At 35.7% G+C, this 144,179-nt stretch overlaps 1 protein-coding gene and 1 long non-coding RNA gene across 9 annotated transcripts; one reads left to right on the top strand and one right to left on the bottom strand.

Moving 5' to 3' along the window:
• The first annotated feature begins 57,680 nt into the window (after nt 1–57,680).
• LOC120325876 (uncharacterized) lies at nt 57,681–143,573 on the top strand. 8 transcript variants are annotated; one of them, XM_078112133.1, is made up of 17 exons: nt 57,681–57,831; nt 60,965–61,080; nt 88,073–88,161; nt 90,351–90,481; nt 96,774–96,947; nt 134,051–134,178; nt 134,250–134,356; nt 136,070–136,215; nt 136,879–137,055; nt 137,916–137,981; nt 138,982–139,050; nt 139,653–139,829; nt 140,475–140,567; nt 140,823–140,930; nt 141,048–141,155; nt 141,398–141,422; nt 141,750–143,573. In XM_078112133.1, the coding sequence occupies exons 1-17, from the start codon at nt 57,744–57,746 to the stop codon at nt 141,826–141,828; spliced, it is 1,881 nt and encodes a 626-aa protein (XP_077968259.1). In that variant the 5' UTR covers nt 57,681–57,743; the 3' UTR covers nt 141,829–143,573. The 8 variants fall into 8 exon arrangements, with proteins under 8 accessions (XP_077968259.1, XP_077968257.1, XP_077968256.1 ...); XM_078112131.1 differs by having other exon boundaries at nt 138,922–139,050; XM_078112130.1 differs by having other exon boundaries at nt 138,802–139,050.
• LOC120341586 (uncharacterized) lies at nt 70,219–71,348 on the bottom strand. The gene is made up of 3 exons (XR_013475246.1): nt 71,275–71,348; nt 71,082–71,166; nt 70,219–70,503 (listed from the first exon to the last, which is right to left on the bottom strand). It is a non-coding gene; the product is annotated as an uncharacterized LOC120341586 (long non-coding RNA).
• Nucleotides 143,574–144,179: the final 606 nt, after the last annotated feature.

The raw sequence follows: 144,179 nt of genomic DNA, 5'->3' as shown, positions 1-144,179 counted from the left end.
ATGACTGACCACGCTTACACGCTCCAGTGAACAAAACGCGTCTTCAGTTTTTTTTACGCGGGAAGCCTGTTAAAGCTGCACGCGGCTCTAGTTATTATTATTATTTTTTTTTCAAATTGGTCCTACAAACTTTAAATTCACCTCAAATGTGCAGAAGTTCTCAGCTAGCAATAAAATGCAAATTTTATGCATGACTGACCACGCTTTCACGCTCCAGTGAGCAAAACGCGTTTTCAGTTTTTTTGCAATTTCTCAAAATTGATACATGGTATTGGGTTGAAATTCATAACAATGATTAATGGACATGTTCCGGATACAATATGTCAAGGATACGCATGAGTGACCTCTGCGATACGCTCCAGTGAGCAATATAGGATTTTACATTTTCATCTTCTTCTCGAGAACGACACTACTTAGAGACTTGAAATTTACATCACATGCAGATAATCAGTCCCCTATCATAAATTGCAAATTTTATGCATGACTGACCACGCTTTCACGCTCCAGTGAGCAAAACGCGTCTTCAGTTTTTTTGCGATTTCTCAAAATTGATACATGGTATTGGGTTGAAATTCATAACAATGATTAATGGACATGTTCCAGATACAATATGTCAAGGATACGCATGAGTGACCTCGGCGATACGCTCCAGTGAGCAATATAGGATTTTACATTTTCATCTTCCTCTCGAGAACGACACTATTTAGAGACTTGAAATTTCAAGTCCCCCATCATAAATTGCAAATTTTATGCATGACTGACCACGCTTTCACGCTCCAGTGAGCAAGACGCGTCTTCAGTTTTTTTGCGATTTCTCAAAATTGATACATGGTATTGGGTTGAAATTCATAACAATGATTAATGGACATGTTCCGGAAACAATATGTCAAGGATACGCATGAGTGACCTCGGCGATACGCTCCAGTGAGCAATATAGGATTTTACATTTTCATCTTCTTCTCGAGAACGACACTACTTAGAGACTTGAAATTTACATCACATGCAGATGTCCCCCATCAAAAATTGCAAATTTTATGCATGACTGACCACGCTTTCACGCTCCAGTGAGAAAAACGCGTCTTCACTTTTTTTTTACGCGGGAAGCCTGTTAAAGCTGCACGCAGCTCTAGTTTATTATTATTATTATTTATTTTTATTACTTAGGGACACTACTTAGGGACTTGAAATTTACATCACATGCAGATAATAAGTCCCCCATCATAAATTGCAAATTTTATGCATGACTGACCAAGCTTTCACGCTCCAGTGAACAAAACGCGTTTTCAATTTTTTTGCGATTTCTCAGAATTGATACATGCTATTGGGTTGAAATTCATAACAATCATTATTGGACATGTTCCGGATACGACATATCAAGGATACGCATGAGTGACCTCGGCGATACGCTCCAGTGAGCAATATAGGATTTTAAATTCTCATCTCCTTCTCGAGAACGACACTATTTAGAGATTTGAAATTTACATCACATGCAGATAATGAATCCCCCATCATAAACTGCAAATTTTATGCATGACTGACCACGCTTTCACGCTCCAGTGAGCAAAACGCGTTTTCAGCTTTTTTTACGCGGGAAGCCGATTAAAGCTGCACGCAGCTCTAGTTATTATTTATTTTTATTATTTTTTTTTCAAATTGGTCCTACAAACTTGAAATTCACCTCGAATGTGCAGAAGTTCTCAGCTAGCAATAAAATGCAAATTTTATGCATGACTGACCACGCTTTCACGCTCCAGTGAGCAAAACGCGTCTTCAGTTTTTTTGCGATTTCACAAAATTGATACATGCTATTGGGTTGAAATTCATAACAATGATTAATGGACATGTTCCGGATACGATATGTCAAGGATACGCATGAGTGACCTCGGCGATACGCTCCAGTGAGCAATATAGGATTTTACATTTTCATCTTCTTCTAGAGAACGACACTACTTAGAGACTTGAAATTTACATCACATGCAGATAATAAGTCCCCCATCATAAATTGCAAATTTTATGCATGACTGACCACGCTTTCACGCTCCAGTGAGCAAAACGCGTCTTCAGTTTTTTTACGATTTCACAAAATTGATACATGCTATTGGGTTGAAATTCATAACAATGATTAATGGACATGTTCCGGATACGATATGTCAAGGATACGCATGAGTGACCTCGGCGATACGCTCCAGTGAGCAATATAGGATTTTACATTTTCATCTTCTTCTCGAGAACGACACTACTTAGAGACTTGAAATTTACATCACATGCAGACAATAAGTCCCCCATCATAATTTGCAAATTTTATGCATGAATGACCACGCTTTCACGCTCCAGTGAGCAAAACGCGCCTTCAGTTTTTTTGCGATTTCTCAAAATTGATATATGGTATTGGGTTGAAATTCATAACGATGATTAATGGACATGTTCCGGATACAATATTTCAAGGATACGCATGAGAGACCTCGGCGATACGCTCCAGTGAGCGGTATGGGATTTTACATTTTCATCTTCTTCTCGAGAACGACACTACTTCGAGACTTGAAATTTACATCACATGCAGATAATGAATTCCCCATCATAAACTGCAAATTTTATGCATGACTGACCACGCTTTCACGCTCCAGTGAGCAAAACGCGTTTTCAGTTTTTTTGCGATTTCTCAAAATTGATACATGGTATTGGGTTGAAATTCATAACAATGATTAATGGACATGTTCCGGATACAATATGTCAAGGATACGCATGAGTGACCTCGGCGATACGCTCCAGTGAGCAATATAGGATTTTACATTTTCATCTTCTTCTCGAGAACGACACTACTTAGAGACTTGAAATTTACATCACATGCAGACAATAAGTCCCCCATCATAATTTGCAAATTTTATGCATGAATGACCACGCTTTCACGCTCCAGTGAGCAAAACGCGCCTTCAGTTTTTTTGCGATTTCTCAAAATTGATATATGGTATTGGGTTGAAATTCATAACGATGATTAATGGACATGTTCCGGATACAATATGTCAAGGATACGCATGAGAGACCTCGGCGATACGCTCCAGTGAGCGGTATGGGATTTTACATTTTCATCTTCTTCTCGAGAACGACACTACTTCGAGACTTGAAATTTACATCACATGCAGATAATGAATTCCCCATCATAAACTGCAAATTTTATGCATGACTCACCACGCTTTCACGCTCCAGTGAGCAAAACGCGTCTTCAGTTTTTTTTACGCGGGAAGCCTGTTAAAGCTGCACGCAGCTATAGTTATTATTTATTAGGCTTCCCGCTGCTTGTCAGCAGGGAACCTATTGTATTCCTGTGTTTTATTATTATTATTAGGCTTACCGCTGCTTGTCAGCAGGGAACCTATTGTATTCCTGTGTTTTATTATTATTGGGCTTCCCGCTGCTTGTCAGCAGGGAACCTATTGTATTCCTGTGTTTTATTATTATTATTATTTATTATTATTATTTATTTTTATTATTTTTTTTTCAAATTGGTCCTACAAACTTGAAATTCACCTCAAATGTGCAGAAGTTCTCAGCTAGCAATAAAATGCAAATTTTATGCATGACTGACCACGCTTTCACGCGCCAGTGAGCAAAACGCGTTTTCAGTTTTTTTGCGATTTCTCAAAATTGATACATGCTATTGGGTTGAAATTCATAACAAAGATTGATGGACATGTTCCGGATACGATATGTCAAGGATACGCATGAGTGACCTTGGCGATACGCTCCAGTGAGCAATATAGGATTTTACATTTTCATCTTCTTCTAGAGAACGACACTACTTAGGGACTTGAAATTTACATCACATGCAGATAATAAGTCCCCCATCATAAATTGCAAATTTTATGCATGACAGACCACGCTTCCACGCTCCAGTGAGCAAAACGCGTATTCAGTTTTTTTGCGATTTCTCAAAATTGATACATTCTATTTGGTTGAAATTCATAACAATTATTAATGGACATGTTCCGGATACGACATGTCAAGTATACGCATGAGTGACCTCGGCGATACGCTCCAGTGAGCAATATAGGATTTTACATTTTCATCTTCTTCTCGAGAACGACACTACTTAGAGACTTGAAATTTACATCACATGCAGATAATAAGTCCCCCATCATAAATTGCAAATTTTATGCATGACTGACCACGCTTTCACCGTCCAGTGAGCAAAACGCGTCTTCATTTTTGTTTACGCGGGAAGCCTGTTAAAGCTGCACGCAGCTCTAGTTATTTATTATTAGGCTTCCCGCTGCTTGTCAGCAGGGAACCTATTGTATTCCTGTGTTTTATTATTATTATTATTATTTATTTATTATTATTATTATTAGGCTTCCCGCTGCTTGTCAGCAGGGAACCTATTGTATTCCTGTGTTTTATTATTATTATTATTTATTTATTATTATTATTATTTATTTATTATTATTATTATTATTATTATTTATTTTTATTATTTTTTTTTCAAATTGGTCCTACAAACTTGAAATTCACCTCAAATGTGAAGAACTTCTCAGCTAGCAATAAAATGCAAATTTTATGCAAGACTGACCACGCTTTCACGCTCCAGTGTGCAAAACGCGTATTCAGTTTTTTTGCGTTTTTTCAAAATTGATACATGGTATTGGGTTGAAATTCATAACAATGATTAATGGACATGTTCCGGATACGATATGTCAAGGATACGCATGAGTGACCTCGGCGATATGCTCCAGTGAGCAATATTGGATTTTACATTTTCATCTTCTTTTCGAGAACGACACTACTTAGAGACTTGAAATTTACATCACATGCAGATAATAAGTCCCCCATCATAATTTGCAAATTTTATGCATGACTGACCACGCTTTCACGCTCCAGTGAGCAAAACGCGTCTTCAGTTTTTTCGCGATTTCTCAAAATTGATACATGGTATTGGGTTGAAATTCATAACAATGATTAATGGACATGTTCCGGATACAATATGTCAAGGATACGCATGAGTGACCTAGGCGATACGCTCCAGTGAGCAATATAGGATTTTACATTTACATCTTCTTCTCGAGAACGACACTACTTAGAGACTTGAAATTTACAACACATGCAGATAATAAGTCCCCCATCATAAATTGCAAATTTTATGCATGACTGACCACGCTTTCACGCTCCAGTGAGCAAAACGCGTCTTCAGTTTTTTTTTACGCGGGAAGCCTGTTAAAGCTGCACGCAGCTCTAGTTAATATTTATTTTTATTATTTTTTTTTCAAATTGGTCCTACAGACTTGAAATTCACCTCAAATGTGCAGAAGTTCTCAGCTAGCAATAAAATGCAAATTTTATGCATGACTGACCATGCTTTCACGCTACAGTGAGCAAAACGCGTTTTCAGTTTTTTTGCGATTTCTCAAAATTGATACATGGTATTGGGTTGAAATTCATAACAATGATTAATGGACATGTTCCGGATACGATATGTCAAGGATACGCATGAGTGACCTCGGCGATACGCTCCAGTGATCAATATAGGATTTTACATTTTCATCTTCTTCTCGAGAACGACACTACTTAGAGACTTGAAATTTACATCACATGCAGATAATAAGTCCCCCATCATAAATTGCAAATTTTATGCATGAGTGACCAAGTTTTCACACTCCAGTGAACAAAACGCGTTTTCAGTTTTTTCGCGATTTCTCAAAATTAATACATGCTATTGGGTTGAAATTCATAACAATGATTAATGGACATGTTCCGGATACGATATGTCAAGGACACGCATGAGTGACCTCGGCGATACGCTCCAGTAAGCAATATCGGATTTTACATTTTCATCTTCTTCTTGAGAACGACACTACTTAGAGACTTGAAATTTACATCACATGCAGATAATAAGTCCCCCATCATAAATTGCGAATTTTATGCATGACTGACCACGCTTTCATGCTCCAGTGAGCAAAACGCGTCTTCAGTTTTTTTTACGCGGGAAGCCTGTTAAAGCTGCACGCAGCTCTAGTTATTTATTATTATTTATTATTATTATTATTTTTTTTTCAAATTGGTCCTACAAACTTGAAATTTACCTCAAATGTGCAGAAGTTCTCAGCTAGCAATAAAATGCAAATTTTATGCATGATTGACCACGCTCTCACGCTCCAGTGAGCAAAACGCGTATTCAGTTTTTTTGCGATTTCTCAAAATTGATACATGGTATTGGGTTGAAATTCATAACAAAGATTGATGGACATGTTCCGGATACGATATGTCAAGGATACGCATGAGTGACCTCGGCGATACGCTCCAGTGAGCAATATAGGATTTTACATTTTCATCTTCTTCTAGAGAACGACACTACTTAGGGACTTGAAATTTACATCACATGCAGATAATAAGTCCCCCATCATAAATTGCAAATTTTACGCATGACTGACCAAGCTTTCACGCTCCAGTGAACAAAACACGTTTTCAATTTTTTTGCGATTTCTCAGAATTGATACATGGTATTGGGTTGAAATTCGTAACAATCATTATTGGACATGTTCCGGATACGACATATCAAGGATACGCATGAGTGACCTCGGCGATACGCTCCAGTGAGCAATATAGGATTTTAAATTTTCATCTTCTTCTCGAGAACGACACTACTTAGAGATTTGAAATTTACATCACATGCAGATAATGAATCCCCCATCATAAACTGCAAATGTTATGCATGACTGACCACGCTTTCACGCTCCAGTGAGCAAAACGCGTTTTCAGCTTTATTTACGCGGGAAGCCTGTTAAAGCTGCACGCAGCTCTAGTTATTATTTATTTTTATTATTTTTTTTTCAAATTGGTCCTACAAACTTGAAATTCACCTCAAATGTGCAGAAGTTCTCAGCTAGCAATAAAATGCAAATTTTATGCATGACTGACCACGCTTTCACGCTCCAGTGAGCAAAACGCGTCTTCAGTTTTTTTTGCGATTTCACAAAATTGATACATGCTATTGGGTTGAAATTCATAACAATGATTAATGGACATGTTCCGGATACGATATGTCAAGGATACGCATGAGTGACCTCGGCGATACGCTCCAGTGAGCAATATAGGATTTTACATTTTCATCTTCTTCTAGAGAACGACACTACTTAGAGACTTGAAATTTACATCACATGCAGATAATAAGTCCCCCATCATAAATTGCAAATTTTATGCATGACTGACCACGCTTTCACGCTCCAGTGAGCAAAACGCGTCTTCAGTTTTTTTTACACGGGAAGCCTGTTAAAGCTGCACGCAGCTCTAGTTATTATTATTATTATTATTAATATTTTTTTTTTTCAAATTGGTCCTACAAACTTCAAATTCCATTCAAATGTGCAGAAGTTCTCAGCTAGCAATAAAATGCAAATTTTATGCATGACTGACCACGCTTTCACGCTCCAGTGAGCAAAACGCGTTTTCAGTTTTTTTGCAATTTCTCAAAATTGATACATGGTATTGGGTTGAAATTCATAACAATGATAAATGGACATGTTCCGGATACAATATGTCAAGGATACGCATGAGTGACCTCGGCGATACGCTCCAGTGAGCAATATAGGATTTTACATTTTCATCTTCTTCTCGAGAACGACACTACTTAGAGACTTGAAATTTACATCACATGCAGATAATGAGTCCCCCATCATAAATTGCAAATTTTATGCATGACTGACCACGCTTTCACGCTCCAGTGAGCAAAACGCGTCTTCAGTTTTTTTGCGATTTCTCAAAATTGATTTATGGTATTGGGTTGAAATTCATAACGATGATTAATGGACATGTTCCAGATACAATATGTCAAGGATACGCATGAGAGACCTCGGCGATACGCTCCAGTGAGCGGTATAGGATTTTACATTTTCATCTTCTTCTCGAAAACGACACTACTTCGAGACTTGAAATTTACATCACATGCAGATAATGAATTCCCCATCATAAACTGCAAATTTTATGCATGACTGACCACGCTTTCACGCTCCAATGAGCAAAACGCGTCTTCAGTTTTTTTTACGCGGGAAGCCTGTTAAAGCTGCACGCAGCTATAGGTATTATTTATTAGGCTTCCCGCTGCTTGTCAGCAGGGAACCTATTGTATTCCTGTGTTTTATTATTATTATTAGGCTTACCGCTGCTTGTCAGCAGGGAACCTATTGTATTCCTGTGTTTTATTATTATTGGGCTTCCCGCTGCTTGTCAGCAGGGAACCTATTGTATTCCTGTGTTTTATTATTATTATTATTTATTATTATTATTTATTTTTATTATTTTTTTTTCAAATTGGTCCTACAAACTTGAAATTCACCTCAAATGTGCAGAAGTTCTCAGCTAGCAATAAAATGCAAATTTTATGCATGACTGACCACGCTTTCACGCGCCAGTGAGCAAAACGCGTTTTCAGTTTTTTTGCGATTTCTCAAAATTGATACATGCTATTGGGTTGAAATTCATAACAAAGATTGATGGACATGTTCCGGATACGATATGTCAAGGATACGCATGAGTGACCTTGGCGATACGCTCCAGTGAGCAATATAGGATTTTACATTTTCATCTTCTTCTAGAGAACGACACTACTTAGGGACTTGAAATTTACATCACATGCAGATAATAAGTCCCCCATCATAAATTGCAAATTTTATGCATGACAGACCACGCTTCCACGCTCCAGTGAGCAAAACGCGTATTCAGTTTTTTTGCGATTTCTCAAAATTGATACATTCTATTTGGTTGAAATTCATAACAATTATTAATGGACATGTTCCGGATACGACATGTCAAGTATACGCATGAGTGACCTCGGCGATACGCTCCAGTGAGCAATATAGGATTTTACATTTTCATCTTCTTCTCGAGAACGACACTACTTAGAGACTTGAAATTTACATCACATGCAGATAATAAGTCCCCCATCATAAATTGCAAATTTTATGCATGACTGACCACGCTTTCACCGTCCAGTGAGCAAAACGCGTCTTCATTTTTGTTTACGCGGGAAGCCTGTTAAAGCTGCACGCAGCTCTAGTTATTTATTATTAGGCTTCCCGCTGCTTGTCAGCAGGGAACCTATTGTATTCCTGTGTTTTATTATTATTATTATTATTATTATTTATTTATTATTATTATTATTAGGCTTCCCGCTGCTTGTCAGCAGGGAACCTATTGTATTCCTGTGTTTTATTATTATTATTATTTATTTATTATTATTATTATTTATTTATTATTATTATTATTATTATTATTTATTTTTATTATTTTTTTTTCAAATTGGTCCTACAAACTTGAAATTCACCTCAAATGTGAAGAACTTCTCAGCTAGCAATAAAATGCAAATTTTATGCAAGACTGACCACGCTTTCACGCTCCAGTGAGCAAAACGCGTATTCAGTTTTTTTGCGTTTTTTCAAAATTGATACATGGTATTGGGTTGAAATTCATAACAATGATTAATGGACATGTTCCGGATACGATATGTCAAGGATACGCATGAGTGACCTCGGCGATACGCTCCAGTGAGCAATATTGGATTTTACATTTTCATCTTCTTTTCGAGAACGACACTACTTAGAGACTTGAAATTTACATCACATGCAGATAATAAGTCCCCCATCATAAATTGCGAATTTTATGCATGACTGACCACGCTTTCACGCTCCAGTGAGCAAAACGCGTCTTCAGTTTTTTTTACGCGGGAAGCCTGTTAAAGCTGCACGCAGCTCTAGTTATTTATTATTATTTATTATTATTATTATTTTTTTTTCAAATTGGTCCTACAAACTTGAAATTTACCTCAAATGTGCAGAAGTTCTCAGCTAGCAATAAAATGCAAATTTTATGCATGATTGACCACGCTTTCACGCTCCAGTGAGCAAAACGCGTATTCAGTTTTTTTGCGATTTCTCAAAATTGATACATGGTATTGGGTTGAAATTCATAACAAAGATTGATGGACATGTTCCGGATACGATATGTCAAGGATACGCATGAGTGACCTCGGCGATACGCTCCAGTGAGCAATATAGGATTTTACATTTTCATCTTCTTCTAGAGAACGACACTACTTAGGGACTTGAAATTTACATCACATGCAGATAATAAGTCCCCCATCATAAATTGCAAATTTTATGCATGACTGACCAAGCTTTCACGCCCCAGTGAACAAAACACGTTTTCAATTTTTTTGCGATTTCTCAGAATTGATACATGGTATTGGGTTGAAATTCATAACAATCATTATTGGACATGTTCCGGATACGACATATCAAGGATACGCATGAGTGACCTCGGCGATACGCTCCAGTGAGCAATATAGGATTTTAAATTTTCATCTTCTTCTCGAGAACGACACTACTTAGAGATTTGAAATTTACATCACATGCAGATAATGAATCCCCCATCATAAACTGCAAATGTTATGCATGACTGACCACGCTTTCACGCTCCAGTGAGCAAAACGCGTTTTCAGCTTTTTTTACGCGGGAAGCCTGTTAAAGCTGCACGCAGCTCTAGTTATTATTTATTTTTATTATTTTTTTTTCAAATTGGTCCTACAAACTTGAAATTCACCTCAAATGTGCAGAAGTTCTCAGCTAGCAATAAAATGCAAATTTTATGCATGACTGACCACGCTTTCACGCTCCAGTGAGCAAAACGCGTCTTCAGTTTTTTTTGCGATTTCACAAAATTGATACATGCTATTGGGTTGAAATTCATAACAATGATTAATGGACATGTTCCGGATACGATATGTCAAGGATACGCATGAGTGACCTCGGCGATACGCTCCAGTGAGCAATATAGGATTTTACATTTTCATCTTCTTCTAGAGAACGACACTACTTAGAGACTTGAAATTTACATCACATGCAGATAATAAGTCCCCCATCATAAATTGCAAATTTTATGCATGACTGACCACGCTTTCACGCTCCAGTGAGCAAAACGCGTCTTCAGTTTTTTTTACACGGGAAGCCTGTTAAAGCTGCACGCAGCTCTAGTTATTATTATTATTATTATTAATATTTTTTTTTTTCAAATTGGTCCTACAAACTTCAAATTCACCTCAAATGTGCAGAAGTTCTCAGCTAGCAATAAAATGCAAATTTTATGCATGACTGACCACGCTTTCACGCTCCAGTGAGCAAAACGCGTTTTCAGTTTTTTTGCAATTTCTCAAAATTGATACATGGTATTGGGTTGAAATTCATAACAATGATAAATGGACATGTTCCGGATACAATATGTCAAGGATACGCATGAGTGACCTCGGCGATACGCTCCAGTGAGCAATATAGGATTTTACATTTTCATCTTCTTCTCGAGAACGACACTACTTAGAGACTTGAAATTTACATCACATGCAGATAATGAGTCCCCCATCATAAATTGCAAATTTTATGCATGACTGACCACGCTTTCACGCTCCAGTGAGCAAAACGCGTCTTCAGTTTTTTTGCGATTTCTCAAAATTGATTTATGGTATTGGGTTGAAATTCATAACGATGATTAATGGACATGTTCCAGATACAATATGTCAAGGATACGCATGAGAGACCTCGGCGATACGCTCCAGTGAGCGGTATAGGATTTTACATTTTCATCTTCTTCTCGAAAACGACACTACTTCGAGACTTGAAATTTACATCACATGCAGATAATGAATTCCCCATCATAAACTGCAAATTTTATGCATGACTGACCACGCTTTCACGCTCCAGTGAGCAAAACACGTCTTCAGTTTTTTTTACGCGGGAAGCCTGTTAAAGCTGCACGCAGCTCTAGTTATTATTTATTAGGCTTCCCGCTGCTTGTCAGCAGGGAACCTATTGTATTCCTGTGTTTTATTATTATTATTAGGCTTCCCGCTGCTTGTCAGCAGGGAACCTATTGTATTCCTGTGTTTTATTATTATTGGGCTTCCCGCTGCTTGTCAGCAGGGAACCTATTGTATTCCTGTGTTTTATTATTATTATTATTAGGCTTCCCGCTGCTTGTCAGCAGGGAACCTATTGTATTCATGTGTTTTATTATTATTATTATTATTATTATTATTATTATTATTATTATTATTATTATTATTATTATTTTTTTTTTTTCAAATTGGTCCTACAAACTTTAAATTCACCTCAAATGTGCAGAAGTTCTCAGCTAGCAATAAAATGCAAATTTTATGCATGACTGACCACGCTTTCACGCTCCAGTGAGCAAAACGCGTTTTCAGTTTTTTGCGATTTCTCAAAATTGATACATGCTATTGGGTTGAAATTCATAACAATGATTAATGGACATGTTCCGGATACGATATGTCAAGGATACGCATGAGTGACCTTGGTGATACGCTCCAGTGAGCAATATGGGATTTTACATTTTCATCTTCTTCTCGAGAACGACACTACTTAGAGACTTGAAATTTACATCACATGCATATAATAGGTCCCCAATCATAAATTGCAAATTTCATGCATGACTGACCACGCTTTCACGCTCCAGTGAGCAAAACGCGTTTTCAGTTTTTTTGCAATTTCTCAAAATTGATACATGCTATTGGGTTGAAATTCATACCAATAATTAATGGACATGTTCCGGATACGATATGTCAAAGATACGCATGAGTGACCTCGGCGAATACGCTCCAGTGAGCAATATAGGATTTTACATTTTCATCTTCTCCTCGAGAACGACACTACTTAGAGACTTGAAATTTACATCACATGCAGATAATAAGTCCCTCATCATAAATTGCAAATTTTATGCATGACTGACCACGCTTTCACGCTCCAGTGAGCAAAACGCGTCTTCAGTTTTTTTTACGCGGGAAGCCTGTTAAAGCTGCACGCAGCTCTAGTTATTATTTATTTTTATTATTTTTTTTTCAAATTGGTCCTACAAACTTGAAATTCACCTCAAATGTGCAGAAGTTCTCAGCTAGCAATAAAATGCAAATTTTATGAATGACTGACCACGCTTTCACGCGCCAGTGAGCAAAACGCGTTTTCAGTTTTTTTGCGATTTCTCAAAATTGATACATGCTATTGGGTTGAAATTCTTAACAAAGATTGATGGACATGTTCCGGATACGATATGTCAAGGATACGCATGAGTGACCTCGGCAATACGCTCCAGTGAGCAATATAGGATTTTACATTTTCATCTTCTTCTAGAGAACGACACTACTTAGGGACTTGAAATTTACATCACATGCAGATAATAAGTCCCCCATCATAAATTGCAAATTTTATGCATGACAGACCACGCTTCCACGCTCCAGTGAGCAAAACGCGTATTCAGTTTTTTTGCGATTTCTCAAAATTGATACATTCTATTTGGTTGAAATTCATAACAATTATTAATGGACATGTTCCGGATACGACATGTCAAGTATACGCATGAGTGACCTCGGCGATACGCTCCAGTGAGCAATATAGGATTTTACATTTTCATCTTCTTCTCGAGAACGACACTACTTAGAGACTTGAAATTTACATCACATGCAGATAATAAGTCCCCCATCATAAATTGCAAATTTTATGCATGACTGACCACGCTTTCACCGTCCAGTGAGCAAAACGCGTCTTCATTTTTGTTTACGCGGGAAGCCTGTTAAAGCTGCACGCAGCTCTAGTTATTTATTATTATTCATTATTATTTATTATTATTATTATTTTTTTTTCAAATTGGTCCTACAAACTTAAAATTCACCTCAAATGTGCAGAAGTTCTCAGCTAGCAATAAAATGCAATTCAGCGTATTCAGTTTTTTTTGCGATTTCTCAAAATTGATACATGGTATTGGGTTGAATTTCATAACAATGATTAATGGACATGTTCCGGATACAATATGTCAAGGATACGCATGAGTGACCTCGGCGATACGCTCCAGTGAGCAATATAGGATTTTACATTTTCATCTTCTTCTCGAGAACGACACTACTTAGAGACTTGAAATTTACATCACATGCAGACAATAAGTCCCCCATCATAACTTGCAAATTTTATGCATGAATGACCACGCTTTCACGCTCCAGTGAGCAAAACGCGCCTTCAGTTTTTTTGCGATTTCTCAAAATTGATACATGCTATTGGGTTGAAATTCATAACAATGATTAATGGACATGTTCCGGATACGATATGTCAAGGATACGCATGAGTTACCTCGGCGATACGCTCCAGTGAGCAATATAGGATTTTACATTTTCATCTTCTTCTCGAGAACGACACTACTTAGAGACTTGAAATTCACATCACATGCAGACAATAAGTCCCCCATCATAATTTGCAAATTTTATGCCTGACTGACCAAGCTTTCACGCTCCAGTGAGCAAAACGCGTCTTCAGTTTTTTTGCGATTTCTCAATATTGATACATGGTATTGGGTTGAAATTCATAACAATGATTAATGGACATGTTCCGGATACAATATGTCAAGAATACGCATGAGTGACTTCGGCGATACGCTCCAGTGAGCAATATAGGATTTTACATTTTCATCTTCTTCTCGAGAACGACACTACTTAGAGACTTGAAATTTACATCACATGCAGATAATAAGTCCCCCATCATAAATTGCAAATTTTATGCATGACTGACCACGCTTCCACGCTCCAGTGAGCAAAACGCGTCTTCAGTTTTTTTTACGCGGGAAGCCTGTTAAAGCTGCACGCAGCTCTAGTTTTTATTATTTTTTTTTTTCAAATTGCTCCTACAAACTTGAAATTCACCTCAAATGTGCAGAAGTTCTCAGCTAGCAATAAAATGCATATTTTATGCATGACTGACCACGCTTTCACGCTCCAGTGAGCAAAACGCGTTTTCAGTTTTTTTGCGATTTCTCAAAATTGGTACATGCTATTGGGTTGAAATTCATAACAATGATTAATGGACATGTTCCGGATACGACATATCAAGGACACGCTTGAGTGACCTCGGCGATACGCTCCAGTGAGCAATATAGGATTTTACATTTTCATCTTCTTCTCGAGAACGACACTACTTAGAGACTTGAAATTTACATCACATGCAGATAATGAGTCCATCATCATAAATTGCAAATTTTATGCATGACTGACCACGCTTTCACGCTCCAGTGAGCAAAACGCGTCTTCGGTTTTTTTTACGCGGGAAGCCTGTTAAAGCTGCACGCAGCTCTAGTTGTTGTTATTGAAATTACCAAAAATTGATTTTGAACTCCTATTCAAATACACATTACATACACAACTTTCTGTAATTGATTTTAAACTCCTATTCAAATCCACATTGAATACACAAATTTCTGTTTGCTTCTTAGACAAACAATTTGAATAAAATCTATTGCTATTCCACGATGCGTAAACTAACTAACACAAGGATAAGATTTACATACTTATCCTGGGGGAGAGGAAAACCGATAAATCGGTTTAACCATATGGCCCACCACGGCCTCTCGTCCGGATACCATTCCATGTCGGGTATGGGATTAGTTAGTTACTTCAATGAGCATATATACAATGAGTGGAAACTTGCAAAGATTTGCTCATTATGGCATTGTTACCTGCATTTTTTACGTCGTCCAGCTAAATGGTTCGTTGCATATTGAGAAAACGCATTGCGCGCTGCCAAAATCCCTTGCTTCAGCCGAGTCGGGTGCGAAATTGGCCGTATTGAGGTCTTTAATTCTTCAATACATATTTGGTTTTGGGTTTCGATGTATGGTACGCCGAAAGCATACAACTATGAGCATATGCTTATTGGGAATGCATATCTATTAGACAGAAAACGTATCTACAGAACAGAATATGAACCAGTCGCCGAGAGGAGTGCGGTTATTTATGTATTTATTAATTGATATAAATGAGATTTACATATTGATCCAATGGGAGAGGAAAGCCGAAAAGAAGGCCTAAATATATGGAGAACCACGGCCTCTCTCAATTATAGCTCTGTTCTATGATTGAGAATAATTGGACACGTTAGTGGACATAACGATCGTTTTGGTATTTTTGTTGTTCTTGTTAGGCTTCCCGCTGCTTGTCAGCAGGGAACCTATTGTATTCCTGTGTTTTATTATTATTATTTATTATTATTATTTATTTTTATTTTTTTTTTTTCAAATTGGTCCTACAAACTTTAAATTCACCTCAAATGTGCAGAAGTTCTCAGCTAGCAATAAAATGCAAATTTTATGCATGACTGACCCCGCTTTCACGCTCCAGTGAGTAAAACGCGTTTTCAGTTTTTTTGCGATTTCTCAAAAATTATACCTGCTATTGGGTTGAAATTCATACCAATGATTGATGGACATGTTCCGGATACGATATGTCAAGGATACGCATGAGTGACCTCGGCGATACGTTCCAGTGAGCAATATAGGATTTTACATTTTCATCTTCTTCTCGAGAACGACCCTACTTAGAAACTTGAAATTCACATCACATGCAGACAATAAGTCCCCCATCATAATTTGCAAATTTTATGCATGACTGATCACGCTTTCACGCTCCAGTGAGCAAAACGCGTTCTCAGTTTTTTTGCGATTTCTCAAAATTGATACATGCTATTGGGTTGAAATTCATAACAATGATTAATGGACATGTTCCGGATACGAGATGTCAAGGATACGCATGAGTGACCTCGGCGATACGCTCCAGTGAGCAATATAGGATTTTACACTTTCATCTTCTTCTCGAGAACGACACAACTTAGAGACTTGAAATTTACATCACATGCAGATAATAAGTCCACCATCATAATTTGCAAATTTTATGCTTGACTGAACACGCTTTCACGCTCCAGTGAGTAAAACGCGTCTTCAGTTTTTTTTTGCGCGGGAAGCCTGTTAAAGCTGCACGCAGCTCTAGTTCTTATTTGTCTTCTTCTTGGTATCGTTATGAAAAAATCGCTTTTCTCGTTGATTACTGGACCAATTGCTTTGAAATTTTCAGTGAGTAAAGATTATATTTTTCCCCAGAAGGCTATTACTTTTATTCATTCTTAAATTTTATATGAATCCTATGAGATATGATATTTCATACAAAATTTCGCGGTATTTATTTTCACTCATGAGAACACTGTTTTACACTTATTTCAAGCGGTTTCGCGATCGATTGTCTTGCTCAGTACTACAGCTACTGTAGGTCGGTACTGGTAAGTTGCCATACCGGTACCGTAACGCAGTGAAATTGACTTATTCCTTCCGCGGTATTACTAATGCTGCAATGCAAGTTTTATAGCCTATCGTATGCGGAACGGAATATCAGACCTACAGGTTCGGTACCGGTACTGGTAGCTCAGTACGTAAGTACGATACTGGTACTGGTGCCGGTACCGGTGTCTTACCACAATGAAATTACCGTAACTTATTCTTTCACGGTCCTACCAGTGCAGTAATGCAAGCGTTGTAGCACTTGTAGCCTACTATATTTGTTTATTTTGATGAGAGTCTACTGGAAACAACATAAAATTTGAAAGGGAAGAATTGTTCTGTGATCAATTATCTGTCCTAAAGTGTAAACAACATAAAATTTGCAAGGGAACAACTGTTCTGTGATCAATTACCGTATATGGCCTACAGTGTACAGGTAAGATGCTGGCTGACTGCTAACTCAGTACCGCACCTACGTTAGGTACCGGTACCGCCGTGAATTCAGCTCTCATCTCTTTGCTTTTTGTTACAGTTCTACTGAAAACAACGTAAAATTTGCAAGGGAAAAACTGTTCTGTGATCAATTTTATGGCCTACAGTGTACAGGTGAGATGCTGGCTGACTGCTAACTCAGTAGCGTGCCTACATTAGGTACCGCAGTGAATTTCGCTCTCACCTTTTTGTTTTTTATTACAGTTCTACTGAAAACAACATAAAATTTGCAAGGGAAGAACTGTTCTGCGATAAATTATCTGGCCTACAGTGTACAGGTAAGATGCTTGCAGACTGTGAAGTCAGTAAGTTAAGTAGGTACGGTACCATACCGCAGTGAATTTCGCTCTCATCATTTTGCTTTTTGTTACAGTTCTACCGAAACAACATAAATATGCCAAGGAGGAAGCATCACAACCTTTCCAACTACATTCAATATGTTCAGATTGGAATTCCTCAAACGATAAAAGAAAATTTTAATTAAAAAAGTTTAAAAAAAGCTATATTAAAAAAAATAAAAAAAGCTATGACAGATCACGGTACTCCGATACAGGTACTATTAAGTTACCTCATATGATTTTCGGAAAATTGCTTTTCGTGTCCATATATTTGAGCATTGCTCTCTTGTTACTCTAATAAAATTATGTAAGTTGTGCAATAAAATGTTGTATAAATGTCAAAAACATGTATACGTGAATAACAAATGAAGTCCATCAAATGAAGAAATTCGAAAAAACTCGATCAGATGTCTAAAAAAATACTTTTTAATACAACGCAAAAACGTAGATTTCATAGAAATCCGAAAAATCCATGAATTGACTCAAAATTTGAACAAGATCCAAGCTGAATTCAAAATCTTTCAAATTAAATGAAGAAATTGGAAAAAAACTCGATCATTTTTCCAACGAAATGCTTTTTATACAACGCAATAACGGAAATTTCCTAAAAATCCGAAAATTCGTTAAATTGACCCAAAATTTGAACAAGATTGCCTTTGGGGCTCAAAAAATATTTCAGGTGTAGATAGCTGGATTCAACATCTTTCCAATCAAATTAAGAAATAGGAAAAAAACTCGATCAGTTTTCCAACGCAATGCTTTTTATACAACGCAATAACGTAAATTTCCGAAAAATCGTTAAATTGACCCAAAATTTAAACAAGATCTGCCTTTGGGGATCAAAAATTATTTTAGGTGTGGATAGCTAGATTCAGCATCTTTCCAATCAAATGAGGAAATTGGAAAAAAAAACTTGATCAGTTTTCCAACGAAATGCTTTTTATACAACGCAATAACGTAAATTTCTTCAAAATCCGAAAAATCGTTAAATTGACCCAAAATTTGAACAAGATCTGCCTTTAGGGCTCAAAAAATATTTCTGGTGTGGATAGCTGAATTCGACATCTTTCCAATCAATTGAAGAATATGGAAAAAAACTCGATCAGTTTTCCAACGAAATGCTTTTTATACAACGCAATAACGTAAATTTCCTGAAAATCCGAAAAATTGGTAAATTGACCCAAAATTTAAACAAGATCTGCTATTGGGGCTCAAAAAATATTTCAGGTGTGGATAGCTGAATTCAACATCTTTGCAATCAAATGAAGAAATTGGAAAAAAACTCGATTAGTTTTCCAACGAAATGCTTTTTATACAACGCAATTACGTGAATTTCCTAAAAATCCGAAAAATCGTTAAATTGACCTAAAATTTGAACAAGATTTGCCTTTGGGGCTCAAAAAATATTTTAGGTGTGGATAGCTAAATTCAACATTTTCCCAATCAAATGAAGAAATTGGAAAAAAAATTGATCAGTTTTCCAACGAAATGCTTTTTATACAACGCAATAACATAAATTTCTTAAAAATCCGAAAAATCGTTAAATTGACCCAAAATTTGAACGAGATCTGCCTTTGGGGCTCAAAAAATATTTCATGTGTGGATAGCTGGATTCAACATCTTCCCAATCAAATGAAGAAATTGGAAAAAAACTTAATCAGTTTTTCAGCGAAATGCTTTTTATACAACGCAATAACGTAAATTTCCTAAAAATCCGAAAAATCGTTAATTCGTCTTAAAATTTAAAAAAGATCTGCCTTTGGGGCTCAAAAAATATTTTAGATGTGGATAGCTGAATTCAACACCTTTCCAATCAAATGAAGAAATTGGAAAAAAACTCGATCAGTTTTCCAACGAAATGCTTTTTATACAACGCAATAACGTAAATTTCCGAAAAATCCGAAAAATCGTTAAATTGACTCAAAATTTAAACAAGATCTGCCTTTGGGCTCAAAAATATTTTAGGTGTGGATAGCTAGATTCAACATCTTTCCAATCAAATAAAGAAATTGGAAAAAAACTCGATCAGTTTTCTAACGAAATGCTTTTTATACAACGCAATAACGTAAATTTCCTAAAAATCCGAAAAATCGTTAAATTGTCCCAAAATTTGAACAAGATCTGCCTTTGGGGATCAAAAAATATTTTAGGTGTGGATAGCTGGATTCAACATCTTTCTAATCAAATGAAGAAATTGGGAAAAAACTTGATCAGTTTTCCAACGAAATGCTTTTTATACAACGCAATAACGTAAATTTCACAGAAATACAAATGAACGGTAAAATTAACCAAAATTTAAGCACAATCTGCATTTAGGTCTACGAAAATACTCTAGTTATGAATGAATGAATGAATGAATGAATGAATGAATGAATGAATGAATGAATAGTTTGACCACATGTTCTATTAAGCAATGAATTTTGAAAAGATACGCGAACGATATCGTAACAAAATACTTAACTTAATGATTAATATAACATTTCCTCAATAGAATAGAGCAGTGGTTCCCAAACTTTTTAGAGTTGGGACACACTATTTATTACCACAGCTTAAGGCGACCCACTTAACTTTAACAAACAAAATTCAATTTTGTTTTTTTATGACATAACACAGAACACAGCAATGGCTAATCATCACAAAACTACCGTGTTTCCTCGAAATGAAGACCTGGCCTGAAAATAAGATATTAATTTGAATTTTCAAAATGATTTTAATCAAACCCTGCCCGTAAAATAAATTTAGTGTGGCAGAAGAAAGGTTCATTGGCCTGAGGTAAGATGAGGATTACACCACTATTCAAGCTTGTGTGATATCACAATTATGATGTTTGTCACTTGATTTTTGTTTAGGAAATACAATAAAAACAATGGATGTCAGTTTTTATATAATGTTTAGTGAAAAATCTTGTGATTTTCTACAATGTAATTCTATTTTTGATAAATGAATACAAAAGAACTCTTCCAAAAAAAAAAAACATAGTGTCATTCTCCAAAAGAAAATAAATCTAAATCCTGTCTGAATTTCGGGAAACACGGTAAGAAGTGATGTACAGTGTACAAAACTGCTATGCGTAAAGAAGTCACATGGTCATTCTTTGTGTAGCAAATTTTTGTTCCTTTGAGAAGATCGTAGAAAGGAAACTTTCACAGATTATAATTTAAATTTAATTTGTTTTGTTTTTTTTGAAGATTTACGTATTCGAGTCGCCACCGATTCTAATAACCATTATAATTAATCAAAGCTTTCTACATCTTTTCACGACCCACTAGGATTCCTTTTGCGACCCACCAGTGGGTCGCGACCCATAGTTTGGGAACCGCTGGAATAGAGTGTTGTTAGTGAGATACATACATGCTAAGTTATGAATCGACCCATCCCCGATACTCGCCTATATACAATATTAGCTGACAGTAGTCTCTAACTGAAATACTATGCAAATATATGAGCTTTTATGTTTTTCAGGGAGAAACTCTAACGTATGTTCTTTTTATTAGCTTGGTTACCTGCAACTCCACACGTTGAGTAACAACTCACCATTATGTTTGATTGCGTTGAAATAATATTTTTATATGCTGGATAATAACTTCGCTTCTGTATGGTTAAATTATATTAAAAAATTATTATAACTCCTGGATGATCCTATTTACTTTCAGGTGAGACAAAACAAGCATTCTGCTGCATTGCACCTTTATAAGCTGAACTGGTGATTTTTTTTCTCGCAAAATGCCTTCTCTCAAAAATTGTTACGCTGTTCCCTTATAAGCAACATGAACAAAAAAGAAGTACAAATAATCGATCAGTAAAGCGAAGAAATAACCCATGTCTTTTCGTAGCAGTGAAAAAGTTGCCGAGTTCCACTTGTGGCAATTTACATTCAACTCCAAATTGAAAAAAAAAATTGACTCTGACTCTAGATTCGGGGTTGCAAACAATCCTGACTCCGACTATAATAGTATTTTTAGCGCATGTTAGCCTTCATTTATTAATTGTTAAAAACGCTCAGTCAGCTTGGTGCTTTTTGAGTTTCTGTTCTGACTTTCATCATCACCATTGAATATCTAAAATTTGGACTTCAACGATCGAATTCAAAATCTTGCAGTTTATTTTTAAGCTTCAATATCCAGTGAGAACATGACGAATTCCTACTATACATTGCGGAAGTATTGAAACACGCGAAACAATTGTATGCTGCAAATTGGCACATATATTTAACGAAATACCCATGAATATTGACAAAAAAAGTAACTATAATAAAAAAAATTACGTCAATATTTTAGTTTTGGGAAATATGTAAATTTAATCAAAAAATTTATTTGTTTTCACTACTGAGCCAATTATCTCTCTATCTCTTCCAAATGCAGTATTGAATATGGCATGTACTTTCGAATGTAGTTTTTTTAGATCCAAGACAAATTGCATACATCATCCAACTCGAAATATGTCTGGAGAGACTAGGCCAAGGTCATTTTTGAAGTCCGAACAAATCATGTCCACTGCCATACAAACACATACACCACAGCTTGCACGTCCGTTTGCCTGATAAAGCATTTTTGAAGAACGGAAAAATTCCCCTCATACTTCCCGAGACTCAATATAGACGGGAGAAAATATGAGGCAACAATATCCTTCGTGGTGTTTATCTTATTTTCAGCCGAGTCTATAAGGAATGCGGTAAGCATAGGAATAGAAATCAAAATAAAATGGTGGTTGTGGAGCAGGGGAAAGAAAAGATTCTCTCGTAAAATCCCAGGTTGGCTGGGATTTTCAAGGGCCGCCCTGATGAGTTCTTTATTTTTAATTGGTTTACCTGCTAAAATATGCTGTATTAGAAGACAATCAACATATCTAAAACGAATGACTGCGCCTGTAATATTATTACATGCTTCAATTGTTGAACACATATATGCCTCTACCATACTTTCGCTCAGCCATCCTGCTTGATGCGATCTATCCAACAGAGATTTCCCAGCCAAATCCAACACTTTAGACGGCGCAGGACACAGAGTATAAATATCTAACCAGGGGACCGCGCAAGCTGCACGGTTCTGGAAGTTTCTGGCTGATGGCTGTTTTGACGTCGGTCTGAGAGTGTTATTTTAGGGTTTATATTTGATTAATTAGTGAATGACTTAGGCTTGTAGTGTTTGTAAAATGTAGGGTATTTATTTGTACTGCTAATAATAGTGTATTATTGATATTCCTCACAGTTTTTATTACTTATCGATCTTAAGATCGGTAAGTATATTGATAGGTATTTGTCTGTATGTCTGTCTGTGTGTCTGTCTGTTAGATGCACGCGATATCTCACGAAAGCGAGATGGAATCTGCTCCAGATTTTGCATGTGCATTCATCTTATCTCGGACCAGAAACCTATTGATTTTGGGCGAATTATGTCGTATAATTAGCGAGTTATCAATCAATTATTGATATAGTGATCTAGATTTTTGTAAAGCGAGAGAATTTTGAAACCCGCCGAGTGTGTGTGTGCGATGCGCAGTGCGCAAGTTACAAGAGCGGATGAATCGAAACTGCAGTTTCTGTTTTGGGGGATCCCCTAACTATCGATCGATAAGTCTTCGGTTTCCAACCGATATTCTCGTTGTAATATTGCTAAGTAATTCAGTCAAGTTATTGTGATTTAATGTTCAAGTTACTGCTTGACGACCTTTGAGGACACAACGTCAAGTAAGTTTATACATATAGTTTTGTATTCTAAGTTGTACATGGTTTGTATTTGTTTTCCTGTCAGGCCTTGAAAGTGCCGACAGAGGTAATTTGTGTGTTTATTTATTATAACCGTTAGTGATGCCATATTTGGTCATTAGGTGATTGTGTGACGTAATAAAGATATTTAAGGTTTGTTTACAATAATGTAGGCCTACTGATACGATACTGCCCCGATCTTGTTATTATTTGTGTATTTATTATTTTTATGTTATTTCAGAAAACCGTACTGAAGTATTGCTGTATTGTTGTTCGTGCTGTGTATCTGTTCATATTGCAGTACTGCATCTGTTCGTATTGTTTTACACTGTTTGCAACACATCACAAGAAAATAAAACATCTTATGCTGATACAGTGATAGTACGCGTCTTTTTGGGAGTGCAACCTGGTCGTCAAGAGTATTGGTATTGGTCATCCGTACACCCTATGTGGGCAGAGTCTGCGCACCACAACTAAGATTTAATCAAGGCTCTGCGCCAACAAATACTACCCCACACATCTTTAGAAAACTTTATATGAAGTTCAATATTCAACTGATGTTCAGAAAAAAATATCGGATCTCGCACATTCTGAGTCAATCCGAGCGTTTTTAAGGATTCATTCGAATTGGTTTCAATATATGTGACGCAATGTTTTCGCGCATTTTTTCCATAAACGAAATTAATTGTTTGCGAGGCAGTACCTGTGGTATAAAATCCCTTACCTCGTGTTTTTCTTTTTTTAAACTTTTCTTTGACAAGTAGAGATTCTGTTTGAATTTTATTTCCTCCAACATTTGTATTTTTTATTTATATCCTCGATGTAGGACACAATCCGCGTACATTTTTTGTGTTACTCTGACTTCTTTTTTATATGTCCAAACGAATTCGTCGAGATGACTCAGGCGTTTCCCGTGTAAATGGTTCCGTTTTAATTGCCCAAAATGCTCTTCAATTATGCCTTGCGTTTTATCATTCTGGTTAGCCGATTGCACCTCAAAGTTTTTTATTGTTTGGTACTTTTTGGCAAATGCTTCGTAAAATTTTTTGTCTACGTCGTTTTTTTTTATTTGACGTGATAAATCCCCCGACATCAAGCTAGATATTGCGGCTAATTTGCTTATAATTGTTTTCAAAAAAATGTCGCAAAATTTGTCTGAATAATATGGATTTGGACAAGGGAATGAAATTTCATTTGTGTGACTTTTATAGATCTCCGAATGTCGAAAATTGTCCAAAATAATACGATACCTGTTGTAAAAGGGTGAGTGAGGGTCTATCTATACTGTCACTGACTGTGTCAAAAGTCCCTTGTTCACGGTATTCGTGTTCATCAGTGTCGAATCTCCTGACATAACTTCTTATCCTCAATTTTTCAAAATGTATCTCGACAAGAGGGGACAATTGTTTTAATGCTGTGACCATAAAAAAAACTGTTTGCTATTCTGTCGAGTTCTTCGATGCTTTCTGATGCAAAAAAACCTTTCGACCCAATTCATGACGACGACTCTATGACTTTTCTATAATATTTAACACACAGCAATTTAGCCGCATGCATTGCATGCTGAGGCAATTGTGCAATATTGGCCTGTCGTCGTGTGGCAATGCCGCGCCTGTAACAATACGGTAACATTTTTTGTAATACGCTATCCGTGTTTCATGGCAAAAAGCTCGTAATACGGCAATCCACATTGCCGCTGAGCCGTCAATTATAATCAAAATGGGCTGATGGTGAGAGACACTGTCGTGCTTAGAACAATCTCCAATAAAACGCTGCGAAAAATAACAAATATTTGCAGCTGTGTGATCATTTGTAACATTTGTCGCCACTGGCAATGGCAAGTGTCCTTGATAAGGTTTTTTTACTAGCAGGAAGTAGATGTAGAAATCTTCTTGTCCATCTCTTGCTTTTATAATGCTGCCAGTAGCATCAAAATATAAAATATCGCGCTTCGTAATGAGCTTGTAAATTTCTAATTGTTCGTCAGTGTAGAGCAGTGGTTCTCAAACTTTTTTAGTCCCAGAGCCGCATTTCAAACCTCAAAGGTATGAAGAGCCGCACACAAACAACGCAAGGTAAAATAGCAACAAACCTTAAGCGGGTAATTAAAATACCAAGTCATCGAAACAACAACACACGTAACAACTAGGGCTGGGCCAAATATTCGAATAATAAAATATTCGAATGGCATTTTGCTATTTGAATATCCGGTACCACGTGACCTGCACCGCTCTGCTTGGACACCAAACTCGAGCGTCTCCAACTCAATCGTGAATTGTGCGAGATTTCCCAATGGCGCTCGCTATGAGAAAAATAAGAAAAATTTGTCTTTGCGTTATGGTGTTATATGCTTATTTTTTCACTTATGGTATCTTTTCAATTCATCGTTTTGCAAAAAAAACGTACCGACCGTTCCGTAAATTTAGAAACGTCAAAACCAGATTAGGTATTTAAAATAAATTTCCCAGATTTAAACTCGGCATGCTTGGTGACATGTCATTAGCCATTTCTTGCATACCGAACATAAAGTTGCTTAAAATTAAATGTTAAAATGACATTTCGTCGTTTCATTGTGAAAAATGCGATTTTAGGTCGTTAAAACACTCTAGTTATGTAAATAGCATCGATTTAAAAAATGACCAAAAGTTTTTCCAAAAGCTGGTATGAGTTACTTGTATGGAAAACATTCATTAAGTTGTAACCAGATAAGAAATGTCATGTCCTACTCCCTTTAAAGCACTTTGTATTAGCTCTTTAGTGATCCCTTCCATCCTTTGCCAAGTAATTTTTCGAATATGTAAACATTTTACTCGACCATGCATGGCCGTTGAGCCAAGAGTAGAACGTAAAATCAATCGTGAATTTCGTTGTAACAATGCACACTGACTCGTTCACAAATTGTTGCGTCTATTATCATCGAATATGATTACAATTGTTAAATTTTGAAGCATTTGGGCAGTAATAATTAAGCCATAAGGCATGATATAATCAAAATCATCAAGTGAAGTGCTGAATTTGCAAATTCCGTAAAGAAAATTGAGCATTACTGAGTAAGTACTGAGTCTGACACTCTATTAGGCACAAAAGCCTAGAAATGCCTTTATTGACAATTTATTTAATCGCTATTTTCTTTCAGGATTCACGCATTTGTAAATTTGCTAGGTTCATCTATCAGCTATCTAATACTAAAATAACACGAACACCATAGAAAAGCATGAGAAACTCAATTATCATTATAATAAATATCTGCGTCTCGGTTACCGTTCACTTGAAACAGACACGGTTGATTTACAAGCGGGGATAAGGAAGATCGAATTCAAGGCAGAGGATAAAACTCAGAATAGAATTAATTTGGTTTTGAAATCAGTCCTTAAATGTATTCAACAGCTGTCGCTGATGAGAACGCAAGGGTATACTAGAAATATGGAATTTCGATCTTTGGCGACCGCTTATTCTTGCAAAAACGAGAAAGGGCGGAAATACAGAATACCAACTTTAGGATATCGCCGCCAAAACGATCGCGGTGACAATGACAATCAGCCATTATGATAAAATTAACCATTAAAAAACGCTTTATTGCCGACTTTTCAATGTTTCTATTAATTTCCAAATGGACTATCGGCCTCCGACGATTTGGATCCCTGTTATATATAAAAAAAAATATTCAAATTATTCAATTCGAAAAAATTTTCGATTTTTTGATTTGATTTAATTAGGCTTTGATTTCTAATAAGTTTGTCAAAACGGGTCGTAATCGTGGAGAATGCAAGGTGCAGTAGCTGCTTGAGATGATCGCCAGATTTTTCGGGACTATTTTCGATTGCTGGAACAAAATTAAAATGCTCTAGAAATTAAAATAATAATTGAGTTATTTGATTTATACATAATATCTGGAAATGCGACACAAACTGAAAATCCACGAAAGCAAGCCAATGATTACAGCCATGTCTGAAATCTTTCCAGTGAAAAGTGTCCGAGTGTCCGCGAAAACGCTCACTGTTGCGTCACTATTGTATCTTGTAGGTTAGTCAACGCTACGTAAATAAACACAGGGGGAATCCATTCGACTAACTAATAGACTTCAGCATTTTGAATTTTGATTCAATGATTAGTTTTCAATGAAAAATTTTCTTTGAAAATAATTAATTTTTAAAACATTAACGGGAGCCGCAGGGAAGGTTGTTGAGAGCCGCATGCGGCTCTCAAACCCTAGTTTGAGAATCACTGGTGTAGAGGATAACGCCAGGAGGGCCGTTTGAGAAGCAGCGAATGAAGTTCTCGTTATTATTTTTGAATATAGTTTGCATGATACCAATATTTTGCAACCATGATTCAGTGAATCTGTATTTTTCATTTTCTGACTTAATGTTCCGCAATACGCTCGCGCTCGGAGAATAAGTGTATGCACCCAGAATTCTTTCTTCGTTTTTTCTTTTTTGAGTGCAATCCTCTCTTCTGAATTTCAGCTGATTCCAAAATCATCTCATTTTTTAATTTTGCTCTTTCATTTTTTCGAACATAACGACTTTTAACACAATAAATTTGATGCTTTTTTCTCCGGCCACGGTCACGTGACACTCAATTTGTTTACTCGATGTCGAAAATATTTCGATCCTTCCACGCACATTACAGCCACAACAACATTTGTGGCAGCAATGTATATTTATTGAACCTTCTTTGACAAATTCTGAGGTTTCCCATTGACTGCAAATAGGACTTGTCAAATAATGATCCGTGATGCATGGAACACAGCCTTTGTATATAGACCAATTCTTTTTCAAAACGATTTCCATATCGGTAGATTTTTGAAATTTATGCTTCTGACGACCTTGTATCAATTTTTTCCATTCCGATTGTGAAATAGTAAATTTTCTATGTATGTCCATCTTTTTTATCTCTATCGAATAGTTTGCGTTTTTTTCGTGGTAAAGATCTAGTTTTAAGAAATTGGCCGAATTTTGTCGATAATTGTGAAATACGTGAGTAGGTGAATTCTTTTGATAGTTGGTTCCGTACATTTTAGTGCTGATGAATCGGTTGTGATGAATTCCCTCTGGTCATTCAGAAAATATTTTTCATCAGTCTGCACGCATTTGGATTCTTTCGATGAGAGCACTTGAAAATCTGAAAACGCGTTCACCACCGGAATATGTTTAGCAATGTCCTTTGAGTGATAAAATATTTTATCAACAGCTTTGCCAATAACAACGGCGGTGCCTTCACAAACGAAAGGACAATTTCCCCAGCAGGTTGCAGCAAGTTCCCCGGACTTACGAATGCAAGCTGGGTGGAACCATTTATCGCAATAATCACAACCAACCATAAATTCACCATTATATACCTTCCTGCAAATGCAGAGGAGGAAGATGATGATGACGAACTGGATGGCAATTCATCATGTTTATCGGTTCGGTAGTTGGATTTTCTTGCACGTGCACTTTTTGCGATGGTTTGTCTTCATGTATGCGTTGAAACTTGCTAAGAGACAAATCATTTTGATTCGCTTGTTTCGTTTGAATTGCCTTGCCTGATCGTTCCAAATTGCTGGGTTTTTTTTCAGATTTATTTTCGCTAATAATTTCAGAAATTGCTTTCTCATGTTGATCGAGAAACGTGTCGAGTTTCTTACGTCTCTCCGAATATGATCTCCGTGACCAGTGGCGGCGCGTGGTCATTTTGACAACCGGGGCAAGCTACTGCGGGACCAAGTCACCCCCATCTACGGGGACAGGATGAGCGCTGTAAGTTCTCCCATCATTTTATGAGTATAAAAACCATTCCATCGGTAACAACCAATCGGCAAAAGCGACAATTTTTAACGATAAGAAAGTGTCTTTAAAACCGGTCCAAGTCAAGGGATTAATAAATATAGACATAGTTTATTTTGAAACCTCTTTCAAAAGGAAAGGCAATATTTACCCAGATAAATACAATGACATATTAACAGAAACTTCGGGAAAGCAGACAAAACCTAAAATAAGGTTTAAAACGTTACTATGAAGAAAGGTAATGCAAAGATAAGGACATGCGTCGCTCACTCATAGATATATATATGCTGCTAGACTTCTACTGTCGAAACAAGCGACAAAAAAGAAGGCGAGGAAACTATCAACTCTTCAAGCAACTAACGAACGAGAAGGAATGCGTGAATATGCCAACACGTTGTTGTAAGAAACGTCGGCATTGTGTCGTCATAATTTCGGGGCTAGCCCCGATCGGCCCCGATGATTTAGTAAAAGAAACAGAAAACAAACGAGACAAACGCGGCGAGTGGAAGATAATAGAGAGAATACGATATACAATGAGCAACCGGGGCAAAATCGGCGTCGCCCCGTCGACGTTCGGCGAAGGCTTTGCGAGCAAAAAATGAACCATGTCGGGAGAATATGGCTAGTGTAGACAGTCTGTGCAACCGATATTGAGGTATTTTTCGAATATTTTTTATTATACCGAAAAAGCAACCGGGGCATTGCCCCGGTTGGCCCTATTGACGCGCCGCCACTGTCCGTGACCATACTTTGCTCTTTAAACAAAAACCATTGTTTATGGATTTTTGATCCGAGTGTATCCAGGTCATTTTCAATCATGTAGCAAGCGATTGACCTGCATATTTTCTTAATTTCCGGTCTGGCTTTCCAATTTGAAGCCATTTTATTATAATGGAAGAGATGCGTCCTAAAATAAATCGTATCTGTTATAACAAAGAAGAAAAAGCTTTGTCATATATCAGCTTGTGCTTTTGCTAGGAAACACTTGATTTTTTTGTTAGTAACTGGACACGAAAATTCAGTGGCGGCGCGTGGTCATTTTGACAACCGGGGCAAGCTACTGTGGGACCAAGTCACCCCGTCTACGGGAACAGGATGAGCGCTGTAAGTTCTCCCATCATTTTATGAGTATAAAAACCATTCCATCGGTAACAACCAATCGGCAAAAGCGACAATTTTTAACGATAAGAAAGTGTCTTTAAAACCGGTCCAAGTCAAGGGATTAATAAATATGGACATAGTTTATTTTGAAACCTCTTTCAAAAGGAAAGGCAATATTTACCCAGATAAATACAATGACATATTAACAGAAAACTTCGGGAAAGCAGACAAAACCTAAAATAAGGTTTAAAACGTCACTATGAAGAAAGGAAAGTTAATGCAAAGATAAGGACATGCGTCGCTCACTCATAGATATATATGCTGCTAGACTTCTACTGCTTGAACATATATGCAACACGCCGCGGTTTCTTGGAAGCAAAATGCTCAATAACGCGCTGATTAAAGTCATGCATCACAGAAATAACGTCTCTGTGAATGGATAAAACAGCCAAGGAATTTAATCTATCTTGCTTCATTGTGTTTCTGAGATACGTTTTAATACACTTCAGCGTGCTGAATGTTCGCTCTGCGTCGGCGGAAGAAATAGGCGTCGACAAAATGATGTCCAGAAATTTTGCAGACGCCGCAAAGGTAGTTACTAGAGTGTTATCTATGAGGAACCCATAGAGCGCGCAAGTTGATGTGATGTTCAAAAAAGTTTGATTGGTGTATATACATCGCAATTCATTTTCCAATTTACCCACGTTTATCATGGGGTAAAATTTGGAGACAGTAGCCAACAAATGGATGGGAAATTGACGTGCAAATTTTGAAAAATTTTTGGGGTTCATCAAAGAGAACGCGGCAAGGTGTTCAGTGCGCAAACGATCGCCTATTTGATTCACCAGAATGTCACAGCATTCCTTTGCAGACAAAATCAAACGCTGCGTTGTTTGCCCGCGGCAAGCACTCCGTGTGTCGTCGTATTTTATTGTTTCCCGGATACGAGATACAGCATCGCAGAAGTCTGGAATACATGACTGCACAGACGCTCCATCCATTAGTCTTGACTGCAATTCGCCGTATAATACATCCACGTGATAGAATATTGTGGAGAAAAAAGCGAGAAAAAATGAAAACTCACCATCTTCTAGCAGACGCTTTAGACCTGCCGCCTCCCTCACAGAGCGTTCGTCCCAAACCGGAGAGCTCTGAATGCCATTGAAACACTCAATGAGCTCAGACCTAATTTCGGACACGCCCTGCACCACGCGTGATTGGAAGTTCCAACGTGTTGGTGCACAAGCTGGGAGACGGCGGCTACATATCTGGCGAAGGAGGTCAGAGCGCTCCGGCGAAACGGAAAAAATGAAGAAACCCCGAAACATTTGCAAAAAATATACGGACGAGAGGGATATCAAGACACATATTTTTAATAACGAGGTTAAATTGGTGTGCATAACAATGTAAAAAATGCGCATGAGGAAAATCTTTTTTTATATAAACTTGAACACCATGTTTCGACCTACTCATGACTGCCGCGCCGTCATAAGTTTGAGCTATCAATTTTGACTTCGCGTTGTAAGGCTGTAACACTTCTTTCAGTACAGCCGATATCCCGCAAGCCGTGCGATCAACGATTGGTACAAAGCTGTGAAATCTCTCGGTAGGTTTACCATCTTTCACAAACCGAAAAATCACAGCCAGTTGGGAAACGCACGTGATGTCAGTTGTCTCGTCAGACTGAATCGAAAGGAACTGGCAATTCTCAATTTCCAGAGCCAAATGTTGTAAATAAATTTTATACATTGAGTCGAGCAAATCATTTTGGATATCCTTAGATGTCCCTTTCGAAACAGTTGCGGCATCAAGATGATCTCTCAATACTGTATCTAGGGATGCGGTGTATTCCACCATATCCAAAAATACCCCTCTATTAGAAGAGCCAGCCCGTTCATCGTGCCCACGGAGGGACAGCTCGTGACAACCAATGAACTTCAAAACACCTATCAATCGACCGAGAACATGGCGGTTTTTCTCGACGTTTTGGTTGTGCCGACGAATAGAAACCGCGCGTCCTTCATCCAACTGTGCTGCAATATTAACATTTCCGAATGTTCGGTATTTTACTGCATTGTCCAGATGCTCCATAGAAGATTGATGATCCCTGGCACGCTCGGAAAGATGTTTAAGATCTCTAAAACCAAATTTACACCAACGTGAGTCACGGGCGGTATCAAAAAGTAGGCAATAAAAACAAAAAAGTGCATTTTTGTCCTCGCTGTAACACAACCATTCGTGTTTTTTATACCAAGTTTCTGCGCAGACTGCACGTCGACGCTTTCCTCCGTCATGGGATTGTTCCAGTGAACAATTTTTTGGTTGATAAGGCCCAAGACGTTGTACCTCTAATTTTTGTTCCAGCGGCAGCTGCGAAAACGGAGTGCGAAGTAGTGCATCAACCTTATTCATTATGAGGTCTAAGGCTAAGAAATGCGAAGCCGGAAAGAAGTGAGGAGTTCAAAAGGAATGTGGAAAATCGAAAGCAAATGGACTAAAGGTCTCTAACTGATTCAAATAGCGAAACAAGCGACAAAACGAAGGCGAGGAAACTATCAACTCTTCAAGCAACCAACGAACGAGAAGGAATGCGTGAATATGTCAACACGTTGTTGTAAGAAACGTCGGCATTGTGTCGTCATAATTTCGGGGCTAGCCCCGATGATTTAGTAAAAGAAACAGAAAACAAACGAGACAAACGCGGCGAGTGGAAGATAAAAGAGAGAATACGATATACAATGAGCAACCGGGGCAAAATCGGCGTCGCCCCGTCGACGTTTGGCGAAGGCTTTGCGAGCGAAAAATGAACCATGTCGGGAGAATATGGCTAGTGTAGACAGTCTGTGCAACCGATATTGAGGTATTTTTCGAATATTTTTTATTATACCGAAAAAACAACCGGGACAATGCCCTATTGACGCGCCGCCACTGCGAAAATTATAGTTGTAACGATATAGTAGAATTGGCATATTTGGAGAAGCCTATGTCGGGCAGGTGGATATTGCAGTTTGAATATTGTCCTAGAATTTTAATTTTATTATCGTAATTATTCTTACATTATGACCCAAAGTCGTAATGGTAACATATAATAATGGAAAGACGTTTGCTCCCCGTAGAACATTTCTTAGCCCCCAACAGGTCATTATATTAATGTTATATTACAAATGAATGTAAATCTGAATACTCACCGAAAATAGGTGGATGGGATGTATAATCTTCAAACTCGAGATATTGACTGCTATATGCGAAAATGAAGGCGGTGGATGTCAATAATTGTAATCAGTGAAAGACAGTTTCGGAAAATCTCGAAACGCTGTAGCGCTGAGAACGCATGCATCGACCTCTCAAGTGGCATTTATATGATTATGATGTCACAATGCACCATATTCGCAGTTCCTAGATTTGGATTTTTGTTGAATCTACGTTATTACGTTGCATTCAAAGTTTTTTGTTAAAAACTGATCGAGTTTTTTTCAATTTTTTTATTTGATTGGAAAGATGTTGAATCCAGCTATCCATACCCAGAATATTTTTTGAGCCCCAAAGGCAGATCTTGTTTAAATTTTGGGACAATTCAACAATTTTTCGTATTTCTGTGAAATTTAAGTTCTTGCGTGGTTTAAAAGCATTTCGTTGGAAAACTGATCGAATTTTTTTCAATTTCTTTATTTGATTGGAAAGATGTTGAATCCAGCTATTCATATCCAAAATATTTTTTGAGCCCCAGGGGCAGATCTTGTTTAGATTTCGGGACAATTTAACGATTTTTCGTATTTCTGTGAAATTTACGTTTTTGCGTAGATTTAAAAGAATTTCGTTGGAAAACTGTTCAATTTTTTTCCAATTTCTTTATTTGATTGAAAAGATGTTAAATCCGGTAGTCCATGTTCAAAATATTTTTTGAGCCCCAAAGATAGATCTCGTTTAAATTTCGGGTCAATTTAACGATATTTAGTATTTTTGAAAAAATTACATTATTGCATTATATTAAAAGCTTTTCGTTAGAAAACTGATCAAGTTTTATTCCCATTTCTTTATTTGATTAGAAAGATGTTAAATCCAGCTATCCATGCCCGAAATATGTTTTGAGCCGCAAAGGTAAATCTCGTTTAAATTTCGGGTCAATTTAACGATATTTGGTTTTTTTGAAAAATTTACATTATTGCATTGTATTAAAAGCTTTTCGTTAGAAAACTGATCGAGTATTATTCCCATTTCTTTATTTAATTGGAAAGATGTTAAATCCAGCTATCCATGCCCAAAATGATTTTTGAGCTCCAAAGACATATCTTGTTTAAATTTTGGGTCAATTTAACGATATTTAGGAAATTTACGGTATTGCAAAGCATTTTGTTGGAAAACTGATCGAGTTTTTTTCCAATTTATTTATTTGATTGGAAAGATGTTGAAACCAGCTATCCATGCCCAAAATATTTTTTGAGCCCCAAAGGTAGATCTTGTTCAAATATTGGGTCAATTTAACGATATTTAGTATTTTTGAAAATTTTTTAATATTGCATTGTATTGAAAGCTTTTCGTTAGAAAACTGATCGAGTTTTATTCCCATTTCTTTATTTGATTGGAAAGATGTTAAATTCAGCTATCCATGCCCAAAATATTTTTTGAGCCCTAAAGGTAGATCTTGTTTAAATTTTGGGTCAATTTAACGATATTTAGGAAATTTACCGTATTGCGTAGTTACCCTGGTATTCCGGGATGAGACTTATTATAAATATAAATATGGCTCTAATATGATTGGTCAGTAAGAGTTAACATTCTTTATGTACACGTCTTATTATGGACTTAACTCAAAACAAAACCAATAAGACATTTTCGCGCCTTTTTCAAGCATGATATAGGCTTGTCCGAGTGTTGTGTTGCTACCGGGTTGTGCGTCACTCCTTTTTGGCAAATTTCCAATTTTACGAGTTTTATATCTGTAAATATTTGAAAGCTAAGAAACATACAAAGGAATACGTTATTACTTGAAAGAAAGTAATTTGCGCGGCCGAGCGCTCATTTTCCTCGCGTAAACACGCACTAATAATTACCCGCACAATAATAAACAAACAAGAACTGCGTTGACTTCACAAATATACCGCTTCGTTACTCGGCAGCTGTTTGCGCTACACCATTGCCTGTGATATCATTTTGTTAGGAAAACAAACAGCGAAACGACTATTACGCTTGCGAGAGAGTGCCGTTATCATAAGTAACGGTTCAACGGCCATAAAAGGAGAGAGGTTCGAATGTTTGTTTACTATCGTCGATGAATTTTCTCACGTACGCAAAATTTCGTACATGGAGCGGTCCATTAGCGACCTCTTGCGTATAGAAAACAGTAATACGATTCAAACAAGCCTGCAATGGCCTTTCAAGTCATCTTGGTTAGGTGACAAATGCTAATTAGAAATATTTTCAAAATTTGACTAGGGAGTGGCGGGATAAGGAGGTTTTCGTTGGAAAACTGATCGAATTTTCGTCCAATTTCTTTATTCGATTGGAAGGATGTTGAATCCAGCTATCCATACCCGAAATATTTTTCGAGCCCCAAAGACAGACCTTGTTTAAATTTCTGGTCAATTTAACGATTTTTCGTATTTCTGTGAAATTTACGTTCTTGCGTAGATTTAAAAGAATTTCGTTAGAAAACTATTCAATTTTTTTTCCAATTTCTTTATTTGATTGGAAAGATGTTGAATGCAGCTATCCATACACAAAATAGTTTTTAACCCCCAAAGGCAGATCTTGTTTAAACAGGCCTAAGTCCTATAGCCAGGACTGCCATCGATATTACCCCAACAAAAGGACAACAAGGAAACATAATCATAGGATAACAAAAAACGAAATGTAATGAACCAAAATGTATTCATGCCAGAACGACCAGGGTCAAATCATACTTTGCACTAGCAAAGATTTGCTACATGAGTTCTTTAGTCTTAAAAACTATTAGTTCCATCTCACTTCTAAGTTGTATTTTGGTCCGAGATAAACGAACTGATCTTGGCTATTGTGGCAAATATTTGCTGTTGTTGTTGCCAATAATGCGCCTATTGAACGAATTGACCAACATAAGCGCCCGGAATAAGAACCTCTACCCTTGAAATAAAACAAAAATAGGGACACATGTCAAAAGAGGACGTTTCTTACAAATAAGGGCAAAAATATTTTCTCAGAAAAAGCCAAAATAATATTAAAAAAATATACTACATGCATGGAGTTAAGGATAACAGCGTATATCAAGTTTACAAGAACATCTAATAATCTGGAGTGTATAAAATAATATATTATCTATTTAACTTGAGCTCTTGTCACAGGGTTACTAGCATACCGTTTTTCAATAATTTTATTTGTCTCCTCTTTTGCGTGAATATTTAACCTTAAATTGAGAAAACGTTTCAAAATTTCAAAAGCGATATTGTGGCAAGATGGGAAATTATATTTCAAGCAACTTTATCTGTCAGAAAAGTAACATATATTATGAAAAGCAATAATATTTGCGCGAAATATAGTTTATACTTCGCGCAAAAATACGATTGCATTTTTGGATGGGTGGCATGAATATTGGGTAAAACTATCAATTTTCAAATATTTATCAGGTGTGTAAGACCTAAAAGAGTTAGTAACGATTGTGGGCATTCATCGGGATTGACAATTTTTATAGAAACAAACAAACAATTTGTACCCCGTGTCTTTATAGGGTTCCCCGGAAACATCAAGGCTAATTTTTCACTGTTAGGTATCGATAAAATTACAATTAAGTTTTATCAACGAGAACGTAGAAGACATGATGGCGTCACTAGATCACCTAGTGAATATTTTACATTTTCCGACGCAAAAGAATCGAAATATCCTGCCAATAATAAGTTGATAAGATCTGCAACACCAGTCGCGGCGGCTGGTTTTTAAATTTTGTACCTTATAAGGTACATGCTTCGATGAAATTCATTAGGCCGCACAATGTGCTAGCCATGAGATCGTTTACATTCTATAATTATTATTGAAGCAACTGTTGCAACAGCTCGTTAAAGTAAGAAACATTTTTCCGAGAAAAGTCATTTCATCAGCTCCTGGAATGATTAATGTAAAACGCAGGCTTTAAACTTTCGGCATGGTGTGGACAGGTATCATAATACCAGTTCAAATAGTACCTGATTCAAACGTATGCATTAGGTTAATGACGTTTCACACTTGCGGAGGAAAGCGATATGTGTTTTTCATACGGAACGTTGCTACGTTGCGACGTAATTGCGTAACGAAGTGATTAGGGAACGTTGTTGTTCAAATCAAGTTGGCGCAGTGGACATGTCAAGAATTGGAGAACATCGAACGAAATAACTTATACAATTTTACTGGTGCACGACAAATTAAATCTAATGTCGAAAGCTATTCTTAACCTATGCAAATGTGTCGATGTCATATTAGGTTAAAACAAGCAAATCGAAGTATTTGTTATTTATTTAATTTAAAAGCTTTTTAAAAAAATTTCACGCTTTCCAATTTTGTCGATTTTTGTATGATAATCGCGACATTTTATCTCCATCTCCTAATTATAATTATCCTCCTAGATTGTCTATCAAACAATATAAAACTTATCTGCATATAATATAAGGTTCGTGAGATATGAGGTTTCAAAGTTGCATAACTCACACGGAATGATAAGATAACTATCGCAACTTTCACGAAACCGCACGATACCAGTATGATTCCACGAGGCAAATAGCAAAAGAAAAATAATGAAATTACCCGAATTAAATGCAAAACAATAAAAAATCTTCAAACAAATTGACGAACGAGACCTTCTGACGAAGCTAAAACAAACCGCTGCCGCGTTCCCCCATAGTCACTTTGCGTTCCCCCGATTCCCTGGACACAAAATGACGTCAGATAGACCACTGTGAAGTGACTCACATGCCTTCTTCTATTCCTGTGTAGTGGTGCGATGAATCTCTCGTTTGTGTTCAGTGAAGGGTGGTGGTGTGAAACATGGGCGAGTCCTAAATTCAACACGGGGAAAATTCTCTCGAATTTGGGATATGAACTAAATACATCCCGATAAGCGGTAAATTCAAGTACATTTTACGGTAACTTAGGGATATGATTTTCAAGGAATATATTGTATTTATCCAAATATGTTACCAAAAAGAAATTCACCCGACTAACAAAATAAGCTCTGAGCAAGTCAGTTCATACGATTCGTAATCAAAGGAGTTTACTCTCAGAGAATATACCATTAATAATGCCAGTGCTACTATAACGCGAGGACCACGTATCCATATACGACATTGAAAATGTTTTAAAACCAGGACAATTACAGGCCTAAGTCCTATAGCCAGGGCAGCCATCGATATTAACCCCAACAAAAGGACAACAAGGAAACATAATCATAAGATAACAAAGAACGAAATGTAATGAACCAAAATGTATTCATGCCAGAACGACCAGGGTCAAATCATACTTTGCACTAGCAAAGATTTGCTACATGAGTTCTTTAGTCTTAAAAACTATTAGTTCCATCTCACTTCTAAGTTGTATTTTGGTTCGAGATAAACGAACTGATCTTGGCTATTGTGGCAAATATTTGCTGTTGTTGTTGCCAATAATGCGCCTATTAAACGAATTGACCAACCTAAGCGCCCGGAATAAGAACCTCTACCCTTGAAATAAAACAAAAATAGGGACACATGTCAAAAGAGGACGTTTCTTACAAATAAGGGCAAAAATATTTTCTTAGAAAAAGACCTTCAAAATAGAGATAAATCTTTGAAGTAAGGACGTTATGGCAGCCTGTCTATAGCTGTACATGAAATTCTATTTCTGCAATTTTGCATTGTATGACGTGATAGAAGCAATTTAAGAAGTTTTGCATGAATTTTATAGTACATCACAATTTTTTTAATCCATGCAGCAACCAAAAGTTTGATCGAAATAAAATAGGTTTTGTTATATCAGAATTTTTCGCCGTTGCAAAGCCAGGAGTCAGTACATAATTTATTTCGTGTGGTAGGCTGTAATATAAAGATACAGTAAGTTGGAAATTGGAAAAAAAAGAGGGTTCCTAAGTTAAGGGGGCTGGGGCTACACTCTACACAATAAAAATTGGAGTCGAGGGGTACAAAATTTTAAAATTATGTGTAATTCTTTGCTGAAAAAAGCCTATTTCGCCTATATCGTCATAGGTGAAAAATCGTAAAATTATGCACTTTTCAAACACTACTCACATGTCTTTCCGCCCAAGTGGGGCAAGATTTTATTGATTGATATTAAAAAAACTTATAAACTCTACACAATACAATTGGAGTCGATGGGAACAAAATTTTAAAATTATATGTAATCCATTGCTGAAAAAAGCATATTTCGCCTATATCATCATAGGTGGAAAATCTTAAAATTATACACATTTCAAACATTACTCACATGCGTTTCCGCCCAACAGGGGCGAGATTTTATTGATTGATATTAAAAATAATTAGAAACTCTACACAATACAATTTGAGGCATAGGCGAAATAGGCTTTTTTCAGCAATGGATTTCGCATAATTTTAAAATTTTGTACCCATCGACTCAAATTGTATTGTGTAGAGTTTATAAATATTTTCAATATCAATCAATAAAATCTCTCCCCTCTTGGGCGGAAAGACATGTGAGTAATGTTTGAAAAGTGCATAATTTTACGATTTTCCACCTATGACGATATAGACCAGGTGTAGGCAACCCCTGGCACGCGTGCCAAACTTGGCACGCGAGCCCATTTATTCGGCACGCGAGCGAGGCCTCAGAAACGAGATCATTTTCTTTCGGATAAAAAGTTTCGAGGCTCTGATTTATCTGATGAAACTCGGTGTTTGTTTATTCATTATCGTTTGTTAACAATCTGTAATTCATTTAAAATTTTAAACTCTTTTTGTCTTTTCATGACATATGGCTACAAAGAAATATATTATGACGTAACAACTGAGTTAGCTCTTGACGAATTGTGACGAGACACAGCATTCATTGGGGGGCGGTCATTGTTACGTAATGTATAATCTGTGCCACCATTTTTCTTCATTTCTGATTGATTTATGAAGTTGTACAGCTCATGTTGGTTAGAGTTACTTGCTAACTTACTGAAATAAATTGATTTCGAAAGAAATAGGAATACAAGAGAGAAGTGCAGAAAACGAACTATCGCGTGATTGGGAAGCCATTTCCCGAGAATTTTTCGTGTCTCAAAAACTTTGCAACTGCATGTTTTTATCTACATATGCTTGTGACTTTCTGTTCTCAGTTATGAACTTCATTAAGTCTTGTAACAGGAGTAGCCTGAAAGATGAAACCAGTAGTTCGTAACTTTTTTTTCAATGTAAATCTCTATCAGCAGTGATGCAGCAGCAGAAGTCTCACTTAGATAGAATAAGAAAAGTAATCAAGTCTATTTGTCGGACTGATATTTTCCCGAATAGTGAATCTGTCTGTAGCCTAAGGCATGTTTAGAAAGTTTATTATTGTGTATTTTTGCTTTAAAAGTAACAAAGCATTGTTTTTAATTTTGGTCGGCACGCGGAAGAATTTTGTCGTTACATTTAGCCGATTTGGGCACGCGAGCCGAAAAAGGTTGCCCACCCCTGATATAGACGATATAGGCTTTTTTCAGCAATGGATTTTGCATATTTTTAAATTTTGTACCCATCGACTCCTATTGTATTGTGTAGAGTTTATAAATCTTTTTAATATAAATCAATAAAATCTCGCACCTCTTGGGCGGAAAGACATGTGAGTAATGTTTGAAAGGTGCATAATTTTACGATTTTTCACCTATGACGATATAGGCGAAATAGTCTTTTTTCAGCAATGGATAACATATAATTTTGAAATTTTGTACCCATCGACTCAAATTGTATTGTGTAGAGTTTATAATTATTTTTAATATAAATCAATAAAATCTCGCCCCTCTTGGGCGGAAAGACATGTGAGTAATGTTTGAAAAGTGCATAAATTTACGATTTTTCACCTATGACGATATAGGCGAAATAGGCTTTTTTCTCGCCCCATTTGGGTGGAAAGACATGTGAGTAATGTTTGAAAAGTGCATAATTTTACGATTTTTCACTTATGACGATATAGGCGAACTAGGCTTTTTTCAGCAATGGTTTACACATAATTTTAAAATTTTGTACCCGTCGACTCAAATTGTATTGTGTAGAATGTATGAATCTTTTTTATATCAATCAATAAAATCTCGCCTCTCTTGGGCGGAAAGACATGTGAGTAATGTTTGAAAAGTGCATAAATTTACGATTTTCCACCTATGACGATGTAGGCGAAATAGGCTTTTTTCTCGCCCCATTTGGGCGGAAAGACATGTGAGTAATGTTTGAAAAGTGCATAATTGTACGATTTTTCACCTATGACGATATAGGCGAAATAGGTTTTTTTCAGCAATGGTTTACACATAATTTTAAAATTTTGTACCCATCGACTCAAATTGAATTGTGTAGACTGTAGAGCAGTGGTTCTCAAACTTTTTTAGTCCCAGAGCCGCATTTCAAACCTCAAAGGTATGAAGAGCCGCACACAAACAACGCAAGGTAAAATAGCAACAAACCTTGAGCGCGTAATTAAAATACTAAGTCATCGTAACAACAACACACGTAACAACTAGGGCTGAGCAAAATTTTTGAATAATAAAATATTCGAATGGCATTTTACGATTCGAAAATCCGGTACTACGTGACCTGCGCCGCTCTGCTTGCACACCGAACCCGAGCGTCTCCAACTCAATCGTGAATTTTGCGAGATTTCCCAACGGCGCTCGCTATCAGAAAAAAAAAATTTAGAAAGTCGTCTTTGCGTTATATGCTTATTTTTGCACCTAACGTATCCTTTCAATTCATCATTTTGCAAAAAAAACACGTACCGACGGTTCCGTAAATTTAGAAACGTCAAACCAGATTAGGTATTTATAATAAATTTCTCAGATTTAAACTCGGCATGCTTGGTGACATGTCATTAGCTATTTCTTGCATTACCGAACATAAAGTTGCTTAGAATTAAATGTTGAAATGACATTTCGGCGTTTCATTGTGAAAAAGGCGATTTTAGGTCGTTAAAACACTCTAGTTATGTGAATAGCATGGATTTAAAAATGACCAAAAGTTTTTCCAAAAGCTGGTATGAGTTACTTGTATGGAAAACACTCATTAAGTTGTAACCAGATAAGAAATGCCATGTCCCACTCCTTTTAAAGCACTTTGTATTAGCTCTTTAGTGATCCCTTCCATCCTCTGCCAAGTAATGTTTCGAATATGTAAACATTTTACTCGACCCTGCATGGCCGTTGAGCCAAGAGTAGAATCAATCGTGAATTTCGTTGTAACAATGCACACTGACTCGTTCACGAATTGTTGCGTCTATTATCATCGAAAATGATTACAATTGTTAAATTTTGAAGCATTTGGGCAGTAATAATTAAGCCTCAAGGCATGACATAATCAAAATCATTAAGTGAAGTGCTGAATTTGCAAATTCCGTAAAGAAAATTGAGCATTACTCAGTACGTATTTTAGCTATAATAACCATCGGGGTGTTGTATAATTAGAGTCTGACCCTCTATTAGGCACAAAGGCCTAGAAATGCCTTTATTGCCAATTTATTTAATCGCTCTTTTAAATCAACATTCAGGATTCACGCAATCGTAAATTTGTGAGATTTATCATCTTATACTAAAATAACACGGACACCATAGAAAAGCATGAGAAACTCAAATATCATTATAATAAATATCTGCATCTCGGTTACCGTTCACTTTAAATTAACATGCACGGTTAATTTACAAGCGGTGATAAGGAAGATCGAATCCAAGGCAGAGGATAAAACTCAGAATAGAATCAATTTGGTTTTGAAATCAGTCCTTAAATGTATTCAACAGCTGTCGCTGATGTGAACGCAAGGGTATACTAGAAATATGAAATTTCGATATTCGGCGACCGCTAATTCTTGCAAAAACAAGAAAGGGCGGAAATATAGAATGCCAACTTTAGGATATCGCCGCCAAAACGATCGCGGTGACAAGAACAATCAGCAATTATGATAAAATTAATCATTAAAAAACGCTTTATTGTCGACTTTTTAATGTTTTTATTAATTTCCAAATGAAGTATCGACCTCCGACGTTCTGGATCCCTGTTATGTATAAAAAAAATATTCAAATTATTCGAATCGAAAAAAGATTAAATTTTGCCCACCCTAGACTAACAGCTATTCAATTAGGCTTTGATTTCTAATAAGTTTGTAAGAGCGGGTCGTAATCGTTAGGGATGCAAGGTGCAGTAGCTGCTTGAGATGGTCGCCAGATTTTTTGGGACTATTTTCGATTACTGTAACAAAATTAAAATGCTATAGAAATTAAAATAATCATCGAGTTATTTGATTTATAGATAAGATCTGGAAATGCGACAAAAACTGAAAATCCACAAAAGCAAGCCAATGATTACAGCCATGTCTAAAATCTTTCCAAGTGCAAAGTGTCCGATTGGCCGCGAAAACGCTCACTGTTGCGTCACTATTGCATCTTATAGGTTAGTCAACGCTACGCAAATAAACACGGGGGAATCCATTCGACTAACTAGTAGACTTCAGCATTTTAATTTCGAGTCAATGATTAGTTTTCAATGAAAAATTTTCTTTGAAAATAATTAATTTTTAAAACATTAACGGGAGCCGCAGGAAAGGTTGTTGAGAGCCGCATGCGGCTCTCAAACCCTAGTTTGAGAATCACTGCTGTAGAGTGTATGAATCTATTTTATATCAATCAATAAAATCTCGCCCCTCTTGGGCGGGAAGACATGTGAGTAATGTTTGAAAAGTGCATAATTTACGATTTTTCACCTATGACGATATAGGCTTTTTTCAGCAATGGATTACATATAATTTTAAAACTTTGTACCCATCGACTCAAATTGTATTGTGTATAGTTTATAAATCTTTTTTTCAATCAATAAAATCTCGCCCCTCCTGGGCGGAAAGGCATGTGACTAATGTTTGAAAAGTGTATGTTTTACGATATTTACTTTTGAAGTAATTACTCGTGCTGTATTTTTTTAGTTTAAAACCTCATTCGCTTCTTAATTGCGTATGGGAATTTAGTCTCGCCTCCGATTCTGATATGATATTTGAACTTTTCGCTTGGTTGCACACAAAGGTCACCGTGAGAGTCACTTCACAGTGGTGATTAATGTACCAACACAACCAGAAAACCAAAATGAGAATTCAATGCGATCTGCATCAAAAGAAATAAACCCCGGGAAAGGAATAGTGAAGTACTAAAAGAGATTGAGGAAGAATTAAAAAGGCAAAAATTGGGAAATTTGAATACATCAAGCAAAACACCTTGAAACAAAAAAAAATATATTATTCATTGAGACTCACAAGTAAAAAGAATGAAATCAAAAGTGAATACCAATAAAGTTAAAACTATTTATGTGGAGGGTGCAGGGTGGTAGGTTTTCAAATTTGGAAAATTTTCTAAAAAAGGATAAATATTTGGTAATTTACGCCGGTATAAACGATGTATATAAAGGACCCGATAATGATTTGGAAAAACATGTGAAATGTGTGATTAAAAGAGCAAAAGAAATCTCAAAAAATGTCTATTTATGGGGTATACGAAGAAAGGATTTAACAAAGCAAGAGATGGAAGTGATAGAATAAATGAAGTTATCAAAGAACAATCAAAAGCAGAAAACGTGATATACATAACCCCACCATAATGTATATCAGAAGATAGAATTACTGACAATTATTTTAAAAGTGACTTGATTCATGTGAAGGGTGAGGGTATCGCCAAAACAGTTCAACAGATTAATAGTGGGTTCGATATATGGGATACAAGAACACAAGTAAATCTCAAGAGGCATCATGAGAAAAGCCCCAAACAACCAAGCAGAAGAAAAAAGAACAATAAAATGACGAATCCCCACAATCTGAACAAATATATCAAGAAGAATCCCATGATACCACACAGCCCATCCTAATTATACAGGACAAAAACAAAATAGTCGAACCGAAAGAGTGGTACAACAGTATTATGGAACAATCAGAATAGTTTGTACTTTTGAAAAAATTTTCTCTTTGTTAAAATTTTCATTCTGAAACGGTGTCAAATTTGGGGTAGGGATGTATTGTTTAGTGGAGACCCATTATAGCATTATGAATTTAGCCAGCTACAGTACTCTTTTAACTTATATTGTAAATGAAATTAGGAATTTCGAGAAACGCAAATTGATTTTTGATTACATTAGGAATATTGGATCAAACATAACATTTATTCAAGAAACACATTGTGGAAGTGGAGAAGATGCAATAAATGGACAAAAGAATGGGGAGGTAATGCAATTTGGACAACTTTTTTTAATTTTTCTAGTGGGGTAGGGATAAAGCTATCAAATAAAATAGACTCGACTTTTGATGACGTACAATTAGATGAATCTAGTAGATATATATTGTTCAGGTGGAAGTCTTTCGATGAACATTTAACTAAATATATATGCCCCAAATAGATGTAGGGAAAGAAGTGAATTATTTTTGGCATTGCAAAATAAAATATGTTGGAGGTGACTTCAACTGTGCTCTAACAAAGAAGATAAATACCCTAGTATAAGATACAAAGTAGACAATAGCATTAAAAAACTTTATGAATTAATTACAGCTTTTGATTTGGTAGATATTTGGCGAAACAGTGAAAAAACTAAAAAGCAATACATATGGTGACAAAAAAGCAATAATAGATAGATGGTACATTTCGAAATGCCAAATTGCGAATGTTAGTACAATTGAGATTAAGGAAGCTGTCATGTCTGATCATCATTTGGTATATCCAAAAATCGCTTCAATGAATTGTTTAAAACATGGACCCAGCTATTGTAAGTACAACTCTCAGTTGAATGATTATGAATATTTTTGCCTAGGTATAAAAGCAATATTAAAAAAATGGCTTGATATAAAAAACATTGATGAAACAGAAAGAAGTTATTTCTGGGATCATTGTAAAAGAAAAATTGGAATTGGGCCATTTATTGCTCTAAATTGAAAAAAGATGAGGAAAACAAAAGAGCTACCGTAATTTATTATATTACTAAATCAATATAGGGAATGCTTCCAAGAAATGGAAAGATATGTGAAGGATAAGGGAAATTAAAATCAAATAACAAGATGCTGAAACTGAATTAAAACAACACATGAAACAAAAAACAAAGAGGTTCAATAATTCGATCTAGGATTAAATGGACAGAGGAGGGAGAGAAATCCTCAAAATATTTTTGGAATTTGGAAAAAATAAAAGCTAAAAATAATGATTAAATCAATAAGACAATTGGGATGGTGTTCTTGTCTATGAGCATGGGGAAATTCAGAATGAGATTGTCAAATTTTATCGCGATCTATATCACAAGGATACTGAATTAGATTTTAGTGTACAAGAAAGGTTAATTGAGAATTATCATAAACGTATAGCAGATGACCAAAAAAATAGTTTAGAAAATGATATAACGGATGATGAACTAAAACATGCCATGAGTGAACTAAAATTAAATAAAGCTCCTGGTTTAGATGGATAAACAAAAGAGTTTTATTCTAAATTTTGGAACAAATTGAAACCCATATTACTCAGTCTACTGATATATAAAAGTTACCACCAAGTAAAAAAAATGCCCCAAGATACTATAACCGGAGTATTAACTTTAATATATAAGAGTGGAGAAAAGGAAGACTTAAAGAATTGGGGGACTATTACCTTACTAAATTTCGATTACAAATTAATAGCGAAAATTATTGCAAATTTAATAAAAACGGTACTACCAGACCTAATTGACATCAATCAAACTGCGTTCGTTTCTGGACGATCAATACATCAAAAAATCAACTCAATTAGGGATGATATATTTTGGGCAAATAAAGAAAATTTACCATTACTTATTTTTTCAATAGATCAACAAAAAGCATATGATATGGTAGATAGGGATATACTTGTTAAATTATTAACTTGTTGAATTATTAAAAAAATCTGGATTTGGAAAATACCTCATTACACCCCATCCAGAATTAATGTAAATGGATATTTATCAGAAAAAATTTTAATGTCAAGGGGAGTAAGGCAAGGCTGTCCACTTTCTCCATTGTTATATTTATTTATTTCGGAATTGATATCATCCAATATCAGAGGGAACATAGAAATAACTGGCTTTAGAAATTGTGATGTTTATAATGGATTTGCAGATGACATAATACTCATGCTTGATTCATTGCCATCTGTGGACTCTGTATTAAATAAAATTAATGGATTTATTGCAATGTGGCACAGGGGAAAAAATAAATAGGAATAAATGCACAATGTTATTGTGTGGATCAGCGAGATGCTGGCCAATAAATAACATTTACAGGGATATTAATGTCAAAAGAGGAGAGATTAAAATATTAGGAGTATAAATAGGAAACAACCATTTGTCTAGGGATAAAAATTGGTCAAATATTCTGGCAAATGTTCAAAAAATAGTAAACCTCTGGAAGGAATGAAATCTTACAATTGTTGAAAAAGTTAATGTTGCTAAAACTTTGATGCTATCTAAATTGTGGTATATGGCTAGTTTCGAGTTTATGCCAGAAAAATATATTCAAAAAATGGAAACAATAATTGGGAAATTTATTTGGAGTGATAAAGCACAAATCATTAGTAGAAATATTAGCTGCAGTGAATTGTTTGAAGGAGGGGTGAAGATGATGAACATTAGGAATCAAATTAAAGCGTTACATGTAAAATGGATATTCAAATTGCTTGAAGGTGTTGATAGCCCATGGTCACTTAGGGCAAAGTATTTTGTAAATAAATATTTTGAGTCTTTATCAAAAAAAAGGTAATTTGGAATGTTTGTATTTGAACTTCAAATTGGAAACCAGTATACAAATACCAAAATTTTATACTAGTATAATCAACTCATTCAAACAAATTGGCTTAAAATGGAACCAACCGCAAAATATAGCTGAGATATCCCAGGAAATAATTTGGCACAATCCTCTAAAATCAACTAGAAATAACATTAAAATAACTGAAAAATCAAATTGGGTTCAGGCAAAAATAATCACGGTTGGTGATATTTTGGGCAAAACGCTATCGAACGCTAAGAATTAACCCCCCAATTAGAAAACTCTGTAATGAGTATATCAAGAAAAACTAGTCTGATGAATAAGTGCTCAAATGAATTGCGACAAGTATGGGAAGCTATCCCGCTAGATTAAAGAGAAAGGAATAGGCCATTTGGTCAAACAAGAATATTAATTGATAGGTACAATGGGTCGAAAGACTTATCCACCAGACAAATTTATAGGATTTTGCAAAGTAAGAAAAATAAGACATTTTTGGTAAATCTTCAATAAATTTCGCCTAATCAAGTCAATTGATTGAAACAAAATATGGAAAACTAATATTGGAAACAAGTATGAAGAGTTATGTTGGAAGATAATCCATAATGGGTTACCCACAGGCCACAGGAGATAAAATAAAACACTGGTTCATTGATGAACCAGGAATGTGTGTTTTATGTGATAATAGAATTGAAGAAACTGTATGTCATTCATTTTTAGAATGTAACTGGGCAATTGATTCTTGGCAATGGTGTTGCATAGAAAATAATCAAAATACTATTATAGCAAATGATTCGGAATCCAAATTTATCACAATAATATGCGGAAAATCAATAATTTGGGAATATCGAAATTCAGTAAAATATGATGATATAGACGAAATGAAAAGAAGTATGTGATCAGTTTTCAAGTGTAAACTGATAGGAATCCTAAATTTACTAAAAACAAACAAAGGGAATGAATTATTGTTATATGAGCACATGGATGATCTAATACATAGGTCAATCATGATGTAAGTTTCTATGCTTCGCCAAGTATGATTAATCTCCTGTGAGGACATTTTCGATCTTATAGGGTCTATATAATTTATATGCGATGTAGGTAGATGTAGGGAACATGGTGGTGAATAGGAAAACCCAATGTAAAAGCTTGGTATTTTCCTTATTCTCTGTCTAATTTTTGTATTCTTGTTGTATTTTTCATGCTAAATTAAATGAAACAATTCACTGTAAATTACATATAAATATAACTAATGTACAACTGATGATTGGATTACATGTGGATTAACTCAACTTCATTGGACATATATTGGAATATGTTAAACTTATATGATGCTAATGCTCCTGTTTCTTATGAATCATCACATCCCGAAAAAAAAAATATCGTAAGTAGAATTTGACAAGCTCTATGAAGTGATTGTGATGTCGTAGTGACATCATTTTTGGTAGACGTAGTCAGGTTGGGGTTAGGATTGTCATGTCGAAAAATTTTGAACTACGCCGACTAGAAGTATATGTGGTACTAAACTATACCGAACCACTTCTTCGAATATTGAGATTGTTTAGTCGACGACGAGATTGTGTTATACTGTTATGTAGGGCAGTTGATTACGTAAGAAACACGTAACATGTATCATTGGAGTGTCGAGCATGTCTGCATGTCTTCAAATTGGGAACAATTAATGGCCAGCAAACAAATGCAGATTTTGCAATAAATAGCATCAAGGTAGTCCGCCAACATTTTGGTCATTTTATAATTTGTATATCATTACTTATCGATTTTAATCGGTTAGTATGTTGATAGGTATTTGTCTGTCTGTATGTCTGTTAGATGCACGCAATATCTCACGAAAGCGAGATTGAATCTGCTCCAGATTTTGCATGTGCATTCATCTTATCTCGGACCAGAAGCCTATTGATTTTGGGCGAATTATGTCGTATAATTAGCAAGTTATCGATCAATTATTGATGAAGTGATCTAGATTTTTGTAAACGAGAGAATTTGTGTGTGTGCGATGCGCAGTGCGCAAGTTACAAGAACTGATGAATCGAAACTGCAGTTTCTGTTTTGGGGGATCCCCTAACTATCGATCGATAAGTCTTCGGTTTCCAACCGATATTCTCGTTTTTATGAGATTGTGATGTATGAGACATAGGTGACGAATGGTGAAAACCACAATATAAAAGTAGGGATGGGCAATATAGAATACCGATCCAACGGGCTTCGATAACAGGATTCAGTTTCCGCCTGTCTGGCGCCATGCGTCAATTTTTGTATTTCGGGTTTCTAATTTATCAATTATAGACGAACGTATTTCTCGCGTGGAAATCTCTCTCGTTTAATTAAACTTGTGTCTGCTCGCAAAGAACCCGTAAATCGGTAAACATCAGACACTGTAATTTCAATCGGCATATTCAGGACAAGATGTCGGCAATATAACCTCACGGCGAAGACCCGTTATTGCACCATTTTTGCGTTTTCCCGCTTTGCTATCTAGCTAGCGTATAATAATAATAATTATTTGTGCCGACTTACTGGTGATATTCCGATAATCTGAATGCAACAATCGTTAATTGTTTACAGACGTGCCTTACTTCATTTTAAATTGATTTTTCGCGACCTACGAGTTTAAAACTTGATAGTGGTTAAATTTAATATTTTACAACGGCGCATAGGTTGCAGTGGCCACACGCTGGTTCTGCATCTAATTAATTCTCAGCGGGTGTGTTTCAGTACACTTGGCAGACTTACATTAATAATGATTTAACGCCGTTTCATGTCTATTTTTGTATTTAACCGCTTACTAATAAGTTCAGGGCTGTGCTTGCTTGATTGCTTCCTGACAGATAGCCTGGCTTGACTAAGAACAGACCAACGGGTGTAGAACTGAGCTTTTATTATCAGTAACAAAGAATATAATCCTAACTGCAGTAAACTACTGTTTTATCTGTAAATTACAGGTTAATAGTTAAAGCAGATTGTTCAGAGCACAAGGCTAGTCTAGTACCAGAGTACCGGCAGACAGGAAGCTCATTGCCATGTACAGGTGGAGGGGTGCAAAGGTCAAGTGGGATGGGATTGCTGTCAGTCTGAGCCATATCATCCCATTGCCACCAGCTAGGAGGTTGTGTCTGGTTTTGAGCAGAAAGTCGTGAACGTTGTGGTGCGCAGAAATATGGCTTCACATCGTCATCTTTTGCCATCAGACTGACGCTCTAGTGCTAGTCCATAACAGCCAATGTTGATGACTTTGAGAACATCTGGACCGAAGATTGGGTCGAATTTCTTAGCGTTATTGTTTTGCATCAGTACCATAACGCCATATCTGAACTGTGAAGGTGCCCTTTTGCTGGAGCTGTTGATGGAACTTTGACGCTCCAGTTTCTGCTGTATGTCCAGAGATTCCGCATCTTGAACTTCTTGTGAAGTGAGTACTTTGCGGGGAAAATCTTGTTGGTAGCCACCTCTGAACATAAGGTTTCCTGGTGATTGCCCCGTGGCAATGTGAGGGGTAGATCGAAATCCTGTCAGAAAGTTGTTTAGGGCTTTGGTCTTGTCCCTGCCCTCAGCGTGTGCGATTTTCATTGCTTTACCGAGAGGTTTCATCAGTGTTTCCACCGGGTTAGCTTGAGGGTGATAAGGGTAGGATGTCTGATGAGTAATGCCACGTCTATCTGAAAATTCCTTGAACTCTCTGGAGTTGAATGGTGGTCCATTGTCCGTTCTATGTGCGTTAGGTTGCCCATAGTAGGTGTATGTTTCCTCTATGGCTGGTATGACATGACGTGCTGCTGTGGAATTCACAATTTTTGCATTTGGGAATCGCGTCTCCATGTCTTGTATTACCACCACATGTTTGTGATCTGGCATAGGACCAAAAAGGTCTATGCTGACTTCTTCCCAGGCTGATCTGGATGGAATGATTGACTTCAGTGGCTGTTTGGTTGTCTTATTAGTGAATTGTTGGCACATTTCACAATTTTTTACCTTGTTTTCTGCAAGCTTTTTTAAGCCTGGAATCCAGAAATGGCTGCGAATTCGCCGCTTGAGAATATTAATCCCTGGGTGGCCTCCTTGATGTGCTTTTTCAATGGCTTTTTCCCAGAGTGTCTCTGGCAACACTATCTTGTCTTGCTTCATAATGAGTCCATCAACGAGTGTTAGCTGATCCTGGAATTTCCGGTACTCGTTGAAGCCTGATTTGTGCTCAGGGATCTGTCCTTTGACAATGTATTTTTTTAGCTTCCGCAAAACTCTATCTTTGCTCGTCTCTTGCGCGATGGTTGACATAGATATTGCTTCGATGTAAGGCCCGTACTGAAGCCAGTATACAGTCCTTTCAAGCTCTCCAGCCTCTTTCTGCCACTCTTCGGGTGTTTCATGGAAAGGAGTTGAGTGTCGTGAGAGATAATCTGCTGGATTGTGCTTGCCTGGCTCCCATTGAACTTCGTACAGTATGTCTTGATGTCTCATTTTGATTCTGTCGGTTCTGATTGAGCCTTTGCGCGAATTGCTAAAAATGCTGACCAGTGGCTTATGGTCTGTGATGATTTTCACTGGTGGGCCTCCAGCGATATAGTTGCGGAATCGTCGCAAAGCAAAATCAACAGCTAGTGCTTCGAGATCGAGTTGAGGGTAGCTAGCGTTGTTCTTCCGGCTTAGTTGCACGGTTTGCAAACGCTACTGCTTTGGATTCCTGGATGCTTTTTCCTTGGGCGAGGATAGCTGAGATGCCAGATGTATGGGCATCCACGAACACGAAGGTTAAGGAATTTATGTCAAAATATCTTAGCTCTGTGTCTGCTTGCAAAGATTGTTTTAGAGCTTTGAATTCTTTGTTGCATTGTGATGACTACCTAAATTCTTTGTGTTTCTTTGTTAGGCTGCGCAGATGTGTGGTCTTGCTTGACAAGTGTGGAATGAAGTCACCAAATGCTGGTACAAAGCACAAGAAGGACATGACTTCATCTTTTGACTGGGGTTTTGTTGCTTTTTTAAGTGACTCCACTTTGACTGGGTCTGGCCGAACCCCATTTTTTGTAACGATCATGCCCCAGAACGGGATTTCTGGTTTGCGAAAAATGCATTTGTCTGAGTTGAGTGTCATGCCAACTTGATGTATTTTATTGAGCGCTTCGTGCAAGGATTTGTCGTGCTCTTTTTTATCTTTGCCTGCAACTATAACATGATATGTACACACTTGATGTTAGCGAAGACTGGGATCAGCGCTTTAGTTAATTCGCCTGATGCCGGTTTAGCTCCCATTGTTAGTTTTCTGTATCGCATCAGACGCTGTCCAGCATGGAATACTGTTGCAATGCGTGAACTCTCATCTAAGAGAAGTTGGTGGAAGGCTGATTTGAAGTCTAGTTTGCTGAAAACTGCACACCCAGACAGCTTGGCTTTGATGTCTTCCACCCGCGGAATTGGGATGTTTGTTGCTTTAATTGCTTTGTTTACAGCTCTAAGATCTATGGTTACTCTGATATTACCATTGTCTTTTGGTGTGAGCACCGGGTTTGAGACCCAAGGTGCTGGACCGCTGTGCTCTTCGATGATTCCTTGTTCTTCCATTTGTACAATAGCCTGTTGGAATCTCTCCCGGAGATGAAATCGAATTGGACGCGCTGCCTGGGCAACAGGAGGTATTTTATTGTTCATATAGAAATGCACTTCATGATCGATCAGTGTTCCCCCACACCCATGAAAACCTCTGGGTATTTTGCAAAAATGTCTGATTCAGATGAATGGAGCTTTCTTACAGCTCGTAATTTGCCTGAACATTCCTTTGTGCAGTTGTTGAATTTGATGATTTGATGATCTTTGTTTTGCACAGAGGCAGTTTCAGTTTGGATGCAAAAGTCTCTGACATCACATTGATGTCTGCTCCCGTGTCCGCGAAACCTTTGATGCGTCTCTCGGCTACAATTATCTCCACTCTGTATCGAGGTTTTGCTATGTTGCGAATAGATCCTGTTTCGTGCGAATTGGCTGGGGTGAAGGCAGGCTTCTTCGAACGGCTGTTCTTTGATGCCCCCTTCTTACATTGGACTCTATGTATGCGTCTCATTCTGCGCACTCCTTCTTTGGAGCTGGGTGGACTGCTTTCTTCCTCTGTTTCATTCTCAGAGGAGCTGTCAGTTTCCGAATGTGGCTCTGAGGATCTAGTTCTTGGCTTTACCCTGTGTGCTCTTGCTGCTGGTTTCCCTCTACATATTTTTGACCCTTTGAAGTGGCCTTTTCTACCACAAGCAAAGCAGTTTGAATGGCGTGCCTGATGTTTTTCCACCCTGACATGTCTTCGAAGAACATGTGGTGCACTGGGAAAGAGGATGTTTTGGTCCTGAATCAGCTTTGGATTTCTTTGTTCTACGAGAGTATTTCCCTGGTCTCATCCTGGATATGCTGGTGCAGTCTTCCTCGGTTGTCGAGTTTTCCAGGAGGCGTTGTGCTGTGTGGGATGCAGCCTCTATCTTGCGCCCATTTTCTATCAGGTTCCTAAGCCCCCACTGATTTTTTAGAGCATTCCTTCTAATGTCATCATGTCTCGTTCCAACTATATTTTGGTCGCGTACCATGATATCTGGGATGTCGCAGCCTTCATTGCTGCAGCTGAATTTGCAAGATCGAGCTTCATGCTGCAAACTATGGACAAAGTTATTGAAGCTCTCGTCCTGATTTTGATTTGAGCTATGAAACTCATGATTGGCCAAGGTATAGTTGCGAGTGGGCTCATATCTGGCCTTCATTCTTGCAATGAGGTTTGTGAATGTGAGAAGCGAGCGATCAGTCTCTGCGACAGTGTCTTTAAAGTCTTTTTGAAAGTTGCGAGATGCGAATCGGCCAAGAAATATTTTTCTTTTGTTGATCTGGACCCATGCATTTGTGTCCTCCGTGCCTTGAGGGGGATCCCTCGCAATAGCCTCATATTCCTAATGAAACTGGTTGACAAAGTCACAGAATGCGTCATGCAAATTCGTGGTGTGCATCTTTGGGGATTGACCTGGATGGTGATTCAAATTGTTCAGTAGCCATTGTTCCAATTCAAAACTACAGTCAGGATTATCTGTTGTGATGTCTGAGATGGGTTACTATAGTGTCTGTTCCTCCGTTTCACCTCGTCGCCATTAATAAGTTCAGGGCTGTGCTTGCTTGATTGCTTCCTGACAGATAGCCTGGCTTGACTAAGAACAGACCAACGGGTGTAGAACTGAGCTTTTATTATCAGTAACAAAGAATATAATCCTAACTGCAGTAAACTACTGTTTTATCTGTAAATTACAGGTTAATAATAGTTAAAGCAGATTGTTCAGTGCACAAGGCTAGTCTAGTACCAGAGTACCGGCAGACAGGAAGCTCATTGCCATGTACAGGTGGAGGGGTGCAAAGGTCAAGGCATGGCACAAGTGCCATAATGTTGTGTTACTGAAAGGATACATGTTGGAAAAGAAGATTGAAATGAAATTATGTGTTACTGTACATATAAAATAATATTAAAACACTGTGCACAATATAGCACTTTACAGTACACTGAGTCACTGTATTTTAGGGTGATAGTGAATCTTTTGGGACATATCACTTACTATGGACCTTTCCCCGAGCATGGACTTCCTTGTTTACTTCGTGACATTGGCCCATCAGCAAGATGCAAAAAGTGACGGAACAATGCCCCCATTTCGCATCCGCTCTGACACTTTTCCCACTCAGACAGATTTTCAAGCGTGATTGTAAACATTACCTCGTTTTCGCGTTTTTGAACTCTATTCGTTAGTTTTCAGTTGTGTTTTGGGAACTTAAATAAAAATCAGATAATTCAATGATCACTCTGTCTTTCTAGGAGTTTTAATTTAATTGCAGTCATAAAAATTAGGCTGTGATAGACTAGCCTGAAATTCGTTACCGGTACTTTTAAAAAACAGATTGTTGTATGCGATGAATCATAATGATGGTTTGAAACACATACCCCATTTTACAGACGCCAACTCGCAAAAGTACTCTTAAAATAGCCTTGACAATTTTGCAATGGTAAAGTATAGGGAGAATTTTCCGAGGGTCAAAGGTCGGGGAAAGGTCCATTAAAGTGTGTAAAGCGTGTCTTAATTTAGGATATCAGTATTTATTAGTATTTAGAGATTACATACATTTGGAACAATTGGAGGCAAAAAAGATTGTAATATTCCTCAATTTTATTGTCCTGGGAAATGCCTGTTTAGTATCAAATGAAATCCAATGTTCAGGACATTTACAAATAAATAATACATTCATAGTAAGTAATACATTTGCAATTTTACAACATCTAAATCCAGCAATGTGGAAATTCCCACTATTTGAATAAGTATGAAAATAGAATAGGATTCGGTATTCTGGATTCTATTTAACTATTCTAGAATATTCTAGAATAGTAAATTATTCTACATTGCCCATCCCTATATAAAAGCTTGATATTTTCCTTATTCTCTGTCTAATTTTTGTATTCTTGTTGTGTTTTTTGTTGCATTCTAAATAAAATAAACCATTAACTGTAAATTATGTATAAATAATAACGGATATACAACTATTGATTGGATTACATGTGGATGAACTCAACTCCTGTGAACATATATTGGAATATATTGATGATGTATTGGTATTAATTTGTATTTGTTCAGTTGTTTGGATTTTATTATACTCTTCATATATATTGGGGGAATAGGATTTAACCTAAAAAGCCGAAACATGGAAACAAAAAAAAATTGTGTTCAAAATATTATATTCTAAAATCTCAGTAAGAATTCTGTTTGGTGTTGAAATTTCTTTGGCACGAGGGTTCCAAACCACAGGCCAAATCCGGCCCACATAACGATTTAAAATGGCCCACCGAGCTTAAGTGAAATAGTGTGCAACAGATTTTGTTTTTACCTATTTGCGTTCTAGATAACGCCAAGTTTTACGTCATTATCACAGTTTAAGCACATGTTTATCTTAACACTTCAAATGAAGCGGTATCTCAATTTTTCGTACCGGTATTAGGATTACATAGAGCAGTAATTTAGTTTAGAACCATATATACAAAAACTTGAAAGATGTCAAGACACAAACAAAAACAGACATTTTTGGATAAATAGCAGCAGTGGTGGATCCACTGAACCCAAGCTAAACCGACATGCACTTTTGGGCACTATGCTCTTCCGGCCCGCGAACATCCCTTCGATTCTAACTCGGGCCTGTGGCCAATAAAGTTTGGGTATATATATAATTGTGATAAATTTGATTTTAGTTCAGGACTAGATTAGAACCTAGACTTAGAGAGTGACTTCCTTTCTTAATCTTGATACAATGTCTATTTGTAATTCTTGGTGGTATTCACATTTTTTCAATCTACTTATAGCATTTTGCTTAAGTGCATTGACACCGGTGATTGCTGGTAAGTCTATTTTTTTGCAAATTGAGTTTTGAATTATTTTGATGTTTTATTATATTATCATGGATGAGACAGAGAATGCCTGATTTTAGTTTCTGTTTCATATGCAAAAACATCCTGTCATGTTGTGCAGTTATCCCAATCTTATAATTAGTTTTGATTCATATTTTTGCAACCTTGCTAACTTGTCACATTAGAGCTGTTCCTAAAATATTGACTGCCGTTTCTGCATTTAAGATTATTTTCAAGATATCGCCATTAGAAAAATCCCCTTGAATACAATTTATTTTAGTGCAATTACAAGTAATCGATTGGACATGCTTTACATTCTAAGTTTATATACCGTATATATATATTTATATATACAGGCGCGCAGCCAGGATTTTTGAAAAGGAGGGTTTTCATAATTCGAAATTCCCATTGCCGTCTGTAACAGTTCCGGTGATTACGGGCTTGTTGAAAGAGCCGCCTTTTCAGCGTATAATGATTTTTCTTTCGCGTAAAATATACAATCCATGACAACTACGAGATTCTAAATTGTCCATATATATTAAATTAATTGTGTTTAACGTAACTAGCTTCTTACGTCAAAATGAAAACTTCCCATTTTTCAGTTTTCTAATTTATTAATTAAAGACAATATTTTTTTCGTGTGTAAATCTCTCTCGTTTAATTAAACTTGCGCCTGCTCGCAAAGAACCCGTAAAATCTGTAAACATCAAACATGGTAATCTCAATCGGCATATTTAGGACAAGAAGACGGCAAAGTACACCTCACGCCGCAGACTCATTATTGATAGATAGAAAGACGCACGTTTAATCGAGTGTCTTTGGCAAAACATATTGAGTTTGAGTAGGGCCAAATCTGGGTAGATGATGCCATATAACGATAATAATCATAGGAAATGAATTCGTCTTCAGATGTTATCACCTATTAACCAAGTACGAAATCGCTATTACGGGAACTTGGTTTTACAAGTCTTGCTCGCACTGAATAAAAGTTCATAAAAATGATATATTTAAAATTTTTAACATCTAAATCCAGCATTGTGGAAAATTCCCACTATTCGAATAAGTATGAAAATAGGATAGGATTCGGTATTCTGGATTCGATTTAACTATTCTAGAATATTACGGTAAATTATTGTACATTGCCCATCCCTATTTAATTGTCTTCAATTTAACCTGTGGTTGCGTCGGCGAAGCAATAGCCATTCCAAAACACCACGGCATTCCGCGGACATGTGTGATAAACTGCCAGTGTCCGATTATAAATTGTTTTCTGGATCCGTTTTTTTGCGAAATCGACAAATTTGAGATGTACTTGTAACACTGACTCCTCTCAACCGCAATGCTGCCACTCCGATTATTTTTAAAGATAAAACATTCCGAAAAATCCATAAATCTGCTGTAAAATTTCACGGAGTAATTTTTATTTCAGTACAACATGGTATTGAAATAGCTTTAGATTAATCATCACAAACCGGAAAAAAGTCGCGTTCTCAACCTTGACTAATGTTCACACGAACATTTTCGATGGCAGTTTTAAAGTAAAGGATAAAAAGGTTAATCCCGCCCACAATTAACCTTGTTTCTATTTTAGCTATGATATATTTCTAAACGCTGACCAACCATAATGTGTGCAAGCGAAATTTTGCGATTTTCAATGCCTAGAAAAGCGTTTTTAGACTGTCACAGGCCTCAACAAAACTTCTATTGTTTACGGTTTTATTTTCAGTATTTTATATTCCCGCTTTTCAAACAAAAATTTAGGTTGCGGACGTACTGCTTAATTTTTCTTTCGACCCCGAAAACCCCTCCTAGATGCGACACTGTATATATACGGGATAAAAAAAGTATGGCGCCGAAATAACTCAAACGAATGGATGAGAAGCTACATCGAGTGCACAATCGACTGGTTAATAGCTACATTGATTATTTTATTAATAGTTTTTGAATCTTTCAACTTTGCATAATGTTTACTCAAATTTTTTTGCCATTTACAATGTCTAAAATAGCGTTTCTTATCTGTTGCTGTGCTAGAGCAAAATTTATGATGTTGTTGCTTTATTCATATTACCGTATTTTCCGGCTAATAAGTCAACCCTATTGTTATTGTTAGTTCTATTGTTAGCAGTCTATTGAAGATTTTTTTTTATATAGCCCTCCAATAAGACAGGGAAGAATGATTGCTTCTCTGTTGGTCAGGTACTAATTTGCTCTCATAATTTTATATGATTAGAACCAGACCATGTTTGTTTCAGGTAGAATCATACTCACAGAACTAACTATTGGCAAAGTTTCAAAATGCTTGAACATCCACAAAACCCATTAGGGATGGAGAGGCCAGAAAACATGGAAAAGTTGTATGACGCACTGATACAATCAAACCTACGTTGGTTGGGGCTGAGCGTGCATTTCCAGCTCTTGAATTTTTTGCCAACAAAATCAGAAAGCCAGATTACTTTGGTGTGCAGTATTTAGTGCCCAAATGCTTCATCATTCTCATTGCATAAATATTTAAGTGAGCGACTATCATCCAAAAATATTAAACCATTTTATCCGTCCATTTCCGTGTCCAATGATAAGATGACCGCTAATATTCTTGTGACGTTTTTGATGAATTACGCAATGAATTGACAGCACATTTGAGGTTGCTTCTTTAAAGACAGTAATGAAGCCACCCTGTTGGCCAATCCTAGCAGGGGCGAAAACAATTGCAAACACCATGATATTATCCAGCGCCAAGTTTTGAATTACTGTTTCTCCATGAGGTCTGAATTCAGCAAGGGAGACGTTGCCAGCTCATGAATCGAAAATCGATATTACAAAAAAACGAACATTTGTTAACTGCCAACTTGTCGCTAGCGCCCCTCAATTGTCCAATTCGGAGTCAGCGCCCCACAGTTTTCGTAAACTCCATCAGGGGGAGCGTTTTTCCCACTTTGGGGACCCCTGGTTTAAGCCAATAAAAAAAATTTCTTGCCTATTGTATCTTATATCATTCTGAACTACATATTTAAACTAATTGGTAAATAAACATCTTTTTGTGGGGAATTTTTATAAGAAAGTCATATTTATATTTGTATAACTTTGTTCTGGTTATATCTATAATCTAATTTATTCTTATTCTAAGATATCATCAAGGTGCAGGATGATGAGAGCATATTTGCAACAAATTATACTGTGAAAATGGACAGCATTGGTATTGGTGCAACACCCACCAGGCCTAGGTACTGGTCGATCAATAATGTAAGTATTTTTTACAATGATCACCCACTGTATGTGTTTTTCAGTATGTTCTATGCCAGTGGTTCTCAAACTTTTTAAGCTTTTCAGAATTTGTCAAGTCTTGCGTCCCACCTCAAAAATAACTAGCTTAAAATAAGCTACAAATAACAGATAGTAATGGTCTGGGAGAATCAGGGCCGAACCTCGTTTTGAAGCATATATTTTTTTAATGTTTATATATAATCGCGATGACATAAATATTGCTACCCAGGAGGGTGTGGAGCTTATAATGTTAAGCATATTTTTTAATTGGATTTTCATTTGCAAACATAAGCAAAAAGTCAACGAAAGTATGTTTTATTTAAAAAACACATTGAAATACAATGTGTAATGCAATGATGCAACGTAAATATCTAGAATAAAGAAAAGTAAATTTCCAAAATAGGTCGGGCAAGATCAAATCAACAAATATTTCTATTTTTAATTACTGTAGCTTCCCTCAAAAGAATTTTCTACGCCCTCCTTGTGGGCCGTGCCCCTATGTTTGAGGTCCACATTTGACTTTATACGTACATGGCTTTTGAGAGTTTGCTAAACTCCAACTTAGCCTTGTCAGCTAAAATCATTTGGAAGGTTTGTTGTCTTGTTGGATTCAAGAACTATTATCTAATTATTTTTTGTTTTCATATTATTTTAACCATTTTTAGGAAAATCAATCGCAAAATATTTATTCACAGGCAACTTAAAATTTCAAACCATTACTTATACAACTCTAATTATGTGTCTTAGTGTAAAAAATGTAATTGTGAGCTGACTAATTCAGTGGTTGAGTAACTATCTGGGTGTCAACCCAAATATTTTTCAGGAAATTGAATTAATCACTTTAATAATATTGAAGTGATTTGTACATACTGGTTTGCTTAATGTTGAAAGAAGGGTATCTTGAGTAGTTCCTACATTGTAAATAACAGAGCTAATTGTTTTTGTTTCCCCTTCTCTGCTGGGGATTCCTGGTTGGAATGACATGATCCGATGTGGTAGAATGATTAAAATATGTAATGGTATAAATATTCTGTTTCAAGTCAGTCGCTCGAGGTACTGTTTGTAAGGAATATCTACAATGCAACTAATTCTGTTCCCATGGGATGGGAGGTTTCTTTCTCTTTTGTGTTGTTTCATTGTCAATAACATAATCACAATTGACTAGTTTCCGCTCTTGTTCCCTTGCAACTATAATTCATTGTAGATAAGAATGATAGTAAGATATCATAAGATTTAAGATATGCTTTTGTAACCCAATTTTGCATTACATAACCATATTTGCTGGAATTCTAACCTATGTGGTGCAGACATGGGAGATAAAGCTTTTGCATTAACAGCAAAATTCTTGTATATTCCGCTTCTCTCGCACAAGCGTTCCGCGACGTTGGATTCGACCTAGCCTTTGATGATTTTACCCGAATCCTGGTGTTCCATGTCAAATTGTTGTTTCACTTTTTTCGGATTCAGAATTATCCAGAGATTACCGTATTTACTCGAGATTACGCCTATATCGAGAATAGGCCGACTCCCTAAAAACAGCCTTAAAACAACGATTTTATAAAAAATCGCACATAAGCCGGTCCTACGAATCGTGACACGCCGGTCGCCTCAAGAAAAACGTAGGAAGAGAACAAAATTACTGTAACCCAATTACCCAAACATTTCTCACGTTTATCGTTTCTGCATGTTAGCGCGGGCCGTAGGTGGATTATTACCCGTAACTCTTACTTGTTAATTTATGTTAATAAAGTCTATATTGCTTTTCAATGCATCGTGATTGTGTCGACCTGTCGGGAGATTAAAATAGAGTTCCTGAATCAGCATAAAACAATTTCCTTTGATCGCCACAACGACAATTAATTTCGTTCCTTGTCCGTTTCAAGGAAAGAACTAACGCTGTATTAACACATTCTTATAAATCGTTACGAATCTGAACACGCCAGACGGCTCAAGAAAGGCGCAGAAAGAAAACAAAATTGCTGTAACACAAATATTTCTAACGTTTATCATTTCTGTTTGTTAGCGACGGCCGTAGATTCTTACTCGTAACTCTTACTTGTAAATTCATGTTAATAAAGTCTATATTGCTTTTCATGCGTCGTAATGACAATGAGTATTTAAATAAATTTTATATTGCATGAAAGCTTGTTATTGAGACTAATTATACTGTAAATATCGGTACTCTAATATACGATGTTTCAGTAAAATTGTAGCTTTGACTGCGTCGCTATACGTCAACCTGACGTTTTTATCGACGTAATGTTTCGTCTCGTCACACACGACTTTGCGTAAGTTACGCAAATGCAACTGGGCGTATCGATACCCGCAATCACTTAACGGCAAGATGTTATTATTTAAATGTGCACGGAAAACAATTAATTAACCCGATGTCACTCATTCAAAGTTCGCCCTAGACTTTGAAATTGACTCCAGCCCCGATAAACACATACAAAATATGAACCAGATTGTGATTTTATTAAAAAAAAATGCGAAAAAATTAAGAACATGCAAAAGAAGAAAATGTATAAGAATAAGAAAATATTATGTGGATAAAAGACTGCTACACACTCTAAACCCGATATTGCACTTTGTTATGCCAATCATACCAATGATTATTGGTTTCATTCCCCATGCATAAGTATTCATCGCAGTATCTGCATTTGAACGTCGTCTTGCATTGTTTGGGCAACTCTTTGTCTTTAGCGGCAGGATTGGCCTTTCTTGCAATTTTGTAAATTTTGCGGCATGCGACGCATCTGTTATTAGTGCTGGCATTTTTCGGTTTATACACATACACTGATGGACGAATAAAACATTTTCCACAGAAATTTTATATGACGATATAAACTTCCCCTCACTTCACCATTACTGCATGCGTTACTCGACGTCAGTGCTTCAATCATATCGGGTTAATATCATATCGAAACTCGGCAACCGATGCCTCGCTGAGAACGTCGTCGTGAAAGTTATCTTGCGCATTCTGCCATGCAATACATTTCGAACGTACGCATCAACATCTTCATGACTTTAGTCACGTGATCGGCTTTTGCGTAGCTGCGTAATCAGTGTGCCATGGCCGCTTATCGAAGTTGTTCACCCGACACAATGATACACAATTGAATATTGAAATATAAAATTGGTTATACGGCAGCCACGATATTAACTCGAATATCAACAAAAAGCTTATGAGGAACTCTTTATGAACATCAATTATTGGCAGTATATTTTGTACCAAAGTAACAAAATTTGGAGCCATAACTCACTTACATGCAGAAAAATCACTGTTAGATTAGAGTCAATTTTATTGTTTTTGACAAAATGTATTTCAGAAGGGAAAATACATTCTGAATGCACGATAAAATTTTCTTTCGATTGAAATGTCACACAACGTGCTACCTAAATTTGATAAAAAGTTGTAAGCGTGTCAAATAGCCAGTATTTAGACTTATTCTATTGTTCGACCAATACGGCGCCGCGAACCTTCAGAGTGAGCGAGTAACTTCGCTCAGAGACGTCAGAGTTCAAAGAGTTAAGAAAGTCCCTGAGTCAGCATAAAACAATATCCTTTGGTCGTCCACAACGCGGTTAATTTCGATAAGAGTCCTTATCACCGCCCCTCAACGGATAACATATCGTGAAGGTAAATTGCCTCTATGGCGATAGTGCACCAAATAATAAAGTTTTCACCACGTAACACCTGGCCGTAAATCGACACTGTTGCTGTTATGTAAAAGAAACACAAGCGAAAACAAACAATCACAGCCTGTACAAGCGTCACGTGTTAAACAACCAATCACAGACTGTACAAGCCATCAGCTGTATGATAAGACAATCCACTTTCACAAGCGTGTGTGTGTGTGTGCGTGCACGCTTTTTATCGTGAGAACTTGGTATGGTTTGAAGCTTTTTTGGTGCAATCTGAGTTATGCAAGAATAAGACGGTCCCTTAGTTTGGCAACTTTTTTTTTTTGAGTTTTAAACTTGGCCTATTCGCGAGCATATACGGTAAATTCAAATTCGATTAAATGATTTTTAGATATATCTATACCAGACTGTGAATCTTTATTTGTGTGTCGCGAAGAGATTTTATCTTTGAATTTCTCTTAAGTGATTCTGATAGACCAGTGTTTCCCAACCTTTTTCCACCTATATAAATTTTGCGCGCCGAAGACGGCAACCCTTTATGACGTCATAATCACATATTTTAGTCCTTATGACGTCATAATCACATATTTCATCTATGGCATGCAAAGTGTAATAACAAATTCTTTTGAACTAGGCAGCATCAGTCACAAAAAAACATTAGGAAAAACTACAAATGTTAATTTATTTTCTGTGCTGACAGCGTTTTTTTTTATCTGCTGGACGCGTTATTTTTAATCACAGCGCATCGAAAGCTAGGCATGAGCTCAACAAGTCAGTTTCGTTTCTTGACTTGAACATCACCGGGGATGATAATCCTTGCTCACCGCGTAGAATAGGAAATTAACAGTTAGGGGGAAGGGTGAGAAGTCAGCGTCGAGTATGAGGAGACTAGCCTATTTTAAAGGAACAATCTTTGTGTTTAGCCTTGCTGTCCACAGATCAGCTTAAAGAACTAGGTAAATATTTTGAGCTCAAGTTATAACCAAATTTACCATTGTAATAAATCGGCTTAAGCACGATAACCACTCCGATGGGAGCAACCTAGTCCTAAGGGTGGATCTGTCGCGAACCACGAGTTGGGAATCATTGCAATAGACAGTTGAAAGTTAGCATATCGACCTAACAGATTTGCTTTTTAATTTAAAACTTGTAGTAAACTAAAAATTATTAGGTATCATAAGCACTCGTGACCCCAAGGTATAATTACCGGTAGGGCTGTCCAAGCGAATCAAATATTTGAAATCGAATCGCAAATTATTCGAATCGTTTTTCGGTAATTTTCGAATCGTTAAGATTAAGCACATAAAGCGGAAACCACCTTTGCAGGACATTTTTCATCGGGCAAGCGGCGGCGCTTCCAGCTTAGACCACTCTCGCTCCCAGCTTATTGGTTTCCCGATATTTCTCTCGCCTTCATTTTGTGATAAACATGTCATTCCTATTTCCTAATGCCCGCCCAGCGGCACGTGATCAGCCATTTCATGCATGGTCATCATAACTTAAAAGTTATATTCGGTAATGACGTTTTTGAATTGTGCAATTTTTACTCTTAACACTCAACTGTTTTCGAGAACCAAATTTTGGAGTTCTTCATTTTTTTTTACCAGTTCATACAAGCGTGCAATCTCCTTTCATAAATCTGAAAACATTGTATTGCAAAATACCAGCAGTAAGTAAGATGTAACTGCGCATACGTTACCACAACATCTAAGGGCAGGCGTTTATTGCATGATAGAGACAGATTTAGGATTGTGCAATAATATTCGGTTCGAAAATATTCGATTCGAATCAAAATATTATTCGATTTCGGACAACCCACAAATTTACCGGTATTAAATTTGAAAATTTATTAATAACACTGAAACTAATCACATATTTAATCAGGGTGAAGAATGCGATTGCTTTCCTTCAACGAGCTTTTGAAATTGTGGCTTAATAATGCTTAAGCTCAAGCTTCTTCCGATGAAACTTTTAGACAAATAACGCATTTCGTTTGGCCCTTTATTTCGTTAAAACCAACCAAAAAAAATTGAACAGATGATATTTTTCTTTTATGTTTATCACTCATTTGTAAAACTTAACAAAGAAATAGTACAGTAATCATCAATATAGCGGTATCCTGGAAAATGTAGTTTTGCAGTAAAGGCAACATTTGGAGTGCATCACAGTAAAAACGCAACAACGGTTTACTTTGAAATTTAAATTACACAATAGCCTTATTATGAAAGATATCACTCTAATTTAAAATATCCAAATTTGCTATGCAACGCTGGTCAGCTCAGTGTTGTGTATTTGCGTCATAGCTCATTATTCGCTATTTGATTGAGGTTTTAAATCTAACCTAAACTAGCAGAATAGTCTAACTTGATTCTTCGCTGCCTATTTTAACATCAATTCCAGCGTATATCTCAAACATCCACAACAACATGGCTTCGATCAATAATACCACCAAACCAAAGCCTAAGCAACGCATGAGTAGAAGTCTTCCCGATCCAGGCCTTTCACCAATTGGATCTGTATTGCAACAACAGAAGGGACACTCTAACTTCCAGATAAACCTACAGGAGGCAATACAAATAAACATCATGAACCAGTTACCATCCCTAATTGCCAAATGCTTAACAGAAAACTTCAGCTCTGCAAACTTTTCATCAGAATACCTACCAATGAGTCCAGGTCTAAAAGAATGCATGGAGGAACAGAAATTAAACAAGACCTTGCTTCTATCAGAGAATCACAAAGCTTCCAATCTGAGAAATATGACGAAGTTATTGCAAAGCAAAAAGTTACAGATGAGAAACTTACTCTTTATAGCAAAAAAATACGAGATCTCGAAGAGTTAGTTTACGATCTTGAAGATGAGTTATTTTATGTCACAGAAAAAATAGAAGAACATGAACGTCGATCTAGGATGGATAACCTAGAATTTCATGGCATTCCATCAACCGAAAATGAAGATACTGATGAACTAGTAACACAAATCGGAAAAATTATCCATGTAGACATAAAGCCTTCAGACATCTCCGTAACACACCGCTGTCCAACAAGGAATACCAACATCCATAAACCAATTGTAGCGAAATTCACAAACCGCAAAATTCGAGCCAAGATACTCAAAAATCGAAATTGATCAAAACCTCTAGCAATACAACATCTATAAGAGACTTGTCAAAGGTGTTCGTGGTTGAAAACCTAACCGAAAGAAATAAAAACTTATTTTACCAAGCGAAGGTCCTCAAGAAGCGATGTGGTTACGCCTTCCTGTGGCCATCAAATGGCAAGATATTGATTAAAAAGAACAAAGACACGAACACTCTGTCCATAACTGATGAAGACGATCTGGATAAAATAAGATAAGTCCAATGATTTTTCCACTGCTATACTTAAGTATATTATTAATTCCCCTTATGACCTATTTAAGAACCTTCAGTATCTTTTATAAAATTTCAAGCTATAACATTCCCCCTATCGCACTAGCCTATTTGATCACAATCTATTACCTGTTCTTTAAAATTGTATCCATTATCATCACCTATCTATGACCTAAACAGTGATCCCAACCCAAACTGGGAATCTATCAACTTTCACCCTGAAATTTCTTCTACCCCAAGTCAATATCTTGAAATATCTGATATCAACAGGGTAACGTCAAGTTTTCTACCTTCAGAGTTCATCATTTTGCACCTTAATATTAGATCATTACCTAAATATTCTGATAATTTAGTTGAATTGATTTCCAATTTTTGTACTCCACCTCAAATCATCGCCTTAAGCGAGACCAGGATCATAAGTGACAGTGTTGCGAATGTTAATATCCCTGGGTACACCTTCATACATGCTCCACCCCCAACTCGAGCAGACGGTGTTGGTTTTTATATTGATAGCAATTTAAATTATCATGCATGCTCTGAACTCGGCTTAGGATTTCCTAACTGCGAAGACATTTGGATTGAATTAAAGAACTTCCAACCAACCTCAAAAATTCAAAATCTTGTTGTTGGTGTAATATATAGGCATCCCAAGAATAATATTCCAGCGTTCACCACAGCAATGTCCTGTCTATTTGAGAAGCTGACAATGGCTAAAAAGCAATTTATAATATTAGGTGATTTCAATATAAATCTTCTTGATTCTCTTAACAATCTCACTACCAAGTATTTAGACATGCTCATGACTAATTTTATATGCCCGCTCATTACCAAACCAACCAGAGTTACCTCGACCTCTCACACCCTTATAGACCATATTTACACCAATACCGTAAATTTCTGCACTTCATCATTTATTTTGCTCAGTGATCTCACTGACCACTTTCCCGTAATGTGCACAATATCAGCAACTACTGGCAATATAAAGACAAACACTCGCATGAAACGTGACATGACTAAATTTTGTGTTGACCTGTTCAGATTGGAGGTTGAGTCGATCTGTAACAATTATACTAGTATTAGCATACATGAGGAAAACTTCAATAGCTCATTCGATCTTTTTCTTAGTCACTTCAAATGGTTGATTAATAAACATGCTCCATTAAGACCATTTTCGCGTAGAGAAAATAAACTTTACTCTAAACCGTGGATTACTAAAGGAATTCGACAGTCCATCAAACATAAAAACAATATGTTTAGAAAAAAATCTTAAAGGGAACCTCATCCCAGCGTCTCCACTTCAAAAAATACAAGAACATTTTGACGCACTTGCAGAGAAAATCAAAACAAATGTATTACCATAATATCCTTGAAAACAACAGAGGGGATGTGAAGCACACTTGGAAAACTATCAATGACATTATTAGAGTTAGGTCCAAAAATGAATCCATCGTCTCTGAATTGGAGCTTGAAAATGGTGCCACAGTTTCCGACCCCGCCAGAATATCCGAGAATTCAATAAATTCTTTTCATCTGTAGGAAAGAAACTTGCTGACAATATTCCACATAGCAAGAAATCTTTCAAAGCTTTCTTGAGTGCTCCCTCACAGCACTCTTTTTTTCTGGAGCAAACGACACCTTCCGAGGTTCACCAAATAATATTGAACCTGAAAAAGGGCAAAGCAGTTGGACATGATGGTATTTCCCCGTTTTTCTTGAAAATAGTCGCAGATATTATTTTTCCAGAATTGAGTCACTTTTTTACTTTATCATTCAATTATGGTATTTTCCCCTCCTCATTAAAGATTGCCAGGGTTATACCAATCTTCAAAAGCGGCAACAAAAATAATCCCTCTAATTATTGGCCAATTTCTATTCTATCTTCAATTGGTCTTATTCTGGAAAAGTTAATATACAAGAGAATGCTAATTTTTTGTACCAAATTCAACTTGATCAATAAATGCCAATTCGGATTCCAACCCGACCACTCTACTAGCCATGCCATCCTAGACTTAACATCATATATTTATGACAAAATAGATAAATGTGAGTTTGTCTGCTGTGCTTTTCCTTGATCTAAAGAAAGCCTTTGACACGGTGGACCACAAAATTCTTATTCAAAAGTTGCAACACTATGGTTTCAGAGGTAATGTAAGCAAACTACTAGCTAATTACCTGAGTGATCGTTTTCAATTTGTTGAATTAGGTTCTCATAAGTCCCCAATGTTGCCCATTCAGTGCGGAATTGTCCAGGGTTCAATTATCGGGCCTTTGGATTTTTTACTCTCTGTAAATGACTTGTCGAACTGCTCTAATCTTCTAACCAAGCTCTTCGCCGATGATGCCTGCCTGCTTGCTAGTGGAAAAGACTTGACCACACTCCAACACACTGTAAACTCAGAAATAAATAAAATATATGAGTGGATGTTATGCAACAAACTTACTGTAAATGTCGAAAAATCTAAAGTCATGGTTTTTCAGCCGAAAATCGCTAACAACACATGCCAACATCCTAATCAAAATTAGGGGGGTTGCCTTGGAAGTCGTCCAATCCTATAAATATCTCAGGCTCCATATAGATAATAATTTAAAATGGAACACCCATACTATCGAATTACATAAGAAATTGTCGAGATCGGTTGGGATATTGGGAAAACTCAGACATTATGTCCAGGATGCCACCCTGCGAACTGTCTACTTTGCTCTTTTTCAATCCCACATACAATATGCCATAACTGCTTGGGTTTCAGCAGCGCAAACTAACATTCATAAATTGGAGATCTTACAGAATAAAGCTGTTAGAACCCTCTCTAGAGCATCTATTCGTACAAACCTAAACACCCTATACCATAAAACAAGGGTGTTAAAACTATCTGACATTCACACTCTAGAGATCTCCAAAGTTATGCACCAATTTCAAAACAACCACTTGCCCACAGCTTTCGACAATTATTTTGTTTCGCTTACCTCTGTGCATGAACACAACACTCGCTCTTCAACCAAGTCCAATTTTTTTGTACCTCGCTTTTCACTGAGCAAATCTCAAAATTCCCTGAAATACAAAGGTGTCATAATATGGAATAGTATTCCACAAAGTTTACGTGAAAGCACATATGTCTCTTTTAAAATAAAATATAAGAAGGTCATGCTTTCATCTTACCTGTCTCGGGTCACCACATCTGTTTGATGTGCTGACACCCTCCACCCCTTGTCATTGTCAACACTTGACTTCACCCACAGTCCACAGTAACTGAAATAGATAGAGACTCTGTAAATCTTGAACTTGTTATTTCCCCCACCGTATCAGTGCATAGCCATGTGCCACTCATACAATAACCAAACTATTCATCTTGCCAACATCAGGCTCAGACGGGTTATCTTGGATCCAAACCATACCGGTAGTCTATACCGGTGGGTCACTTCACCCACGATCCATAATTTTGGTCTCAGATTGTGTACAAATACTTAGCTATCCTTTATGTCTTTGTCAAGTGCCAGTATACTCACCAATTTCAAAATTTTAATGATATTGCAACTTACTAAATTGATGCCTTTTCCATATGCTGTTTGCTTGGGTACCGATACCGTAAAGTGTTTACTGCATTCATGTTTTCAATGATGGACTAAAATTTTCTAATATACTAGTTTCTTTTTGTACATATTTTGTCTAACTAGCAATACTATTTACTTCCACATTTATTTATTTTGTCGATTATTTTCAATCGCCAATTAACCCTTTCCATGCGATTTTTATTTTTTATTAAATAATCGTATTTGCTACGCCGATTTTATGCATTTGTACCCCCACAACTAATCGATCGACTAACCAAAGAACTAATGATCCTCTGCTGCCCACTGACGGCTCGTTGGAAAGCTTATTTAAAGAGCTTGCAATTGGCGATTAAAAAAAAAATTTTTTTTTCAAAAGTGGTGGTCTGAGTCACAAACCGGATAGAAAAAAGGCATTTTTTTTCTTGGGAGTTGAAACTTCAAACCTTGATAAAAAATAGAAATATTCGCTAAATCCTTTACTGTTACCGCTTCGTGGTTGGCAAACAATAGCATAATATTGCTGTAGCAATTTTGTGATCCAACTCAAAATACTTTGGTAGATGGAAGGGATAATATGTCTTCTATTACCACCCAAAAAACACCGAAATTTGCATGAATTTCGAAAACACTCCCTCGTTCCGCCGCTAATAAAATTCCTGTCGTAAACGAAAGCGAGATTTACCGTCGCTTATGTTAATCTCGAAGAAGACTTCTTATCAATAAACTAAAACCCGGAAAAACTAGACCAACAGTTTGCGACCGATTGCTAAATAAAACAGTGGAGTACATCAACGTACCCGCCACAATCTTGCGACTTTTGTTGTGGGTATGTGTACGTGCCCACCGCACGGAAAGGGTTAAATTTTATTATTTTTTACCTGTTAACGTCAGGTTGGGTCCTTAGGCTCTTCCTTCTTCACACGACGTCTCCGGCACCAAAGCACCTTACCACTATACTTCCACTTGTTTACACACTCTCGTATCCATAACTGCAACAAACAAAACTATTTTATAATAATATAAATATGCCAAGTTATCGGCTTCCCCTCGCAGGATAAATATGAATTCAAGCTCAACTCAGGCAGTGTCTGTATTCCGCAGTATAAGATTTCGCTGACGTTGCCATGGTTACTCACAAGACGGTGCTCGGAGTCGTTATCCGTTTCTCCTTGGATCGGGTGTCTTTTGGGTATGCAGGTTGCCTCGACTTACTTTAACGTAAACCTGTTCTAATATTTATTGTTTGTTTGATTTATATATTACTGTTATTTATCTATTATTGTTAGACTTGTTATGGGTGTCGCTGCTCGATCACCAGTCTTGGTGTCTCGCGCCTCCCTTCACCCTAAAGTACCATATTTCCTATTTCTTGTATTGTGTATTCACATTGTGTGCTTTAGAATGGTGAAAAAATAAATTACTGATTACTGATTACTCTGTAACAACTGTACACAACTGTAATATTCTGTCTACTAGTGATTTTTCAATTCCCAAGACATCACACACACAGTAGAATAATAACAGAAGAAGACAACCCTCTGCGATCCCAGAAATATTTAAGATTAGTTAATTGAGATATTTGGACATCTCAATAGTCTGAACAGCAATAGGCAAGGCAGAAATGAAAATGTTCTCATAGCCAGTGATAACACACTATTTCGAATACATTCAAAATTATTATTTTCGAATATTAAATTTTGAATACATTCGAAAATAAAATCAAGTAATAAAAGCTTATCTATAGTGTATGAAGAAATTTACATACAATAAACAATGAAATAACTGTTATCTAAAACCTGGCTATTTATTTACCAGACATTTTATGTCCGCAGATTTTCGTGGTATTTTAGAGTGGTAACGGTAAGGTATTGCTTTTCATATTTTAGTAGATACGAATCAAAAATTATTCATATTCAGGCACTTTTCCACACATTTTAAGTCCGCTGATCGCCATTTTATTTTAGAGTAATAATACTTATTATTTTATGAATACGAAAATACGAATCCAAAATTATTTATGATTGGGCAGTTTACCACACGTTTTACTCCACAGATCACCGTTGTATTTTGTGAATACGCATATAAGAATCAAAAATTAATGGCAATCACGCAGTTCGACCACACAATTTATGTCCACAGATTGCCGTGATATTGTGCCGAATATAATTAATTTTGGATTCGTATTTTCAGTCGGAAAAATAATTAAATAGCCTACTTTAAATAATAAAATAATACTTTATTCCGCTTTTTGGCAAATAATTTGGATAATGGTTGCCATTGGTTGGTATTTAAAAGTATGGACTTTTTTCTAGGATGCGGGACGTGTTATTTAGGCCGAAAACGCCTTTACGTTTGTGTTATTTTCTCTAAAACGCAAATTTTCCACAAATTTGTTCCACGATAACATCACAATTATTTTATTTTTGTACTCGCACAGAATTGTTCATCGGCGGCAAGTTTCTAAAGAAAACGCAAATTTCTTGATTGAAAAGCGGCAATTTAAAATACTGAAAATAAAACCGTAAACAAAATAGTTTTTATTGAAGCCGGCATTAGTTTAAAATACGGCAGTGAAAATTTGGTGTGCCTCTGGCACACAGTATGTTTGGTCCGCTTTCAGGTAAATATTTAGGTTGCTTCTTTATTATCATCTACTTCCATAGTGCATGCTCTGCACTATATTATACTGTATGGCCATATGTCATACAATGGTAATTCAATTTTGCTCATAGCCTAATCGTATAGTGTTAGCACTTAGCAGTATCTTTCAACAGTTCTACACTCATGATCCTTGATATTGGTCTCTCATCAAATACAATTTAATAACTATCTCCTATATATTTTTGTAAAAAGCTATCATATTTACCACTTTATTATTATTGTGCTTTGTTGCGTTTTCGAAATTTATATATATATAGCACTGTTGATACTCAGTGCTGCAGTGGTTATTTCATCCATCTGTTCATACACATATCGTGTTCATTCTATTTCTCAACGATTCCAAGCGGTATGCTTACTAATTGACAACGCTATTTATTGTTACCCCCATCTACTTTGTTGAGTTAGCCTGTTTTTCACAGATTAGAATAATGTTTATCTGTAATGTATTAATGACGATTCGACTTACCCCAGCACTTGCAATCTTCTTGCACCCCAGCACTTGCAATCTTATTCGAACTCTTGGCAAACATTCATAACTATGATTACGTCGTGTTATCGGCATAATATCCCTACCGGGATATATTTAAAATCTGTTTAAATAACTATCAATACCAGAACGCTGCGATATCAGTTTGGTATCCTGTCATCGCACTGTACTGCATTCCTGCTGCCGTTCCCATAGTTACTCGCACATATGTGCTTGGAGTCGTTTTTGGTTTTGCTTTTCTGTGTTTCGAGCGTCTCTTGGATTCAGGTCGTCTCGATTTTTCACTTCTTTATATTCTTTTATTCATTGTTTGACTTTTTTCATTGTTTTATGAATCATTTATTAGACTTTAGCTCAGGTGTCGCCGCTCGATAACCAATTTTGGTTTTCGCGACTCCTTTCACCTCGAATTATCCGTTTTTGCTTCCTTTTACATTCTGTATGCATTTAGTGTATTTCATGTGTGGTGAAAAAATAAACTACTGATTACTTTTAGAAACATATCGTCACTAATTGAGAGCGGGATTTTTCTGATTACCCATTACTTTATTTAAATTGCCGTCGAAAATTTTCGTGTTAACATTATACAAGGTTTGAAACGCGACTTTTTTCCCGGGTTGTGAGAATGTATATAATTAATCTAAAGTATATTCAATCTTTTTTTATTGTGCTGAAATAAATTTTACTCTGAGTATCTTGAAAATTATCGGAGTGACGGCATTATGATTGAGCGGAGTAAGTGTTACACATCTCAAATTTGCCGAATTCGCAAAATACGGACCAAAACAATATATAATCGGGCAGTTTACCACACATTTTTATTTTTATGTCTGCGGATGCCATGATATATTAGAGTGGTGAGGATTTTATTTTTTCGACGCCACATGTTAAATTGAAAACAATTAAATTAATAAAGCAAGACATTTTAAATATGCTCATATAAGTCACGAATTCATCACTTTGCACAACAGAAAAATATATATTGTTGTTATTACTTCGATTTTAATCGGTAAGTATGTTGATAGGTATTTGTCTGTTTGTCTGTCTATCTGTTGGATGCACGCGATATCTTACTAAAGCGAGGTTGAATCTGCTCCAAATTTTGCATGTGCATTCATCATAGCTCGAATCAGAAGCCTATTGATTTTCGATGAATTATGTCGAATAATTAGCGAGTTATTAATTAATTAGTGATAGGACACACTGTGTCACTATGGAGTAAGAGTGCTGTTTTGGGGGTTCCCCTAACCTTAGATCGATAAGTCTTGGTCTCCGACCGATATTCTTGTATTATTCGCTGTAAAAGTTTTTAACAGTTGGATTAATCGTGGCGATGAATAAGGATTTTTAATTTACTGCCAAACTATATGTATATTCATTGTATGAAATGAAGTTGTACTCTACTGTATTTAATATCAGTTTTTGAGATTTTTCTAACGACGACAACGAGTTGGCAAGATTGCAAAAGTACGAATTAAAATTAAATACATCAGGCAGTTTATCTCGTACTTTTAGACCATAGATCGCCGTGGACCGAATAGTAATGTTTTTATTTTGACGTATGAAGAAGCAACCGCGAGTTACGTTGGACTCATAAAATTAACGAGCGCGGAATCGCGGTGGCTGGAACGAGCGCGGAATCGCGGTGGCTGTTACAGGCGGCAATGGGAATTTTTGATTTTGAAAATCGTGGCTGCGCGCCTGGCAGTGGTGGTCATCTATCCTCCAAACTTTTGCTAATTTCAGACATAACAATATGCTAGACATAATAACAATATGGTTCACATAAATTAATATACAAAGATACTGGTAGGTAGTAGAATACTCTAGGCATACTGGATATTCGATCGTTGTTGCTTGCTTCAGTTGCCTGTATTGCCAATGAATTTTATTACTTTCAGAAAATATACACAATTATCTGAATAAAAGTAGTATTTTTGTCAATAGGCTTGACTATCATCTTAATAATATCATGGTACCATTGATAGAAAGCGTCAGACAACTCCTTGGCTATTTTTTCATATGGTCATTTGTACTGAGTGTACAATTTTAATAAACTGACGGTGTCACAAGTTGCTATTATTTTTATTGATAGCTATAAACTACCAATTACTTTGTGTACATATACTGTTGGTTTGTGGCTTCGTTCTGAAATTTCTATTGAAGCTCATTTCCCATTTTACTGGGTTTTATTAAACTAAAACAAAAATGTGTTATTTTCAATTTTAGAATGTATTCGGAATTCCAGATTCGAAAACATTGTTTTAGGAAGTATTCGGAATAGTTTTGTATTCGGAAATGGCCATCCCTGCCCAAAACTACACCAACACCAACAGAAGCTTATAAGATTTGTTTCAGCAGTTTCTTATAGATACAAAAATTGAATAAAGATCTGTGACCCAACCCACTCTTTTCTGTTCCGCAATAAAAATATAATTTTTGACCCATTCATTGAAAAAGGTTCGCCATCGAAAACGTGCAAAGCTGTCACAACAATATGCGACGCACGCTTACACAGAATATAAACAATCAAAGTGCCGATTCTATTTCATCGTCATTACAATACGTAGCAAAAGACCTGCTTACAGCAACTGATAAATTAGTTGCCTTCAAGATAGAATTTGCAATATGGAAAAATGGATTAAAGGTAGATGATTTCATCGGTTCGCAAAACCTGCTTCACCGAGAGGATTCTCCTTATTGATGAGCATTTGACATGTTTAGAAAAAAAATTCAAGAAGCATTGGAGAATTTGATTGGTTTTGCAATCTTTTCTTATATTCATCGGTCACAAATCTCTTCAGTTTTCATTTATGTGAAGAGGAGGAATTGGCAAGTCTTTCCAGTGATCGTGAACTCAAACTGAAGAATGCACAACTGCCATTAGATGCCTTCTGGATCTCTGTCATGCAAGTGTATCCAACTTTAAGCAAAAAACGCCATCAATGTCTCACTACAATTCTCAACCTCCTACCAATATGAACTAGGCTTTTTTTACCAAAACAATATTGAGAATGGACAATGTGTAAGACCTAAAAACATGGAAGAGGAGTTAAGTGTTTGTCTCTCTCACATTTGTCCACAAATCGCAGCAGCAGTAGTAAAGAAGCACCAGGCACAGTAGTCCCACTGACACTCACCATCATTATATACCTGTTATTAAATACAGGGTATGTGCTATTTACAACATGAATAAAATTCCTCTTATTTGATCTTCTTTCTTTTTTATTATTTTATAGCAGGGGTTCCCAAAACGCGGTTCACTGGCCTAATCCGGCCCGCGTTACGAATTGAACTGGCCCGCCATGCTTAAGTGAATTAGTGAAACAGATTTTGTTTCTACCTTTTTGCAATCTAGATACCGCCAATTGTTATGTCATCATCACAGTCTAAGCTCGTGTTAATCATAGCAATTCGATTATAACCGTATCTTAATTATATGTACTGATATTAAAATTGCTTAGGGCAGTAATTTAGTATTCAGACATTTAAGGAAGGTTAAAGATGTCAAATAATGAACATAAACTAGACCAGGGGCGTCATTTGCCAAACTTCTTTATCGTTTAACGTGTTAGTAAAGCACCCACTTTCTCGTAAAAGGCAAAAATGGTAGGTCTATTCTCAAAGTATTGTTAATATTCGAGAGAAATTATTCGAGAGAACTTTTTGCGCGTCAAAACAGGTGTCTCGTACAGTGCCTTCTTCTCTCATTTTACCGAGAATCGGTATTCACCATAGTTCTTTATGCGCCGGAGTGCTCGCAAACTAACGAGGGGAAAATTTTGCTCGTTAACAGTAGTTCGGCCTGTTCTTAGCATGAATTCAAGTTTAAATGTATGTGTGTTTATTTGTAACAGTATCTACATAATAATTAAATGGTATAACTAAGACGGGATACATGTTCAATACCTTACTGGCCTAAGACAAGTATGTGCGACATGCACTGCAACAAATGCTGTGGTGTTTGAATACTTGGGTATCAAAAATCCCTAAATGCCTAATTTGGTGAGAGTGACTGTAGTCTAGTAGCTGTGGACCCATAGGCGTAGCCTCGGGGGCCAGAGGGGCCATGGCCCCCCTCAAAATTTACAAGAATTCCATTCCTAATCCACCAGTTTTGTGGCATCTTGTCTCGTCACGCTTGCTGATTGTCATTGTTATGTCACAAAAACTTGACCGTTCGCTCTTATGAGCAGTATGGGAAAGACCGTTTCGCAAGCTTTCGGTCAGTTACTCGGTCTTGATTTGTTCTCGCCGGATTTTTATTCGAACCGCTTGGATGACCTTTTGATGACCAAATTACTTCGATGGCTAAATTTAAACAGGCGAAATTCGATATTTTTTTTCAGCCAAATAAAGACTCGCTTTCCTCAAATACATCAATAAACGCTTCTCAGGCTGTGGATGCACCGGTTACGTCAGTTACGTCTATCACTTCTATTCCCGAAGATGAACTAATAATCAACGAAGGGAAAACAAACGATCTTGGATTTATTCTTAAGAAACATACACAGCTTACCGATGCGGAGAGATACAGGCTTCTAACTTCGGATGGTCCGAAAAACGTGACGATTCTGGATACTGTTAGTCAAAGTCGTCGTAAATTTCTCAAAAAATGGCTTGACGATAACAGATTTTGCAGTTGGTTAGTTTACACCCAACTCTCTGATGGGGGTGGTTTGTGTGAGATATGCATAGTCATGCAAGCACGTTTGAAGCATGGAACTCTCAGGGACACTGCCTTTGTTACAAGACCATGCATTGACTACAAAAAATTTATGGAAAAGGCTGTAGCACACCGAGACACAAATTACCACCGAGAATCAAATATGGCTGCGAAAAATTTTGTCAAAAGCATGGAAACTGGTCAAAATGTGCGTGCAAACATAGAGGCCCAATATGCTATGCAAACAAAAGAAAACAGACGAATAATGACTTCCATTGTCAAGACTGTCATGTTCTGTGCTTCGGGTAACATACCCTTGCGCGGACATTCCGGGGATAGTGGAAATTTTGTGAACCTTCTTCTATTTCGTATCGACGCAGGGGATGAAGATTTGAAAAGGCATTTCGCTCTAATGGCCGGAAACGCTAAGTATACAAGCCCGATGATACAAAATGAAATTCTCAAGGTAGCAAGCAACATGATAGTGCGAGATATCGTTATAGAGGCTAATAAATCGTTTGTGTTCGTATAGCCGACTAATCATGTGATATTTCTGGGAAAGAACAACTAAGCATCGTTTTGAGGTATGTGAAAGGTGGTGAAGTGTGCAAGCGCTTCACAGGATTAGTGGAAATGGATTCTGTTTCTGCGGAATCAATCTCCTCAAATATTTTGACCCACCTCTCTGGTATGGGAGTGAATTTGCAAAATCTTGTGGGGCAAGGCTATGATGGTGCAACGGCAATGGCAGGTCACGTCAGCGGTGTGCAAAAACGCATTCGTGATAAATACCTGCGCGCAATATTTGTGCACTGTGCTTCTCATTGTTTGAATTTGGTCGTAAATGACCAAAGTAAAGTTGCAATCATCAGAAGCACCTGTGATATCATTCGTGAGACTATTCGTTTTTTCAGGGAGAGCCCTAAAAGGCGCGCGGGTTTAGGAATTAACATCCCTTTGTTCTGCCCCACCAGATGGTCAAGAGCATCCGAATCTTCAAATGCAACTTCAAACGAGTACTTGAGGCTCTTGATTCTTTGGCGAGAGATGCTGGCTTTTTCTCTGAAATCTGCTCTAAAAAAGTCGTCGGTTATCTACGCCGTATGTTTGATTGGTCGATATTCGGCACTAATTGAGCCACTAGCGCGCACTTCAGGCGGTCGAAGTCAGTGTGCCGTCAGTAAAGAACCTCACATCCTCTCTTCAGAGCGTTATCGCTGAAGAACGCAATGACTCTGAAATCGCATTGAATATTTACAAAGAAGCTTGTGAAATAGCTGGCTTGAAAGAGTTGACAATACCCAGAGTAGTCGAAGTACAAGTTTATCGCGACAATGTCTGTGCTGATTCAGCATCCCAGTATTTTAAACGTTCCGTATATCTCCCATACGTCGACGGCTTGAGCTGCTCTATTCAGAAACGCTTCATTGACAACCGATCATTTTTTCATTGCTATCAATTCTCCCACCGAACAAACCAGTTCACGTGGATGAGGTAGAGCGTCTGTATTTTTGGATAACCTCCATAATGAAGTGAGACTGTGGAGAACTTCTTTAAGTTCCGACGGTAACGACGAATGTTTGGAGGGGCTTCTTCTGAGCGCTCGAGGTTATCCAAGCGTGTACACCGCAATACAGATTGTTATGGCGCTACCAGCAACCACCGTTGAGGCTGAGCGGTCTTTCTCATGCATGAAACGGGTAAACACATGGCTGCGCTCATCAATGGCGTCCAATCGCCTTTCTGATTTGTGTGTGCTTCACTGTCACCGTGAAATGGTCACGGAGGAGAAAATTAATCGAGTTGTGTCGAGCATAGTTGGCGGGAAGCGAAGGATGAACTTTTAATCGCGGCGATGTATTTTACTTATTCAAATTGCGTTGTTAATATTTGTTGTTTCAAATAAAAAGTTGTTTATTAATGGATTTTGTATTCACAAAAATCCAGCTGAGTAATTGAATCAGTTTGCTTGTTGACCAACTGTTGTTGTTTTGCGCTTGAAGAACGGGTGTTTTAAACCCAATATAATTTCTAAAATTTTCAAATTTGGCCCCCCCCAAAATTTTGGGCTGGCTACGCCACTGTGTGGACCCACCTATATATGCCAACTAACACCATACTAACATCAAATATGGGATTACATATTCATTTATTTTATTGTCTGTTACAGAAGTATTTCACAATATGTATTTCAGAATTTATTTCATTCATCCTTAGATTACTGCTATATTCCCCAAACTTTGAATCACAGGCTGCAAAAAGTAAAACAGATCATTGCAAAATAGGCTTATCAGTGCTGGGCGGCCAGCAGCAGTGACTGATACAGTTGAGTGATCATACAGTGGTTTTTGTTCAACGACGACCGTGCGTTAGATTTCGGGAGAACTTGCGTGACCGTGCGTAAAGTTCTTCGAGATGTTTCATGAATCGCACTTAACGAGATTTCGTAACTGCGTTTTTGAGAGACAAGGTTACGTGCTCGTAAATGCGTCTTTTTACGAAGTTTGGCGAATGGGGCCCAGGGCTACTCAACTGGTGGACCTCGGTCCGAATCCGCCTTTTCGCGTGCTGAATTTAGACCGCAGCTGCTTCTTGACTTTGAATGCATCGTTTCTTTTTATTTCACAATCGTGATGTAATGCATTTTAGCTAAACCACTGAAAAAAAAATACACTTTTCAAAGATTTGTTTACAAGTTGGTACACATTGGCTTTTCAAAATTCATTTGTCAGTTTTTAGTTGTATTTATGAAATTCAAAATTAGAACAAATAACCCGATTTTGCAAAATAATGAACTCTCCCTTCACAGAACGAAGATTGAAATGATTAGCTGGCAAAAACGAAGAAATGTAATTTTCCAGACTAAAATTCTCGTGAACGTTGTGGTTTTCCTTAAAAAAATTGATTTTAAATTTTCAGTCCTAAAAATAATACAAGTCTCCAGAAGATTTATATATATATATATATATTTACGGGTGCTATAGGGTCGAATATCAGTAATCTTTTCAGCAAGTCGGCGCTAAGTTACACAACTGAAACGTTGTGATACCGGATCTTTGGTGAAAATAATTGAGTAGCCCTTAACTAGACTGACTCCAACGATTTGTCCTCTTTGCCAACGAACTATTCTAGTTCTGAAGCAATACGACATAAATCGTCATTACAAATCAAACAAGCATGTTTCAAAAAATGTCAAATGTGAATCCACTAAATCCCAGCTGAACAGTCGCACACTACTTTCGGGCACTACACTCTTCTGGCCCGCAAACATCCTTCCGATTCTAATTTTGGCCCGCGGCTAGGGGTGGGCAATATCGAATATTTTTTTCGAATCGAATAATTCGAATATTTTTAATGAATACCGAATAGTCGAATAACGAATATTTTTTATACACAACAGGAAGTCGGTCGATACTCCCTTTGGCATTGAAAATCGGCTACAAAGCGTTCTTTTACTGGGTTATTTCATCATAATCGCAGATTGTTTTTTGTCACCGTGACCGTTTTTGCGGCGATAAACAATCTATATTCACGCCCTTTCTGTTTTTTGCAAGTATTATTAAATCTTTCAGGTCGACAGACATCGAAGTTTATATTACGGGTTTACCCGTTCGTTCACATCGGCAACAGCTGTTAAAACCATTAAGGATTGATTTCAAAACCCAAATTAATATTATTCTAATTTTTATCATTTGCGTTTGCTTTGATATTACTTATCAACGTTTGTAAATTTACTGTCACAATATGAAGCGAACGAGTAATATTATTATCGATACCGGGATGCAGATATTTATTAAAGACAATACCGTTCACTGGTTTATCGCGCCTCCCTTCACACCGAAAGTATTGTTTTATATATGCTTTGTGGCTATTTTTGTCTATTGTGTACTTTTGGTATGTGATAAAATAAACTACTGACTGTAAATAACTTTGCTATGCTTTTTATGGTGTCTATGTTACGTTACAGATAAACCTCGCAAAGCTGCGATTGCGTCAATCCCGAATGTTGATTTAAAATAGTGACTATATAATTCGGCAATAAATGCATTTCTGCGTGGCCATATGACGAGATGACGTTAATAAACGGCGCTTCTTGAATAATAATTCACATATGCGACCTAATGCTGAAAAAATTTGCGCTTTTGTACTTTTGTGCCTAATAGATGGCCAATTATAACTTTCAAGTTCTGACGTTTTCTTTCAACAAACTCCGCGATCATTATAGCTATTATCATTACTGAGTAATTCACAATTTTATTTACGGAATTTGCAAATCCAATTTTACTTCTCTTGACGATTTTGATAATGTCACGCCCTATTTATTAGTGCAGAAATGCTCAAAATATAACGAATGTAATCATTTCCGATGATACAACAATTCGTAAACGAGACAGTGCGCGTTGTTACATCGAAATTCACGATTGGTTTTTACGTTATACTCCTGTTAACGATTTCTACACTCCACCAGCCATGCATGCCCGAGTAAAATGTTCACATTTTCGAAACATTATTTCGGAAGGGATCACTAACGAAATATTTGAAAGTACATTGTAAGAACTAGGTCATGCCATTTCTTTTCTGGTCATAGCTTGTTCGTGTTATACTATGTATGGTTTCATGCGAAAGTTATTTCAATTTTCGTTAAACAAATTTATGTTTGGTTCATGCATGAAACGGCTAATCACGTGCCGCCAATCATACTAAGTTTAAAATCTGGGATATTTATTTTAAATACCTCATCTGATTTGACGTTTCTAAATTTAGGGAACGGTGTCGGTACCTTTTTTTTGCAAAATAGGGAATTGAAATGAACGAACGATTGAAACGCAAAGAAAACAAATAACACCACAACGCAAAAACGATTTTCAAATTTGTCGCTTTTGTCTGTCTGTCTCCATATTGATCAAAAGTTAGGGATCCCCCGAAACAGCGCTCTTATTCCATAGTGACACCTTGTGTCCCATCACTAATTAATTAATAACTCGCTAATTATATGACATAACTTGCTCAAAATCAATAGGCTTCTGGTCTGAAACATGATGAATGCACATGCAAAATCTGGAGCAGATTCAATCTCGCTTTTGTGAGATATTGGATGCATCTAACAGACAGACAGACAGACAAATACCTATCAACATACTTACCGATTAAAATCGATAGCAATACTCAAAATACAATTTTTTGTCCGAAATATATATAAATATTCCAACATTAGAAAGAGTTTTTTGGCGATAGGGGGTTCAATTGCAGAATGACGATTGAGCAAAGAATTAACATTAAATTTTGTGTCAAACTTGGAAAAATGCATGTCAACTCGGCATGCATTCAATCGTTGAGCTTTCTGCTCCTCAGTCAACTCAAAAGCCTTTGGCATCATTTTGGCACACACCTTTCGCGTTCCCAAAGTGTCAACCAAAATGGTGCGGGCCGTTTCTTTGTCCATCCCAATTTCGTTGGCAAAGACGCGAATTGTTAAGCGACGGTCACTGCGAACCAACTGCCAAACTTTTACGATGTTGGTATCAGTAGTGGAAGTGCAAGGCCTCCCTGACCTCGAATCATCCTCCCTGCCTTCCACAAATCGCTTGTGCCATTCAAAAACTCTTGTTCTGGACATGGAAGAATCTCCATAAACATCACACAACATCTGCAAAGTCTCAGTCGCCGTTTTTCCAAGTTTGACACAAAATTTATGTTAATTCTTTGCTTAGTCGTCATTTTTTAATTGAACCCCCTATCGCCAAAAAACTCAATCAGACCTCGCACAGCATTTTTTTTCAACAAGCAATTTATCACATTCACTTATGGATCCTGAAAAGCAAAAATAATTGCGATATTGTGTCAAAACAGCTGTTAAACAAAGAACACATATTACGCAACACTGCAAAAGTGTTGATTACCGATGGTTAATCGTGTTGCGCAATCTGTGATGTCAGTCCCGTTTCTTTTTAGCCTTACCTCGTACTGTGTCCAAGTGAAGCTGCGCAGATCACGTGGTACCCGATATTCGAATAGTAAAATGCCATTCGAATAATTTAATATTCGCTATTCGTTATTCGAATATTTTGCCCAGCCCTACCTGCGGCCAATAAAGTTTGGGACCGCTGTTTTATGGCAAAATGACTTTATGAGTATAAAATGTTCATGTTTTGTGATAGGGGACCACGAATATTTAAAGAGCTCAATAGTATGCTGCGATATAAAAAAGTTTGGGATGCACTGGTTTATACCATGATAATAAGCATCAACAGTGCGACATCTGAAGTCACTGAATCTTGCTTTGAGTAGGGATGGGCAATGTAGAATAATTTACTATTCTAGAATAGTTGAATCGAATCCAGAATACCGAATCCTATTCTATTTTCATACTTATTACTTATCGATTTTAATCGGTAAGTATGTTGATAGGTATTTTTCTGTTTGTCTGTTAGATGCACGCGATATCTCACGAAAGTGAGATTGGATCTGCTGCAGATTTTGCACGTGCATTCATCATATCAAGGACCAGTAGCCTATTGGTTTTGGGCGAATTATGTCGTATAATTAGCGAGTTAATAATTAATTAGTGATGGGACACAAGGTGTCACTATGGAGTAAGAGCGCTGTTTTGGGGGATCCCCTAACTTTCTATCGATAAGTCTTCGGTCTCTGACCGATATTCTAGTTCAACTAGTGGGAATTTCTACATTGCTGGATTTAGATGTTAAAAAATTGTAAATGTATTATTTATTTGGAAATATCCTTAACATTGGATTTTATTTGATACTAAACAGGCATTTCCCAGGACAATAAAATCTAAGAATATTACGAATTTTTGCCTTCTAATTGTTCCAAATGTGTGTAATCTCTAAATACTGATATGCTAAATTAAGACACGCTCTACACACTTTAATAGTAGGCGGTAAATACAAAATTAGAGTGAGACGGCATCAAATCATTATTAATGTTGCAGAGTGTACTAAAGTGCCGAGTGTAAGAAAAAAAAAACACCGCTGAGAATTTATTAGATGCAGGACCAGCGTATGGCCACTGCAATTTATGCGGCCGCTGTAAAATATTAAATTCAATCACTATCAATTAAAATCGACTTTTTATTCTGTGCGAGCAAGACTTGTAAAACAAAGTTCCTGTAAACGCGATTTCATAGTTAGTTATTAGGTAATAACACCTAAAGACAAATTCATTTTCTAATATTATAGTTAAATATCATTATCTACCCAGACTTGGCCCTACTCAAACTCGATACCTAACTATCTTCGCCAGAGGCGGCATCGTTTTTTAAATTTATCGGCGACTAAAATACTACAGACACTCGATCAACGTGCGTCTATCTTGAGCGATAGAAACGGACCGAAAAATATGTAATTTTTTGAAAGTGAAATTTAAATGTGACAGATTGTCGTGCTTTGCGACATAACTTTGTATTTCGGAAAATGGTGTAATAAGATTATTCATAAATAATAATTGATTTAAATTAATCGCACGTAATGTCATAACATTTGACGTCTGGCTTTTGGTTTATATGCATCATTATTTTGGGAAAACTCACAGGTCGCGAAGAATCATTTCATGTAAAATAAGCAAGGCATGTCTGTAAATAATTGAATATTGTTGCATTAGATTATCGGGATATCGCCAGTAAAAAGGCACAAATTATTATTTTTGTACCCTAGCTATATACCAAAGCAGGATGTCCAGAATATTGATGATTTTGACCGAGCAAACGCAAGTTCAATTAAACGAGAGCGATTTCCACACGAGAAAAAACGTTCGTCTTTAATTGATAAATTAGAAACCCGAAATACAAAAATTGACGCATGGCGAAAACGCAAAAATGGTGCAATAACGAGTTTCCACCGTGTGGTGTACTTCACTGGCTTCTTGACCAGAATACGCCGATTGAGATTACAATTGCAGTGTTTGATATTATCCGATTTTACGGGTTCTTTGCGAGCAGACACAAGTTTGATTGAACGAGAGAGATTTCCACGAGAGAGATAAACGCGACTTTAATCGATAAATTAGAAACGCAAAATACAAAAAATTGATGCATGCGCCTAAGGGGCGGAAACCGAATCCTGTTATCGGATCCTCCGGATTTGGTATTCTATATTGCCCATCCTTAGCTTTGAGGTTTTATGACAGAAGTTTAGTGAGTCAGGAAGATTTGTCAGTAGTGTGATGATATTTATACTGCATACCTCTCGTTATATCAATTACTCCGGCCATGCTGGATGATATTTGTAAAGATTAAATAAAACCTAAAAACGTGAGAACCAGTTTTCACTATAAGCGTACTTTTTTCTTTAGATACCTCAAAATCACCATTTTTTTGTTTTTAAAGATATTGCATTCGCGGCAAGTTCTGTTGTTTTCTATATAACATGTGTTTGGAAGTCTTTTTGGGTTGACAATTTTTTTTATAACCCATGTAATGTAATAGGAATGTAATATCCAATTAAAAAAATGTCTTAAAATTTTCTACAATAGCAGAATTACAAATTCATTTTTTACTAGTTACTGTGTCAAACTTTTAACATTATTAATTACTTGGTTACTTAGCATTATGTATTTTTTTTTTGTCTTTACCAGATTCGAGTGTATGGCGTCTTCTGCAGTAGTACATCCTTCAACTGTTTCCCGCAACCTGTGCCACCAAATGATTTCATTGTCACTGGAAGGTAATACTTCTTCATAGTGAAAGCAGTGAGAATTTTTTCTAAAGCACAAACCAAATTCAAATCCAGGGTCAATATGTAAGCAGGTCAAGTTTAAAATTTGGAGAAAAAAAAGTTGTCTATTCATGGGTAGCTAGACAATGGAGACAATTGGGCATGGATGAAGTGATTATAGGCTGTAATTTTAAATCACGCAAAATTGTAAGGCACTTTTTAATACACATGCTAGTTTTAAGTGTATTTGTAGAAATTCGTATTTGGTGAATTTCTTGAATTATGATCAGTTTTGGTACAAATGGCAAAGGCTCAAAACATATAAAAACTACAACACATTCTGGGTGTCACTATTGAAAGATTTGAATACTACAGTCTTGTACAATAAGCTCCAAATGCCTACAACAGTGTTTCCAAACTATTTTATCATAACTTGACACAGCCAAATTTTTTCGGGACCCTCAGAAACTAAAATAAAGTAATAGAACAATTAATGATCATCAATAGATAGAACAATTACTGCACTACTGCACTTTTTACCAAACCCAGTCACTACTAACTGCTTAGAATCAACTTCCCTCAGTGCCGGCATCCTTTAATTTGTCAGCATCTTTTTCGAACATAAAATTTGAAACACCTAGTGAAGTTGTGATGTCACGTATGATGGCTTTTTTACGTTTGGTTTTGTTCTGGCGCAAAATGTGTATTTCTTCAAATATAAATTTCTCAGTCCCCAAGTGCTGGCGTTCACCTTCTTCACATCAAGTCAAGATTTGTTTTTCTCGTCTGTTTCAACGTTTTCTTGTCAATACTATACTATTGTACTTAAAACATACCATGTCCCCACTTTAACCCTTTTTTAGTTTTTCTGAACATTGGTCCTTGTTTCCATAAAAATAATTAAAAGAAAATTCCAATAAGGATTCAACACAGAGAATACGGGGAAAAATGAAAATCCCAGTTCTACTGGGGTTGAGAAGTCGCAGGGAACCAAAGTTTGTATGTATCTTGAACCACTTCATCACGTTTTCATCGATGCCAAATCAGTGTAGTTTTTCATGGCACTTGACCCTTCTAATCACCTTTTCACATTGCATTACACCTACATGCGTTGTCTTTGTATCAGATTGAATTGGTCCTGAGCCCGAGTATTTTTATAAGTACAACAGCCCAAAAATTAAACATATACGCTTATTTTTTGTGCGTTTATTCCTGGCACAAGCATTGTTTAACAAGGTTTGTGTGTTTTTTTTGTGAATGCTTGTTGGCAAATGATATACATCATGTTTTAAACCGTTACAAAGGTTTTGCTCACTCTCGGAAATCCTCCATTTTTAATTTGTGTGTATTATGCGGTTTTCAAAATAAACTATTTTTTCTTATGGATTTTGTGGTCAAAATTTGGTGTTCTGGGACTTTGAAGCTAAATGTAGAATCTTGATCAAAATGTTTATAAACCTAAGTTGTTAAATCTGGTTATTTCTACTAGTAAATGATTCATTGATTCTCACTCACATTCACTGTATGTTACTCTTATTCAAATTGAACTTATAGGTTTACAGACTGCAAAAGTATTTTTTTCATATTTGGGTAAACATCAACTTTACTCGACTTCACAATAAATAAAACGGTCAGAGACCGAAGACTTTTTGATCAAAAGTTAGGGATCCCCCAAAACAGCGCTCTTACTCCATAGTGACACCTTGTGTCCCATCACTAATTGATTAATAACTCGCTAATTATTTGACATAACTCGCTCAAAATCAATAGGCTTCTGGTCTGAAACATGATGAATGCACATGCAAAATCTGGAGCAGATTCAATCTCGCTTTTGTGAGATATTGCATGCATCTAACAGACAGACAGACAAATACCTATCAACATACTTACCGATTAAAATCGATAGCAATACTCAAAATACAATTTTTTGTGCGAAATATATATAAATATTCCAACACTTAGAAAAGTTTGTATCGTATATTGTTTCTAGTATAATGAAAATATGCAAACGATTTTCTATAATCTAACTATTCAAAAATACAATTTTCAACAAAATGACACTACCTTCACTCAGAAATGTTATGGATTTAGAATACTGATGATGGCAAATTTTTTTCAGTTTTCGAGTTCTTGGAGTGTTTTTCTTATATTGCACAGCTATAAATTACACGTTTAATTCTGAATCCTTGTTGTTTCAGTGCTGTAGCAGATTCCAATTCTGTAAATACCACAATAAACATGAGATACATGCAACAAGGGCCTCTCATTGTGAAGATTATTGATACTGCTGGTTCAGATCTTTCATCTCCTGTTTCTATTGAACTGAAAGGTAAAAATTGACAGTGATGGTAAAAAATATGTAATTCGAATAACTCGCATAGAAATATGCTCAATACTGATATAGTTGGACAAATATGTCATTGTCACAGAAGATAAAATGCAATCACTGACCAAATGTCAAATTTTTGAAAAGAATGAAACTGCTATGCTGTTTGGATAAAAATATTTTGAGGAGAATCTCTGACTAAGACCAACTATTACGGTTATTCGCTACACCAGGGGTGGCCAACCTGTCAGAGACCAAGAGCTGCATTTCGTACTTTATTCCCGAGAAGAGCCACATTATAAACAAGAAAACACGCATGAACATCATATATACCGTAATTCAGCTCTGTTGTAATGCTGGTTTATTGTAAATGCCATCAACCAACATTATTATGACAAAAATTCACTAGCCATTCATTGTTTTGCTTGCTCCTTAGTGGGACTTCTGGCATTCCTTGGATTGAACAAATTTGGCTTTATGTCGTAGCGAAGCAGTTTTTCACACGAGTATCAGTCAAAAACAGATCAATGCTTTGCTTTTTCGTGTTTTATGGTAGAAATCACAGATTCATAGACGTATGTTGACCCAAACTTTGACAATATCCCAAGCGCAGCTCGTTAGACATTGGGGTATTTTTCCATTGGCATGCTTTTCCATAACTCAATGTTCCCTTTTCTTAAAGCGCATTTAGGTTAGTCTTCCTCATAAAGATCCGTCATTTTCAACTCAGTTGCAGCAAGGGATGCCACTTTGGGATTTACGAATCGGATCGATTCGAATCGCATCTTTTCTGAATCGATTCGAATCAGATTTACGCGATTCTGAAAAAGAGAGCGATTTACCGAAAAAAAACATTGAACGTTTGTTTGTTGAATCGTTGTTTTCGGCGGTTTTAAATCTGCTGACTGCGTTTATGCGGCACTCTAAATAACACCAAATTACGGGACCGAAAGAAAAAAATTGAACGTTTGTTAATCAATGTTTTCGGCGGCGAACTGCCAAATGCGTTTATGCGGCACTCCGAAAAACACCAAATCACGGGACCGAAAAAAATTAATCGTTGTTTTCGGCGGTTTTAAATCTGCCGACTGCGTTTATGCGGCATTCCAAATAACACCGCACCTGTGCTGCGACTAAGTTATTGTACGCCCCGGCATGATTGTATAAAGAATAAGCTACCGACGTCTCGTGATATTTAATTTTGATTGAAATTTAATTTAAACTTTGTTCTGAGTGAGATATTTCGCGTACATTTGAAGAGAACTATTACTGAATAAGTTCATCAGCCGGCAATGTTGATTGACAATTGTGTTTCTCATCTTAAAAAATATATATTTATTTTGTTTGCGTTTGTCAGGCTTCCATTCGAGTGGCGGTAAACGAAAACATACACGTCTTTTCCAGCTGTTACAAAAAAAAGTAGTATTTAGTTTTAATTTTGTTAGCGCGATACATGCGGAAATAAAACATTTCGGATTATTTCTAGCAAATGTCATAACTAACAGGTGGGAGTAAATAATACTTAAGAAATGGCAACTTGTGCACTGTTTCACATCAACACGTGCCACATTTCATACCAGACTAAGCAGGCTGTGCGAATGTTGTCTTACTTTAGCCCAGCGACCATGTTGAGATAAAGCGTCGACCAATTATCGCTCGTTAGCTCGGCGTCCATTATGCACATTTGGACTTTTTGAATTAGGAAATTAAACGTAGTCCACGATATTAATGAAGCTTGAGTTAGCCAATAACACACCTGTTAGCCACAAATAATATTGTCTCTGATATTTATGGAAATTTTTGTTTGCAATCGTAGTCAGGTGAACGATTGTTTTTCTTGAAATTAATTTAATTTAATCGTGGTTTATTTTATCGTCTTCAATCATATTTTTGCAAGCATTTCCCATTTATAGTAATTCAGATGTAATGAGAATGATTTTGTCGTATTACCCTATGCTGCTAGCATAAATATAAAATATTGCACTAAACTTATGAAGATAAAGAATCGGTAATGAGGCCGGCCTTAATTCAATATAACGAGAGTTGAAATACCACAGTCACATAATATACTTGTGTGGGATTAGGGAAAGCAGTGCTGCTACTGTGTTTATGACATAACAGTACAACTGCTCATATGAATTTCATCAAATTGCCTCAGTCCTGATACAAATATAACACAATAATAACTCAGTATTGTAAGACTCACGGATAAGTTGCAACAGCGAGTTTTACATTAATGCATTTATTGGTGATATCTATGACCTTCATCTTTTTTATCATGATGGAAATAAGTGTGGCTTATTCACTGAAAAACCCTTATCATCCTTGCTATAAAGTGTATTCCATTTTCAAGTTTTTCTCTTCTAGATTTGAGCTTTTTTGTTACATTGAGCAAACATACACATGCAAAAAAAAGCTTTATGGAATCAGATTCCGAAAGATTCGATTCGAAAATTTTTGATTCGAGATTCGATTCGAAAAAAAAATTTATCCAGAAGTGGCAACCCTAGTTGCAGCCTCATCTGAGAGACTGAGATAAGAGGGAATTTCAAACATCGGAATTAGGGGAGTCGTCAACGACGTAATCTGTAATGTTTCATGTGCTCTTCAATTACTTCACTTAAATGGTGAACTGCACCCTTGCCACCGAACGTCAGATTCGATATGATTACGACAGCCTTAGTACTGCAATAAACGCGCCTCACAACAAAGAATTTGATTGTAACGTAATAATGGACGATTGCATTGTGAAGTGGATAATGGCGTTCATGTTTCTTCGACACAAAAAGAAGAATGCTTGATAAATCCGAATATGTTTATTCAAAACATGATGAATCGCAGTTTAAAGTTATTTTCCTTAAAATAACCAAGACGGGAAGAGCTACATGGAACCGGAGCAAGAGCCGCATGCAAGCCACGGGTTGGCCACCCCTGCGCTACACCGTTAATTGCAGCACCAACAATTGGTATTAAGAAATGAAAGATAAATAAATATTGAGCTAGTTCCGATTTGGTTGGTTTTATGGTATTCCAGTAGAGAAACTTAATCATATATTGCAGCTAAAAAACAATGGCAAATAAAATATAATCATTAAAATTGCAGCATATTCCAGTTAATAAGCCACTTTTTGGCCTGATTTCCTGGAGTCAGCTTAATTGGAAGCTCGGTTTATTAGCTTGGGACCGGGAAATTTCAATCCAATGTGATTACAATTCCTGAAAAACTGCTGTAGAACCATCATGCCAAATACTATTGTTGCTTGTGGCAGTGAATTTGCTTTTGTATTATTGCTTGAGTATTAGCTCAAGTATTTTTTTCTATTGAATTCAGTGTCTATAACAAATATAGTTAAGTAGAGCTGGGGAGCTGATTCAGAATCACAATGGCCACGTAACACGTAACTGATCCATTGAGAGTTATTATATAATCACCGCTGATGAGATGTTAAAGATAAATGAAGGAGTGAATTTGCAAGCCAAATTTTTCGCATTATAAAGTACTAAAATGAAACGGAAAACATCAGAATCTTTGTTTCGGGATAGATTAAAACAGATTAAAAATGCCTTTTCAGACATTGTAAATCTCATAATTTCATGTGCATATCGTACATAATTATTTACTTGTTGGCTTATTTACTGAAATAAAATTAAACTCAGTTATTCGTGCTTGTGATGTACCCTTTTATCCATTCTTTAACTAACAGCAGAAACTGATGCGTTTTCCCCAGATTATCATATATTACATAATTAATGAAAAGTATATCAATCATCAATCAAGTATATTCATTAATCTTTTTCTAACATTGATATCCTAAAAATAACATGGGTGGCAGCAATGCAATCAAGCGGAGTCGGTATTGCAGGAACACTTCAGAACTGTTGAATTCACAAAAATACAAGCAAATGGTGTGCAATTGTTAAATGGTGTTTTCCGATTTATTTTTAGTATTTCATAATGTGGCTTTTCAATCAAGAAAATTTGGCTCACGTATTCACTCATTCACTCATTTATTTATTTTAGCATCTTGTCACTCATGATTTTGTAATAACTCACAAGTGCCATGGTTGTTTGATAACATTATAGTAATTATCTTCGTCCTCGCAGCACAAAACATGTTGAGGAAAATTTGTGATTGAGGGAGAATGAATGCTGAAATAAAAGATGTTTATGGCTTAAATAGGACATCACGCTGACAAAAACAATTGACTATTTTCACAAATTGAAATCTCACGTGTATCGTTAATAGCGCTTCACTCGTGATGCACACACTAATGCGACAACTTCAAATATGATAATCACAGCGTTGAAATTCCAGATTCACGGCGCGAGAACGCCATGTTATTTAAACTAACCTGATGGCTGATGGGAATATTTTATCTTGTCTACGCATCCGCGGGTTTAATTAAAGTATTAAACACAATCAAATTACGGTAATAAAGCAAGACATTTTAAACATGCCAGTATCAGTTATGGATTGATAACTTTGCACAACAGAAAACTAGGAAGGCTATTCCTTAAAATAATAGAAAATAGTGGCACAGTCGCGGGGACTGTTTTAGAAGCAGTACTGCTGAGATTTCGGATTGATGAATATGTATTTTTGATCTACCAATACAGGGGTACACAACCTTTTTGCTATTGGCGCCCACATTGCACTTCTTCGTATTCAATACGACCTTTAGGGGGTTGATAAGCGCGAAATTTTTTTTAGCTTTTATGACGCTATAACCGCGTATTTGACCCATGCGAGGTGCAGTCTGCCCAATTATGAAGTATGTATGACTATTTGGAAGTATAATATTCACATTTTAGAAGGATTAATCTTCTCGGTGGACCTCTTCTTGAGCAGATATATTGCAGCAAGTTGGATAATGGTTGCACAATTTTGACAAAAATCGAGAGTCGGAGGAGGGGCGGTCGCCCCCATTTTCTTGTCCCCAAAAGTATGATAAAATGTCAAATAATTTAATGAACTCATTCTATAAAAGTTTGCAAAGCATAGCCGCCAAATCCTGTATTTTAAACTTTTTTTTTTGTTTATAGGATTTTGTATGTGGACGGCCGCATTATTTTTTCACGACGGCCGCAGGTTGTGCACCGTTGTACTAATATATATTTTATATGCATTTTATTGTATTAAATTAAATTGTGATTTCTGGGATATTCTGCTTAACAGAATCAAAGACATTTTGAATTCTCATAGTTTTCATATTATACGTGACAGAAAAATCACAATATTATGTTGCATGATAATTTCCAATTTTATTCCCCCCCTCTCTTTGAAAAATCCTGGGATTTATGTGAAATGTGAAAAAAATAAATGAGATGGTTAGGAGCTGAAGCCACTAAAATTTCTAGTAGCTCCGGCTCTGTTCGAGCTCCATCTGTTATGGTAAGCTTCGGCTCCGGCTCCATTAAAATGTCACGTCTCCGGCTCTTGGGGGACTCTGTGTAGTAATAATTAGAGGTGTGAGTCCCCGTGTGACATCATCAAAATTGTCAACTGAAGTGTTGAACTTGAAAATTCTGTAAATACAATTGTGAATTTCAGAGTGACCATTCTTGCTATAATATTGGTTGTGGTATTGTTCTGTAAGAAAATAGCACAAGAAAATGTTAACATAAAAATTAATTAATTATAGATAATTATTAACCCTCTACTAGACACAAAATCTCTCAAGTTCAAGGTTGTTTATTAGAAATTTTTGAAATTTTGTTGTATAGAGAAAATATTATTAGAGAAGTGTGTTGTAAAGATATATTGCTGAATAGAACTCAAGCACACACTTTTAAAAAGCAGTGAGTGAAGCTTTAGGGCTTAATAATGGTTGATGAAAAAAATATTTTTCAAATACCCATCAATAATGGCCTCAGGAACCAATTATATAAAGCAAACTGTAAATACGTTAATTAGGATTTGATGATGTGTCCCTGAGTGAGGCAAATTAATAAAACCTCAAGACAATCGATTCATGTGATGTCAACACTGATGGTTTAGAATGAAGACTGTTTTCAAAAAACATAGATACATTATACAGATACTACAGCACACCGGTTAGGGGCGACTGATGTAAAGGATATTCTATTAAGCAGATATAAATTTAAACAAAGATTATTTTATTGCTCAATATTTTGTATTGTGTTGACTACTATTGCAAACTGTATTTATATTTGAATGTAAATTTAATTTTCTGTTATAGCAATTCCTGCAATACAAATAATATGGCTCGAGTGTTTGAACTGTGTGATAAACTTAGACATATCACATGAAAATATTTTGTATTACACTTGTAGATTGTACCAATGACACCGCCGTGGATGATACAAATGTCAATTTAGCATTATTGAAGGAAAGTCTTTCTTTTGGCGAATCTGTTGTAGTTGCTTGTACAACTTCGGAAGTTACGAATGTTACTTTGACCTGCAATATGAACGCTACATGGACACAGACTGGACGATGTCCGCCAGGTATGACATATTTGCTGGCCCTGAAACTAAAATACTTGTGATAAATTAAAATACTGTTAGTTCAAATTTATTGAAATTGTTGTTTTATATTTGTTGGTATCCGATAAATTTATAACTGCTCAAAATGATTTGAAGATTGAATTCTAGAATGCCAAGTTATATGGATATGGGCATATCGATTAAGTCTTCACTAGCTAATTCGAATTCTAAATATAAGAAAAGTGACGATACTTTGTGAGTGATTGGGCTGTGATAAAATATTTTTGAAACCTTGGCTCGTGAGTGCTTGGCTCTAGAGTTCTACCAACATAATTGCTGGGATAATGTTTCTTTCGATATTTTGCCTCTTTTTTACTATTACTACTTATATGCAAATCTAAGAATTGGTATAGATCTACATATGAATATATGTCTGAGATGCTACTTGAAAAAAAAAATCGTTTCTTATTTGTACTGAACTATGCTGTTGAGTTAGAGTCAGGTTGGATACAATTCTTAAAATGTACAAATATGTCTTGATGAGCAATTGGGATTGGCTTAATCTATTGCAGCAATGAAATTTAATTTGATCAAGCTGAGCCTGGCAACAAATTTTTGTTGTTCTCCTAATTTTAAAAAGATTCTTTGTGGTTGGTCTCAGATAGGGCTGGGCAAAATATTCGAATAGCGAATCGAATATTAAATTATTTGAATGGCATTTTACTATTTGAATATCCGGTACCAACTGACCTGCGCCACTTCGCTTGGACCAGGAACTCACCCGTCTCGAAATCGACCATGAATCGCGCGGGAATTCACCTATAGCGCTTGCTAACAGACAGAAGCGACAAATTTGAGAAATCTTCGTCTTTGCGTTGTGGTGTGATTTGCTTTCTTTCTGTGCCCAACTTATTGTTTTAATTCCCTATTTTGCAAAAACACTTACCGCACCGGTACATAAATTAGTTATCAGCCATTTCAGGCATGACACGAACATAAGAGTGATTATCGAAAATTAGAAGTTGAAATTACGTTTTCGAGAAACTAATGACACGTATGAGATATAACCAGAAAAGAAATGGCAAGCCGAACTCCATTTAATGATCTCTTTAGTGATCCCTTCCATCTATAACTAGGGCTGGGCAAAATATTCGAATAAGAATAGCAAATCGAATATTAGATTATTCGAATGGCATTTTACCATGCCACGTGACCTGAGCCGCTTTGCTTGGACGAGAGACTCGCTCGTCTCTGAATTGTTCGTGGATTTCGTGAAAATTCGCCTACATCACTCACTAACAGACAAAAGCGACAAATTTGAGAAATCGTTGTCTTCACGTCATTGTGTTATTTGCTTCCTTTTTGAGCGTAGCGTATCATTTCAATTCCCTATTTTGCAAAATATCACGCCCATACCATTCCCTAAATTTAGAAACGTCAATCCGGATTAGGTACCAGATTATTCATGCATGAACCGGACATAAGATTTATTATCGAAAATTAAAAGTTGAAATGACGTGTCCGAGAGACCATACATTGTACAGGGTATATATAACGCTTATAAGCTGTAACCAGAATAAAAATGACAGGCCATACTTTTAAACTTTCTATTACCTCGTTCATGATCCCCACCATCCTTGACCAAGTAATGTTTAAAAATGTGAACATTTTACTTGACCATGCATGGCGGGTGGAGTGTTTAAATCAGTGGTTCTCAAACTTTTTTTGCTCACAACGCACTAAGCAAATAACAAAAATCTTGCGGCACACTCGTTAAAAAATAAAGCTGGACTTCAACAAATTATTCAGCTAATGCGATGTGTGTGCCTGTTTTGAGAAACAATAGAAACGTGGTTCCGTCGCTCCCTTTTTTGCTTTTAATTTCAGTCAGAACATAAAATATGTGTTAACAGAGCCATGGAGATGCAAATGGCTAGAATATTTTGATGGCATTTGCACCGATGATTAAATATAATTTGTAAGCAGACAGCCAAAACTTGTTCAAACCTGCTTTCCTGTTACGTAACTGAACATGAAAGTCAACGCGGTGGAAGGTGGACGTCATGTTTACAAAAACATTATGACATCACAATACATTTATGCCGAAACAATCCCCGTTACTACAACGACAAGGCAAATGCTATATATAATATTATCAGCATAATTAATAATATGGATACTCAAGGCTCACAAGCTTGCCAGCTGCATGTATGCCTATGTGTAATACGAACAGCTTGTTTTCTAAAATTCCAAAAAGCTTCACGACACACTTGAGAATCTCTCACGGCACACTAGTGTGCCGCGGCACACAGTTTGAGAAACACTGGTTTAAACCGTAAACAAATTATCAAAATCGTCAAATGAAATGGTGTATTTGCTAATTCCGTATGTAAAATTGTGAATTACTCGCAAACGATTTTAGCTATAATGGTTGCCAGAATATTGTTTTGTTGGAAAAAAAAACGTTGAAACTTGAAAGAATTGAAAGCTACTTGGAACTTGAAAGCTACAATAGGTGTCTGACCCACTTTTTGGCACAGAAGCACTCGAGCGCAAAATGTTTTTAGCATTAAGTCGCATATGCAAAATAAAATATCATTCAAGAAGTGCTCTTTATTAACGTCATCTCGTCTTATGACCACATAGGAATTGCCTTTATTGTAGAATTATTTAATCATATCTTAAATCAACATTGATGTATTCGCTTTGCGAGTTTTATCTTTCTAATACGAAAATAACACAGACACCATAGAAAAGCATAAGAATGTTAATCATCGTCATAATAAAAATCTGCATCACCACTCGCTTAAGATTCGGACAGTGAATTTACAAACGTTGATAAATAAGTAAGACCAAAACCAACGCAATAAATTGGAGTAAAATTAATTTGGGTTTCCAAATCAATCCTTAATACCTATAACAAATGCTGCCGACTAAACGCACGGGTATGCCCGAAATATAAAACTTCGACGTCCGCCAACCTGTAGGAATAAGTCCTTGCAAAAAGAGACAATGGGCGTGAATATAGTTTACCAACTTCAGGATATCGCTGTCAAAACGATCATGGTGACAAAAACAATCAGCAATTAGATTAGGGCGAAATTAACCGGTCAAAAACGTTTTGTTGCTGATTTTTCAATGTTTTATTTGATTTTTAAAAAGAGTATCCGTCGACGAAAAAAATAGTCGTTATTCAACTATCCGGTATTTCTTAAAAATATTCGAATTATTCTATTTGAAAAAAATATTCGATTTTGCCCACCGCTAGTCTCAGACTTTGGATATTACTGAAAATGATGAAAAGAGCCTTAAAGTAGGGTATGTAACCTACCGGTAGGGGTGAGCAAAATCGAATATTTTTTTCGAATCGAATAGTTCGAATATTTTTTACGAATACCGAGTAGTCGAATAACAACTTTTTTTTTTTCGGCGGTCGATACTACCTTCGAAAATTAAAAGAAACGTTGAAGGGTCGGCAACAAAGCGTTTTTTTTTACTCGTTTAATTCATCAAAATCTCTAATTGTTTTTGGTCACCGCGGTCGTCTTGGCTGCGATATCATATAGTTGGTTATCTATATTCCTGTCCGTTTTATTTTTTTTTGCGAATATTAATTCTTGGGGGTCGGCGTACATCGCAGTTTTATATATCTGGTGTACCCGTGCGTTCACATCGCCAACGGTTCTTAAAGACAAGAAGAACTGATTTTAAAACCCAAATTAATTCTATTCTGATTTTTATCTTTTGGGTTGGCTTTGATCTTACTTATCACCGTTTGTATATTATTAACCGTCCGAGTTTAAAGCAAACGGTAATATTATTATCGACACCGGGATGAATATATTTATTAAGATGATGATTGACTTTCTTATGCTTTGCACCTGCTATTGCGCAAATCCTGAATTTTGATTTATAATAATGATTGAATAAATCGGCCGTTATGCATTTCGACTTGTCATAAGGCTTTTGGTCCTAACAGAGGGTTGGACGCTAATTATAACTATTTCCCTCGAGTTTCAACGTTTTTTTTATTGAAACAAAATGATGCCCCGACGGTTATTATAGCTAAAATCGTTACCGACTAACTCACAGGCTTCCAAGAGGAATGGGTCTACGAGGATGTCCAACCAAGACGAGGCATCAGGATATTCGCACCGAAGCCACTCCGCCCTCACAGACGGACCAAAGTTCCTCAACCCCACTCTTCACTTTCTGTGTTTTTTGGTTTCGGGAGTGGCTGCAACCGACCCTGCTACTCCTCCTTCTGCTAGTGGCTGGCATTGAGCCCAATCCAGGGTCCATCATGCATACCCAAACGAAGGACCGGGCACTCTCGGCCATGACCAAACGAATCACGATCTCAAAAGACTTTAATATCCTACAACTGAACTGTAATGACATCAGTCAAAAATCGACGAAATCGTGAGATTTATGAAGAATCACAACATCCTACTTGCAGCCGTCCAAGAAACTAAATTAACCAGTCGTTCAAAATTTCTGTCGAAATCCGGTAGCTTCTCGGTGATCCGTTCTGATCGTACTGGTAAGCTTGGCGGTGGATTCTGGTGTATGGTTCTGTTAGCTACAGTATCCTCCGCCTGCCACCATCAGCACCGGGTGATCAGCACCTGGAACAGCAAGGCATATGCATCTGATCCGGAACAACAGAAATCAAGGTCATCAACATCTCCTTCCCCCCCGAAAGCAGCTGCACTGCGGGATACCAAGCAAGTCTCAAACACCTCCTTTCATTGACCGATGCTCTCATCCTAGGCGACTTTAATGCACATCATGGATCATGGTTTTCAGGAAGCCCTGAAACCCGTAGGGGACGTGAACTGTCTGAGAAAATCGATTGGAATTTTGAACGAAGACTCGTCTACAAGAGAGACAGCCAACTGCCGTAGCTCTCCCGATATCTCTCTCTGCAGCGGATCCCTAATCTGTTACTGCACATGGGAAGCAAAGAAAAGCCTCAGCTCTGACCACCTGCCTATCGTTATCAAATTACAATGCGAAGTGACCAGAATCACCGCACTGAACCGCTCCTACATCAACTTCAAGAAAGCAGACTGGGAAGGCTTCGGAGATTACGTTGAAGAACGAGTGGAGCACTTAGGCGAGCCCAAAGATGTCCGATCAGGCGGAAAATACTTAAAGACGCGCTAAAGAAATATATTCCGGTTGGCACGATCAAAGAACCTCAACCAAACTTCTCAACCGAAGCTGCGAAACTTGCTGATGAACGTGATTCCTCAGAAGTCAGAACCATTGACCCGTCAAATCCCAGAATTCAAGATCTATCCCGCCAGGTTGAAACCCTAGTTAGTAAGTATAAACAGGCAAAATGGCTGGAACATCTGGAAAAATGTGACCTCGGAACCTTTGGTCAATGGTAAAAAGCCTCACTTGCCCAACAAAATGCAATAATAACGTTAAAATTGGCTTCAACAATAAACCCATCAGCAGCAGTAAGAAATGCGCAACACTCTTCAACCGACAATTTGCGCCACACCCAGATGAAAAACCGAATAAGGAAGGTTGTACAGTGGCACGACAACTCCGCAAAATCGACGATGAAGGAGATTTTCCAGAGTTTACAAGCTACGACATCGCCCTAGCCCTCAAGAACACAAAAGCCTTTGAAGCTTTAGGACCTGATGACTTTTCCCCAATCATGCTCAGAACGTTGAAGTGAAATGCCACGAATATCTCGCAAAACTTCTGTCTCTATCCATCGAAAATTCAATCATCCCCGACGTCTGGAAGACAGCCAGAATAATACCGTTGCCAAAACCATCCAAACTGGTGAACGAAGCAAATTCGAACCGCCCCATCTCAATTCTCTCACCTGTAGTGGAACTCTTGGAAGCGCTACTTCTTCAGGCCATTAATGAGCACATCATGCTTGCCCCTCACCAGCATGGCTTCAGGAAAGGGCATTTGACATCAACAGCCCTACACATGGTCAACGATATCATTACCACTGGTCTAAACAAACCAAAGCCTAATTGGCAAACCATTCTTGTTGCACTGGATCCCTCTAAAGCTTTTGACACTGTTAGCCACAACATTCTCTTGCAGGACGTAGCAGCCACTAATTTACCATCAACGGTCAAAAGATGGATCAGCAACTACCTACACGGCCGACAAACCTTTGTTGAGTTTCGCAATGCCAGGTCAAAACACCGGAGCATGAAACAGGGAGTGCCCCAAGGCGGAGTTCTTTCACCAGCACTGTTTAATCTGTATCTTAGCAAGTTGCCACAGCCTCCCGAAGGCATTAAATCGACAATAAAGAAATTCCAACTGTGCAACACCCTAGGATTCTAGGCGTGGTTTTCGATAGTAACTACACCTTTGCAGCACTCGCCAGCAGTGTTAACAATCGAGTTCAAAGCCGCAAAAATGTTCTAAAGTCACTCGCGGGTACTACATGGGGTAAAGACAAGAATACAATTCTTACCACCTACAAAGCTATCGGTCGATCCGTCGTAAATTATGCTGCACCGATTGGACACCCCAGTTCAGCGTTACGCACTGGAAGCCCCTACAACGAAGGCAAAATGCGACTCTTAGAACTATCACAGGATGTCACCTCATGGCCAGCGAAAATCATCTCCACCGAGAAACAACGTTGCCAGTGAAGGCTCATAATGAAATGCTATCCACGCAATTCCTTGCCGGATGCTACCACCAATACCACCCCTGCCACATAACAAGCATCAGAGAACCGCCACATCGAAAAATCAAGAAAGGATTGATTGAGACATTTGGCTACTTGGCTGAAGCCTTTTCCAACATGCCGAGAAATATAGCACTCCGAGAAATCCATACTAAATTCGTGTCAGACTACCTTTGCCACCAAAAACAAAACTTGGTCCCGGGAGGCTATCCACCACTGATCCGAAAGTTCCCTGCCCAGAATTACACGCTGCACGCTCTCTCAGCTACGCTCTGGGTGGAGTCGCCAAACAAACTACTACATGACACGCATTGATCCAGCAATAAGGGATATCTGCCCTGAGTGCGGAACCGGCCCACATGACGTCCCACATCTATTTATATGTTCAGCCAAACCAACACATTTAACCACAAGGGACCTGTGGGAGAAACCGGTCGAAGCCGCCGTGTTCCTGGGTCTTCAAACACAGAATGATGGAGGGTGTTAACAACAACAACAACTAACTCACAATTTCATCTACGAAATTTGCAACCTTAGCACTTTACTCTACGATTTTAATAGTGTCACGCCATAATAGTAAAATGCCATCCGAATATTTTAATTTTCTATTCGATATTCGTTATTCGAATATTTTGCCCAGCCCTACCTATCGGTAATCCCAATTCTAGCAAAATTTTATCTACGAAATTTGCAACCTTAGCACTTTACTCGACGATTTTAATAGTGTCACGCCATAATAGTAAAATGCCATCCGAATATTTTAATTTTCTATTCGATATTCGTTATTCGAATATTTTGCCCAGCCCTACCTATCGGTAATCCCAATTCTAGCAAGTGAAGTCATTTAGCAAAACAGGGGCCAAGTGCCATATACACGAGATGCATCGTACTTACTTTATTATGTTATGTTGAAATTCAGGCTTCAGACACTGTGTATTGGAGCTATAATTTATTAGAGCGGATGGAGTCGTCTGGGGGTTCATTAGTTGCAATAAGTTTTAAAGCTGTTGCAGATGAGCAGCAAAAACAAATTATAAGATGACTATTCAATGAAGCCTTACTCACAACAGTATATTGGCAGATGAATTGATGAATGAGATTTGTGGGTTTGTCTGACTTGACTGATTTCTCAGTCTGATTGAGAAAATTGATCCTAGGCACAAATAAAATTGAAGTGTTAATTCTACTTTGTCATATGTTTTGAAAATGCCGATTTTATAGTTAATATAAATTTCATATTAAACATACCATGGGCTACTCTTTGTTTTTAGTTGATGAACTCTAAATAATTAACAAGTTTTAGGAATAGTGGCAATATATTAGATAGAAGCCTTGGTAAACCAGACTACTGATTTGCTAATATATAGACCACTTCAGACCAGTGTGAAAATTATTTCGAAATGGGACGCATGTCAGATTCACACAGGATCACTGTACCTGGCAAAAAAATGGGAGTTTATCACATGACCCTCCAACACATCCCTAACTTGAAATGGTCACAGAAGTCTTTGATTTACTGAAAAATTGAAATTGATGTGTCATGACCCCTTCATTCTATTCCATTTATTTACCTTAACGATATGTCACATTTTTGAAATTGTCTTATAGTCACCATACATTTACACTTGGTGCAAGTGAAAAATTAATTGAAAGCATTATTCAAGCTTTATTTGTGCCTGATGTTGACAGACTAACATATTTTCTCCAGTTCAGAATTGCCTGTTGTGACAAAATGTGCCCGGGAATTGTCTCTAAAATATAACAAAATTATTATGTATTATTTCATCAGTTAACATTTGTAAACCAAGAGATCCAGTTCAATGATCAATACGCCTATGTTAATGACTCTGTTAATGATATTTAATTGATAATGCACCAACTGGGACATGAAGGTGATTTTTCAGGAGAGTCTGCATTGAAAAGAAATAATAGTTATGCTCATAAAGTTACCACATTTTTATTTAAGCTGGTAACTGTAAATCTGGTAACCACTTTTATGACAGTACAAGTACAACCTACCACTTTAATAACTACTGACAATATCCCCAGGTGAAATTCTATATATGGGATTTGTTTGTGATAGGGAGAATGGTTGATTTAGATTAAATGTTACTGATTTGATACGAATTTGCAACTTAAATTATACATGCTTGGGGAGTTTTGTAATTTTATACTTTATACACCTTCTTGGCATCAGGTGTTGACTAATTACCTACACAAGCAGGGGCACAGCCAGCGGGGTAGTTACATGGGTTGTAACCCTCCGTTTGAGAAAAATTTTCGATGTGAATTTCAACTACAAAAAAGCAACTATAGCGCATCATGGTTTCGCGGCCCAAACGATATTATTTTGCGCGTTATCATCGTAACGCAATTAACACCGCTAGACTTTTTCCGTCTTCATGATATGTTATCTTTTTTAGTCGGCGCTGATATTAATAAATAAGAATGTGTAATTGTTGATTGCTATTCCGGAAGGCCTATTTTCCCTTCTCTCCATGAAACGAATTTAACCGCCGTTATAGGCGCTCGCACGGTATAATTATTTCTCTTTTCTCGGCGAAAGTGGAAGTCTTCCTACATAGATAACCTTTTCCGTGTTTGAGTCTAGGGTTGCCACTTCTGGATACATTTTTTTCGAATCGAATCTCGAATCAAAACTTTTCGAATCGAATCTTTCCGAATCTGATTCCATTAAGCTTTTTTTTTATTACATGCGTATGTTTGCCCAAAGTCACAAAAAAGCTCAAATCTAGAAGAAAAAAATTTGAAAATGGAATAGGCTATATAGCAAGGATGATAAGGGTTTTTCAGTGAATAAGCCACACTTATTTTCATCATGATAAAAAAGATGTAGGTCATTGATGAAAAACTTGCTGTTGCAACTTATCTGTGAGTCTTACAATACTGAGTTATTGTGTTATACTTGTATCAGGGCTGAGGCAATTTGATGGAATTCATATGAGAAAATAAGCAGGGAACAGTTGTACTGTTATGTCGTAAACACAGTAACAGCACTGCTTTTCCTTGTCCCACACCAGTATATGTGACCGTGGTATTTCCCTTCTTGTTATATTGAATTAAGGCCGGCCTTATTACCGATTCTTTATCTTCAAAATCTTAGTACAATATTTTATATTTATGCTAGCAGCATAGAGTAATACGACAAAAACATTCTAATTGCATCTGAATTACTATAAATGGGAAAGGCTTACAAGAATATGATTGAAGACGATAAAATTAACCACGATTAAATTAAATTCGATAAAAACAATCGTTCATCCCGACTACGATTGCGAACAAAAATTTCCATAAATATTAGAGAAAGTATTATTTGTGGCTAACAGCGTTATTGGCTAACTCGGGCTTCATTATTAATGTGGACTACGTTTAATTTCGTAATTCAGAAAGTCCAAATGTGCATAATGAACGCCGCGCTGACGAGCGATAATTGGTTGCCGCTTTATCTCGATCGGACATGGTCGCTGGGGCTAAAGTAAGACGACATTCGCACAGTATGCTCGGTCTGGTATGAAATCTGCCACGTGTTGATGTAAAACAGTGCACAAGTTGCCATTCCTCAAGTATTATTTACTCCCACCTGTCCGTTATGACATTTGCTCGAAATAATCCGAATTGTTTTATTCGCTTGTATCGCGCAAACAAAATTAAAAGTAAATACTACTTTTTTTTGTAACAGCTGAAAAAAGACGTGTATGTACTATTACATTATGTCCCCCTGATTTCGTTTATCGCCACTCGAGTGGAAGCCTGACAAACGCAAACAAAATAAATATATATTTTAGGATGAGAAACATGATTGTCAATTAACATTGCCGGCCGATGAACTCATTCAGTAATAGTTCTCTTCAAATGTACGCAAAATATTGCTCTCAGAACAAAGTTTAAATTAAATTTCAATCAAAATTAAACATTATCTAGACGTCGGTGGCCGATTCTTTATCCAATCATGCCAGGGCGTACAATAACTTAGTCGCAGCGCAGGTGTGCTGTTGAAAATTTTCATCAAAATTGTCACGAATTTTCAGGTATACGATCCATTTAAATTCGCGCATAATGGAAACTTCGGCTATTTAGTGGAAAACTGAACTCGCAGTTTGCTGGTAATTACGCCACACATCATCTCGAGTGATGCGTAAAAGAGTGTGTTGTGTCGAACTTGAAACAAATGACGGCAGACAAGTAAAAAAGTCAATCACGAAAAATTCATTTTCATTTATTTACGTCCCGTAATTTGTTGCTATTTGGAGTGCCGCATAAACGCATTCGGCAGTTTTAACGCCACCGAAAACAACGATTAACAAATGTTCAATGTTTTTCTTTCGGTCCCGTAATTTGGTGTTATTTGGAGTGCTGCATAAACGCATTCGGTAGTTTTAACACCGCCGAAAACAACAATTAACACACGTTCAATGTTTTTTTTTTCGGTCCCGTAATTTGGCGTTATTTGGAGTGCCGCATAAACACACTCTGGCAGATTTAAAGCCGCCGAAAACGACGATTTAACAAACGTTCAATGTTTTTTTTTTCGCTAAATCGCTCTCTTTTTCCGAATCGCGTAAATCTGATTCGAATCGATCCGGAAAAGATGCGATTCGAATCGATCCGATTCGTAAATCCAAAAGTGGCATCCCTATTTGAGTCACAAGCTAGTATAAGGGCTTTCTTTTCCCAACTCAATCACTTTTATTGATACAAATCACAGCGCATTGAAAAGCAAAATAGAATTTATTAACAATAATTTACAACGAGTTACGGGTAAGAATCTGACATCCCAATTAATGTTGTTTAAAATGACAATACTCATTATTCGGTGTTCGTTGAAAGTTTTCTAATAACTCGATTGAACAATACGATTTTGCCCGCCATTAATGTAAATGTAAATAATCATTGAATGGCAGTAAAATATCAATTTCATTAACAATAAATTCCAAGTAATAGTTTCACATTTCATGCATTTGATGGCGCTACATGCGGACGTGTTTTTGTACATATAAACCATTATGACGCTACTGACATCTGCGAGTTCCCTCTAAAATTTATTTTCTCGAATTTTAATGTTTTATTTCTTAATGCGGGTACCCACTGACTACGATTTAATGGTCGATGTTTGAAATATGACTTGCAGAATATTCACCAAACATCGTCAGGCAAAGAGACGCGGGCTACACATAACTGTGGAATTTTTCTGCGAAGGACCTTACATTTTAGTTTATTAAGCATTATGTCGTCGTGAATTGCACTTTTGGTGCAATGTTTTAATTTCACCATAACCCCCCGTTGGGAATAATTATTAGATGTTATGAAAGTATGTTTTAGCTTGCCCACGACAGACGATTTTATACCGTTGCAAAAAATGTACTTCCCATGCCGCAGAGAGGTGAAAAATATTTAATTTATGTCAAAAAAGCTTATTCAACTATTGTATTTTGTTTACTCCATTTCTATTATGTCAAGTAGTATTTTATTGGGCTCTTCTAATTGTTAGATTTGCACCTCAACCTACCTTGAGATGAAATTTTATATACACCTGTAGACTATTTTTCTGGAAAGTTGCAGAAAACTTATGATTCCTCAGCTGCATAAAAGTTATGCAGGGTTTTGTCATTTCGTGAATATTTTCTGTAATCTATATTGCCTAATTTATTAATGAAAGCTGACCTGAAAAAATTTTTATATTGAAGCTGAATATTGTTTAAAAATTTATGAGCAAACTACACAGCTTTCAAAGTCCTATGAAAGTATTTGTCAAATAGTATTCTATGCAAAATGGAAAACAGAATCTGGCGGCGCGAAATCAGATCTCTGCTGCATGGCCCGCGCTTTAAAATAGAGGTGTGACTTACTAAAAGAAACACAACAAAACATCTCTCAAAATAAGAAATTGCTTGGCGCGAGTTCAAAGTGCGGAGTTGAGATGAAAGGCATCTCATCTCATCGACTGTCTCCACAAGACAATTCATTCTCCTCCCCTTCTTTCTTGCTCCGTGCACTCTTTTACTTATCATCTCTTAATTATTTCCAGAAAACAAACATCCCTTCTTGACATATATCGTCATGGGCCCCTAAGACTCGTTATCATATCGATCACAGGACGTCATTCCCGACAATGGGATTAGATAAAGGTTTTAGATATTGGGATTCCAACCCCCCAGCTGAAATTGTTCTGCGGGCCACACAAAATGTGTCCACGGTCTGGACCAGTGGTTCCCAAACTTTTTTGACCATCGCCCCCTAAAGTAGTTTATGCAATTTCATCACCCCCCTGCACTACAAAAAAATATAAAGTCTGAAACGAATATAGTACAGACCAAATAAGAAGACAAATCATAGTTTATAGTGTTTTTTAATGAGATAGATGAGCTTGGTGTTCTTCAGCGAGTTTTTTATTATATCTAAAATTACCCCGTTTACTGATGAAAAGGTGATTTCGTTGTTTTAATAGCAATAGTAGCACGGCTGAAAACCCCTTTTTCACCATATAATAGGTCGGAAAGGAAAGAATCCAGGGTTCTACCTCCTCAAAAACCGGTGTGTACTCTTGCCTCATAGCATTTCACTTCCTAAATTCACCCCATTTCACATTAAAATAAAAAAACAAAGTCAATTTTCCCAAACTTATAATAATGATCTCATTCATTCGTACAGCCTGATGACCTGCACCAAAATATTTCGGAAAAATTCATCCCCGATTCCTCATCCTATCACGGCCTCCAGTTCGATCACCAGTCCATAATTAACCAGCCATTTGTTTTTGGATTCATTGACTCGGATGTGGAAGAAGCCGTGACTGACTATCGGTTACGGCCCAGGGGTCGGCAAATTCTATGTCGCTTGCAAGACAAAATTCAGAGTTGCTAGTCTTTTGCGGGTCGCATATATTTTTTGAAAGTTAAAAACGGAATAGCGCGCAAAAACTGCGACAATACGTGAACTCAACTCAGTCGTCTTATTAAAAAAATATTACAATGATATTAAATGTGACACTGTCTCGTTGCTGCATCATCACGCTGGATAGCTTTACGACGCCAAGATTGAAACATTTTCTAAATGGGCATCACCAAACCCACTTCTTTGCTTGTTCTTTGTCTTATTAAAAATATATTACAATGATATTTAATGTGACACTGTCACGTTGCTGCATCACGCTGGATAGCTTTACGATGCCAAGATTGAAACATATTCTAAATGGGCATCACCAAACCCACTTCTTTGCTTGTTCTTTGTAATGTTCATCTTCGAAAATAATGGTTTGCACAAATATGTACTTCCAAACATCGAAGTGAATATTTTTGCATGATTTGTGAAACTTTGATAAATATTTTCTTTCTAAGAAGATACATTCTTACAAAAATTAAGCAGTGATGAATCTCTCGAATAGATTATGAATTTTATTTCCTTATTGCTTTGCAATATATTGGAATATTTACTGCGCTATTGAACCCCTGCACTCAGCATCAATTTTGCTGCGTGTTTCCATTTGTTTAATTATAATTAAATTGTAGGCTCGTTAAACGAATGGCTGTTCACTAAATTGTTAGGATATAGTATAATTTAGTCTTAACGTGTCTCACGATAAATTCTGTTACTTAGAAAAATGTAATATACTCCTCGAGCGTAGATTATAAATAAAAAAATTTCATCGTCAAAACCGCCGTTTGGATATTTCCCCGGGCATAGACTTCCTTCTTTACTTCGTGACATTGGCCAATCAGCAAGATGCAAAAAACGTAAAAAAGGCCCCCTTTCGCATCCGCTCAGGCGCTCAGACACTCTCACTCAGACAGATTTTCAGGCGTGGTCGTAAACACTACCTCATTTTCGCGTTTTTGAATTATATTCGTTAGTTTTTAGTTGTTTTTCGGAAATTCAAATATAAATCAAATAAGTCAATGATTACTTTGTCTTTCTATGAGTTTCAGTTTAAATACAGCAATCAAAAATTAGTGTAGAAATAGCTGTGATAGACTAGGCTAAAACTCTTTATCGGTACTTTTAATAAAACAGATTGTTAAATGGTGTGTATTAGAATGATAGTTTGAAACAAATACCCCATTTTACAGGCAACAACTCGCGAAACCACTCTTAAAATAAGCACCGAAAATTTTAAAATGGTGAAAAATTTACCGCAGTCAAAAGTCGGGGAAAGGTCCATTCAGTGAATCGTCCCGGGCCAGATTATTTTACTCCGGCCGTATTTTGCCGACCACTGGGATACGCACTGGGATAACTACCTTACTTACTGCGAAGACGAGACCAGAAATTCTTTCGCGTGTGAATATCGCCCACATGATTCAAGCCTGCCAATGCACACAGAGTACAGAATTAAGTGCGCCGAACATAAAACAGGTTTTGCGAAATCGCCCCCCTATCGCCCCCTTAGACTTTTTCGCCCCCCTCTGTATCGTTTTCGCCTACTGGGGGGCGATATCGCCCACTTTGGGAATCACTGGTCTGGACCACCATAATATAAAATATGCCCATGGCCAGTTTGTGCCAAAGGGGGGTTTTGTCGGTGGTACGGGCCCAGAGTAAAAAACACTGAAGTGGTACGTAGTCAGTAAAAGGTTGAGGACTGCTCAGTTAGATAGATGTTCATTATTGAGACCTACCTGCACACTCACAGAAATATATTATTAGTAACTTTTAATATAAAATCAATTCACAACGTCAGAATAGAGTTAATTTAATGCAAATAGATACCTTGTTTTGAGCATATTCAATTCGGATACACTAACTCAAAAGACTGCTTGCAGATATATTTGTGTCAAAACTTTATGTCCATCTGTAATATTGTTACCTGATTGTCTATAAATCATCTTAAATCGCCATATCTCAAATTTCTGCAGATTCTAATTGCTGCATGTGTATTATATATGTATACTGGGGCCAATTTTAACTATGAGTTCATAATATGATTGATGCCTGATGCTAATTCAAATATAACCAAATTTTATTCATTTTATATAAGATTGTGTTCTAAGACTCTGATAGATGTATAAATTGATTGGCTATTAATATTCTTTCAGTTATATTGTACTTTTTGTAAATGAAAAGTTTTCTACCTATAACTGATGATAAATTGTAAAATAATTCAGTTCATAAGATTTAACATGTGTTTCAATATGGAGGATAACATGAAAAGCGTTGATGCAATTGATGCCATTTTATTAATTGATACTTTCAGAAACTACTACTGTCATGGAGTCGACTTCTAACACCCCTACTAATATTACAGATACTAATAATGGTAAACACAAACACGAACATAACGATTTATTGTTATATATCACAAATTTGCATGATTAGCGGCACTGATGTGAATATGCATCTTATTTATCTTTCAGATATTCTTAATTCATTGTTATTTCATTAAGTAGTTTTATTTGAATAATTTTGAGTCATTGTAACTAGCGCAAAGTAATTATTCCAGAGGGATCACATAAAAAATGCTGAGATAAACAAAATATCATTAATCTGCTGCAGTGACTTTATCCTTTTAATTTATTTGCCTGGGACTTGTTGGCTGTCAACAACTTCTTTCATATGCATGTCTATGTAATTGTATGTCTGCTATATGTTTATTAAGCTTTTCTCAATAAAACTGGAAAGTCAGTTTTTTTTAACTGCTGTTTTTCTTAACTTCATGGCCTTCAAATAAAGCATAATATTTTGACTTCGTTTAGAGCATTGGTTCTCAAACTGGGGGCCGCCAAGCGATTTTAGCGAGACCGCGAGGCAACTCGGCTCACTTTGATTTGAAGTAAAATAGTGATGTCATGCTTTTAAAATGTTTCTCCAAAGCACACCACGCTCTACCGAAGACATTATTACGTAACAAACATTAGTGAAAGTGGCAAGTACCGTAAGTCAGTACCCCCTGCCAAAAAAATTATATTTAGAGATAACTTCATACATGTGAAATTTGGTTTTGCTGTGATAAGTTCTGGAGGAAAATAAAAACCACAGTGGCATTGTCCTCTCTCGATGTCGCTAAGATGGTACTAAAATGCTCATTTCATTTGCAACAACTTTTAAATGTGCGGCAGCTTTTTCTGCGATACACCCTATTAAAACAAAATGTTGAAACAGAATGGACATGAGACACGATATGAGAGTTGCATTATCCAAAACAGAACCCAAGGTAGAAGAACTAGTGGGAACCAAGCAGGCGCACCCATCTCATTGAACTGTTTTAATGTCATTCAATAGATGAATAGATGAATGGTTGAAATACCGCATTGCTATTTGCTTTCATTTCTTTAGTGGAGTCATCAGAAAAATTGAAAGGCGACCGTTATGCATAATTTTTCAAAAAGTTTGAGAACCACTGGTTTAGAGGGACTTATTCAAATAGAGTATGATAATTATGGACGGTACATAGAGGTCAGCTTATTTACTGCATGCCTCCTACAACTTTTGTCACTTATTTTCAGCATATCTCAGGATGAGCAACTGAACAATTTAACTTTGACATATATCTATGTAGCAATATCCAAACTTGCAGTTATTGCAATGCAATTTATCGATGATTTCGTTTGTGTTTTCATCTCATCGGAGTAATTTCACCACAAAATTTGATCTTTAATGCAATTATCTAGAGAAGTGAGATTTGACTTGTGAATTTATATCTGTAATTATGCATGGCTAGGCTGTACAATTTCTTGCACCTGATTCATAGTAGAGAAGAACTGATTACCCACTTTAGGAAACATTGAGTTAGATATTGTACTTACTCTCAGTTTAATATCAATGAATTAGTTGGGCCTACTGTATTTACTCTCAATCCAACTTTAGTTCGAGTAAAGAGAAAAGGTTACTAGCAATAGCAGACCATTAATATGACTGAAAATGAACTGTCACAATATTGTTGGTCCAGAATTGTATGAATATTTTTATGTCACTGATTCCTATTTGGAAAATTTATGAATATTTTTAGGTCACTGATTCTTATTTGGAACTTGGTAATTGCGTGTTAGGTATGGGAGGGACAAAATTAAAATGTTGTTTCGTAAATAATTCCAGCTTGTGAAGTACTGAAAATTCTCAATCATGATTCAACTTGTGTGTTTTTACAAGATGTTTTGCACCTTCATTTATAACTGCGGCAGAAAACTAGATAACTCATCACACATACCGCTAAGTTTTAGTAATTGGCTGTATCATGATATATAGTAGTATCCCAGTAAACATTTTCATTGAAAAAGTAGAAAGCAGCCGGTTTGGTCTGTGAAGCTAATTTGTTTTGTCACAGTCACTGTTATAGCGTGTTCGATTTTTATCTAAATGATTTTATTTCACTTCACTCAATATCTTACCAAAATTGCTGATTTGAATACAAATACTGGTAGCTTATAGATGCTAGTATGTATAATATAGTATTTAAAACCATGGATAATTCGTTTATTATTCTAATATGTTAGCTGACTTGAAGGTCACAGATAGTATGTTTCTAAAGATCCTGCAAATAAAATATATTTATAGTCACCTTTAAGATAGTTTTAGTGAATATTTGGAAGTTATGTAATATATACCGTAACACATACAGACCAAATTCTGACCCAACATGCTGGTTAAAAAGTTTAATGTTGCAGGAGAATTTTTGGTGAAACTCTATGACTTCATAGTCCTTAGGAATATCAGCCAGAATAAACTGAACCAGGAGTGTCTTTTAATAAGGTTCATAATGAACGCTTGAACTTAATGGAGATATATCGTTAGTACGGCATGCAATTGATGTTATATCACACTTGGGAAGTTTGATGAAAAAGTATATTTGGTTTTACAAGCATTTGTGCTGATATATATATTATATATTCGTGATTCACTATTTTGATGTTCATTGCATATGTTTGTCACTTTTAAATGCAGTTTAATCTTTTACCAACCACTTATTACCAGGTGGGTAAGCCTATATGTTATCAGGTATTTGCATCTCACAAATTGTTATTTTACTAATTGCTTTACTATTTGCTACATGAGCAATATTGAATACAAAAAAATTTCAATCCAAATCTCTGATATTCCTGAAAACTGACAAACATGGATGTACGACAATCTCCTCTAGACATGCTTAGTTGGACCTGAAGAAGCAGAGTTTTCATAGTTTTACTTATCACCAAAAAATTGCCAGTTATTATGAGGAATGCACATAACCACCTACATCTGTTACACCGGACTTCAGGATTTGCACTGAATGCTTCCATCCTAATCATTTTCTATTGGTTTGACGAGTTGAATTATACTTTGTAAGTGTGTAACACAATAATTGTAGTACCTATATAACCGCATAAAACTTTATTATAACCTACTGTACTGCCGAAAAAATTTAGTTCTCAGTCACTTTTTGTTCATTTTTGAGTCGTTTTGGTGGTTGCCAAAATAGTTTCTTTAAATATGTTTTTGTTAATTTCTCCAAGATTTCTGACATAAAATATTAGAAATACATCTAGTAAATAAAAAAAATTCATCACCAGATTATGTTATAAGCGAAGTTTTATGCTGTTTTATATCACATTTTTTCACAAAAACCCAATTTTTCCATGAAACCAAAATTTAAAATAAAAGTAACATGATTTTCTTTGGGTGAATGCTATAATTTATTTTTGAATCAAAATTTAGAAGCAATTACTATGCTATTAGACTCTACCACTCTAGGTACTGAAAGTGACCCGGGCAAAATGGGTCTGTTTATAATATTTGGAAGTACCGGTAGGTGACTTCAGTATAAATTTAATGAATTTGAAGCAGACCGGAAATTTTGTATGCTCAAATTTTACATGTAAACCACAACATATGAACAATAATTGCTGTAGAGAAAAAAAAGATTGATGTGGGATTTGTATTCAGTTAACTATAGCCTATAAAAAGTTGATAGGCTATCTTTTCATTATAACATATATTATAAACTCACAAAAGAATTTACATGGAAATGACAAACAGTTAAATGTCTACACCTCCTCAGTTCCCAATGAAAACAAATTCTTTAAAAGTTCATAAAACTATTTGGGGCTCCCGAAGTATGCGAACCAAGATGGCGGACATCGGAATGTAATATGTGTACTAGGTTAGGGTTAGGCCATAATTTTAGGTATAAATACTACGGGAGGCTCTTGGCTAGTCTTCGAACTGATAATAGGACTAAAATAAGGAAAATTGGAAAAAAATTATCGCTTAACCCTATCCTGTTACCCATGTTACGTTCCGATGTCCGCCATCTTGGTTCGCATACTTCGAGAGCACCAACTATTTATATGTGAATTTGAGTATTTAATGGACGAATGGTTGAATGTTTAGAGGGACTTAAGAATCGGATTATCATGAAGAAGTTGTGGCACTGTGAATAATATACCGTAATTGCCATACTGTTTTTCTTTGTGGCTCTCTTGGTAACTAGTTGGATTGCCCCATCATGTACATCCCTCATCATCATTTTTTCCCAAGAGTTTCTATGTAATGTGGATGTGAACAAATTGTGCAATGTCTAACTTTTAGGAAAAGTGTTTAGTATAGTTGTTGGTAGGAACCTCTGGTGTTGGATGATAAAAAGCTGACAATCTAGCAAGTCACATAAATTAGATTTGATGACTGAATACTAAGGAAAGAAGAGCTTTTTGTAATATTCATTAAATAATTTCACATTTCGTTCATCAGTAAGCTTCCATAAATTTAAGCCAATTTTTAACCATCAGTATTTGCCAGTATTTTGGACTTTTTATCAAGCAAAACAGTCATACGTACACTAGTCAAGATGCAACAAAACTATTTGTAGGAGATTTATATGTTCAGAAAAAATATTTGTTAGTTTTACATTTTTCCTATTGGTATTAAAATAACATGTTATGATATTTATGCTCAGAATATGGAATGTTGTCGAAAGAAATGCATTTAACAACACATCGCAAATTTTTTATGCTACTGATATCTTGGTGTTCCATGAATAGTGTGTTATTTTATTTAAATCCTAAATTAGCCAAATTTGTGTGTTTTCGTTGATCAAGAAGGGTGACGTTATAAAGATTTTTGTTCTGTTATTAGTACACAATTGGTTCAATCAGTGTATCTGAATTATTTTTCTGGCATGTTTACTGTTTGCTTTTTATTCAAACTTTTAAATTAACCCTAGAAACCACTACTGTGACAGTGGACCCTACCACTTCAAGCACTGAAAGTGACCCAGGTAAAATTATATATGGGTTCTATTTGTGATATGTGAGAATCGGTGACTTCAGTTTAAATATAATTGATTTGAATCCTCAATTTGCATTTGAAATGCATCATGTTGCGCTTTTTGTAAATAAAATGTTGCACCAATATATAACATTAAATACTTTATCATCAAATACCGTAATATATTTTCATCTCTTTTAAAGGTTAAAATATTTTGTAGCATGAAAGATGTTGATACATTAGGCATTAGCACTATCAAATATATCTTGATGTTATTTTCTCAATTGATGCTTTCAGAAACTACTACTGCCACGGATGCGGCCACTTGTACCCCCACAAATGTGACTACTACCCCCATGAATATTACAGATACTAATTATGGTAAATCATACATACACAAATGTAATTCTTTGTTGCCACACATACGGCACATCTGCATGATAAATGGCACTGATGTGAATATACATCCTGATTTTTTTTAGATATTTCTAATTTATCAACCATTCATTAGAATTTTATTTTAATAATTAGTAGTCCTTTTAAAATGCACAAGATAACTATTCCAGAGTGGTGACATAAAAATTGCCAAGATTAGAACAAAATATCATAGATATGGTGACTTATTTATGCAATTATGATTTTATTTTACTAACCTAAGCTTATGAAAATGGCTGATCCGAATACAAAATCTACATTTATCATAAATAAAAGTCTGATAGTTTCAATACTGGACATTTTATGTCAAATATGTGTATTTCCGTGGACCAGAAGTCCGAAAATGGCATTTTAATGCTTTTTAGTGTTGATATTATAAGAGTGATTCCGATAATCTGTTTCTAATTTTTTTTGGGTGATTGTGCAATTTTCCCCCTATTTGATTTTCTAAAATAGTATTGAAATCTCTACTGTGATAATGAAATCTGCCACTCAAGTACTGAAGGTAACTCATAAATTTTGATATAGGGATAATGGGCTTTGGGGGTGGATATAAATAATATGCATTCAGCTTGTCAATTGTGTCCTGAAATTCTATATGCATTCCCAAATTTTATAGGACAATGATGAATGGTTACCTAGGTATTTGCGGAGGTATGTTGAGTTGGAAAAGGTTGTAGTAAATCACAGCATTGGCTAAGCTAATTTCCATGAATTTACATAAAATTGTAATTTAGATGATAGATATTTACCAGTACTATCGAGCAGTTTCTTGAAGAACAATTGTAGGAATACTGTCAAGGTAAAGCATCTGTGAAAATTTGAAAAAAAATGTTACAAGAAAATGTGTGACTGGTATATTATGAATAATTTGTGTTAATTTGTTTTGCGTATGTACATCTAGTCTAGACACCAACAAATACGATATGATAATTTTCATTTTTTTGGTGTCGCCTCATGTATTAGGTAATGTTCTTTTATGGTGGACGCAATCGCGAGTTGAACACAATTAGATTAAAATTTAAAGACAGTTTGAATTCCCGTAGTTATTGTGGATTGAATATTACGCTACAAGAAAACGTCATTATAGGCTATTTTAACCAATGCGCAAACGCTCAAAAGTCATTGCATGGTAATTTGAGATTCCGATCTTGATGTGATGCCCGGACTTATTGGCAGGTTATATGCAAAAAAAACATTTTTTCAGGCTTAAAAACGGGTCTCGTCTTATTGACCGGGTAGACTTATTCGCCGGGAAATACCGTATTTGCCATTGGCATGTTGGAATAGATGTTGTATAGTTTAAACAATTTTTGTGTAGTTTCCAAACATACTCATATCTGAGCTGTACAAGCAACAACTTGAATGCAGCCAGCGTATAGTTGTAGTGGTAAAACCCATCAGGTTCAGCTCAGTCTATCAAATGATACAAGTACGGTAGTTGCAATGCATTCAAATATTAAATTTGATTTGGTGATATCTTGTGTTCTAATATGATTGTTCAATAATTATTTTATTGGTTGGTGTTTCTCATCCACAAAACTCTTTTGGCTAAAGGCAGGTACAATAAATATTTTGTTGCACATGCACCAGTACTCGTGGTGATTTTTACATCTAACAAAAAGTATCTTCATTTTTATCTACATTCCTCCAACATAAAAATGTGGTATATAATTTTTATTGAGACTCTATTAATTCCAATATTAGAAAAATTATAATAAACAAATTACTATTACTATTATTACGTAAAATATTATAACTGGGTGTAGTAACCATTATTCTAGTCTTACTTTGCTCATTTTAACCAATAGTAAGTAGTATGAAACGACTCAAATTTCAGGTTAATACTATGATAATATTACATAATTTGTAATACACACTTGAAATACAGTTTATTGCATTCCTATTTTGATTCATACCTTACAGAATATTGCTTTTTCGTGGTAGTTTGGTAGAGATTTGTGTTACGCCACTGCTCCAGTGATTTTAGGTCTCTAATTAAATATCCTGTATGGACTCGACCGGACAAGAGGCCATGATTAAGCCGCCATATCGCCTTTCCTCTCCCCCTGAATTAATATGTAAACCCTATCCATATATTGCAAGTTAAATTCAGTTCATAATATGGCGTGTAATTATTAAATGCTGCATTATTTAGCTTGTAACAAAGTTATGCATTTTTGAAATGCCCGCCTATGAGATTAATAATACTTAAAGGATGCACAATTTAGCTGCTTTTATTAATAAATAGAATAATCTCAGTTGTCATAATAGAAAGACAGGAAACCTGAAAAAAAACTTGAAAATGGCAATGGAAGTGTTCTCTTGTCCGAAATTGAGTAGATTCACTAACATGTCTTCTAATAACATTACGATGCTTCAATTCAGAGACAACTACATCGGCACCCAGTACAACTATTGAATATGCAGGTAATATAATATTATCAATATGTTTATTCGTAATGGTCTTTAAAATCACATTTTTGGCTGGGCCATATCATTTCCTGTGAATGTCTGTTATTGTACAGCAAGGCTGCCCAACCCGCGGGCCGCATGCAGCCCGCCTGACTGTTTTTTGCGGCCCGCCCTATTAAGTTTATAAGCTGACTTTTAAAATTTTTACTATGTTATATATCAGGGATGGCGAACCACTGACCCGCGGGTCACAAAGTGACCCACCGCGTTTTATTCGTGACCCGCCAAGGCACGAATAAAATAAAAAATAAAAATGCTAACGTATCAGTGATAAAAATTGATAAAACCGGCCCTAAATTAATTTAACAATACCTAAACTATTATAATCTACTGTCAGTTGGGTAGTCAGGGCCGCGAGAGCTCATATTCAAATCGTTAATTTCGGTCTGGTATGGTAATTTTCAAAACCCCTAATCTTGGACGCATGTCTGCACCGCTGTGAACCATTATTCAGCTATTGGCTCTGACATCGTTTATGACATAACAATGCAACTGATATGTTAATTTGTCGCTACGTCTGGTCTCTTTCAGAAGTTTATCTGCAGACTGTTTTAGGGGTTATGCGAGAACTAGATGCTACTTTGTATTTTATTAGTTCCTCGCCCACAATAGCGTTAAGAGCACAAAATCTTTCAGACTTGAAATAAAAGCCTAGAAATCTGAAATAACAATGGGGCAGTGTAAAAGTGCCCTAATGAGGTTGAAAGTTGATTAAAAAATAGAACACTGTCAGGGTGGAATTCTCTCCAAACTCTTTGAAACCGTAAAATAATTTACCGCTTCATCCTAAACGTTTTTGGTAATTCATATGCGTGTTTTCGTACTCTAATTTCATAAAATCGAGAGTCATAAAAAGTCCCTGATAGAAGTGATGCATAAGTAAAGCCTGAAACTACACCAACAGAAGCTTAAAAGATTTGTTTCAGAAGTTTCTTATAGATACAAACATTGATCATATATCTGTGACCCACTCTCTTCTGTTCCGCGATAAAAATATAATTTTTGACCCATTCATTGAAAAAGGTTCGTCATCCCTGTTATATATCAATATAATTATATGCTAAGTATGTTTCGTGATTTTAGTGTGATTATTCCTGCCATCTATCTACATTCAAATGCCGGTTTTTATTATTACATATGTGTCAAGTCTTGTACCCTGGTAGACATTTCATTCTGATTGCTTTCTTTCGTGTCGGCTTTGATTGTCTTTATCGCCAACGTAAAGTAAAAAGTCAACAATATCTTTGGTACTAGTCCCGGGACTTGTTGTTCTTTTATGTTTGTATTTTTGCGTTAAATAAGATTTCGGAAATGTCGTCACTATCCGTCAATAATTCTGATAAAATTGACTTACTGACATTGCTACATATTAGACAAATCAGTATATATAGGCTATTTTTTCAGAAATCTTTGTACTGTTACCTCATTAAATACTTGTATTGGTGTTTCAAATTTCATGAAACGGCCCACATAACTTGATATTCCCGCAACATTGGCGCACATTATGCTCATTTAAACATTGAGGCAGTATCATGGCTACTGAAAGTGAATGAATGAAAACACTATAACGCAAATATAACACTCAATTTTGACGTGATGTGTCTCATGTGGTAGTTAAAAAACCGCAAGTGTGGTGTGTAATGATTGTTTCTTTGATTCGGCGGGCCGCCAGTGTCATGTCCACGCCCCGCGTTTCCAGATTTCGGAATAGTGAACAGGTATTCTAATATTCGACTAGATATTCGAATAATTTGCCAGCCTTACACAGTAACCAGAAATCAATAATAAACTCGATTGATTTTATGTTAATAAACTTGCCTTTTATGTATTATGTAAATTACCTAAACCAAAATCAGGACCTAGCTAATGTTTAGTACAAACGTTTGCGGCTCGCAATGAATTTCGTCATGTGAAAGTGGCCCGCGAGACGAAAAAGGTTGGGCAGGCCTGTTGTACAGTATATAACTGACAAACCAAACAAGTTCTCGATTTTGACATGAAAAGTTTTAAATTATGCAAGTTTTCAAGAGAGTTAGTAAATGATTGTTTACATTGGGGTTACTAGCAATGCCTTCTCCGTTCCCCCATGCTCGGTGAAGTGGTGGTCATAAGATTTCAATTTTAACCTATTCGATATGTTTCTGCTAGAGTTTCTAGAGTTTTGCATGTATTAAGCCATTAGTCTTACATCAAGTGTTGAATCCTTTGGAGTTGTATTCGGCAAATCATAGCCATTTGTCAGGTATCTTGTCCATGTTTAGTATGTGAATAGGTGAATAGGAAAAGTCGTAACCAACAAATGGAGAAAAAGCTAATAGACATCACATAATGTTTGTGTTTGAACTGAGAAACATTTAGAAGTATATTTTATATAAGATATATTTTATTTATTTTTTTTTTTTAACTTTTATTGAATTAACGAATCAAATAAATTTTTTGCTTACGTTATATCAGAAAAAAACACTGGACATGAGCTGACAGATGGTTTACAATAGTGAATGGTTTTAAGTTCTTTACAATGTGATTGACTGCATGACATGCTATGCCACCAACTAATTATCGAAAATTGGGAAATCAGAGGTCTACCAAAGGAGGTTATTGGGGTTGAATAGAGGAAATTCGAATAAATATAGTGGAAAATATTTATGTTTTATCTTGAAAGTTTAGCTTACTTGTAATAACAAAATGTCACTATAATAATGGCTTACACATTTAAGAATCCTCTTCATTGACGCAGAATAATTTAAAGTTTTAATGCAGCTGTCAAAATGTGAATATAAATAACAAAGCTGCGTATTCATTTCAATTCTCTACCGATATTACAATACTAATAATCATTACTAATTTATCACTCTTGGTAATATTCCATACTTTAATACAGAGCCGACTACCACAGATGCGTCTAACGGCAACAGTACAGATAAATCAACGGGTAAAATAACAATCTACCCCATGTCTAATTCAATTAATTTTATTTGTCAAAACACTGCATGGTGGGCTCTTAATTTTGTATTTTTAATTGAACATGCTTGGCTCAATGAACACCATTGTACAATGTTTAAGGTTGTTGGTTTTCTTTTTGTGGCATATATTATATTCTGGTGGAAAAATGATACAAACAAAAGTATTGTTTGTATAATGTAGTCAATGTTACCAAATCTTCAAATGAAATCAGAATTGCAACTGCATGCATGGAAGTTTTTTCATCTACTCTACCAAACACTTTTATTGTTTGCATGTAAGGCTAATTTCATGCATGCATCATATATCTTTTTCCCACAAACTTTGCGATGAGTTTTTTTTAATTTGATGCTAGCACAGTTTATATACCGTAAATGTGTCAATGCAAAAAAAACCATGGGATTGCCTACATGTAATGGTAGGCAGAATCAATACTTTCAAGGAAGTGAATAATACAAATTTTTAAGCGAATAAGAATATTTGAATAGCGAATAGTTCCAAAATCACAGAAAATATAGATCCAAATTTAATTTCACTGCAATAGTTAATAATTTCACGCCAATCACAGTGCTACTAAACTTGCCTCTACTGAACATGCTTTGGTCGGGCACAGCACATTATTATATCCATTTTCTTATAGTCGTCAATTCAAATATGAATTTTGAAATGTTAAAAATTAAGATTTTATGGTTCCAGACTTCGGACTATAATTTAATTGAATTCATCTAGTAGACTGTGGCATTAATATTTGTATAAATCAGCCAACTATAAATGAAGGATCAATAATCATATAGCGAATTATTTCAATAATGCAAATCTACTCATTTACTGAACAATTGATGTCAGGCGTTAACTGATTGTTAATTTTGGAAAAAAATTAAGAATACTATGGCTCGTTATATGATTTTGTGCATTTAAATTAATTCAAATTTCTCAGCGAAGTTATTTTGAATGGTTTAGAAATCTATCTTTTATACTTGAATGTAATTAAATGTTAGTGTAATGTATTGGAACTTGTATTATGTATACCTAATTATCTTATGGCAGTGCATGATGTAATATTGGTGGGATGGGTGGGATTCACTTGTATGCATGTTTTACTTATGTGCAAATCTATATATGGCCATGCTCACTAGAACAAAGAACGTTGTATTTTGAATTACTTGTTTATCAGACAACAAGTCATTCAGATGCTTTGCCTTAGAGAGATAGTATGTTCCGACTTCTCAAAATTTAGTTTGATAATTAAATTACACTCGATTCTGTGTATTCTACAACTGATATTTAATGTATTCACAAGTGTCTCAGTTTCTATGATTATTAGGTAACTGAAGAAATGTAATGTTTCTTACAGGGATATGGATTCTTGATTTTGACTTTTGCTAAACTGCTCATATGATATGGATAAAGATCCATTGTATGCTTTTCATAAAATATATATGACTGGGTGTTTTGCACTAGTAAATGATTTCCCCAGCTTACCTTTCGGCCATAAATTTCTAAATGAGTTTTTTTTTTATTAATTGGGTAGATTTAAAGCGAATCCGAGTCCGGATCCGAATCTCGGCCCATCCCTATTAAATATAAGAAATTCAACTGGATACATTAGATACTATTTATATTATGTTTCATCTGGGCCTAGCCTGTAATAACACAATTTCAATATATTAATTGGAAGGTTGCCGATTTTATTGATTCTCTAACATGCGTAACTTCCATAGTTTTATACTTGTTGTTTCAATATGCATACATACTTTATTAATTCAGAGCCAACTACCACAGCTCCGTCTAACAGCGAGAGTACAGATAACTCAACGGGTAAAATACCAATCTTCCCGATTTCTAATTCTGTTAATCCTATTTGTTAAAACACTGCATGGCGGACTCCTAATTTTGTATATTTAATTGCACATGCTTTGTCTCAATGAATACAATCTTTTTTTATCTACCTCACCAAGAAAATCTCATGTTGTATGATTATGCAAGGGTAATTTCATGAATGTATCAAGTATCTTTTTATTATTTTTCCAAGTTAATTTCACTGTAATCGCAAAAAAATAACTATCTATCTCACTTTATTGGCACTTTCCTTATTGAACTTATCTCAAATATGTATATTAAATCATCGAAAATCTAGATTTTTGACTATAATTTTTTATTGAATCCAGTTAGACTGCGTCTTCTTTATGTAATTGTATCATTATTCAGCCAAGGATTTAGAGATGAACAATAATAATTCTATTGCAAATCTACCTTAATTCTGTACAATTGATGACAAATGATAACAATTGTAAATTTGGGAAAAATTCACGAATACTCTGGCTTGTTACATGAGTTTGTGCTTAAAATTATAGAACAACACAAAATCCTGGTACGCAAGAAAGATATTCAAATGGATTACAAATCCTCAATTCTTGTTCATGGTTATCTTCATATTTAAACAGAATTGAATATAAGCGTAATGTAATTAAATTATCATATAGGGGCACATGGTGGAATAGGATTTTTGCATGCATGTTTCACTTATTCACAGGTCCACATCTGGCCATGAAAGAAAAGCCTTTTGATTGGCTTGTTTCATACCTTTAGCCACTTACAATGCCTGATCTTTGAAAGATTATAGTGCCAAAAACTTTCGTTTGATAATTAAATTCGATTGACTCTGCATGGTTTTAAAATGCGAAACTGTATTTGCTAGTATTATAAGTAATGATCCTCACATGAACTTCTGACTCTTGAGTTCACCCAAATTTTCACAAAATCTTTGCCATTTGCAACCATTTTTATATTTGCATGAAAATGTCTGACTCACTCTTTGGCTTTTGGTTGTGTGAAATTTTTAGTTATAATTCAGAGGATACAAAATGTTGACTCTCACTATGGTGAATATGATATTATGGCATAGGCTCAATTAAAATTCAACTGTTCTTGCTTCCAATTTCGTCCTGTAATGATCGGTTTGTAGATTATGTATTTACAATCAATATTATAATGTGGAAAGATTCCTTTGGATGTATGTGGAGTCTCCGTCTGAGATGGAAATTGGCATCCTTAGATTTCAGCAACATCCTATGCGTCTTAGCTTAAACAAATACTTTGGAAGTTATTGTCTCATTGATATTTATAGATTGAGATATTCAAGATATGTTTGGATTAGTAATTACCGTAAAGAACATGTTTCATTTGAGGAATATTCTATGCAAGGGAAGTATGATGAAATTATACTTGTTTGCTAAACCAATGTGAATGAAAATTTACTGATGTTCACTTTTCAACTAAAGCTCTTAGTATTTGAATAATTAAAATTTTAGATTCAGAATCGACAGAGACGGAGAAAACTGGGGGTGATGACGGTAATATATTTAAATCTGTGTAATTATCCATAGGTAGTGTTTGCAAATGAGATCTACTGGTGTAATTCAATATGCATGATTCATTTCAAGATTTTTTAAATAAGGCCACGTTCGTTAGTGGTAGTGTTCAAACTATAAAATTTTAGTAAAACTGCAAACAACTGATTTACTTTGTTCATGGCTAATTTATAAGTAGTTTATTTTTATTCAGAATAATAGGCTTCAAATAAAACAAGTATATTTTGATTCATAAATTTTCACCAAACTGATGAAAAATCAAGATGAGTCAAATAATGTAACAATCATTGAGTTTCATCAAGTGCACACTTGATTTGTCTGAATAAAATAATCTATCCTAGTTAAAACACTGTTGGATTGATTTCTTTGTGTTAGTGGATTAGGTTCATCAACATTGTTGCTGAGTAGAGTCTAGATTCTAACAGATTCATAATTAATTTGTAATAATTTAGTAGCCACTTGTATTTTTTCTTTTAGTGTGATTTTTAATGAAAGGTGTGCTCGGGTGTGCTTGCTATTAGATCTCTCCAATGTGGTAACTTCTCTAAAAACCAATACTGCCACTATTTTATTTGTAGTAAATTTTAGAATTGTTTTATTTCACAAAAAAGTGCTGTCGATGTACCACAGTAATATCTGTTTCAATATGATGAGGTGGCAAATTATCACCATAAATTAGATTTCTTGAAAACATGATTGTCAAATAAAAACTATATCAGGTAGGTACACGTGTGTTTTTGAAAATCTTCTCAATAATATAGCCATCAGTACTTAAGCAGAAACTTCATAGTATAATATTTTATGCCCAATGTTCTATTAGTAACTGTATCCACTTAGTTCGGCAAATTAAATTTTTCTTTCGAATTATTAGTTTTCGTTTCAAGTTCATTTTGCTATGGCCGCCTATTTTTCCCATATTTTGAAAAAATTTGCCTTCGATCTTTCAATGAACAAGTCAATGAAATTATTGTTCTATTTATTATGTATAATACCATTACATAAGGAAATAGATATAGTTTGTTGTATATAGTTTTTAGCGAATATGTTTACAATATGCAAACACATTTTATGCATGCATGGTACTGTGGGCACGTGGGTTGTTATTCACGAATTTCATCGATTATTAACAGATATTTGTTATGAAAATTGGGTGTTTGCTAAAATTACTATTTTTTACTGCAATGTATTGTTATGTGCTCCAACTTGACTAATCTACTAAAAATTGCATCCATCTTCAATTAATATGTATATCTACTTACGGTAAATCTATTATTAAGTGTAAATAAAATACAAGAATTTGATTCTTCATTTTTTGTTACTTTCTGTGCATTTCAGTATATCTGATTTCAACTATCCTCTGTTTATCTGCATGTCACTAATATTCATTGAATATTTGTTTGTTATATATAAAACATGGCAGTATTGCTGTAAGGAATAGTGAAGATTTTTTGATTTATTAGATGGCAAATTGGCTACATTTAATACTGTACATAGACTTCCGAAACGCATTTTTAATAACACCTTCGATTCATAATTGTACCCTAAAACGGTTATTGAATATGATTTAAAGAAGTAAATTTTGGCAATTATTTCTTACTGTAAGAATGTATTTTAAGCAACTATCGTTTTACTATACTCCATGGATAAAGTAATTTTCTTTTTCACTGGCTACTGTCTTGTACAAATTTTCTTTATACAATTGAGTTCTTTTCATTCAAAATATATAAATTTTCAATCATGTATTGTTCCCTTTTTGCCAAATGTTTTATCTCTTATGCTATTAAATAAGATTCAAAAATGAATCTCAACATACTTTATTTGTATCATATTTTTTATTAAAATTTGCTTAAGGTGGTAATACTGGACTTCACCCAGGTTGGATAGCTGCAATTGTGATAGTATCTGCTGCAGTACTAGGGGGTGCTGGATATGGCGGCTATTTACTCTACAAAAAGAAGAATGGAGGTAAATATGGCTCATTTTGAATTGACATAAAATCACGATTCAAGCACTCACCCAAATGAAGAGAAATTAATATTAAGAAGACTAATTCTCTTTTAATATTATAGTGGTTATTCAATAGAATTTTTTTGTTTGCAATGTTGTAAATGGCTAGTCGTATTGATTTTTATTTCGTATTCAAAATTTTCAATGATTTCAAATTTAACTAAATTTAGAAAAAAAAAACTATTTCTAGTAGGCTAATCAAACCATGCTCATCACCTGAATAAAGTTTTAATAAATTTGTTGGTGATACTGAACTTGAAAGCATTGTGACATACATGAACCCAGAAATAGCTCTCTGGAGCATTTGCCAAGTTCCAATAATTTTGATGCCCTTGATTCGTTAATAAATATAGCATGAATTCAAAATCTCATGTTACTATATTTATATTACATACCAAATTCTATTCTTATTTGTCATTGTTTCAGGCTGATCAATATTTACTCAAATATCTCAGGTTTAAATTTTGTGTCTCCATGGCTGTCATGCTTTTTTATATTCTTAATAACACTTAAATCTCCTTGGCGCATGCTGCATGGATATATGTTGCACGAATTCATACTTTCTTATTGACCTTTCACATGCATTATTCTTGTATCAGTACCGTACCCCAATTGGAAATAAATCTTTTTGCACACTGTTTTAGTTTATTATTTATATTTTTCAAAACTTACCGTAATTCTCTCTTCAAGTATGAGTCCAATATGACTAGCAGTTATTTCAGACACTCGTAGGCTATTTTTCATAAATTTGCACTTATTGATAGTGCTACCTGCTTCCACAGATAGCATCGAAGCAGCACCTAACGACAGTGACCAACAAAATGACAGTGAGTGATGTAACCAAAATTTGCTTCTGGAGCAATTTATTAATCAATAAAGTAAACTTTGAGAATACTTTTATTTTGGCAACATATGTCAACATTCGATTCAAAAATTTAATTTTCTGCAACACTCTTTGTTCAGTCTAGAATATTTTATTTATTAGAGTTAATGGAAAAGAATCTTATTTATATATTAACCTATTTATTAAAATATTCTGAACTCGGAACAAGAATATGTAATTGTTGTCGTTTGCAATCATGTTCATATTTTTGCACAAGGCATTAAAGTAGGTCGGATATATCACAATAGCTTGAGATAGTGGAATAGAGCAGACATGGGCAAAGTACGCCCTGTGGGCCAAATCCAGCCTGCTGGGTAATTCAATCTGGCCCGCCTGATGCTGCCACAACTAAACTGAAATCAAATTTTGATGCTTCAGCTAAAATAGTTCAAGGAATTTGTTGAGATTACGCTTAAATTCAGTTTTGGCACGAGGCCTATTGTTTTCCACCTTTGCCTCTTAACACTAGATATTGTTCATAAAATGTAATTTTTTACTTCACACTTTCATGGTCCACCAGTCTTAAGTGGGCAAAAATTTTGGTCCCTGATTCAAAAACTTGTCCACCCCTGGTATAGAGTGATCCACAAAAGATAAATGTAAAAGTAAATACTCTGGGCACTGGAAAGCATGTTCATTACCCAACCCCAGTTGTGGTAAAATCAAATTCCTTAGCTTAGATAATATTTTATTTCTCTTGTTCAATCTTTCCTCCATTTTTCCTATTTTCCACATGAAGCCACATGACTAGCTAATATTAAAGACATCTCATAAATTTAAACCTATTGATAGGTTTCAAAATATCAAAATCTGATATCCAAGATCGAATTTGAACAACAAAATAAAAGTGAGCGATATAACCAAAATACTTACGAATACTTACATAGCGAAGTTATTTCAATTAATCAAAGCTAACTGAGAGTGGATTCTTGAGTTTCTAAATATGACAGCACATGTATGTCAACATTTTGTTGAACAATATTATAAATTTCTACAACTCAATTTGTTCAGTCTGTAATATCCTATTGAAGCTAATAAAAAAGTATCTTTTTATTCATATTTTAATAACAGTTAATCGAGGTTATCTAATCTGCGTGTGCGAATTTGTAATAGACGGTTGATTTCAAATCTGGATTTGGTGTTGGAGTTCAACACTATAAATTCTTGTTGAATATTCTGCTCGTTTTCATTTACTATTCATTTTATACAAGTTGCACTTTCTAGTTCCATTTTCTTTTCAGTTGCTGCATGTGATTTTGATTTCTAACTTTTTAATATGCTTCATGGTCTCTTCGAAAAGATTGCCTGTGCATGCATACTTGTATCTCATCTTTTCTTTTTTTGTCACTAAACCAATTGTAATATTAGTTGATAATAAAATATGTTTTTGTATTTTTCTATATATAATATTTGTTTGAATAACATGTTTGTCTGCAATTCAAATGTTTTAAACTTTATATGATAAGCATATTCATAATTATGATTCCTTTATTTTCAGGTTACATTGGTGGAAATGCAGATTGATGAATTTTACTATCTTTGTCTCGAATACAATAACATTTTGTTATAATAAAATACCTAATGGCAAATTTTATTTGTTCATTTAGTTCAGGCACTTTATCCAACTAGTGGGCCTATGTCAGCCACACAATCGAAATGAAATATATAAAAATAGCTGTTAGCATCTTCTTGGAATTTAAATTATTGAATCAAAAAAAACCATCAGCCTTATTTACTCCACCTTGATCTGCCCTTTTTAAAGCTATTCTATGGATAATATGATTAGATTACTCACTCTTTATTCCGTCCAGCTGGCACCAAGTGCCCATTTTATTGTTAAAAGCGTAAAAATTTTGTTGTATAAAATTTAAAACATCTTATTTTACTTTGCATGTTTTTAAGATTGAAATGTAGTGAAACAATTTTTTTGTTATTTTACTTCAGAATATTTAGTGTTAGTTGAAATTATTATGCTTTTCTAATCATGGTATTGAGTAAAATTATGACATAGTTACTTTCGTAGCGTTATATTCAGTGACACATTTTTAATAAAAACTATTTAGAAAAATTCCCCTAGTATCAATGATTTTATTTGGTATGAGAAATGATAGTAATAGTTCCTTGAAGCTGAAATTTGCTGTTTCATACAAATGTGCTTTCATTGTAGCTTTATCGTCTTTAATGGTTTTGTATAGCCATTTAGATCTCTGATTATAAGAACTGACTAGTTGGTACTTATCTGATCATTTTAGTAAAATGATTATCTATCTCCAATCAACAACACAAAATGGTCAGGTCTAAAATACTAAGCAAACAAAATATTGAATCATTTCGTAATTTTACTCAATTTAAGGAAGGCATCAAATGTTTGTTATAATTAAAGCTTAGGTTTTCATGTACTTTTATTTATTTTTACTTTTAAACCCCTGTTTAGGAAAATGCATAACTGTATTAAATATTTGCTAGAGTAGAAACAAAATAACATCTTGAACTAAATGCTTCAAATTAGATGAAACACGTTGGGCAACCCGATATGTACCGTAATATGTTTTATTGTATCTTTGCTTGATTACAATTAGTTATGCATTTGTCTATTTTATGTTGCTTTTGTAGTGTATTTCATGCTATGACTCTATTAGGATGAGCTCGTAATTTATAACATAATCATTATTAATTGACATTATTATAACGCAATACTTAGTGTGATGAAAATTCCTCACCGGCTAAAATAAAGTCATAATGGAAGATTTGTCATTTTATCAACATTATTGTTTGAAATAGGAACATTACAAGTATATTAAAAGTATTCACCATGATACTGTATTATTAATAAAGATAGGGTAGATATGTTTATTCAACTTGATTGACTTAGGTAGAATCTGACAAAAGAGAGAATGAGGAAAGGCAATGTTATTACTCTAGTGAAGTTCATGTCAAAAAGTGTTCTTTGGGTTTAGTATACAGTGCTGTACCTTTATCAATTACATCTATACATTATACTGACTTACCTGAATAATTTCACAATAGTATATCGTTTTCTGGGTCGAATGAATATTGGTGATTAATCATTGATCCAGTTATTATCACCTTTGCAGTAATACTGCTGTTATTTAGTTGGATGAAATGAGTTAGTATTTGATGACTGTTCCCGAAGAAAAAATAAATGCAATATATGGTACTATAAGTTATGTATGCAATGAATTTGTCTATCAGGGAATTATTTGGTCTATTCTAGCTTTTGTATGCATTTGTTCATGGTTCAGGTTGTTTGTAACAAAATCGAAATATGATGGACCGACCTATGGTTGGTATTGTTAGAGTCCAATAAGCCTCATGTATGATTAACTCGATTTGGTTTCATATAACTTTTCAAGGCAGTTGGTGTTGTTTAACTAAATGTAATAACTGGAATGTAAACTTTTATCATATGATTTAAATTTGGTTGGGTGTGAATTGATGATAAAAAAGAGCACAATCGTATTCTGTAAATGCTATTCTCATTGCCAAGCTTCAGCATGAACATAGAAATCTAACATTATGTGAGGGTGTTCATTACATATTTCTGAAAAATGTTTTAAATATTTCATGATTCCAAAAGTACCAGTTATCAGCATTGTATTTTCAATATCTTCATATTTGGCCTGCTTTAAAATAAGAAACAACAGTAAATGCATATAGAGGTAAGGAACATATTTCTGGCAAGAAAATTGAGATCATTTGATTTGCTTTTTATATTCAGATTTCATTACAATATCCATCCATATATTATTGTAGATTTGGTTGATTATCAATACAGTTTTTAATTTCTGGAATAGAAAATCAAATGTATTCAAGTCAATGATAAATAAATGCTCAATAATCTACAAATATAGAAATTCACTTATTGGTACGGTACCCAATTGTCTCTCTTGATTATATATTTTGGATTATCATGTAGAAACTAAAACACTTTCACTCTATGCTTAAAAGTTTGATAAATGTTGATTGTAGAAGTGAAGAGGTTGAATTGGTTTTATACTTTCTGGTCCTAATATCAGATCAAAAAAAATAATTTTGGTTTTGAATCCTACTCTTACACTACAATTCTTACTTATTGTTTTCCTCAATTTTGTTTTAGAATGTAATTGGAGTGGAGTAACAATTCCATCTACATTGGAAAGAGCAGTTGGAGCACCTGCTGAATTTTATGTTTCTAACAACAACACTTTATACAACTCTACTGTATTTACATGGAAGCTAACCTCGGTATTTATGTTTAATCTATAAATAACTAATAGTGTCAAGAAATTTAATTTTAATTGGTCATTAATTTTCAGTCTTCTTCTTCTTCAACAACCACTGTGTTAGCAGAACTGGTGCATTTCAGTGGTTCTCCTGGCACATTTGTTCCACTCAGTACTCCAAAACGCGGGGCAACTGTAAGGTAAACTATGTGAAAATTTGACTATTACGGTACTTAAATGTATAACATTTTATTATTCTTGTTACTATTTTAAATCATTGAATTTAAATGTTTCTGTCTGAATATATATATATAGGCTATATATATATCTAATATATGAGTATTATGCAATCAAAAGGTCATTTTTATAAAGCATGAAGCATGGATTACCAGAAACAGTAACATATTTTATTATATTCTGGAACTTCGTGCAGCCTTGGTTCAATGAATTTTTATTGCACTTCCTGAAATGCTCACATCTGCCTAAGTAATAGATGTCAGCTTCATGTAGCTTTGCTTCTTTTGTCCTGTTTATTGTAACATTCAAATGATAGGAAACTATTCAATGATGTATTTATTACTCAGGATAGCAAATATGCTACAATGAAAAACTATTTTAGGCTTTTTTAATACTAAATAGTGTTCATCCTTTATATATAATTTTATAAGTGTGAATTTATTGTATGTTGTCTAAATTATAAGTAGATCAATCTATAATAGGGGTGTTAGGTTATTTAACCGCGGGCCAGGTATGACTCAAACTATGTTGAAAGGGGCCAGACAAATATTTTTGTCAATGCATTGCAATAAATTCCCAAAAGTTGGGAAATCCATTCAATTTATTCAACTATATGAATTCTACATTTCTGAAGTCTTGAATATTAAATTCGATATCCCAGAATATAGATCAAGAACATCATAGCACATATATACAAGATTTCTAGACAGCTATCCTGAGGTTAGCTGTTAGCAAAAGAATTGCATGTAAGCAGTACAAAAGTTAAAGTGACTTGTAAAATGTGTTCAACGTTCATTTTAGCCTTCCTTGAAGTTACCGCACGATACCTATTCAACAACGTTATATCAGCTAGTGCTCAACTATGGAAAGGATCTACAAATCTTTACTTGCCTTTTAACACCGTCTTAGCATAACTTAAGTAGTGATAACCTAAAAAAAGACGTTGAAAAGGCTACCTAACTCACACAAGAGCGAGAAGTACAAACTCAAATTCATCCGCTCGCCTACAGCTGATGAAATTTTAATTGTTAAGTCATGCAGAAGTCTGCATTCATTGGCCAATGTTGCCGAAATGGCAGAGAATTTGGTACCGAGGATAGCACATATTTCTTGTAGTAAAAGCGTCTTTTTCGTAAAACGTGCAACTTTTGGGAATAGGAAGAAGGTATTATTTGTTACTTAATGTCTGAGAAACAGTTTAAAATTATTCTCAAGTAGTTCTCTAAGTGCAATACGAAACTGAAATATAAACGGCCTCGTCTCGCGGCCTAATTCATTGGAAAAAAATTCGCCATTTTTTGTGTTATTGCAGGCCGGATGAAAAGACACCACGGACGGATCCGGCACGCGGGCGGTAATTTGCTGACCCCTGATCTATAACATGAAACTCATTAAAAATAATAATTCTTGGTTAAAATATTCGGTACTCCAGTCCTCTAGTGTGCGAACCAAGATGGCAGACACCGGAACATAGTATGTGTACCAGGATAGGGTTCACCCATAATTTTTTTCCAATTTTCCTTATTTTAGTTCTATGGACTAGCTAAGTGACTTCGTAGTATTTGTACTTGAAATCATGGACTAACCCTAACCTGGTACACATACTATGTTCTGGTGTCTGTCATCTTGGTTCGCATATTATGTACCAAATATTCAATATTTAAACTAATTTTCAGTTCAATTGCCACATCTTCTACATCAAGTTATCACAATTTGACATTTACACCAAATCTTTCGGATAACGGGAGTAATATTACTCTTGAACGAGATGGCTGTTCAGCAGAAACTAAAACATCCAGACCAACCACATTAGACTTGAGATGTGAGTGTTTTTGACTTGCTTCTTGGTACATAGAGTTGTACATAGATGTTTAGTTTCAAAAAAATATGAAGTAGCCCTAGTGAACCGATAATCCAAACATGAATTACTATTACATGTTTAGGGGCTCCCGAAGTATGCGAACCAAGATGGCGGACATCGGAATGTAATATGTGTACTAGGTTAGGGTTAGGCCATAATTTTCGGTATAAATACTACGGGAGGCTCTTGGCTAGTCTTCGAACTGATAATAGGACTAAAATAAGGAAAATTGGAAAAAAATTATCGCCTAACCCTAACCTGTTACCCATGTTACGTTACGTTGTCATCTTGGTTCGCATACTTCGGGAGCACCCATGTTTATTGGCAGTTCAATATGTGTTTGCTATTTAGGTAATATTCACTTCTTTTACTAAAATATATCAATTTTAGGAATATTTTTATATTACATTCTTTCCAATCTAAGTCTTAGGTTATTTTTTGTACATATCACAGTGTAGATTCCAATATACCATAAATGAAGATCTTAACATAACATTTAATCTGTATGATGACTTTTAAACCTATGTCGTAGTATAAATTGGCTAGGTCACTAAGTTAAGTTACACATAAATACAAATAAATTAAACATCTGCTTTATCTATCAATATTTATTTATCTATCCAGATGGAGATACAGAACACTTTGGATCTAGCTTTGTTGCTGATAAAACTAGGGTTGAATACAACACCACAGTTACTTTTTCTTGTGACCCTGCACATTATGAACCTGCAAGCTTTACCGCTGTGTTGCTAGCGGATGCAACTTGGGAACCTTCTGATGCGCCAGTTACCTGTACTCTGAGTAAGTTGGTTTATTTCAAAGATTATTTGTAAGGTTTTGCTTGGATATCATGTTCATGGGATATTTGCAATACCGTACTTTGTATCATTTTTATTATGTTACTTATGCAAAAGAGAGGTAGTCTTCCTCATCAGCATTAGTGCATCTGGACTGGACTGAATTTGTTAGCTAATCTCTGACTGTAGCTATGGAGGAGGCTTTTGGTTGCAAATATTCGTTTTTGTTTAATCGACTCCATGTGATAATGATGACCTATCTTACTATGAGAGGTAAATGGAAAGTGGTATCTTTGTAATGTTTTGACAATGTATTGCATTAAGTGGAAATTAGCTAGTTCTTGTTTAATCCAGTGTTTCCTGACCTCTGTTACCAAGGTCAAACTCAATCCAGTATGAATCAATCATTATGAATTTTTATTCATTTTATGACATGATATATTCTCCACTCCTCTCTATATATGTATACCAGTATATACCATATATAAATAAAAGGGGAATTTGTTAATATCAGTGTATAATCTGTAAGGCAATTTTTGTTTGTGTATAATTAATGTTAATGCCTGTACTGCGTTTTAAAATCTTCACAATTTAGGGGCCCACACGTTGAGAGACACTAAATATTTAGCTTTATTATCACAAGAATAGGGTGTGTATATAGACTAATATTAACAAATGAATTATTTAGATATTTGTTAGTATTGAGACTAGAAGGCCATCTGTCTAAAGAACAGCTTGCATTGGTATATATTGAATTCTAAATACTGATAATTAACCTGATATATAATTTAGTCTCAAACGTATGACTATTTACATATGTGGTATCGGCATTGAGATCTTGTGTTCAATCTTATTTATTACTAGCAACAACAACATCTATGACCACCATTATAGCCACTACGGAAGCTACAGTGACTGATACCACAACTGGTAGGAATTTCATGTCATTCGCCTTTGTTGCTTTGTTTTATTTTCTATTTATTGGAGCATATGATTTATGATGCCTACCGGTATGTGTTATGCAATTGGTGCGATGTAATGTGGTGAATTACCGTAATATGTGGGAATTGCATTTACATAAGGGCCTAGTCAGGGATGTTAAATTGAATTTATAATTTTGAAATAAATTTGACATTCAACTGTTCGAAATAAAATTTTGATTGTATTCAGAATAGTAGATTATTCGGTTTAGGCCATCCCTGGATGTGGGTTGAATGGCTTATTAAATTTCTATTCAAATAATGAAAAATATTGATACTTCTGCAATACTGACTTTTTGCATTTTAGTCATGCCATGTATGACTATACTGGCATGCTGGCCAGCACTACTGACTGGAATTAGGCAGGCACATGCTCCCTTTGTATCAATGATCATGCTACGTAGGATATGCAATTTTAAATTTTTTGTGGGATGAGTCCAATTATTCCCTTAGACTTGTGGTTGTCGCTTTGACTTTAGTAACAGAGACCTGAATTAAACGTGCATACCATTGACATTCTCTCTGAAACAATCAACGTAATAATTTTTTTCTGTTATTTTCTAATAACCATTTCTATTAATATTTTTTTTTTTATTTAAGTTGCCTCCAACATTTTAATTTTGCATTTTATAACTAAATTAAAAGCTTGGGCTATATCAAACATACGTATCTTTGTAGGCAGAATATCAATAGGCTACAGTAATTATGCAACAGAATCCACTGTCTTTCTCATATTTTGGCTTTTCAAATAAATTTTCATGACTACATAGCTTTAAGCACCGAAGCTTCAAACACGCAAACTAGTACTGTACAGCAATCAACAGAGATAACACAAACTAGTGCCCTGCAAAATGTGTCAATGAAAACTAGTACTGTACAACAATCAACAGAGATACCACAAAGTAGTACTCATGGAAATGTGTCAAATAACAATGCATCACTATCGTTAGTTACATCCTTGCCCACTACTACTGAGACAAATAGTAACACTACAGGTGATGGGAGCGCCGAGCGTCAAGGTTAGTTTGATAATATTTTTGTTATGCATGGATTTTTATTCTTTTGCATATTTACATCCCATATTTGCTGAAAAAATGTGTAATCAGTTTTGTATTTTTGTATCCTTATCTAATTTTCTTGATGCTTGGATCTTGTCTTTTTTTCAGTCTCTTGCTTATCTTTTTGTCTTGTTACATAGATGTTTACAAATGTTAATTGCATGCCCATGAATGATGAGCCGATGTATGGTGTTTGTACATTTTCTGCATGAATTATACCATCAGGTATATTTTTTTTAATATTTACTTTTTTCCAAGCCGTTTGTTAGCTGAGAATTTCAGGATAACCTTTGCATTCGTTTACTCAACTGTTATTAATGGTACTAATAAGAATCCTCATCTGTGATATTCAAAAAGAGGTTTAGTGATTATTTCAGAGTTGACCTGCACAAATCTCTTGCATAACATCCATGCTCTGCTTCGTTTCACTTGGACTGAATTTTACTTATTGTCTTTTTTTGAGCCTTGTAATATTTGGCTCTTTTGCTTACATTACTCTGCATGCTGCTTGTTTTTTGTTCTTTTTATTTCTTTAATTGGAAATTTATTGTTCTATATTTTAGCATGTGATGTCAATTTTTTTCGTAATGCTGCACCTGTTAATTTGAACGGCATTTGTGTTGATGGTTGTTCTGTATATTTTCGCTGTAATGATGTTTCGATTGCACAAAATATAAATTTCACTAGATCTTGTGGGAGAAATGGTGCATGGAACAATACATCGTCTCCATGTTTAGTTTGTAAGTCATTAATTTGTATTGGTCATAAGTTTTAATTTGATAATTTATCTTTCGACACACTCTTAGTATGATGTTGTATTCTTTATTTCAGTTTCTAATTAAAATTTATTTAAAAAAGGAACAAGTGCTGAAAGAAAAATATTCACTTTGAATATGCATGGATTCTTTGTTAATTTCAGTTATAAAATAATTTAATCCGCAGTGCCAGTGAGTATATAAATATCTTCTGTGAAATGTATGAAATAGGATACGCAAAGATTGCTAATGCCAATGTTTGAATAATATCACTCAAAGATGTTGTCATCAAAATTATTTTCAACATTCACCTGCTTCAATAGAAAAACCCATTACATTGATACAGAAAAGGAAGTTGAAACAAGTGGGAAGCTTCCTGTGTTATATATACAACCTATTGTGTGGTATATTATAAAACGTGTAGGTTAATACCAACCATAAATGAATGACAACTATCCAAATATTATTTTATGAGAAACCGAATAAGTATTGACTTAATTCCGAACCCGCAGCTTGTAAGATGCGCTTGAATATTATAAGTATTCACATTTCTCAAGTTAATATCTCCTTTTACTCAACCACCTTAACTCAAGTTTTATGTATTATTTTTTTTTCAATTCCCATATTCAGTTTGTCCTGGCTTAAAAGATGGAGAGCTTGCTGGTATTGCTTTCGTTATTATCTACGCTAGTATCACCTTGGTTTGGGTTTATCTTGTATTTGGTGAGTACTACAAGTATTACTCTTAGTAAATGTTCAAGAATGTAATGTCAATATAGTTTAACTGTTTAACCCTGAATGTTTTATACTGAGCATTTTGATTTTCTTTATTTCCATTCAAATACCTCAGTATTCATATTGGTCATTTGAAATAAATAAATTTAAATATTACTGGATATTGATAAGATATGTCTGTTATGAAAATTTTAATTTAACAAAATTGACCAATAAGCCATATCAAAATATATCTTATTATAGACCGAAACAAGAATATCAAGATTGCAATAAAGAAGACCGTCTTGCTGGGAGTTTGTAAATTTATCTGTTGGATTATTGGGATTGGGTTATTGTTTGGGGCCACTGAAGGTAAGCTGTTTTCTACAACATATATTGTTGAATTGTTTTGTGGAAGAGCAATCAAGTAGATTTCAAAAAAGCCACAAGGTTTTGAAATTCTCTTATCAATTATTTATAATGTTTTAGATTGGTGTGATCTCACTGGCGGAAATATTGCTGGAATTATATTTGGTGTCATTGCAGTGTTATTGGGAATTCTGTATTGTTTCCTGAATCATAAACAATTTTTTGACGGTTAGTTATTCTTATCATATCAGTTTGATTTATTGTGATCAAATAAATGTAACTTATCAAATCAATTCAATCAAAATTATTTTGTATGGTTTATATGTGACAGATTTTTCTTATATTTTAACATTTGCTACTTAAAATTCAGTTTTGAAACCAAGAAATGGCTGGTGATTAAGTTCTGTTCTAATACCATATGTCATTTGTTTTATTTCTATAATGAGATTTCTTATTTATTTCATTTATAGAAACGCCAATATCTGCCGGGACCAGGTATGATGTAATCTTGTGTTTAACTACCAATACTAAAACAATTGAAATTGATCCATAGTTGCTTTAAACTAAATATTTGTGACTGGTCTGATTACTATTAGTAAAGTAAATATCACTATATTCTATGATTCTCAATTTTCAAATATCTTAGTTGATATGAAACAAAACAAAGTATTGAATAATTCAAGACAAAATTGAATCACGCTTCAGTAGCTTTTTTGAATATCCCTTCTCCTATGATTTATTTATAGGTCTACTGATGTAATGGTTTTGAGTTAGCTGTTTATGTTCTGATGAAAATTTTTATTCATCATTTTTTTTTTGCAGAGTCAGTCCAGCTCCCGTTCCTCAGAATGGGGAAACTGCCCCCGAACAAATGGAAATGAATCCAGAAGATTCTCTTTAAAGCTCATTAACTCTATATGATGATTCAAATATTGTGGTTTTACTCTCATCCCAATTTGGCCTGAATATAAATTCTTTTAGCAAATTATGTATAAATTGTTATTAAAGTTCATTTTGTTGTTAAAGTTCATTTTGTTATTTAATAGCATGTCTAATGTAACTATTTCTATCTTTTATGTATTTAAAAGACTGAGATTTCCTTTTTTTTCTTCAATGATTTTAGCATTCCTGTTTAAACTGTTTTCATTTTTCATATTTTAATTTTCGAAGAAGCATTACGTGTTGTTTCCATTTTATTACAAAATTTGCAGTATATCATTGCTTAGCACCACCATTTTATATGTTTTTCAAGTTTGGTCCAGTTATAAAATTTCAAAAGTGTATTTACATCAAACTGTAATTCCTGTAGCAAATCTTTCCCTGTAACAAACAAATCATACATCTGCTAAACATGTATGATTCTTATTTGAATTGGATTGTGTTATATGATTTAGTCGGCAATAGCATTGATGTACCAGTTGGTTATAAATATGTTTACAATTCCCCGTGTATTTCGGGTAAGCAGCTTTATGAATGGTCCATTAAGTTTTAGTGCCTTTGAGAGTAATATAAATAAAAGCTTTGATCGTTGTCTTCTACTGTTAAAAATTCATGGTTTTGTTATGGCCTTTTAACATTGCCTGGCAACAAGAGCCATCATTAAAATCGGTTTTTGACTTCCACTTCCAAGACTTTTCAATAGTGTCCTTAATGATTTACGATGTTCATTATCTTATGTACATATATCGTCAGTTCTTAATCTGCTCTTATCAACCTTTCAATAGGAAAATTAATCATTATCTTTCTCTTTGTACATTCAATATAGACAAACAGTTTTCATCCTTATTAAGAAGCATTATATAGCCATATTATTGCATGTATTCTCTATTTAGACCAATGTATATCAGTTCGCAATTATTATGTATATCAACGATGTCCGTATAGCCATCTCGTTATTATTAACCTTGCTGCATTTTTGTATTGTATGTTACCGGTAAAAAAATCTAGTCATTGATTTGAACCTAATTATGTACAAGTCATTATCCTCGCCCTTGGAAGAAGCATTGATGAAATCCATTATACAGCCGTATTATTGCCTGTATTCCACTGAATTTAGACCGCTGTTTGTCAGTTTACAATTATTATGTATTGTATAGCATGCCTAATTATTTCCATATAGCCATCTCGTTATTATTAACCTTGCTGCTTTTTTGTATTGAGTGTTGCTGATAAAAAAAATTAAACCTTGATTTGAACCCTATTATGCATGAGGTATTTGCCTCACTATTGAAAGATGATTCATTATGAACTATAAATGCTGTATTCACGTTTAAAATTTATGTATTTTGTGCTGAATTATATATATCAACTGCTGTTGAGTGAATTATATATATACATATAATTATTTTGTCCTATACAGTTACATTAGCTATCCCGGTGTTAACTTTACCGTTTAAAAAAGTATTGTTTAATGCAGAAAAATAAATTTAGCGCTTGATTTGAACCTCACTGTACAAGCCATACGCCCTTTATAATTTCCAGATGTCAAACTTTCATAAGTTCCGATGTCAAAATTATCAAAGTTATGTTTTGAGGTTTATGTTTACTGCGTTTTGTATTGATCTTCTACTTTTAAAACATTATTATGTGATATTATTCGAAATTTAAAATATTTGAAGGATTGTTAATAAATGACATAGAAGTGTACGTATGTTTTTATAACTGATTAATTAGCAAACAGCTATAGAAGAGAAGACATACGGTATCATGCTCCTGTTTGCCCACGCAGCTTTATCTACTGGGAAATAACGCAATTTTAATTGCTCAATAACGCTCTTCCTGTTTGTATGAGCAATATTTATTTTTGTGATGTAGGAGTTTCTACAGCCCACTGGTTATATTTAGCAATGGGCCAATATCAAAAAGTCATGTTATGACTTGTTCCCATTTCGTATTCAACCAGATTGTTTTCAGTTTCGGTCCAAATACAAGGAGCGGCGACGTAATTGGTAGGGAATTTTGAAAGAAGACTCCGGTACTCATCGTTATTCCATGCTTGGTCTCGGTTTTAAGGTCACGTATGTTCGAAAGTTTGATAGCATATTTGGGTCGGTTGCCAATGACGACGTACCTTTGCGTGAGAACATTGCTCCTATGTATACAAAATATTCGATCCCTCGAAATTCAACATAGATCACAACCAATGGAAGCGTGATGACAACTCTCACAGGAATCCAACACTATTATAGTTTATTGGTGGCTTATATGGTTGCGTTTTGTTGCCCTATCCTAACGGTCATAGCAACTATCAAA

The sequence above is a fragment of the Styela clava genome, chromosome 4, assembly GCF_964204865.1.
Source record: "Styela clava chromosome 4, kaStyClav1.hap1.2, whole genome shotgun sequence".
NCBI classification, from domain to species: domain Eukaryota; kingdom Metazoa; phylum Chordata; class Ascidiacea; order Stolidobranchia; family Styelidae; genus Styela; species Styela clava.
The sequence above is the reverse complement of the archived record's forward strand: the minus strand, read 5'-3'. Positions and strand labels throughout refer to the sequence as shown.

What these genes read in the sequence shown, in the direction of transcription:
- LOC120325876 (XM_078112130.1), top strand. Translation starts at nt 57,744, where the DNA reads ATGTCTATTTGTAATTCTTGGTGGTATTCACATTTTTTCAATCTACTT. An exon ending in TTACATGGAAGCTAACCTCG is followed by an intron (nt 134,179 to 134,249) that starts GTATTTATGTTT and finishes ATTAATTTTCAG; the next exon opens with TCTTCTTCTTCTTCAACAAC. An exon ending in TCATAAACAATTTTTTGACG is followed by an intron (nt 141,156 to 141,397) that starts GTTAGTTATTCT and finishes TTTCATTTATAG; the next exon opens with AAACGCCAATATCTGCCGGG.